Consider the following 113,576-nt stretch of genomic DNA (forward strand, 5'->3'; position numbering starts at 1 on the left):
TTCTTTTTAAGATCTTCATAGAATATTCCAACAATATTGAACGAAAATTGTACAAAAATTGTATGTGTATAGATGCGAATAATATTAATTGTACCAATATTGTAGTCTATATGCTCTCAAACTATTTTGTTACAATTTTTATTTGTAAATTCAAAATTTCTATCAGGGTAAACAGCATTAATAAAAGTGCACTCGTATTGTTGAAAGTACTCAGTCATGATTGCTCAAATATTGAACAGCAAAATGCCATATAATAGAAATCATCTACTGTCATGCACTTTTGCTACTCAGTAAAATCAATACTGTAGTTGCTAAAATTATTTAATGAAAAATAATTTGCTTGAAATTTATTTTACATTTTATTAATTATTTTATGCTAATAATTAATTATTTATAATCACTTATCAATTTGTTAGTATAGTGTCAATGGTATTTTGAATTCAATTTTCACTGAATTTTCAGGAAAACCCATAATTTAGTACAAGCCAATAGCCCAATAAAATTTTATTACAAGCATTCATTAATTTACATACATATGTACATAACAAGCAATAACTTTCATGTGTTTCGTTTTAAATTTATAACGTCATCAAATAAAGTTTATTGACCTATGTCTTTAAAATATTATAAAAGTTGAATGAAAACCTTAATTGGGATTACTTGTAAACAAGAAGGGTGCGTCTTTATGAAAAATTTTTATTTTCTCGTACCAAATTTTCACATTGCGTGTATTCCTTAATTTTTTTTTCATATTACTGTTTTCATATAAAATCAAAGAAAACAAAAAACATAATAACTAAAAATTTACAAAAATTTCACTTTCTTCATTTGCGCGACGATCATTTGCGCGACGAAGATAATAAAAATTTTGTATCAAGAAAACTTTCTCATATAAAAAGAATGTATGGCATAATATGGAAGTGGAACTGTTGGTCATCATATTTCCGAAATACATTTTTGCAAATTACATTTTGTGATTGTATGAAAAATATTTTCACATGAAAGTGTAAGCATTTTTTGAATTTCAAGCGGAAAACAATTTACTTTTGCCTTGACAAGAAGAGACAAATTCAAATATTTGAAATGTGAAATCTAATTAAATTAATAAAATCGATAAAGAAGCATAAATTAAAAATATAAAATCATTATTTTAAATTTAAAGTTTTATAAAATGTTTGGAATTCCTTAAATATTTTGTAGTAGAGATGTCACCGAAAAATTTGAAAAATGAATTATAATTTTCACACCATATTCTTAAGTGTTTTCAAATGGTATACGATAAATTATACACAAGCTGGACAGGAGTTAATTGATAATATTATGTGAAATTATTTTAAATGAAGAAGTATGGTCTTGTTCAAATATTGCTGTTATTATTGTTTATTGAAAAAATAAGAAACTAATAAAATTCTGTACTGTTTTGTACCCTTGCGAAACAAGAAGTTATTCATACATCTTTGTATGATATACAAAAATCGGTGCGATCTAGTTAACGTAGACAGGGTGTAAACACAAAATAGATTACATACGAGTACATGTAGACTTTACTATACGAGTTGGAAACCATTGATTAATGAAAAAATTCCTGGTTCCTTAAATTGTTATTTAATTTTGTTTTTTCAAGCAACTAGTTCCACAGACTAATTGATCACCTTAAAATTTATTTTAAATTTTTATTTTTACATTTATATTACACAATTTTTATGTTAATGTTAAGAATGTAAAAAAAAAAAAGAAATTCAAAAAATTATGTAACCATAATAATATTAAAATTCTAAAATAATTTTATTGTTATATACTCGCAAATAAAACAATTATTTTAACAGTCCTATACAACACCTACAACACAATTTTAAGGTCAAAATATTGCTAGTTTGTCAGAATATAAAATATCAGAAAGTATAATCGCTCTTAATAATATTTTTTTTAATAATTATTGTTATAGCAACAATAATAATAATAGTAATATTTAATAATATAAATATTACTATTATTATTAATATCGCAATATAATAATAAAACAATAAAATTAAAGTAAAAGGAAAATAGTAATCTAATAACAAATTTTATGTACTCGCATGCTTATTTTTGCCATGTTACTAACTATCTTTAAAAATTACTCACGTGCAAATTAACGTTGCATGAAACATAATTTACTCTTTAAAAATTATATGTATACAGGCACATATAATATGTACAAGTGAGTATGTATTCATTTTAATGAAATTCTATTGTGTTAATGGCAAAGACTGATATTATTGGGTATTTGTTCATAGAATCAAAAAGTAAAGGTTGAATTAAAGAAGAAGACGTATAGGAAAATTATAGAAATAGCGCCAAATTTATACATATATACGTGTAATACTGATTGTTAAACGCATTATTATTATGCATACATTATTATTATTATTATACATGCAAAATGTAAGGTAAATCGGGGTATTCTTTTGTTAATACTTAACCTAACATTGGAATAACCTAGCATAGGAATGAAATGGACGTTTATGAACGTAATGGCATTTTGGATGTAAGGACTCAGTATTGCAACTGCTTCATTACCTATTTTTAATCTATAGGTTTATATATGCACACATGCAACTATATGATTGCATGCAACTGTATGATAGCATACAACTGTATGATTGCATGCAATTTAGCAATCAAACACTTTGTAATTTTTTACAAACTGATTGGAATTGTTAGTTAACGCACTCGATTTAAATTAACGCAATAGTTTAGTTATTTAGATGTGCGGGCAACGATTTTACCAGTAATTGAAAAAATAAAAATTTCCCCTTTGCCTGAGTCTTAAGAGCATATACATGAAGTAAAATATAAGAGTGTATATGAACATTTAAAATGATTAAGAGAGTATATATGAACATTTTGTATATTTGAGACTTCAGTTTGTCTTTAGAATGCTACGTTTAATATAAGGGGTATGGCATGTATAAAAAATTGAAAATTTGTGGCCGATCATACATAAAATTTGTTTTGAGTCCAGAACCCCTAGTTACCTTAATTTATTGTCTAAGTACACATATTATAACAGAAACCTTTGAAGTATATTAAAATTACATTGACCGTGATTAAAGGTGAATAGCACCTCAAAGTAGTTATACTTTGTTTTTAATGCTTTAAGTAGCTTAAATTATATGAAAAAATTAAAATGGAATAAAATACAAAAGAAATGTAAAATAATGGTCTTGACAATTTTAATTTACATAAATATTATAGGTATGCATGTATGTTTTCTAGTTTATATGTACATATTTAAAATATAGACTTACATTATACATAATATATATGCAAGTAAACATACAAGTGGGTGCATAAATATGTAAATAATCCGACTAATTGAGGGCTACCTTAATGTAGCCTATATGTGTGTGTATAAGGTATGTGTTTAAGTTTTATTTTTGTTGTATTTAAACTAAAATGTCTAATTGCTATGAAATTCTAATTTACATGCAAAATTATTTTCTGAGAAATACTTGATTTTTTTGAGAAAAAAAGAAAATATCATTTATTGGCTAGTGAAGAAGCTTGTGTATAAATTTCTTTCATATACGTGGCATGATATGGCAAAGTTTTTAGGGAGAAAAATTCATGGTCATGGAGTACTGAATAATTTAAATTTTATCTTTACGCATTGTTGGGGTTGTATACCTGGGACGTTGCTACTATTTTTTTTTTCATTTTAAAACTTAAGCACCAAATAATTTTGGTTCGGTGTTTTAAATTTTTCAGATTAAAGAAAGAGATGTGCAAGTTTATGTGAATATGTTTTGCATTTCTTAATATCCGCTCTCAAGTTAAATAATTTTTATAGTTATAAAGCATTTTTGATAAGTTTCCCCTTTCCTATCGGATTTTCATGTTAGAAAATGTGCTTACTTTATCCCATGTATACAAGGTAAAACTTTGCATAATAAACATAAACATTATTGCATAAACATAAATATATAACATCTTTATACAATAAGTATGTACGTTAATTATATAATATGAGTATATTTTTTTGATTACTTAAATTAAAAATTTTTTTAATTAAATTCGGATTAATTGAAGAGTTTGCTTTAATTAAGTGAAATATTTGTTTAAAAAATGGAATCTTCTACCTAATTGTGATTAGAATGGCAAAATTATGCTTTGCAAAACAAAGAATTTGCATACTTTTTGGATGACAACAAAAAAAAGAAGCAGCGTTAACATAATGTTCGAATTTGACGATTAAATAGATGAGTTAAAATAAATAATTATAATTTTGATGGTATGAATTTTGCTGTTAGTTTTTTATTTTAATTAAAAATTTTGAAAAGGTTACAATATTCGAAAAATAAGTTGTCGAAAAGTTAAGGCAATAACTTGTCAGGGAAGAGAAGTACAAAATTTTGTTCGGACAAAATAAATCATTTATTAGTTCGTGTAAAATTTTAGACTTGTACAACTTACAAACGTTAAATTATGATTAATCTTTGCTACTTTTGTAGTAGAACAACTGATCTGTTAACGTTTCCGGAATTCAAAAAATAATTCTTCCTTAAATATAAAATGCCATTTAACGGAGTTTGAGCAGCAAAGGAAATAGCTGAAAAAACAAATCATCTTTTAAGTTATAGGCGGACATTGTGAATTTAATAAGCACATTTCTCAAAAATATATTAAGAAAGAACTTACTTCGCAAGTAATAATTGATTAAAAAAAATTAATAGAAATTCTTGCAACATTCTGGGTATACGAGTACTTGAACACATCTACGTATGTAGTATAATTTACTTCTTTAATTATTTTGAATTTACAAGAAATCCCAGTAATATGTCAGAATTTCGTAATTTCAATGAATCATAATATACTTAATATAAACTAGCTTTATGCCGCTTTTATTAATATTACAATGTTATCAAAAAGCTAACACATAACGCAATAATAATCTGATAAGAATAAATTTAATAACTATCTTTATTTTTTTGTGAGATTACTTACAATATGAACAGATTTTACTGCTAAGAAAATTTGACTCACCTGTAAGAAAAAGAAAAAATAAAATCAAATATTGTTTTAATTCTGATTCATAAAATTATTAATTTCATGATGAGATAAAATATAAAATTTAAAGTTAATAAAATATGAATTCAGCAAAAACAAATCTTATAGTATCCGAAATATATGAATTTTATTAATTATTTCTTTGATTTTACAAAAATGAACAAAATGCCCATTTTAGGGTTGTTTGGGTTGCAATACTATTGCAGATCAATACTATTAAATAATGAAAAAAAATCCCATCATTATTGGGCTGATTTTGTATTTAATTATAGAATCATAGCATAATTAGCAACTTTCCACTAAATGAATTGCAAAATATTAAAAACTAGTCATCTTCAGAAAAAATGTGATTTAATTTTACACATTTTAAGCTACACTTTCTTCTCATTTCTGAATGAAATGTGATAAATACAAAATGAGAAATAAAATTTACGCAATAACATAGAAAATTTGCTCCCTCAACAATGTCAGAAGTGTTCTCTATAATGGCATTAAGTAAAGCATATATATACAAATATACAATATACAAGAAAATATACAAATCACTTATTTAAAATAGCTGTAAAATTAACATTACGTGTTGAGGACCTAGGTTCTTTTAAATACAGATCCTTTAAATTTAACAATAAAAGTTGAATTTTACTTAGTAATTGCGGTGTTTATTGATTTTACTATTGTATTAATTACTTTTTATTTTCCCTTAATATAAAAATCTATTAATAGAGTTTAGAAGTTAGTGAAAAAACAATGTTACGTAATGCACAGGTGCTTATTTTAGAAAAGCTAATTCTACTTTATCAATTTTTACGCCATATGTTCATGATTGCTATAATTAATAATTTGTTTCATTATAGTGCCCATTATATGATAATTTTTCATTCATTCTAATTAATATTTGTACACAAACAAAAATTGAAAAATTTTTGAGTTACTTTTGTGTAAATAATTAAAATTCAATTTAATGACGTTTATTTCAATTTATTACAATTGTTGTTCAATAACGTAGTTTTATTTTTCGAAATTTTCCTAAAGACAATCACTTTTTTTTTAGAGTTAATTATGTTTTTTATCTTTTATTGTTATTAAAATATCTATTGTTAAACAAAACGGAAAGATATGTTGAAAACAAACACACTTGAATAAATAAAAAAAAAATTCTTTACTTTTTCTTAATTAAATTGTACCCATAAACGTAAACTGGTGTATCTAAAATTTTTATGTTTTTATTTTAATGTAATTTAGTTCATTAATTGCTGAATTATTATAAATCATACATATATTATACTATTGCAGTAGTATCGCAGAAATTCTGTGAAATCACATCTGTGAAACGTTTCGTGAATATTACTATACTCAAAACTAATGATAAACGATTCTTAAGGGATATTTTTCAAAATATGTAATAAAAATTCAGTAGAAGGCTCAGTGAATAAAAATTTTATTTTATTTGTTAAAATTTGCTGCAACGAATATCAAGAAAATAAATTCTTGAATGTCCTTGTTTCAATATTTGTGCGAATATGAAACAAATTTGCGTTCTCTTCTCATTTCTTTGAAAGTACGGTTCTCTCAAATTTATTTGAGAATTGGACAAAGGTATGCATAAAGTTTACTGCGTTTATTTCAACTTTACAAAATTAAGACGTAATTTTAATTGCTTCAAGTTAACGTCTTAAAATGCTAACCAGAATGAATATTTTGGAAACACAACTGTCCAAACTTTTCGAAGACGTAAGTTTTGATTATATTGCATGTAAACTTGTTTAAAATTTCAGCTAAACTATTGGATAACATATGTTTCAATATATTTATTGTTGCAAAACAGTTTTCACTACGAATCATGTCTTGACTCTCCATATAAAATGACAATTGAAAAAACAGTTGAAGCTTAACGAACTTATCTTTTCTAACGCTTTAGTTTTGGTTCAACACATTTAATTCCCTGTGTTGGTATATTTATTGTTACATTATAGTTTAATTATGATGTACTCTGTACTGAATATGCCACTAAGACTATATGATGTACTCTGTACTGAATATGCCACTAAGATTATATTTAACCGTAAGGTGGAATTCGCGTTTGCATTGGTATCAAAGATCTGCAATGGCAGCATGTTTTTATAGTTTGTTGCAAAAAGCATTAAGTTTTTGTTAGTAGAACTGCAAAAGATCTTCAGTCAAATCAGCAGCATAAAATTTCGCCCATGTTTTTATACTTTTAACATTAATTAGTAGAGAACTCATTATTGAGAGAGTAGAGAGACATTATTATATGTAGAGAGTAGAGAGTTTTTCTATAGCAGCGCTGCTTTAGTAGTTCTATTACAGTGCAGTTTTAACTAATAAAATAACAACTCTAAAAGAGAGAATTGCAAGTGCGAACTCAGTCAAACTTGAGCATTTTTTTGCAGATTATTTTAACTTAGCTTAAGATTGATTATAGTAAACTCTGCTTCAATTAATATGCTTTTGAAATCATCGAATTAAATTTTGTATTTATTAATAATAAAACGCTCTTTTGCATTATTAGTTTATACAGCTTGGGGTGTGATTTACCAGAATAATGTTATCAATTATTATCAAATAAACGTTTTAAAAGATGAAAATAATATTTAATTTAGGTTAAAAATAATTGGAGCAAGATAATTTTTTCTTTTTTAATTTTAAAACATATAGAAATGTCGATTTTAAATGTCGATTTTATATCACAGTTAATATTATAGTTTTGTTTTTGTTTTTTTCAATTGTGAGTATTTTGGAGTAATTTTTTTCATTTATTATTTTTAACGAGCAACTCTTATAATAATTATAAATCATACCATGAAATTTGAGTATGAAAAATATTTTAGATTAATTTTTTTTCTCCTTTTTATTTATAATTGTACGGCATGGAAAATAAAATTTTCTTTTGAACTTCTTTTGCAATCGTGGTAGTGATCGCAATGCAACACACCTTCATTATCTTCATTATTTTCTGAGGTATTATAAGCGTTTATAATTATGGCGTGTTTTGTTAGCTTCTTTTTTGTCTTTTTGATATCTTTTATTGTGTTATGATCCGTTAAGATCTCTAGCATGTTAATTTTTTAAGCTAATTAATTTATAACAAAATTTTACTGTGCATAGCCTGAATGTATTTTGTGATAAAGTTGTAATTATAATGAATTTTAAATATTATTTAATTATGTGTTTTGCATTATTACTAAAAATTATTTTATAATTTATAGAAAATTACATTTTTTTCTGATTTGTCTATTGGTAGTTTAAACTAATTCATAAGCCTGGTCAGTTGATAGGAACAAAAACCCTTGTTAGAGTAAAATAATTATAAGAATTAAAACTTAATTAAATATTTAATTAAAAGCATTAGAGTTGAGAGGTCAAGTCAAACTAACAATTATGCTATGCATTTAAAATTTACAAAATATTTTGCATACTACTTCAAATATTTTTCTTGAGATTGCCTAGGCATAAAATAATTAACACTGTAATTCATTTCAATTAATTGATCTTAAATTCATTTAACATCCGTATTCGAAATATATACTAACAAATTTAAGTATTTCCTTAAATTAACAAGATTTTCTTGTTACAAATTTTGTTTTTGCGAATATAAAAAGATAGTGGCGATGATTTTGAAATTATTATTTGCTATTCATTTTGTCAGTAATTGACAACATATGGAGTTGATAGTATGATAGTGCATTAAAAAAATTATTCAATTATTTCCATTATAATTACAAAACTGCAGTAAGTTTACAGATAAGCTAGTGTATACACATAATTACATAATGATTATAGGAAACCTTAAAGATGATGATTTAATTATAGACTTTTTAATATAATTTTTATTTTTAAAAACAATTCCCTTTAATACAAAACTATTAGCCGTGTAATAGCATGGTTAGGTTGGACGAGTTTCATTAAAATTTATAATTGAGCAATATTATATAATTATCCTAGGCAAGGAAACAAAATTTGTTAGTCTTCACTACCAAACTTTATGATTAAAACTATAAATTAAATTTATAAGTACATATGTATGTATATTAAAATTATTATGATGTGAGTATTAATCTATTATGACATTAACACTCTATGAATAATATAAAAATTTAAAAAAAACGAGAAAAAAATAGAGTTGACCTTGTCAACTCTGTGATACCCGTACGAATTTGTTATCCTATGTGCGAATAAAGATGCCATAACTGACTATGGAGTTGCCGTATATTAATTTATGCAAAATTTCAGTACAATGTGTTTTTCAAAATACTGTCTGTGCCAAAATACTGTTGAAGTTGTATGGCAGCTACCAGAAAGAGCCAAGAAATTTCAACGACTTTTATCAGACATATTGGCCCTACTAATATATTCGGTTGTGTGAAATTTCAATACCACAGCTTTTATGGTTTCTGAGATATAGCCAAATAACTTTTGCAGTTGTATGGCAGGTACCAGAAGGAGCCAAGTAATTTCAACGACTTTTATGAGACACATTGGCCCTACTAATATCTTCGCTTGTGTGAAAGTTCAATACCATAACTTTTATAGTTCCTGAGATATAGACAAATAACTTTTGAAGTTGTATGGCAGGTACCAGAAGGAGCCAAGTAATTTCAACGACTTTCATCAGACACATTGGCCCTATTAATATATTCATTTGTGTGAAATTTCAATACCATAGCTTTTATAGGTTCTGAGATATAGCCAAATAAATTTTGAAGTTGTATGGCAGCTACCCGAACCGGTACCTCGATCTTGTCCAATTTAAATAGGGTTCTGGCACTTAGTACAATAAATCATTTGTGAAAATTTGGTGAACTTAGCTCAATTAGTTTTTGAGTTATCGTTGGGACGGACGGACGGACGGACGGACGGACGGACGGACGGACGGACTGACGGACAGACAAAGCTAAATCAACTCAGAATTTGACGCTGATCAAAAACATACACTTGAGTCTATATCTAAGACCGTTATTTCTTAGCGTTACAAACGGTAAGGCAAATTTAGTATACCCTTCGAACATACGTTCGTACGGGTATAAAAATTGAAAAGATTATATAATAAGCAGCTTTCCTTTTTATTGCTTTCAATGTATTTTTTGAACTAAGCATGCGTAGACGCATGTGTGCATTCCGATGAGGAAGCATTTTGAGGTTCAATTTAATTTCAATTAAAATCAAAACTAGTAGAAATAACTCTTAGAAATTTTTGGATTATGGGTGCGAAAAAACTATAGCGTAGATTATTTATATGAGAAGTTTACAATAAATTTAAAAATCAAATTTCGCTCCCGATTTTTATTGATAGCTCAACAAATTACAATCAATTACATTACCGGTTTTCAGCCAATTACCTTACCGAAACTCAAAACTATATACTTATTGTACCAAATATTATTAGATTTACAAAAATTTTTAAATATTTGTGTTTATTTTCGAAAATAAATTAGCAATAGAAAGCATATTAGTGTTTAAGTGTAAGTGTTTGCATGAATGTCCGTTAAAATTGTCTTAAAAGTTATTTAATATTTGGTTCAAATTTTGCTAGAAAATTAAATAATGAAATTATTGAATTAAATAACAAGTATCTTCCTAGGCATTATGAAATGCACCAAAGAAGATGGATTCCCTGATTCACGTATACCCCATGTAGAAGATGGGATGTACATATACTTTTTAAAAATGTTACAAAATTATTTTAGATTAAGACGTGTACATATGTGCAATGACAGATGGAAAAATTACAAACGTCATAGGAAATATATTTTAAAATTTAATCAGATTATGAAGTATAAAGCTGAAATTCATACCGCACTTTAGAAATTTAGAGTTCGTTCTACGTCTGAACGATCGAAACTGAGTGTGTGTGTTTTTGTGAGACAATTTTGTATTATTTTAAACAAATTTATCTTTAAAATAAGCTACGTCTTTAATTAACCAATAATTAATACCTTACATATGTATGTATTTATGCATATATGTACGTAACGTATATTAAAAAAAATGAGTTTACGTTAATTTATGGTATATAAAAATATCATAACAAATTCACAACAGTATGGAATAAAATTATTATGAAATATTTATGGTCGCCTGTGTTTTTTTTTGATTTTGTTAATTAATATAATTATTAGTTTTAAAAAAGGAAACGGAAAGATATGTAGAAACGTGTATGCTTATTAATTATTTAACTAAAGTGGAAAGAATTTTGACATGCACAGAAAGAAGGAAAAAAAACCTGTTAATAAAAATTTTTACTAAATATAAGAGTTTTATGCACTTGAATTTGAACTTAATCGTTTCTTATTAATTTTCTTATTATAAAGTGTACGATTATTATTATTATTATTATTTTTAATATGGGCTTAATCAACATTTCAAGTTCTTTGATTTAAATGCTTCAATATGAAAGAGATCATTTTATAAAAGAGTTGAAACCACCACAAATATTTTACATTGCAAAATTGAAATGTGTCCAAAATTAATATTTTTTATTTACAGGTTAAATACTTTGATCACGAAAAGTTTCGATATGCATTTAAATATTAACAGTGTATAACATGTGTATTAATCTTTGTTGTAAAATCTATGCAAACCTTTAAAAATTTTAACCACCAGCAAAGAATGCCATGTCCTGCGGACATGGAACGGAACTATTTTATTAAATTTTGCGAATCTACTACCATCTTATAAGCTGGTAAAATACTGTAACATTAAATAGAAATAAGTTCTGGGCATATTTAAAATTTTGAACAAAAGTGGGTTTTAGTTTCACTCTGTCCATCCGTCCGTCTGTCCATGTGTCTGTTTACAAAACTTCTATACCCTTGAAGATAGAAAGCTGAAATTTTATACGTACATAGATCTTTGGAAGAAACTGATTTTCGTAGAACAAACTTTTAGGTTGACAGTTTTCGTAGAACAAAGTAGTATGCGGATTTTTCGCATAGCATAACTAAATATTAAAAATGTAAAATGGCTACTAAAATTAACGGTTTTTTTAAGTTCGTTTTTTTTTTTTCAAATTTTTATATTGTTTTTCTTCTAAACCGTACGTTTTAGGAGTTTAAAATTTAAGAAGTTTTTAGATATTGATTAACAATTTTTTTCTACCTCTAATCCTTCAATCAAGTTATCGCCTTTTGAAATTTGGAATATTTTAATTTTTGGCAGCGTATATATTTCCGAAACTGGAAAGCTTTTTCAAATTTCTATAAATGCAGAAAGCTAACGGTAAATGCCATGCCACCAAAACATATAATTATTTTTCCTACCTAACGTAATTAGCCCCTAAATTCGAGCATTATATTAACGCCTTTTTAATTTTTTTTATTGTATTTTAAGATTGCTAACATTGCACATCTTAAAGGTATGCAATTTTAAAAAAATATATTTGTGTATGAATAAAAATAATTTTCAAAATATAGTAGGTACATAGATTGCTTTTAAAAGCAATATTTTCATTTGTTGAAAGGATTAGTGCTACAATAAAAACCATTGGCTTAAGCCAACTTTATTGAAGTCAAAAACACGGAAAACTATTTAAATTTTTATGTAAAATTATTTGAGTCCATAAACCTTTGTCGCGAGGCTATATTTTAGTTCTACTATAATTTAATGATCTCATTTGGATTAATTTTTCTACTGATTTCGGATAATCATCAGTTATACATTTAATAATGTTATTCAAAACCACAGATTATGAAGATCGATAAAAGCAAGAGTTTTTAAATATTCGCAAAAGCAATAATCAAATAGGCATTAAATCATATGCTCTCTGGGTGCCAAAATAGTCATTAAGTTTATTAATTACTTACTTTTGAGAAAGGTGAGACAACAAACCAAGATTTTATACATATATAAATAATACTTATATACAAAGAGTCTACTGGAAGAAAACTTATAGTAACTAGGAGTAACTTCAATTGCTATGTTCCATTGAGTTCCATTATTAAGTATTGTAAAAGTTATTGCATTCGTTATTAAATTAAAAGTTATCAAATTATCAAGTTAGGAAATTAAATAGTAAAAATAACACCCTGCATCTCAAACTACGTTAATAATTAAATTGCCAAATTATTAATAGTTATGATTTTAGTTATATTAATTCATTAAGGAAGTCAGCTTATACACATAATATGCATACAGTCATACTTAACTATAAATCAGAACTTGTTTCCTTCGTCGCCTTAATCACATAATCAAAAAATTCTATTGTTGCATGAATTTTCCATATTATGCTAGAATTCAATTCATATCTATTAGATAATCTTTAATCGCACTCGTTTATTGTAGTAATACAGAACAAAAAACGATAAAAATATCAATTGAAAATTCTAATATAGAAAATAATTTAATTATGTAGATGCTGTAAACGATTAAAGTAATTTGCAATTCTTCTCATAATTTTCTATATTGCAATATGTTGTGTTGTTGTACAAGTTGGCATTCTTTTTTTCATTTTATAAAGAAAAAAATCAGTTAAATTAAGTAATTACATAAAAATTTTAATTAAATGTGAAAAATTTCAGCATACAATTGAAAATATCATTCTATAATAATGCTGGTTTAATGAAGGAAAACAAAAATTCTGTAGAAAAAATTCCGATTGAAAAGGAAAAATTAACCCCAGAACTTCCTGTTATTAAAATTGTTATACGTATTTTATACTACTATTATACTTTTTGCACTACAAATTTCTTCTAATACTGCTAATGAAATTATAGTATTAGAATAAATTTATAGTGCAAAATGTATTACAAGGTTTGTAAGAAAAATTTTGCAATATTTGACTTGTTTTTGAATTCTAATTGGCAAGACAGCGTTAATCTTTTATGCCATTTTGATGAAGCAAAGTAGATAAATTTCAAATTAACAAAGAAATATTGAACTTTTTCGATTATCAAATTTGGCAATAATTTTGCCAACGCATACTTTAATAATTAAAATTGTCCCTTATAATATGCAAATTTCATCATTTTTAGAAAAAAAGTCGCTGAGAATTACAAATCTTTTTGAAAATCTATAAGTTCAACTTTTTCGCTTTTGAAATTATTAAAAATGTCTAAATCTAATAACTTGAATTTCTTTGGACTGCACATTTTTAACATTAACTGAAGTTCATTACAAATTTCGCTTAACACTCCACTTTTCTTAAAATTCAAAAAATTTTCTTACAATTTGAAATGTTTGTAAACTCATTGGAACTAGCAAAAATTTCCTTCTATTGAGCCTTTTTTGTTGACTACGGATTGCTTTTGTTTACAACTTTTGTACTTCATGTTCTTATTTTTTGTTTTATTTGAAAAACAAGTTGCTATTCAATTACATAACTGTTCGTTAAAACTTACACCATAAGTTTTTGCAAGTTACGCTCAAGTTTTGAATTCAAAAATACAAATGAATTGTTTAGTTTTGCTGATCTTACGAGTGTTAAAGAGTTAAGACTAGCTATGAATAAGAAAATGTTGCAAGTCAACTTTTTAATTTTAAAATCATCGTTTCTTTTGAAATAATCATAAAAGAATTTTAATAATTAGTTTTACCTCTTAACTTAACTGGATAGCCAGTTTGTCGTCTGTTCACTGCTATTTATCCATTTTTAATAATACATTGTTATGTTATGATATTAAAATAACAGTTCCTATATACAAGAAATATAATTATTATTTATTACATAGAAAGTAAATAAGTAAGTAAGTAATTATTATAATTCAGGTTGTTCGGTATTAAAGTGAATATTATTTATGTGATAATATGTAAATAACTATCGAATATTTGTTGTAGGTATTCAAATAGCAATTACGTATTTGTTGCGAAGTCATTTTGGAAATTGTTGTTACATACGCATTTTTAACATTGTAGTAAAACTACTATGATTATTACATACCCGATAAACTTAATAAACATGTAGACTTAATAAACATGCGCAGATGAGAAAATATGATCCGCAAATAAATACTTTGCGGATCAATGTAACTGAGTTTAATTATCTAATTTATTAGACAAATGCGTACAAAAAACTAAAATCTTTTGTTCAAAAAAGGTTATAAGGTTACAAACTTGAATAATAGAAAATTAAAAGATTGAAAATTCAAACTTTTCTATTCAAAAATTTGGTTAATAATCTGGGTTGAAAAATATTTAAATGTGCTTTCTTGTTCGGATTGCTTCTATATATTTAAAACAGTTAAACGTTTTTTGTTGATAGTAATTAACATTTCTTTTAACGCGAAGAGTGTTGAATATACAGGGTGTTTTGCATAAGGTGGCAAATAATTTCAGGGATAATTCTTTGATCAATTTGCAGTAAAAGATCGTATATGTGAGATGGGGGGTGAAAAACCTTGTATATTGCATAAATTTAATGATGCGTGCGGTAAAAAGCACGCTTAACAAAAACAAATTTAAATAAGAAGGAACATTATTTTAAATAATTTCTTGCACACTCTTAACACAAGATGGAAAGATTAAAAAAAATTCTAATATAACGGTGGAATTAGATGTGTAAAACCAAGTTAATTAAAATTCGCTTCTTCTTTGATAAGGCTTGTATTTTCTGGTTAACAAACAATAGACGAATGACCAGACGAAGTGACACTAATGAGCATATTTTTTTTTTTCAATTTTGTTGGAAAAGGGATAAATAAAATGAATATTTTGTGTGTTATCAGATTTTATGAAAAAAATTTCGTATCTAAAGTAAATAACTTACAAATTTCTGAAAAGGTTATTTGGAATATTTTTTTAGGGCAATTGTGTTCACTTGATTTACAAGGTAATCTTTATTGATCTTAAACTTAAATATGTATTTGTACACTAAAACTTAAATTAGTGAATACTTTATTTATGTCAAAATGCATTTAATTTATAAAAGTAAATTATTTTTATTAACTAGCATCAATAGATTAAATTAATTTCGACGGAAATTTGACAAAAGCTAACTTCTTGATACTTGTAATTTTCTAGTATGGCGATTCGAGAATTTTAAAATAAAATTTTTGAATAGTTACGTTATTCGAAAAGTAATTATTGTAGTACCATTTTAATCTAAAGTTGACCCAAAATAGGATTGTCGGGGTTGGAATTTCAAATTTTTGGAGTATTAATTTTAATATCGTTATATTTTATATACTAACACTAATCATTTCCAGTTTTATTGTAATAGTTGGCGAACATCTGGTTTGAAATTCTTAATTATTTTCCTAATTTTTAATTATTTTAAATATTTGATGTTTTTGTCGTAAATTTCTACTGAATTTCGTTGGAAAACAATGTACGAGTCAAACATAAAATATTGAAAACAATAAATTGTTAACTATTTAGTTTGCTTTTAAGTTCTTGCCTTTTTTCTGGCAAACTGTCATACCCCTTTTTCTGACTACTCGTAAAACTCAAAAATTATGTTTTTTTCTGATTTTGTTAATTAAACATATTGCAGATCAAAAGTATGTTACTTAAATAGTCTTATAAATACAAAGCCTCTATTTGAGTAAGCAAGAAGTGAGATATGTATTCAGGTACAAGTCGTTTTTGTTGACATGAAATCTTATACTCAGAAACAACAAAATAGCTTTTTGAATTTGATTTAAATTTATAAATTTTGAATTAAGTATAACATATGAGTTAGAATATATTGTTCTTTTCGAAGAAATTTGGTCATCCCCTTAATCTTTATTTCTTGAATTTCACTTTTATGTAGCCATCATTTTTATTAATTACCAAATAGAAAATATTTTTGTCAACAATTTTTGATTTATTTAATAAATTCGTCCCCTTTATTCGTCCAAAAGGCTTAAAATTTTTTACATTCCCAAGCATTTCTAATTCAATAAAAATTTTTAATACCCTTTTAGCAGCAACAATTAAAATTCTTATGTAAATTTTTTATTTTAATTTACATACATACATAAATATCCATAAATATTTATAATACTATAAAATGAATTAAAATTAATTAACATACAAATATTTTTACAAATATCGAGAAACAATTTTTATTTCACACCTTTGTGAAGCATACCAAAGTAGGTCACATAATATTAAATTTCATATATTGAATGGATTCTATTATAACTCACAATAATAGAAAAAGAAAAATTCAAAAAAAAAAAATTGTTTTAAAACCTTTATCTGTTTATCATCATGAAAGTCTACGCGCTGTTCTATTATTGTAGAAATCAACACCAAACACCGCACAACAAACAAATACTCGTAAACATAAAATTTATTAGTCTACTAAAAATATGAAAACCTTCGATTTATTTTTGAGTTTACTATAAAAGAAAAACTTTTTAAAAAATTTCTTCAACTATAATTCCGAATAAAACTCTTTTATTGTATACGAATTACAGTAACGATTCACAAGACGAGGTTGGACGCGTGATAATCATTGTCGATCATCTTTGAAGCAAAAGTACCTACATAACATAAAATTTTAAAAATTATCTCTCCATTCCTTGTATGTAGTTGTTTTGTTTTCGAAGTTAAGCATTCCTTCTTTCAAATGACATTAAACCGCACATCACTTTTTAAATATAAGAAAATCAGTTAAAAAATAAATAAACAAGAATGGGCGAAAAAAAAAATCGTGAAATCGAGTTTTAAATCTTCCCGTTTTTTCAATATTTAAAACCATACACAAAATGGAAAACAAAAAAAAACCAACTTATCATTCATTAAATATTAAGAGAAAAAAAAACTCAGATAAATTCCCTTCTTTAAATTTTCTTTAGTTTCTCCATATTATTTTATGAGATAATCATATTGCCACAACACTCGCTGCCATATTATTTACAATACAGCATCAAAAGCGACCATCAAGTAGCCGCAGCCAAATATTATCACTTTATTTTTTTTCCTATTATAATCATCAATATAACTATCATAATCATGTAATGATGATGTTGATGCTATTGATGATGATAATAATGCTATCTGCACGATTTTTTAAAATCGTTTTCTATTTTTAAAATAGCTAGTAGCAAAGCATTTTGATTTAGATAGGTTTTTTTTTGTTATTATAATAAAGAAATTCTAAATAAAAAATCTTGAACTTATGGGACGAGTCACTACTGACACATTTTCCTCTAGACCCAGTAGCCAACTAAAAAATTTATATTAAAAAAAGAGTAAAAGAGACCGATGAAATTTGAAGAAGTGAATAAAAAAATATACTAAATTCCTATTAAAAATATTGCTATAAAAAAAGAAAAGAAAACAGAAATTAAAAGCACGGTCATAAATAACGTGCATTAAGCGGTTGGTAAAAATGTAAAATGTAGATGTATATATGTAAGTATATTTATGTGTAGGTACAAAGATTTTTATTTCTTAAACCATCTTACATAGGTTTTAGATTGTTATGTAGCTATTTTAATCGGATACTTAAGATAATGTAGCGAAAATAAAAAATTTCTTATTTTTTATTTTTGAAAAACAAAAATTTTTAAAATAAAAAATTTTTTTTTGATGGATTTTAGCATTATTGTCAACCAGATTACCAGCCCTTTGCGTATAAGTAATGAAAAATATAATTAATTTAAGCAGGCCAAGACATAAGTTTTTTATTTTATAAAAATTAATGTAAAACAATAGGTTAGCAGTAACACAAGTACCATTTCCAATGGTCCATGCTCGGGAGGCAGTCGTAATTTTAAACAACAATCTAAGCATAAATTTGTTTTCGAAAACTTTTAATATTCGAAAACCAATATTCGAAAATCAAAAATATATTAATATTTAAATGCCTTTATTCGAAGTCCCAATTCAAACGCATATTCGTGAAATATTATTGCAAGCTGGTCTTAAGAAAATGTAGAAGTTAAAAATTCAATATAGTTTTAAAATCACGGTATGCAAATAAAAATTTTTTTGAATTGGTATTGCCTTTTTGAAAATGAAAGGAATTGGTATTGCCATTTTTAAACTCATGGAGACTTCATTGAAAGGTGCATTTTTAGCACTACTGCTTTATATTATCAACAATATTATATACAATTGGTACTCGTACAACTTTCGTTTTGGAAGATGACTAGTTTAATCGATATTTAAAAAGATGTATTTGCATTCTAGAAAAAACGAAAATAAAAACTAACCGGGCCAGTGAAACGCCTAATCGAGAAAATGAGAATTCTGAGTTAAAAAGCTGATTAAAGTTTCGGAGCGCAGTATAAGATATTTGTTTTAATTTTACGATCACATTTTGCAATTACAAATAATGGCAACACTCTGAAATACTCTAATTTTTAAAAAATAATTATTTGTTAGTTAATCATACCTCACATAGAATTTTTTATTATAATGCAACATACTTACTTTTATTAAGTAAGAAATAGAAAAGTAGCAGCAGCATCAATAATAATAAATTACTTATCTGACGAAATCTTAAAAACTAGGTATTGGCGTTTAAGACTTAGATTCACAGGTGGAATGTACATTAAGCAAAAAACAAAAAAACAAAATAAACATGTAGAATTTAAAATATTAGACCTGTATATAAGCCAAAATAAAAAAAATTTTAAAAAGTAGACATGAAAATAAATAAAAAAGAAAGGCACAAAAATTTATTTTTCACCGCAGATCACAAGAAACCTGTATTTGTTGTGCAGTACAGTGTTGTAAAATATTCTTGAGTTTATATTTTATGTGTATGATTTAAGATACAGTTATGTATTCGCGAATGCCAGATAATAAAATAAAAAACAATAAAAAAAATTACCAATAAAAAAGAGCAAACATTCTCTTTCCAACAAGACCGTAGTCAGCATTTTTTTTTTATTAATTTCTAACACTGTTAAACAACTTTCAAATCTATAAAAGATACTTTATTATCTTGTGTTCATTCTTAAGAATCTAGGTAAATCTGACACATAAAAAGCAATAATAAATAATAAATCCATGCGTATATATATATATATATATATATAGACATATAAGAATTCTAAATTCTTTCAGTAGCAACCAAAGAGTAAATGGCCTGAAAAAAGAATTCTTTATTCTAAATTAAAAATAAATTTAATTTAATTACAATGTCGCGGCTTTGTTTTTTTTTTTGAAAATCTAGAGAGTTATTCGTATTCATTTTTTAATTAACATTATTGTGAATTGTTCTGCTATATCCAATTGTATTAGTAAATGAAGAGAAAACAACATTGAAAGGGATTTTATCAGAATTTATACTAGCGAATTGACTTTGAAATGACCTTGAATAGATTTTTTAATACAAAACGGTAAATTGCATCTGTTCCAATTGCGTACTTAGTAATTTTTTATTTTATTCTTGTATTTCTGTTTAAATAGAAAAAATTTAATATCAAAAATTTAAGTATGATGAAGTTGGAATGACTTACATTCCAACTTCTAATAAGATAACATAATCGCATAATTTTCTAAATGAGGTTGACGAGGTATAATGAAGTATAATTAAAAAAAAAAACATGTTATTGGAATACAGGGATTTTGATTAAAGAATTTTAATTTTTAAGAATATCCAGCCCTAATGTAGAAGACAAACATAACAGATTTTGTAACTTCTTTAACGTAAAATATTTGAAGAAAAACGAGAAACATAACATACGTGTATTGATGCGTTTGTGTCGTTAATAGAACTCTAGAACAATAGCCTTATCTATCACAGAACAATAGAATTAATCTTTGTTTTTGTGTGAGTATGCATTTCAACTGATTATCTCAGAAGGAGCTGCTTGACATCTGATTGATTTCAGTATTTTAAAAAATTAAATCAAGAATTTATAGAAATAAATTACTTAGATTTAAAAAAAATTAAAAATATTCTATTTCGAGTAAGCGTTTCCAGAAAGAGATGATGACAAAAAAAATTAGTTAGTTAGTTATTCATTAATAGTATCTGCTGTTATGTAACAACTTTCAAGTGAAAATAACTATGCCCTTTAGTTGTCGCTGTATAATTTAAATTTACCGAATTATTTCTTTAAAAAATTACTATAGGTATAAGCTAACAGTACACCGTGGCTTAGGCACTTTTCCTTTATATTACTATCATTATATAATTAACCAGCTAAGGAGTGAATGATTTCTGAATGAGAATCAAACTATGTTACAAAGCGAGTACTTGGCTCTTCGGATTAATAAGTTGTAATTTGCAGCAATTTTGATTCCATTATGAAGAAATTTAATTACAATTCTCATCTGTATTTTCTAAAGGGAGTCAAGTCTAAATTAAGTGTTAAGAATTTTAATTGGTAATTATTTTTTATTTGTAAGAAAAGTGATGAAACTATTTTGAAAGTTAAACTTACTGCGATTCTTTGGATAAAATGTGATAAATATTTAAAAGAGCATTCAATTCTCTTTCGAAAATTCACCATCAATTTCCGAATTATTTCTCTCTTTTGGAAAATGGACATTACTTATGTAATTTAACTTTTAAAGCTATATGAGCTCGTAATTATTATGTAAAAGGCTTCCTTTATTAATTATTTTAAATTGTGAGAATCTAAAATATTGTGCTGCTAAAATAAACTACATTGGCAAAATTTCAATAATATTTGACTTGACAGCTACGAGTGCTTCTTTATATTTCTGTGATAACTGCATTTTATGATTTTTAAATAATAACTTTAAAATATTAATCTTGCTTCCTCATATAGTATCCTTCTTGCTTCACATATATTATTTTGAATACATTAGATTCCCGTCAACTTTCACTAAACTCATATATTTTGGAATTGCTGTAAGTACTTATGTGTATACAATTACGAAATTTTCAAAACCAATAAATCGTGATTTATCTAACACAATTTTCGAATTAAAAATCGAATTGGCAATCAAAGAAGTTTTTACTGCAGATGTTCTCGAATAACTTTAAAAACAATAAAAAATTTTATTTTTAATCCAATTATAAAATTTTTTTGGTTTGGTTTACCACATAACTGATTAGTACTGAATGCTAGCAATATCTTTCAGAATTAAAATTAACCAAAAGAAAAACTTGGAAAATAAACTGAGAAAAATAATCGAAAAAAAAGAGTAACAAACCGATTAACAACTCTATGAATTGGAACGTTTCTTTTATTTATTAAAAGAACAACAGTGCGCGATCATGGCATAACTGGTTTAATTTTGATCGTTTTTAAGGTTTTCTGTTGCTTTAATTTTTATTTCTCTTCTTTTCGTGCAATTTACCTTGTAACGGGTATAAACTTTATGATTTTACACGCGGTTATAATACCGGTTGCCTATACTAATTTTTTAACAATTCGTATATGTTACGTTCGATTAAGCGCTACTTGTAAGTTTTTATATAATACAAAAAATTATATAAAATACATTTGTAAACTATAATTATAAAATCTATGTATGTATTGTTGTTTATTGGTACATGAAACATAAAATAATCAGGAAGAAAAAAAAATATTTAAGAATAAAATTAGGTTACCATTTTTTTACTTATAAGATTCTTTACACAACTACACACGGTACAAGTATAGGCTAATTAGAATCAAAGTTTTATAGTTTTCATTTTATATAGAAAATCGAAAAATATGTACGTATGTTTGAAGTAAATATGGTAAAGTACATAAGAACATTATAATTGTGTAATATAAGTGTGTTGCTTGTTTCAGTAATTTATTTGTTATATAATTGCATACACAGTTTTAACGTAACTTAATTGCTATGCCATTTTATTGATATTTAATTTAAGTGTATAGATGTAGAATGAGAATCATTAATTATAGTAATATTCTGGAATGATGGATGCAAACTAATATCTACGTATGTATGCATGTAGTTGAATTGTTAGAATTTAATAATAAATAACATTTAAAATTTAGAATGGCCTACTTTAATTTCTAACTCGTTTTCTTATTTATTTTCAGGTATATTTGCATTAGAATGAGGTCAAAACTATAATTTCAATAATTTTTTTTTTTTTTTTGAAATTTTCTTATAATTTATAAGAATCTTTGTAACATTTTGTTTATATGAAGAATATGTGTGGGATGGGATAGGAGATAGAACCAATTTTTAAACTGGAAATTTTGATTAATTGAAAATATTTAATGTTATTGAAAATCTTAAAAGATAATTTAAATAAAAATTAAAAGACTTTATGTGATTAATTTATTTGTGTTGGCTTTTTGGATCATTTACTAGAATTTAGAAAGAAAATTATTTTTAAATTTATGTTAATGGCAGGTATTGATTTATTAGTCATTACTTATGTATTACTTAGTCATATTCGTATGATTTTAAATTATTTTACAAGCTAGCCATTTTAGTATGCAATTAAAATTCATTTGTTCAGTTTTCTTATTCTGACTAGAAAAATTGGATGATAAATTCTTTGGCAAATATTTTTACTTTGTACAAAAAATTTCAATCTTTTTATTAAAATTTAATTAATTTTTTGTGTTAGAGTATGCTAAGATTTCTGTTAATATTTCGCATTCCTAAAAGGTACACCTAAAAGTATGCAATTTTTTTTTAAATATTTGTCATAGAGAAAAAAGTAGTAAATTAATTTGAGAATATATTGCATAATGTAAATGTTATAAATTAAGAACAGTTTCAATAATTACAAAATAATTAAATATAAGGTCATATGCAACTAGCTTTGACTAATAAGTCGTTTCAGAACTTTTGTGGTTCAATAGTGAATATTGAACTTTACAAAATTGAATGCCATTGTTCAATACACCAGTTTTTACAATCACTTCTATTTTAATACGTTAAAATAGAAGTGATTGTAAAAACACGTTAAAATTTGAGTAAAAGTATACAACTACCTTGAAGTATGTAGTTTTCATAAAGCATCAAGATAATAGGGCAATTATGTATCAAATGTGACTGGAATTTCTTTTAAATTAAACGTTGATACTTTTTTATTAATTTAAAATATTGTAAGTTTCATTTATATTTTCTATTATGTAAGTTGTATATTGATTTTGGATAATTTATTAGTAGAGAAAATTAATTTAGAAATTAATATGCAGTCAGCAATTTTAATTAATGGCTCCAACATTAAAATGCATTTGACATTTGAAGTTTCATTTGCCAAGTTTGATGAAATCTAAGAAAAAAAAAAAGAGATTTGAATAGAAAAAGTAAAATGAATTGGCAATATTTCAAATACGAGAAATTTTTTTCAAATGAAATTTATCAACAAGGTAGCATTTACTTTAAAACTTCAAAACAAGGTAGCATTTACTTCATACGTAGAATAAAATGACATCGAACGTGCACAGACGATTTGTTACATTGGAAGCAAAATTATACGGAAGTTGTCATGAAATAAAAAATAGAATAACAAAAACATTTGATTTGGAACACAATGAAAATTTCCTCAAATTGTAAAAGTGTGTGTGTATGTATTGACTTGACAAAGTGCATTAAAATAATGGTTCAAAAATTCAAGTTTTACAAATGTGACTCTGAGTTACGTGGCTGCATGTATTCACGCTCCGGTTTGACACACGCAGGTGAGACCAAAAGTTTAAGTTATATTTGGTTCTCTCTATAATGCTCAACGCTATTTTTTCAAAATCACAATTTGTTAGTTCAAAAATTTCTTCAAACAGATTTCAATCCTCAAAAGATATACGAAACTTTAGAAAAAACCCATCAGACTCATTTATTCTGAACCTAATCAAAGGTTATTTCATTCAATAATAATTTTCCGGATTCCTTCTAGCTGAACTTGCTTAATTTATGCAATTCTATATATAATCGCTCATGGAATTCAATGTCAATTAATTAACAATTTTCAAAAAATTTATAAATATTTTATAATAACCTCGTTTTTCAGTGTAGATATTTCAAGTAAAGCAATTAAACTAAACGTACATGCAAGTACTTTAAAAAAGCCTTAAGGATACTACTACAAAATATTCGATAAAAAAAATTTTAAATTACTGATTTTTTTTTCTTTCTTTAAAAATGTCAACACCCAACAATGTCATTTGATTAAATGTTGCTGTTTGTTGTAACTTAACCTTAACTCCATTGTTTTATAATGTAATTAAACTGATAATGGGTTGTTGTTGTTGTTGTTGTTGTTGTTATGAAAAGATATGATGTTAAAAAAAATTTAATTTGAATTCAATGAACTTTAATTTTTAACATGTAAGTGCATATATGTAAAAAAGTGTGTTTTACATACATATTTATAATTAAGATAAAGTAATGGAAAAGCGTAGAAAATCACGATTTGCATATTAAATAAAGGTAAAATAATAATTTGAATTCTAAAAGCGATTTTAATTGAAAATTCTTTATTCTTTGTTGTTTTAAAAAAAGGTTGAACACCAAACTTTTATGCCTCGTAAAATGTAGGCATAAAAATATTTTTAATGAATTTGTTTTTTTTTTTATTTCTATACCAATGTTGTTATTGTCAATATTTAAAATGTTTGATCATAGACACGAATATTATAGAGTTATAAAAATTTAGTTATAAATAATTTAAGTAGAGAGTGATATGGTCGTCAAATAAATTAATCACCTTTGTTAGAACTTTTGTTAGATATTAGTAAAAATCGTGTTTGTCGTGTTTACGTAATTAAAAATATCAATAATATTAGTAAATTATTATTTTTTATAGCTTAGTTAAATGACAATTTATAATTGAATAATCAATGTTGGCATCTTTACGCACAATGAACTTTTTATAAAAATTCCAATATTGAGAATTGATTTATAAATTTTGATTAACATCCTTTCTGGTTTCCCCCCACTTTGAATAACGACTACATACTCTAAATGAAATGTGGATGCACCAATTTTTTTTTAATATCGCGCGATATTTCATCAAATTTATGATAACTTGGAACTGAAGTGATTTTCGTTTCAAAAAATGGAAAAAACTCAGGGAACAAAATGTACACTTATATTTTGTTTACAGTTCGGTTAATGTGACTGGGGTTGGTTAACGAGGTGTGGGTTTCCTCAACAACTTTTGAAATACAGAAATGCATAAAGAACGATTTCTTCAATTTGATTTTAAAAAATTCATCTGTCGTTCAAATCAGTTCTGACATAAAATATTTGCAATTCACTTAATTACAATAAGTAATTCTTGAGATATTGAAAATTTTCATCAACTAAAAGTTTATTTTAATAAAATATTTGCTTACATACATACATAATATACATAAATTTCAGCAGCAATTAAATAGCAGTTGTCATATTCTAATTGCAGTCATTTTATACTTTTTTAATTCAAACCGATTTTCAAACTCTTTGGCATTACTGTTTGCTTATATTTTCTGTATCACTCATATTTAGACGTCATCATTTTGATTTACAAAATCTACTATTTTCAAATTAACACCATAAATTCATAATTTATTCAATGCGGTAACAATAATTTGCTTTTTTCACGCGACAAACATATGAGAAAACTTGTTAGTCTTACTCAAGTTGTTATTACTATTATTACAATATTAAATTTATAAACCAGTTAAAAAGCAATTGTATAAAATTTGTAAAAATTTTTTTTTTTGAATCGTTTGATGTGAATAACCTTCGAGTGAATTTTTCATTTTGTCCACAATTACATATTGTGTTTGTTGTCACTTTAATTACATTTACATTTTGAACGGTTTTTAATGGTACTCTTACTATTAGATATTAAAAAATGTACAATGGCTGTAGTAAATTGAGCTAACGCCCTCGATTTAAGTGACAAGATTTCACTATATTGAATGAACGTTTAAATCATAAATTTTATTTCGCACACACATGTGTTATACATATACATTTATACATATGTACTAATGTACGTAAAGTATTTAAAGCTGAGTTTATGGTTCACGCATTTTTACTTAAATCGTTAACGTTAAAAAGATATTGTTCAACTTTTGTAAATTATTATGAAAAATTAGTGTCTGAGTTCTGGTCCATTCATTCAATTTCGAATTTGATTTTGAGTAAATTTTATATTATATAAAAAATATAATGTAAAAATTATGAACTTTTGAGCAATGATTTTAGAAAATTATGTGGAAATATTTGCTATATCTTGTGTATTAAATGGTAGAAGAATACGTCTGTCACTGAAAAATAATGAAAATTTAATATTCAACTATAATTGTGAAATATTTAATAGCCGAATGACGAATTGTCATTGCAAAAGAATCTTTTAAAATGTAATTTACTGCTCATAAGGCAAAGGCATCACTTTAAAATCGATTAAATGCGATTAATGCTACGTCAGCTTTATTGCATTTTAATTTTATTAATAAGTATCAATCGTTAGATAAGTTCAATCACAAAAAAATTTGAAAAAAATACTAAGAGTCTATGATATCATCCGTGCCAAGAACAGATAGCAATTTGCCAAAATTATTATGTAATTTTCAAATAATTTTCGCAAATATTGCGTTCTCACAAATTCAAAAACAAATTTCTGATCTATCACGAATCAATACAGATAAATAAAAAACTTTAACAAAAGAGATCATGGGAGTGACTCATTTTAAATCACTCTATATGAAAAAATATTTTATATAGGTGCACTCGTATTTAAACACAACTGCAATTGTGTCTTCTTCTCATGAGTTTTCTTAATATTGATTGAAAAAAATCTTTTTAAATTTATTTTATTTCAGACGTGTACTTTTAAAATTATTATCTTTAAATGATTATTTATGAATCTAAAAATTTTACTTTAACAAGATTAATATACTTTATGATTTGAAACATGACGGAAAATTATCTTAAGGAAAATCATTTTAAACAATGATTATTTGTTAAGATTTGAAGCATCACTTGATATTGCAGCATTACAATATTTTTTTTATTAGTTAATATACGCGTGTTTAATAATTTTCTTCATAAAGTGATCATTATGATTAATAAGTTTTATTTGAGAGGAAGATGCAAAACGAAAAAACTGCCAATGCTCATAAAAGATGGTATTTCAAATTCATTTTCAAAATTTATTGCTCTCTTTTCAATATGCATAGTGTTTTAATAAATTTTATTTTAATGTACATACATACATACTTCTGAAAATGATGGTGAAAGAGTGCAGAAAATTTCTCTATAATGATTGATGAATGAAAAAAAAAATATTTTGCTTTTATCGAAATTCGCAATCAAAAGCGTAACAAAAGCGAAAATTACTCAAATATTTCAAATTTAATTGTGAATTATATTTTTCAATCAGTAATTAAATCGCCTTTGCTGAATACAGAATGTTTAAGCTTCGAAGCTTTAAAACTCTGCTTTTTTTTCATTGTTAGTTGGGAAATTAATAAGTTGCTAAAAATTGAAATGCTTCTAATTTTGATGGATCATTGCAGGAAAAGGAAATAAATCTTTCAAAAAATTAATTGTTAATTAGAATCTGTTAAAATTTCAGGCTCCCAGTGCTTGCGGTGCGAGAAAAATTCTGAAAATTTTGAAAATCGAAATTAGTTTAAATTGGTGGCTAATTTTTGCGACCATTTTATTCTATTAGAATAAAATTGGCATTAGAAGATGCAGACAGTTATTTTCTTGAGCCCACATAATTAAAAAAAAATTTCTAAATTCAGCAAAAAAAACTGATTACATTTTTAGATGAAAAATTGCATTCACGTTATTGTCAAGAATTAACAACGACACCAGACTGTTCCTCAAATATTACTTGCTGTCGTCAAAACGCTTTAATGCTGATTACAAATTTTCTTATTCCTCTTATTTAAATTTTATGACTCGACTATAAAAATGTACTTGAATTATTTTTAATATAATTGAATTGTTTTATAAATTTTAATTTTTTTTTGTCTGTCCAATTTTCAATTATTGCCTCCATTTCAATTTTTTTAATATTTTAAGTATTTTAATTAATTAAGATAAACATCGAAAATCATATCTTCTAAATGGTTCTTATTAATCAAAAGTACAAAGTTTTTGTTTTTATTTTTTTGTTTAAATTTAATTTTTACTGCAAACAATGGAAATAATTTTTATTTTTTGTTGATTTTTATTAAAGATTGTGGACAGGTTAAGTTTAAATTAATTTTTGACGGATATTTTATTAAATTCTAGGTCAATAATACTAAAAAAAAACAAACAAACAAGAAATTTAAAATGAATTGTAAATTTGTTAATTCAAGGTCCAAAATTGTTTACTTTAAATTTGTACTCAATTGTATAATTACAAAAACAAAAAAATAATGTTAAACTGATGATTAAAAAATACGTTTTATGTGCACTACGTTATTGTTGTTTTTATTGTTTAACGAAGGACCTTTGCTTATTTTGCATTAACTATAAAATGTAGGAAATAGAATATTTTTCAAATTAGTAGTGTTATATGAGAATGCGTTAATTTAAGTAAAATTGTTAAGTGAATAATAAATTACTTATTTTTAGTTTTAAATTATTAAATTATTTTTTTTTCCTGATTAACCTAATTCATTCATAATTTAAATAAGCACAACTCACAAGAGTTGGTAGTAAATTAATGACAATGTTCTTCTGGAATCACTTCTAATATAAACTGACCTGAAATTTCTACAATAGAAATTTAATTTTTTGTCATAATTAGCAAATATTCTGTAATTTTTTCTTAATTCTACATCATCGTAAATTATGTTAGGTCTACTTATATTAATTGTTATATTTTACGATTAAATAATTTCTTTTTAATGCTGCAACACTTTTTTGGACAGAAATTTTTTAATATCAAATATGGAATAGCATAATTATATTTATTAATTCAAATTACGACAGTAAGATTATTGTAGAAAAAATTAATATTACGGTTATTTTTGGATAATTTAGTTAATATATTATTTAAGTAATTGTAATAGTCATTATTAAAATATTAAGGTATATCAATTATTAAACAAATCAAAACTGTTATATGTTAGCAACCCCATGAAGAAGGCCACCTTTTTTAAAGACTTTTAAGAGTAAAAATGTAAGTATAACCATCCTTACTTTTGCTCTTGTTTAAGCAATTTGAGACCCTAGAGTTGAATGACCCTAACAAGATTAGGTGTGGATATTACAAACGATTAGGTGTAGGTCTTAAAGATTAGTTGAAAAAAATGTCATTTTAATATTTGAAACAACAAAAATGATTAAAATATTTTATAAAATAATTGAAGCATTAAAAAAGACTGCTAATCAAAGTTATTCTTTTTCTTTCCTTTTAATAAATATAACAAATTAAAATTTTTAGCAAATGCATTTTCGGAAAAATGCTCAATATTTGTAAACACTCTTCTTCCGATATCTTGAAGAGTAACAAAGTATATAAATGCAACAAAAATGAACGAATATTTTTTATAAACAAATTTGTTTTTATAATAAGCAATAATAATTACATGTGAACTTGGCTGCAAAACTAAGAAATTAATAGCAAAATAATTAGCGCTCTAACCATAATTATATAAGTAATAGAAATTTACAACTCATTGAAACTTGCAAAATCTTAATAGATTTTCTATAGTGACTTGAAGTTGATAAAAATTAATTAAAAATAAAAATATTTAGTAAGAACATTAATATTTGCATAACGGTACAATAAAAAACTGTAATTAAAGTTTTGATCTAAAAGTATTTTTTATAAGTAATTTTAATTGAATCCATTAAGTAATTATAAGTTTGATTAACCTTTTATCTAAGTATGTATGTATGTATATATAAAAGAACAAGAAAATCACTTAATTTTTATGACTCAAATTATAAACACCAACGCATTCACATAAGCAATTTAAATTAGTTTTAGTGCAATCGTAAAAAATTTCTAATCAAAATGTTAAAAAAAAAAAAATTTTTAATTTAAAAGTTCTTGTTTTAAAATTAACAAGTAAAAAACAAGTAATTATAGTCTTCTCTGTTATGTAATAAAAAACAAAGTAGTTAAGATGAAGAAAAACTGTTATAATTACCTCAAGCGAAATCTTTTTTACATATCCCATATTTTCTTCTACTCGGCTCTCTTTTCTCGATCAAATCTTGCAAATTGTTTGTTAATTCAATAATTTTTAGTTTTTATTTTTGTGTTGTTATACAATAATTTTTTGCACTCGATTAATATTTTTAACACTTGATTCAATTTTTTAATAATGTAAAATACTTTTTATGATTTCATTAAAGAAAAAGAGAAAATCCTCTTTATGTAAATATCGAATAAAACCAATCGATTTTAGAATAACAAAACGAAAAAACTCTATTTTTCTCTTTCCTATACACACACACCCAGCAGAAACTGTCTTTCAAATTGGATTCATTAAAATCACATAAAAATCATTCATTAATCATTAATCGATTAATTTATTTCGATTTCAATACAATTTTTTATTTTAGCTTTGTTTTCCCTAAATTTAAACACAAAAAACTTGAGTAGCAAATCATTTTTAAATATTTAAAAGTTTCTTCTATTTTTCCTTGAATAATTTCAGAAAAAAAAAAATTAAATTATTTTTTTTTTTAAATAAATTGACAGGAAGCCAAAAGTAAAATTGTAATTTTACACATTTTATTTTTTAAACATTTTTTCGAGACTCTTTTTCTAGTAAATCGCGATTAATTTCGATTTATACAAATTGCAAACAAAATGTACACGGTTCAATACTTAAAAAAATTACGAAAAAATTATTTTTTTTATTTCTTTTAAATAAACAAAGCAAACCAAATAGGAGAAAAACTTCACCGCAATACAAAATTTAAGATCGATCATTCCGACTGATTGAAGAAGTAAAACTGAAAATTAAAAAATTTTCTTGGTTCATGTAAACCCGCTTTAGAAGTCTGATTTAGAATTTTTTGTAAAAGTAATAAGAGAATTACAAAATTAAACATACAAACACGAATAAAATTTATTATTAAAAGATACAAGAAGTAACAGCAATAGCAAAAAGAAAATAAGAAAAAAAACAAGCATTTTTAGCACTTTTCCAAAAAAATTTTTGAAAAAAGTGCTTATTAGTTTCACTCTGTCCGTCCGTCCGTCCGTCCGTCCGTCCGTCCGTGGACACTTTTTTTGTTTACAAAACTTCTACACCCTTGAAGATAGAAAGCTGAAATTTTATATGTACATAGATCTTTACTAGAAACTTACTTCCGTAGTACAAAATTTTTACCTATCTCCCCCCCTCTAGAAGTTATACCCCCCCAAAACCCTAAAAATGGCCTTTTTTAACTTTTTGTTGCAATGAAACCATAAGCATTTTTGAAATTTTGCAAACGCAGAAAGGCAGTGGCTTGCTTCCCCTAGCGCGGTATGCTATAGTCAAAATTTAGAAAAACAAAATGGCCGTTCAAATTTACCGTTATCTAAAGTCCTTTTTTTCCAAATTTTTGATGTCATTTTTCTTCTAGACCCCAGCCTGTAGAAGCTTGAAATTTTAGTGGCTTATAGACATTAAAAAATAGTTTATTTCGTTAGAAGAAAATTTTTTTCCATCTCCACCCCCTTTCAAGTTATCGCCCCTTGAAATTTGTAAAATTTGAATTTTTGACACCTTATATTTCCGAAATCGTACGTTTTTTCAAATTTCTATAAACGCAAAAAGTTAACAGTAAATTCCATGACATTAAAAAATATAATTATTTTTCTTAACTCACATAAATAAATCAAGCATTATGTTTGCCCCACTTTATATTAATTTTCGCTTTATTTCAAAGACTGCATATATGCATCATCCTAAATATATGCAATCCTAGAAATAGTTTTGTATATGAATGAAAATAATTTTAATAGTGTGATAGCTAAACATAGACTGTATTTAAAAGCAGAATTTTCACTTGTTGAAGGGAAAAGTGCTACAATACAAACCATTGGTTTGACCCAACTTTATTAATCTTTGATGGTACTAAAACTGGGATGAAGAAAATTCTGCTGGAACGGTGATGATGATGATGATGATGATGATTCTGTTCTGTTACTTTTCTGTTTAATCTTTTTGTAAGTTTTTTTTTTGTTTGTTTTTTTTTTTATTATAAATTTTTATAGTTATGTGATGTTGTATAATAACTTCTTTTCTTTTACTTAATTTCTTTTTTTTTTCTCTTCTTTTTAATTTTTTTATTAGCTTTGAATCTAAAAACAACCTAGATTTTAAGCGTTTTACATTCTATATGCATACATAAAAAGATTTTGTGAATGGAGTGGAAAATTAGAAATGCAAATTTTATTTTTTTTGAAATTTTTTACAATATGTTTCATGTAAATGCATTTTAAAATTGTAGATGGCTTGAAAAGTAAAAAATACTGCCTCCTGTTTCACGTAAATGGTATTTTCCAAGGAATGTTTCGTCAAAACTTAAAATTTTTATAAAATTTCGTAACTCGGCTCAAATGGGAATGTCTACGGGCAGTTATCCAGCCAAATACTTCGTTTTCTTCTGGATCAATGCACCAGAATCATTGAAGAGATATGCATTTTGAATTTTTTTGTCCTCTTCTATAATATGAAAAAACCGTCACTTCTAATACCTTAAGTATTGTAATGTTCACTGGATTAATAATGTCTAAAACACTCTCTCACGAAAAACTGTGAGGATTTTCAAGTGACTCTTACTTACTCTTTTACTTTCATTAATGAAGATAAGATGTTAATAACTTAATGTTACAGAAAATGTATTGATGGCGCCCAACCCAGTAAAAGTAACTGCAACCCAGTAAAGATAAACAGCACGCACAACTGTAAACATCTTTTTCTGTTGATACAGAACACGATTTAATTGGAAAGTTTGAATTACCTTCCTTATAGTAGAAGCAGATGATGCATTACCTATAGTTTTGAACGATATAGTCGAAAAATGTTCGTTCGGTAGGAAAGGATTTGTGGATTCCTTGATTAAGTACATCACACACATAAGTTAATTTCCATGATTAGATCATGCAATTTGTAAATAAAATACAAAAAAAAAAAGTATGATTTGAGTAAAGGTTATGCTGTCAGTGATCTTAGTTTTCGTGTATGGTGTATCAATTTTTAAATAAGAAACCATAATCTTGCATATAATACTAAAACTCCAAATCCGAAAACGACATGAAAATATGCCGAAAATCTTCAAAGCATGTTTTTTCTTTTCTTTCTTTTTCCAAGTCTTAAAGTTTTAATAATTTTTTATAGAGCTTCATTGTGGACCAGTCAAATTTAAATTTTTCAGTTCACTCCATTCTAATCAATCAACAATCTCAGCAGACAAACAGTTCTGTATTCGATGTAAAGATAAATTTTTTGAATTTGTTTTTTTAAGACTTGTGTCTTTTTTCACATTTTATTCTTTTAACAATATAATCAATGTGAGAGGAGAGGTTTTTTTAACATAACATTTTTATAGCGCAGTCAGTTTTCGGTTAAAAAAAAAACCAAAAAATTATAACTATAGAAAAAAAGAAACTAATATGAAAAAAGTAGAACGCGTGATTGAAAAAGAAAAGCAAAAAAAAATAAAAAAAAAAAACAACAATTTGGTTTTTTATTTTTCTTGGGCGATGGAAGAAAAAGCTACAGTTTTCTGAATGGTGAACAAAGGAAAAAAAACAGAACAAAATAAAACGACTTCTTTTTTTTTTACTAACGGTTCTAATATTCTATACAAGATCAAAAACATGAAACATTTTGTTCCCAATATTATGAAGGTAGATACAAACAACAGCAACATCAGTAATAACAAAAACGACAACACTTACTACAGAACAATAATGATAGAAGTAAAAAATAAGCTCTCTAAATATAAGAACAGAAATAAATTTGTATGAATGTGTGCAAACGCACACCTATGTGTACTTTGTATGTAAAACTGAAATAGAGGAACAAAATGTCAAAATAATGGTACATAACGATAATAAAGTGAACTGTAATAATGTAAGAATAAATTAACGTTTTATATGAGTTCTTTAAGGGTTCTATACTAACCATTATAATTATTTCCATTTAAAATAATTTTTTTTTAATTCTTAGACCTAATTTATCTCACTTTTGTTAATTTTTTTAGTTTGTTCACACAATATCTAAAGAACGCCTGAATTAGTTTTTTGATAATAAAAAGTAATTGTGTTTGTTAAAGATTTATATACACCTGTTATTCGCAAAAGTTAACAACATATTTTACATACCTGTATAATTTATTTTTTGAATTGAGGGTGTGTATTTTAGTTTAATATTATAATAAATTTTGTATGACTATTTTACAATGGACAATAGAATGATTTTGAGCAACAAGAAGTAAACAAGTTGTAAATTTTTTTTTGATTTAGTACTTCTATTAATATATTTTGTAAGTATGTATGTATGTGCACAAACGCAGGTATGTTATTTGTGTTTATATTAAATAAGTTGATAGAGTTTAATTTTCACTTCCGCCACTTTAAAAGAAAATTAGTTAATTAACGTTAAATTTTTGATGAGTTCTTAATTTAGAGTTTGTATACATGTTCTAGTTTACTGTCATCCACCAACTTACTTATCAATATGAATTTTTGTTTACATATCTTACATTTTCCTTTATACTGAAAAAAAAATTAAAATCTTCTGAATTCTAGAAAAACCCAATATTCTATAAGTGTAAATTATATGGGAAGACTTTAATTGAATAAATGAATATTTAAAATTGGGTGATATAGGAATGTGCTTGAAAAATCAAAAATATGACATGTAAAAATAACACAATTTACTTTTTGAAATCAGTTTGATTACATAAGAGTAAAAATATTGGTTGAGTTTTAGGCTGTCAAAAATCAAAACACATTTTAGATAATTAGCTATTTTTCAAATTGCTAGAACTGTGCTAGTCGATTTTATTTGTATGACAAAAATTATTTTCACACATTAATCAAATTGCATTTTAGCATCGAATACTGCAATAAGCAGGAAAATTTTCTAAATTAATAGCATAACTCTCACAAATCTTAAGGATTCTAATGCCTTTATATAATAATGAATTACTTCAGTTGCATGTTATGTAAATCTAACTAAGCAATCAAAAAGTTTATATTTTTTTATAAACTGATTGTAAATTTTAGTTAATTGAATCGAATTAATTTTTATTTAGTTGCTTATAACATGCCAAATAGTAATTGCAAAACTAAAATATGCATGTATCCCGAAGCTCTTAGTTGTTGCAGTTTTCATTTATATATATATATAATTTTCAAATTTTAACTTCTACATCTTCTATCACACAAATTTTTTTTTTTAAATCATACGAAATTATCAAAATATCATAATCATACAAAAGCTGTTTACATATTATCATCATTTATAATTTCGTAACGATTCATATTTTCAATGGTTCAAACAAAATAATTTTGTTTGATTAATCCAAACAGCAAACTCATTCAATTATAACGACCTAAATGATTGTTCGACTACTTTTCCTTAGCTGCACAATATTTAATGAATTGAATTAAATAAGCAATTTAATTAAATTCAATTAAATATGAAAGTATTTGCAAATATGAACAGTGGTACACGTTGAATTTGCTTGAAATTAATTAACAAATTTTTAGTAAGTATACTCGTATTCGAAAATGAAATATAATCTTCCATAACAAGAAAATCATTAAAGAATAAAAATTGCATTGCAAGTATACAATGTTTGCAATAATTTTAACAAGATCGATTAAAAACAATTATTCATTTCTCATCTAAACTATAATTATATTCAATTCGTTCTCTAAACTTGAATTATGTTGGTCTTACCATGTTATCATAATTGCACCGCACTGTACATAAGTTGCACGCATTATTTTTTCAAATTTTGACAACATATTATTTAAGAAGATAAATTTTGAAATAAAATATTATTCGTTTATACAAGAAACTCTTGTTATTCTTTTATTGTTAACGATCTTGTTTTCAGCGAGTAACCATATTCTAGTTTGTAACATATAAGTAAGCATTGTAGTAGACAATTAATCAAGCAAATATAAACTGTTGATTATTTCGAATAAGTACTTTTTTTCCAAGAATTTTTTTTTTAAGATTATTCTTAACCTTTTTACTCTTTAAGAAAGGGATCTTATATTTTCTCGGGTAATTAAACTTGCACCTAATCACTGGTTTTATATAATCGGAGAACGTACCTAATTTTTTACACATTTATCTAAATATTTACCTTAAAATATTTAATGGCATATGTCAATTGGAAAAGCTTTTAATATTGCTTTAGACATGTTTCATATGTGTACATACGAAAAATGGATTTCAATTTGTTGTGAGAAAAATTAAAAAAAATTTTTAAAATTTCATTGTTGATGGCAGAAATTTGAAATTTAATTATCATGAAATTTGGAGTTGAAAATAACTTTTGAAAGAAATTTTTCAAAAACTTGTAGGTTTTTTGGAAGTTCTAAATTTTATGTAAGCATTAGAGATAGAACCTCTGAATGATTGTAATTGAACGAATACACAGCTAGTCCTGGCTTTTATTCTCCTACATCATAAATTTTTTAATATTCCGTCAAATTATTATCACATATCTTCTCACGTCCACAAATATTTTTAATTTTAAGCAAAAAAAATTAGAAACTTTACAACAATGCTTATTTTAATGAAATTAATATTCAAATTATAAGATTTTTATTTAAAAATTTTAATATTTTAATTATTTTAAATTTATTTTTATATGGTGAACTTAATTTCTTCTCTAACAATATCTTGCATCCTTTTTTAACTGGCTTTTTAATATTCTAATAAATTACGATCATTTTATGCTGCAGAAAATAGAAAAGGTATGTACATGAGGAATTATTATTTTCCTGCAATTATTTTTAACATTTTTTTTAAATTTGTGCTTACTCGTATGTGTACTATAACCATAACGTATTATATATGAATATGATGTACAAAATGTTCGACATACCTATATTTATATTGCATAAAAGTTCTATTCGGAAATGAAATTAAGTGTTGAGGTAAGAGTATTATGTGTGCACTGGCGAATGGTTTGATTGTTTTCTCATGTTTTTCATGAAACTCAATTATTCTCATTTGAGAGACGAAAAAAAAATTCTTTTTGTTTCATTTCTAGCAATTTAAAAATTATAATTTCAATTATTATTCTTTATTTTATTTTTATTTTTTTTATATAAATAAATTTACTTTGGAAATTCTTGTAAAATTCTTACACATTAAATTTATATTTCATGTTCTAAAAATACTGATTACATCTTCCATGAAATTTTGCAGACCATTAAGTGAAAAATGACATTAATAAAAAAAAAAACAAAATTTATTTCAAATATAAAATCAATAGGGTATCATCACATAAATTTGTAAAATTTAATATTCTAGAAATAATATTGTTTTAAGCTCATTGCAATTTTAATATTTTGTGAATATTAAAAAAAATCAATTAAATGATTGAATTGAATTTTTTGGGTATTTAGGAATTATAAAAAATTATGACGTATAACGAACTTGTATGATTTAATATATTGTTGAGTGTCATCGAACATGTTTGAATATTTTTAATTAAGTTTAGTTGCATTCTATTTGATTTTTAACTAGAAAATCGTATTTGTTCAAATATTTTCTAGCTTTGCATATATAATATTGTATTATACAATATTATACAATGTTAAATTTGTAATCCGAGAACAGTCTTAAAAATCAGCTGATTTCGTGTTCAAAGTCGGTTATATGTGACACCCATTTAATAAAAAATATTTCTTTCTCAGAAAATATGTCAAAAACAATTTGTGAAGTGTTATTTATCTGACATTCCCATGACAATTTTTTAAAAGTTTTATGTAATTTTGTTCGAAGTGAAAAGTTGAACACTATTTAGTTTTGAATACCATTGTTTCAGTGAATCGTTTCACTTCTTTTAAAATTTAAAAACCTTAAAGATTCTAAAAAGATGTTACTGCAAGATCTAAGAGTATTCGCAACTAGTTTTTTAGAATCGAATAGAAGAAATGTGAGTTAACAATAAGAAAAGCAAAAATTTTCAAATCTTCCTTGAGTCATAAACGAAATTTTTTTTTATTAGTGTCATAAACGGAAATGTAAAATACAAAAGAAATCATAGTTTTAAAAGAAAATTTATTAACTTAAACAAACCATGGGAAATTTATTTTACTAACGTTCATTTGATGAAAATCGTGTGCTTTATATTCCACAAGATATAGAAATTTGGTTGTCATGATTGAAGATTACAATAATGGTTTTCTTTATACGAGCATTATATTAGTTAAATGTGCAATTTTCTTTCTTTATCTAACTGAGCGCTGAAATGAGGTTAATGTTAACGCATTCGTAAAATTTTTAAAATTTATATAATAAAGAATTAGTGAAAAGGAAATAAAGAGATAAAAAAAGCAACGATTACTGGTTTGATTTTTATTAGGTTAAGTTACATAATGACCATTTTATATGCTTGATAATATTGCATGCATCACTTGTAAAGGTAAGGGCTTTTTTATTAACAATATTACAGTTATAAAATGTTTCAAATTTATCTTAATTAGATATTTAAACTTTTCGTTTTTGAAACCTGTATCTTCTCACTTAGGTGACTACGAAAAAATATTATCAATTTAATGATGCCTTGTAAGAGTGCACATATTTTAAATTTTCAGTTTAGATCAAAATAATATTGAATTGTTGACCATTGGATTTGGAATATTATTGTCCAAAATAATATTGAATTGTTGTTAAGTCGAACTTAAATAAGGGCTACAAGTGCGGCAAAATGGGGTCGATGGACAGCACGCAGTCCATTCAATTTTAAAATGTGGTCCATCATTCTGAATGTGAGAACAGAAAATATTCGATTGCGACTTTAAAATTTGAGAAACTATTTTCAAAAAAATTTTAAGAACTCAATCTTAGATAACATTTGTCAAAACAAAACAATCAATAAAGTTGGAAATTTGAGACAATACTCGTAAGAGAGCAAAAACTAAAATTATGAGATAATTTTCTAATTTGCAAAAAAAGTAAACAAACGCATAATTTACAAAAATTTGCAAGATTTTCATATGACAAATGAAATTTTTGAGCGAAGTTTGCTCTAAACAGTTTGGTTAATTCTCACGTGCGTCGTTAATCGAAAAGCTAATTTATTCTCTTTAAAACTTAGAACTTATAGAATAATCTTACCATACTTGATAATCTTTTTGCTTAACACGAAGTTCAAAGAAAAAAATTCGTAAAAGAAAAATTTGCATTAGTTAATTGAACTTTCAGTAATAAAAAAAAAACAACCATTTTAAATAATGCAAATTTGAGTCAGAATTTAAATAACTTTTATTCAACAGATACCATCTTTCATCTGGCTGTAACTATTATCTATACCCATAGCGTATCATAAATATGCAACTTGTCATAATACAGCAGTAATTCATAATAAACATCAATACAAGAAAAAATTTACATCTATTGAACACACTTTTCTTTCAACAAGAGAAAAAAAAAAAGGGAAAAAAGTGAATTTAAATTGAACAGAAATAAAAGGAAACATCAGTAAATATTAAATAACGCGTAAAAAACTTATTTCCTGGTTGTCTCACTGCATAAAGTAATGAAAAAGTTCAAAAACATAACAATCAAACAATGTATAGAAACCAAAACAACAGCGAAATATCTTAGCCATAAATGATAGACAAACCTTTAAGGTATTTAAAATCTAAAATGGTTAATAATCTTAGAATTTGAATGGGTTTTGTACTCGTAGTGGCAATAAAAGATTTCAGTTTTCCGTTTATGACACTTTTATAAAAATTTGGAAACATTTTTATATTTTGGGAATCTAGTAAAGAGTGATAAAGAATGCTTTCATCCAATGATCAGTTCACTTAAGCGTTATTTAATTAAAAAAATTAATGCCTTCAATTTAAATATTATTTAGTTTGATTTACGGATACTAAGTTTTGCAATGTACCGTAATTCTGTTATAAATATTGAACGGTCTTTTTATCCAAAAAGTTTTTTGAAGATCAGCTGCTCTTTAATGTCAATGATTTGAATTTGCTTTTGAAAGCATTTAAATAATTGAGGGCTTTTAAATTTAAGATTAGTAGAGAATTTTGTCAAGTTATAAAATATGCCGAACTGAACGAATATCGCCTTTTACATTAATTATTTAATACAGAACTGTTAAAATTTATTTCAAAAAAGGTAGGATTCAAAGTACGATTTAAGACAATTTCGCATTGTAGAACACAAACTTTTAATTAAAATCTCTCTTTTAATCAAATCAGAATAATAACATGTTGTATTTGAACCTGCTTGAATTAAAATTTTCAACTTTTTGAAGATCATAAAACACGATTATCTTTTTAAATAATTTTAGTCCAATATTAATATAAATTTTCGGTATAGGTTTCTTGTATTATGAATAAATATATTTTGTATGCTTACATATGTAACAACTAATCGAACATGTTCGAAGTGCTATACTCGTATACATATATATGAAAGGAAATGCATAATTATTTTTAATCAAAAGTACTCCCTTTTCATTTAATTCCAAATATTGCTTGTATCGAAAAAGTTTTAAATGTGTAATCAGTTGAATAAATCTAATTTATCGCTCTGAATAACTGATCCAATCATATTTAGAATCATACTTACTTTCGAAATTCATTAACATTACAATATTTTATCTTGAACATGTGAGTCTTATTAATATAACCACAATGGTGTTGCCAGTGAAAAACTAAAAGTTCTATTTAAAATAATCAATTAAAATTGTATGAGCATGTAACTATAATTCTTCATAACATAACTATTGTACAACTTTAATCAGTTAATGAAATTTCTAGTGTGGTCGCGTTTTTCATAAAAACTTCATATAGCATATATGTATATACAATGAACTTGTATTTGAATTTGTTTAACTAGGCGTAAATGAATTTAGAAAGACTTAAATTAATATTTAAATCAATTTTTTATTCCCTTCTATCTCATTTCTTCCTCATAACATATGCCAAAATAAACCAGCTAAATCTATTTATTCATTTATTCTGATTTCTACTTACACAAAATAAACGTTCATTTCAGGCATTAATTAATATTTTTAATACCTTAGAATTGATCAAAACAACTTCATTTTAAAAAGATTCATTAGGTATTCCTTTCCTTGTTTAAAAAAAGACGTAGGTAAACTAAAATGTCTTAGAATAGTTTTTTTGTTGTATTGCTCTTTTACTCTATAGTAAGAAAAGCCAATAATTTATTTGTATAAATTCATGCTTGTATATACATACACATGTAAGTAGGTACATATGCACTTAAATGGTTATATAATATATTGTTTATGTATAGGTACTAAAATATTATCATTTCTTTTTTAAAATTGCGCTTTTTTCCACAGCAATTTAATTTTTTCGCGCGATTCGCATTTCATTTTCATTGTAATATTGTAACATTGATATTTTAGTTTTGTGAAGGTAATCTACTATTTAAGGAAGTCTTCTTTCCGGGCTACCGTAAGTTTTTATTTTACGTTATTTATGTTTTGTTTTTTCTTTCTCCTTTTATAATATTAAAATGGGCAACAGTAGCCACATTTTCTCATAGTAAAATCTACTCGTATATATAAAAAAAAATTAAATAAAGTTAAAATATGTAAAAAAAATATGAAAAAATTTTAAAATGGACCCGCGCACGCCGGTAATTTTTGTAATTTTAAAATTATTAAATACAAACAGTGAAATGTGTATTAATGGAAACATTTTGGAAGTTATTGGTATATGTTAATAATATTATTAATATTAAGAGGGTCCATATAGGAGTTCTGTGAATAACAATGTAGAGAGCTTAACTACATTCTTAGCCTTTTAAATAAACTGATTTTCTTAAGTCATTTGCACGAAACACGCTCTCACGTTTGTTTTATTGAAGTGTGCAAAAAAGTGTTTAGGTTTTTTCATTATAAAAATTTCATTATAAAATTTGTAGGTCGATTGCAAATAACTTTCTAACAGTTTTTTTAAATTTTTTCAACAACGACAAACGATTTTCAATTACACTTCTTTCTTAATGATTTCTGTGCCATAGAAATCATTACAGACGCGAGCAATAGCGAACTTTTTAAGATTTTTCTTGTACATACGTTTTTTTTCAGCATTTTCTAAGCAACTCCTTAGAAATGTCATCTAGAGGCAATAACTTTACTTATTTTATTTAATCTTTCAACAAAACAGAAACACCATTGACCCTAACAAATTTATTTCGAGTCTACTGTATGACAATACGTTTCTATGCAAGTACAGAAGTAACATTTTGAAATTTAATAAATTTATCTTGATGTTGGAGATATTGTGTCTATATGTATAAGTATATGTATTAGGCGAATAGTTAAAAAAGATTTTTAAAGTGATTACTTCTTTCTGTGCTATTGCTACAACTGCCGATGCAATCTAGTCGCATATAAATTTACAATTGTAATTTTTATCCAAAGTAATTTCTTGTTATGTTTCTGTATAAATGTACGCCGCAAATTGCATGAAAAATATTTCATAGAGAATTTTAAATTTCTTAAGTTCTTTGTAAGAGGGAATAATAGGAGTTTTTATGTCCATAATATGTAGGGTACAACATTATTTTATGAAATTTTTATTCAGAGTTGGTTTATAAACTAATTTTTTGAAAACATGAAGGAGTTGAGAGCGAACAAAATAGAACACTGATACAGATAGATGTCGCTACGAAAATAACAGGCATAATCCCATTTTTTTGTTTTGGAAACTCAGAAGCAATAATAAAAATTGGTGCTACGTGCTATTTCACTCTTCATTTTAATTAATTTATAATTTGTTTCTTAAAGAGTTAATAACATTGTTAATTATTCATTTTTATACTTTGACAATTTTAACAGTTTCTCTTATAAAGACTAACAGACTAAACTAAATTACAGAGTGCGTTTTTTTCATAATTATAAAAAAGAAACGTGCTAAAAATATAGAAAACAATTTTCAATTTAAATATGGTCAATTTAAGAAAGCTATACGCTAATAATTTTTTATAGTTTATCCCCATGAAATAAACAACATAACATAGTGTGCGCTTGTCAATAATATTTTTTCAGTATACCGGCATAGTTCCATTTCGAAAATTTAATTCTTTATATGAAATGTTTAATATAATGGCTATTATAGATGCTGCTAGTATCCAGTGGCTTCCGTTCTGATCATTTGTATAACTGTAATATGGTTATGGCAAAAAAAAAAGTGGGTAAGGTAAAGAACGATAGATTAGGTTTCATATTTTTAAATTTGATTACTTTTATGTTAGAATACATTTACGTATGTGTACATGTGTGTTGTCTCTGGATTATATGCAATTTATATATAGAATAAATGTTGTATAATAAGAGTTGTGAAAGTGCTATTGAAAATATAGGTAGTTAGAGTCGCAATAGACTAACACCATAATTATTTAAGTTATCGATGTTTTCATTTTTTCTTGTAAAAATATTTAATTTTTTTTCCTTTTTCTTCTTTTCTTGTGTATTTAATATTGGTTGATTGATGTTTTAGATGTTGCAATTGCACAATTATAATATAAAAAAAATTATTTATATTTTAAATAGAGAAAAAATGCAAAATTATAGCTATGATAGGAAATTGTGAAATTTTTGAAAATTTCAATCGAATTGAATAGTGGAAAGAATAAATAAAAGGAAAGCAATTAACATGTTATTTTCACAATATTATTGATTGATTAATTAAAAAATAAAGTGCATAGTTAAATTTACATTATTAACATTCATAATTTGAAAATTTTTGAAGTTTTACATACATTTTTTGTGTTGAGTTGAACGTAATATGAAAAATCGCAATACTATTTGCACATAAGTATTTCAAAATTTTAAATTTAATAATTGTAAAATTACAATGACCCTTCAATCATAAGTGTTTTAAATTTCATATAATTTAAATTGATCAGCTCTTTTCATAAACACACAGAGTAGTTATTGTGATCGTGGTGATCAAGCGTTTTTTGAACACTCCAGCTCCACGCTCGTGCAATATATGTACTTTAATAATGAGAGTAAGATAATAATTTTCTTTGTTGGAAAAATTTTAAGAAGAAAATCATAGTTATGAGTTTAATTAACTCATTTGCTTAGAGAACTAAGCTATAAGAGCAATTGCACATTTACTAACTGCACTGCATACAATACATAATTTCCCTTATGTGATAGCAACAAATTTCATATGTCGAATTTTCAGCGGAAATGTGTTTCTCCGTGCGAAGAAAGCGTAATTAGACTATTTTTAGAGATAAGTCTTCATGTCTGTCTGTTTCGCTGGATAGGTTTTCATTAAAATTCATGTCGGAGTTTTTATCGAAGATGAGACGGTTTTTTCAACCTTTGTGATTTGTCAGGTTTCTGTAAGCGGTTCTTCATTACGGGCCGATTTTACTAAAATTTTATACATAAGCTTAGTCTGCCAGTACGGAAATCACTTAGCTTTTGGAAAAAATCAGGTGGCAGCAACTAAAGAGAAATAATTAACCGTTCCATGAAATTCAAGAGAGTACGAAAACCTAATAACGGGTCGGATTTAAATTTTTTAACATTTCTAAGAAATTAATTAGCACAATTTGTTAAACTTTAATATTTGAATAGCAGAAAATGAAACTCAAGTTCATATTTTCATAAGCTTGTTGAGTAAAAGCTTATTAAAGGGTCTTTAAAATTTTGAGGAAGTATTTAACGTGCATTTAACGTGAAATACAGAGGGCGAGTATAACTAAACCCTGTGAAACATGTCTTAAGCCTGTGAAGCTAGCTATACCGCAGTTGATTTAGTTTTTTTTTTGCCAAATTTATACGCTTTTCAGCAAGAAACATTCGAAATATTTAGCAAAGGTTCCTCTAATAGTTCGACAAAACAAATTTTATTAATTTTTTTATAAAACTGTTATGCAATAAACTTGATACTAATCAATTGTATGAGCTAAATATGGATATGCAAGCACGCTCAAAAAACAATTGTCATAACACAAATCATAACACGTTTTTTACATTAATCTATAAAAAAAAATTACTTGCATGATAATTCGTAAGGTTACGCTAATTACCACGATTAATTGCATTTTTAATTGCAATTACTTGTACGTACACAAATGTAAGTACCTAAATCTAAGAAATGGATTTCCATTTCACTAATTAGTTAGTTAGTAATGCATTTCAACACTGATATGTTTTATATAGAAGTATAACTAGTTTATAAGAACACTCCAATAATAATAATTTGCCTATACATGCATATAAACTATGAATAAATAAATGTGATTATAAATTTTGTATACAATTGTGTCATGCGAGATATTAAGCACTCTTAGTTTCAATCAATTAAAATTTATTCAACTTTCTACCATTTTTATACCTTATATGTACGTACTTAATCCTATTAAATTCATTATGAAAAACAACACACAGTACGCGACTACTGTATACACAATCATAAGAAAGTCAAAATGAAAAATAATCTTATTAATGAAATTTCTAAGATATTTTTCTTACATTTTTACTTTTCTGTTTTATATGTAGTTTTTCTGTTGGGCATCATACAGGAGCAGAAATTGCAATTAGCCTTTATACAGCAGTAAATCTATTTTGTTACAACGAATGATTTTGTGTGCCCGTTTTATAGTTTTTAATACGAAAATAAAGGTATTTAAACATTTTAGAGATATAGAATGAAAAATATGATATAGAAGCAGTAAGTGCCTAAAACTATGTAGAAAGTAACAGAAAAGTATTGAAAAAATTCAACGTTAATGACATTTAATGAAATTGGGACACAAAAGAAAATTTTCATTTCCATTGTTTTTTCTTCAATAGACTTTTGTTCTGAAATATTCAGAAATGGAAACTTTTAAGTATTTTGATTGATTATTGCATGGTCATAATACAAAACATTTAAGTTTTACCTACACACCATTATTGCATCTTTTCATTGCAAATTTTTTCCATTGTATTATTTGAAAGTCCTTCATTCTTTCAAGAATTATTTACGTGAATTAAGGTCACGCGAAATTTTTAAATGTAGGTACGCATAAAGAATTTCTATGAAAAATTACAAACGCTTAAAATTATAAATTATGTATGGAAAAGTAAATGAAGAAAGTAAACTAAGGAAGATTCTATAGGAAAATTGCAATGATTTTTGAGTGAAAGAAAATAAAAAAATTAAGTAGAAATTCATTGTTGACACCATTTTTTTTTAAATCTTATTAAAAAAAATCTTACAAAAGAAAAACAATTTATTTTTATGGGTGCGATCCAAATATGAAGAAAAAAAAAATATATGTAAATTTGAATTATTAAAAAAAATGAATAATTATGACTGAAAAATTAAAAACTTGAAAAAATAAAAAAAAGTCATTAGGCGTTCAGTGGTAAAAGCTTTTGAAGTTTCTTAAAAAACTTGAATAGCTTCAATTTCAGATTATTTAAAAAATTAAAGAAACTATAAATATTCAAGTATAATAAGGTCAACGCGACACTATCTCATATGTTAATATCGTCGAATATCACGGCTTGAAGAGGATCGAATACTACTGTGGTATGCAAAGGAGGAAACGACATTTTGCAAAAGATTCCTGCAGCCTAAACGTGTATTTTTAGATTTGCTAAATTTTATTGAATAGGGTAATCAATCATTCAGATCGCAGCTATTTTTGGGACTATTGTAACAGTCCTCAATCAACTAATTTAAAATGTAAATCGTCAGAAGCTGATAAACTTGTCTTACATGAAAATTTGTGTCATCCCATTTTCGCTCATGTTGTATGAAATGCAAAGTCGGTAGTTAATAAAACCAAGAATTAATTAATTTAAATTTAATTAACTTAAACATTAAAGAAATGCGCTTAGTTGACTAGGCTTAAATGATAATGAATATTGTGGCATGACTTAGTAAGCATTGAAGACTCAATAAATAACTAATATTTTATTTTGACCAATTGACTTTATGTTAATCTATTTTTAAGTTATCCGCCAATTTATTGTTAAATTTCAGACTAAGTACTTTTTTGAAAAGGCTAGACCATTTGTATATTTGCATAATTCAAGACAGACTAAAAAATTAAAATCGCCGCCTCCTGAAATTGCAAGTTTAAATTTTTCTACGAAATTTTATTTAGGAAAATTCTGATACAAGATTGTACTTACTTTTTCTGTTCAAAGCAAAAACCGATTTTAAGACAGCTTAATATAAATAGCGAATAAATTTCCTCAAAACTGTTTTTCTTTTGCAGAAAAAAATTTGATTAGCAGAGCAACCTATAGTTCCTTAATCCATGCCAACATAAACTTGCGCGAGTAGAAATTCAAGAATAGCTAATAAATCAAAAATTAAAAAAAAAATCATTTCCTTTTTTAAACTTCTCTTTCTTATGATTTTTCCCTTTTTTCGTTTATTCTTTCGTTTTTTTACTTTTTGACATTTTTGCCAATTCATTCAGTTGAACATGTCATAAAAATTTAAAAATTCATTTATAATTTTGTTCATTGTACTCGCATGTCCTTATCAAGGTTACAATAAAAATTGTTTAGGTTCTGTAAAGATTTATGTGCGCTTATCTGCATAATATCGCGGCATTTACATGCATAAGTAATGTTGATCTTATGAAGCATGAATGGCATTTCGATTAATATTTGATAATCGTTTTTTACTTTTTGAAATGACGCTTTACAACATCGAAAGATGTGCAACAGAAAAACATGATTAAGTGGAGTAGAAAAAAATTAAAAAAAAAACAGAAAAGATAAAGCGACAATTTTATTTCAGGATCAAAAATAAAAGAGTTTTAAACCGATGAATTCATTTGGCGATCAAGATTAAAAGAAAAAACAAAAAAGGTTTAAAATATGACATTAGTAATTATTTTTAAAAGTAAAAATTTTTATTCAAGTGATTAAATTAAGAAAAACCAAAATGCCATCAACAAATCACGGTTGTTATTAAAAAATAAAATTTAAAGGTATAACTTAGATGCGAAAATGAGGCAGTTTTGCAATTCAATGCCAAATCTGGAACATCCGTATGGATTTTTAATTATGTAGTGTAATTTTATGGATAAAACCGTAAATCAAACTATAAGATTGCACTAAAAGATTCTGAAAAAGACATTCTTCGAACTGATTCTGGCAAATCAGTTTGAATGATTAGTAAAATGTTAAATGTAGTTATATAAAAAGCTTGAATTAGTATTTCCATTCAAATTCTAAATTTTTCCATAAAGAATGAAACAGAATAGCTGAATCAATTGAACGGAATGCTAATACGTAATACAGTACTTTCTAAAATGGCAAACTTTTAATTTCTTATATTTTGCATCCAGGGCTTTTTCATTTCAAATTTTGAACACCTTATGTTTTGCATCATATTTCTCTGAATTATTCGGAAGATATTCATTAAAAGAAAAGTTTGAAAGAATATCTTATTCTTCCGCATATGTTGTTGGTGTAATTACATTCACCTCAATTTACTGGATTTAAAAAACACTTAGAATGTTTTGATATAAAGTCAAGGTTTAACTATGAACCAAAAATTTTCCTATCAAATAAATTATGATAATTATAAAATGAATTTAATAAGATTCAAACTTGAAAAAAGTAAAATCCATTAAAATATTACGAAACCGGCTTTGGATTTATTGAATTGAAAAAAATGTCGAGATTTGGCATTTTTGGCAGTTCGACAAAATCATACAATTTCGATAGTTTCTCAAACTTGTAGCTGTATTTTATTCTAAAAATTTTTGCTAGAAAATAACAATATCGAATGGCTAAAATATTTTTCCATATTGTGAAAGTTTTCATTCATTGAAATTTGCTCGGGCACTCCTTGTATTCAAAAATTCAAACTGCCCTGTTCTTCTACATTACAATAATTTGCATTGTTTATTGTGAATTTCACTCATTAGCAAATCAAGTGTATTGTTGATAGTGTGAGCATAGCGTTTTTTTTAATGCAATTTTCAACTCGAAATTGTACAAAAGCAATAAAACATATTTTTTTAAATCATTTTTCCACTTGTATGATTTTCATTAATTTTTTAAATAAAGTTATAAAAAACGATCAGTGTATTGTACAAGTATTTAATTATTTAAGAAACAAAATGCAAATATTGTTAAAATAACAAAAGAAGAAAAAAATCGAACGATTAAAACATTTTTCAGTAGCAGTCAAGTGAATTAAAATTAAACTCATATAGAGGATTGGCAGGAAATAAATACCATCAATATTGAATCGAACTGAAATTGAATTGCAAGTGAAGAAAGAAATTAAAATCACTAAAAAAAAAGAACTGAATTGAAAGTCAATTTGTTAAATTTTAACTCTTTGGTAAGATTGGGGAAGAAAAAAAAGTACAAAGAGAGGGAGAATTAAATGAAAAAAAATCCAATAAGTGGAACCTATATGAAAAACCTCTCCCAAATCGGAAATACTAGGTAAACATAACAAAAAATTGAAAAACACATAAAACTCAAATACGTGCATGCGTCTATGTTAGATTTGACATACCTTTGTTGTTTCGTCGTACTTCCGTTCATATATTATACCTGCGAATATTACGAGACTCTATTTTTTTAATGCTTGTACTATACTCGCTTTATATTTTCTATGTAACCATTGTCTGTCTTTCAGTATGCAATTCGACTTAATTGTTTTTAATATTAGGTAATAATGAATATCTTGACAGGTGAGTTAATTTGAATTTTTTGTTTTTGGGATTACGTAACTATAACTATAAATATTTTTCTTTTGCATACTATGTCTAATTTTAAATAGTAAAACATACACATACGCAAGTGCAATACAAACGGGTATTGAGAAATATTTTACTGTTTAAAACGTTTACAACACCCATAATATGCCTAAATTAAAGTACATTGACTTATTAAATATTGTTTATGGTGTTTCTTGTGTTATTTATAGTTTCTAAGAAATCTAACAGGTAAGTATTTACATATTACAAATACACAGTAGAACCGTTTGAAAGAAAATTATTTGTGGTATCTATGTTAGCTCTTTAATAAAAAAGAATAGCTAAGTAAATCAATCGATATTTGATTATTAATGCAGGTCAAAATTCATTAGTTATTTAGGTTTTAAGAACATTATTAAATTTAAGGTTCTGTTATTGTTCGATTTTGTATTTGTGTAACTATATATTTCTGTACCGTATATTGTACTTAAATACCTAGAGAGAATATTAGTTGCGTGGTAAATTTTGCATATTTGCTTTATAAAATGGAATAAAATTGTCTTGTAATGGTCTCAATGTACAGTTACATGTTTATTTATAAACTGACTATAAGCGAAAAGTTTTTTTAATAAATATCTAAATTTGTTTATTTAAGTGTTTAGTATAAGGTAATGGCAAAATATGAATACACAAATAACCTCTTTTTTTTAATAGATGTTTTAAAACAAGTAAATCTTTTGTCCGTTGTGAATAAACTTCCTCAAAAGGTCTACTTTTGAAACTAAAAAAAAATAATCTAGTAAAATTATTTACTGATCAATCCGCCAAAATTGACAATACAATACAATTCATCTGATTTTAAATAATGTAATTTATTTTAATCGGAACATCAGGCGGAAAATTATAATATGAAGGAAAATTTTTGTCAATAAGCCAAAAGTTCAAGCAAGATCCTCTTAAATCTTCGAGAAAAATGCTGGTAAAAATTACTAAAGAAACGCCATAAAAATGTTTTACTAGACCCGTTCAGGTATAATTGTTTAAATTAGGTTTAACTGGTTTGGATCAGGTATAATTGTTTAAAAGCTTTATCAGAAAAAAACCTTAACTCCCTTAAAAACCTTAAAGAATAAGAATTCTTGCAAAAACTTGTTCTTTGGAGTGATGAGGATCAATATACTAGGTTTATTACCGTTTTTTATAATGCAAAGGGCGGAAATGTAGAACGCAGAATTTAATTATGAATTTACTAATAATTGCTTATTACACTAATAATATTAATTTAAAGGAAACTTCTTCATGCAACTGCAGAACAGATGGATGACGTAATCAAATAAAAAAGTTAAAGGCCTAAAAATTAAAAAATTTTTTTCCTCGAGCTGGACAGAATTTAACAATAAGCAGGTTATAAAAATTTTTAATGCACGTGTCAGTGTTGTCAAAGTGGAATATTTTTGTGGAAAAATGCATGTTTTTTTTTGAAATTTTCCAATTGAGGTAAGAACGCATATTTTTATTGAAAAATTATTCTACTAAAAAATTTAATATTTTGCTTTTGGTTTTCACTCTAGGAGGAACAGGTACTTAATATTTTTCTAAATAATGTTTTTGTCTTGAAAAAATGTCAAAATGTCACAGTTCAACCTTTTAATATATTTTGGTTTGACAACTGTTTCAATTGACATTTGAATTTCATTAAAAATAATAAAAGCACTCTATTCAGGAAGTAAATTTATTGAAAAAGCTTGTGTACATCTTTGAAATACTTCAAATTTGTTAAACTAATTTAAGATAAGAAATATGAGTTTAATTTTATATAATGTGCTCAAATGGAAACTTAATTGACATGTTATTTTGTTTATTTAGCCCTGAAAGAAGCTATTTTCATTTTTTTACAAGTTAAATATTAAGGCATGTTTTTTGGGTAAAATTAGCATATTTTTTCAAACCATTTTGGCAATACAGGTTTTATTAACTCGAATAGTAATTTGGTTAATGTTCTGTGATTGCGATTAAATAGGTTTTTAATGCTTTTATTTTGAAGAATTTTCATATCCTTCTTTATAGACATGGCCCGAAATACATATGTGCGGAATACATAATTTAATTTTTCTTTTCTTTATACAAGAACAACTAAAATTTCATCAATTGCATTTGAACAATTTTTTTGGTAAGAATGTAAGAAAAATGGTTGAATTTTGATTTAAACTTGGACTACATCCTTGAAATTTCTTTCACTTAAATTTAATGTCATTTAGATTTATTTAAATTTTACGCCGAGCATTTACGCTTGAATTTATTTTTTAGTATTCTAAAGCCAAAATAACGATCATCTCTTACGATTTGGATTCATTTTCTGAAAAGAAAAAATTGTCATAGAAAATTTTAAGATTTTTTACTCGCAGTTATTATTTAATTATTTTCGTTTAGATCTAATAATAATTTTCTCGAAAATATGTGATTTTTACAATAGTTTTAATTTCTACACTAATTAACGACATTTTTCACAATATTTCTAATGACCTATAGTACTTGGTTTCATATTTACGATATATCATACAATTACTACGTTACGATAACAAAAATTTATAAGAAAATTCAAAAAGTAAAAAATAAAATCTTCTGTTAATTAAAATTTTAAACGAAAAACACAAACCTTTCACAAATATTTTGTAATCTTGAATTACAAATTGTAAGATAACAAATAAACACTCACCTGAAAATAAAAGAAAAGAGTTATTTTTATTACAGTTGTACATAAAATGCTTAAATTTATTTTAAAAACAAATAAAAATGTTAATGAAAAATTATGACGACAAACGACACATAACTTTTCTTTTAATTAAATTTAAATTTTTTATTTTTTTGAGAAATTCCAAGCATAAAAATTTTAAATTTCACAAAAAAATATTTTTTAAATCCAATTATGTTTGGTTAATGTTAGTGCCCTCTTTTGGTAGTATTCTGTTTCATACTTTATCATTGCGGTAATTTAAGACTTTTAAAGACAATTTAATTCCTTATTTTAGGACCAGTTGCGGCAATATTAGACTGTTATTACATTAATTTACTGTTGTTTTCCTTAATTTTCTTGGCAAGATGAAACAAAAGCCCTGACAGTTTCTTTAAAAAAAAGATAAAGTTGAAGAAACACCTATACTACATTGTATGTGGTATTGTGATATGACAAAGGAATTCGAAATTCAACTTTCTTTATTTCTTATAATATAATTTTTAGAACTAAGATGAATTTGCTTTAGCCCAATGCCCAACCGAAGATCGAGATATGCAAACAGAGAGTGCTCTATAGTGCTCTATGAAATTCTATAGAATATTGCGATAGCAGACATATAATTTTTATTAAGGTTGCTCTACCTATCTATTTTCATTACTATAAAGAGGATGCTACCATTTAATTGAACTTTATTATAAGCCTGTGCCTAAGTTCGACAAATAGTTGTTGGTCGTTGGCGTTTATGAATTTTTTGAAAGGAATTACCCAAAACGTGTTTAAAATCTAGTTCTTTTATTTTTTTAAAAAGAAAAACAAAAAATAAGTATAAATTGGAATTCTCCTCGTATGTAAATTTTACTCTTTTTAATTTTCATTACTTTGCCATAATAAATAAAACTGAAAACATAAAAAACATTTTCCATAAAATTTTAGAAATGTAATAAAAAAAAAAATCTCAAAAATATTACAAAAAATTACATCACATGTATTTTCCAGCAAAGACGTCATGTAAGTTATTGAGATTTGAAGAAAAAATTGAACCCTCTAGCGAAATTCTAGAGTAATCATTCTGGAGAAAAATCATTTTGAAAATTATATACGTACACACAGAATAATAAAGTAGAAGCTATAAAATGCCAAATAGTTCTTGAAGCATCATAACAAATAAAAAAGTTATTTTTTTTTAACTATTTATGATTACTCTTACATTTTGATGAAAGTCTAGGCATAATCTTAGTTATAATTATTACAAAATGTTGAGAACAAGTTGAGTTTATTATACATAGTTTAAAGCAATAAAACAATTTAATATACGGGAATATATTACAACCATGTTTACATTGTATTATATAACAATTTTGAATTTACAACCTTAAATTTAAAACAATTACGAAAAATCGTTTAAATTCAGAGAAAATTATGCGAGAAATAAATAAAACAATTTGATTTTATTGAAACTGTAATTCAAAGTAAGTTTAAAGAATGTCTGCTCAAGAAGTTTGAGTTAAATTGTTGATATTTTTTAAAATTAAATTCAATTCTTCATGAAACTCGACCATGTTTGGAAGAACTCATTTAAATTCTTGCTCTTTATATCCCTACATAGTGTGAAAAGTCACAGAATGACCTTAAGTTACAGAGCAATGCATTGTTATGCATTCTTTTAATTTCGACGCCCATAAGTATGCAATATTATTATTCTAACTTGTAAAACACGAGAATAATTTCCTTCTCAGAGTCTCTTGGCAGGATTTGAGCTATTGTTTTAAACAACTTCGTTAGAAAATCTGAAACCCATTTTAATTGAAATGAATTTTTCGATTATAAGCCCTTTCAATTAATTGAATTGGAACTAAAGACTTTTTAATTGATTGTAAATTCTACGTGTCATTTCTAAATAAAGAAACATCAAATAAATAAGACAAATTTGAGTTAATTATAAAAAAAAGCGTTTTAGGCGTGAGTAAGTTTGAGATATCAAAATCGTGACTGAAAAAAGCGGAAGCATTTAGTAAAAAAGGTGATATAAAAAAAAAATCATAGGGTTTAATTTAAACCCTTTAACAATTGGGCGAAATTATTAAGCTCCATGACGCCATGAGCAACATTAAATTAATCCCTCCAAACAATTTTAAATACTTCTTATTTTGTTTTTATTTAATTACCATTTTGCTTACTTTATGTACATAGGCAAAGTAAAATTCACACCAACCAGTCAACATTAACTATTATGCAATAATTGGATTATGTTCTTATAAAAAGTGTGCACATAAACATGATTTTGTCACTGATGTTTACATGAAATTTAAAGAAAAAAAAATAAGCGATACTTTGTAACATTTCAAATTATTTGTCTCTATTTATTGAAGAAGAATATGGAGGAAAAATGAAGGTTATAAGGTAAAGAGCTTAAATTGTATATAAATAAATTAAAATTGCATAAGTGTAGTGTAACTATCGTATATTGACGAAATGAACATATTGTAAGTATTTAAAATCAAAGTTTAAGACGTATGGCTTAAAAAATTTAGAAAATTTCTTACTTAAGGTTTAAAAATTCTTGCGAACGTTGTTATTGAAGCGCTTATTTTATAAAGACTAGAGACTTGAAACTTACTGCATGTATCTTCTAGGTCTAAATTTAAATTCTCGTCCTCTTATCTATTTAACTGAAATTGTAAGCTTTTCTAAAAACATTTCTATGAAAGCAAAAAGCTGACGGTAAATGTCTCGGCATTAATAAATCTAATTGTTTGCCTTAAGTTACTTAATTAATTGTCAAATTGAACCATTATAGGATACTTCTTTTAGCTTTTGCTCTTATCCTAAAAATATATAGTGATTATCTACAGCACAACATAATGAGAATATATTTTGAGTAAAACATTGTTCAATATTCAAGCAATTTATTGAACATCATTTGATCAAGGAAACAAATTACTTAATAGCTTACTATTTAACAAACTACAATCTGGTCTTATTAAAATAAGGAAAACTCTAGCAATTATTATCATATGAGTTCGCTCTTCTAAAATTATGCCATAGAAGAGCATAATGTAATTATAAAAGAAAAGCTGAAATTGAGCAATGATTATGAAGAATTTGTGCCTACGTTATGGGAGAACTGAGTAATTTGTTGCGAACTTATTCAATTTTTTTGACCGAAATCTCGAATCAACTAAAAAAACTCGAAAACTCGAATCAACACTAAACTATGCATTATTATTATATTAAATAATTTATATAAACGGAACCACAAATTTTTTAAATATAAAGAAATTACAATTCACTTTTGCAGTTCCAAAAAAAAGATTTGCTATTTTCACACAATTAAACACAAGTAAATTTGACATTTGAATTTCACACAATTTCACGAACCGCCGGGTATATCGTAGCCTCTTATGAAACAATTACGTATGCATAGAATAAATTCTATGCTATATTGTGACACTATCATCCTTTAAATGAATTTAAAACTTTAATATTTTTGTGACGGCATTTAAGTAATTTGTTTTTTAATAATTTTTCTCTTTTCTCTTTTTTTTTAACAAAACAGGTTTGTAATCATTTGTATTTATTATGGATAATTAAGATAATTCTTGTTTATTTTTTTACGCCTCTATCTGTCAACTTAATATCACCGTATCGTACGCTGACATTGAATAAAAAATATTTAAAACTAAAATAAAATAATTTTTCTCAAGATGGGCCCATATATTTCTAAGCAAAATCTAAGAAAAAACATAAAAAGAATTAAGAAAATTAATACTTTTAATACAATATTGAAGATGTTAACAGACTTACATAAGATACACAAACATTATTTTTCAATCTCACTGTTTGGAATGTAAAACAGATGGTTTTTTTTGAAAAATGTAAAGAGGTCTACAATTTGTAAATTTATACCCACTCTATCTGTAAATGGTCCTATATGCATGTGTATTTGGATATGTGCATAATATTTATGTATAAAACTAATACAACAAATCGTATATTAGGCACCTGCCCCAAAGTGATAAAATTCTTAAAATGGCATTTTCTTAAAAATTAAAGAAAATAGAAAAAAGCAGACTTTACTTGGAACTTTTGTGTAATGTTTCTACATTTTTGTTGTTGATTTTTTTTGTTGCTTGTAAGTACTTTTGGTTATCTTCTTGTATATGTAAAGAAGATGTTAAGGAAAAAAATTGCCTTAGGTTCAAAAGTGTGATTTCAGTATCCAAACGTCAAAATGTTTGCTTTCTATTTTAATTTTTTTTTTTAATTTTTCTGTGTGCCATTTATAATCTATAATAGTGCCTCAGAGATTTTTTAGCGCATTTTTGTTTTTGTATTTGTTTTGTTAGAGAAGAGCTCAAAACTCACAAATTCACTAATGCTAATTCTTCAAATTGTATATTTACTTTTTTTTTGAAATATATGAGCTGACTATAAATTAAAGTTCAGCAGGGAGGAAAATAATTATATATTTTGTGCATATACACACATACTTTATTTGTATACGAGTATACAGCGAATTTAGAGCTCATAACATTCAAAACATTTTTCATTTTTCATATAAAAAATAAATATGAAGTTAAGAAAACATTTTGCCTTTATAGTTTTGTTATACATAAAAATTTTTGTTATATTTGTCTAAGAGTACAAGGTTTGTTTTAAGGTTTTGGAACGTTTATAGAATGGTGAGTAACGAAATTTTAAAAACAATCAAAATTTGAAAAAAAAATAATAAAGGTTCTTTATTATAATACTAGTGTACTGTTAGAACGTTATGTAATATTTACATTTAATTTTAAAAATATAAAAAATGTATAAAGAGACGTGGGTTTTTGTATCAAAACATTACACCAAAAAGATTTTGTAAATTTTAATCGTGTACTCAAAATATGTTCCGAAACGTATTGTAGTTGTAGTATGTAGCATTAATATGTAGTTGTATCTGCATACTTAAGCATGTACCTATAGTTTTGCAAGCACAAATACATCTAAATAATAAGGGCGACCTATTCAGGGGAATACAACATTAAAAATGTGAAACACACAAATAATATTTAACACTTTAAATTTAATCACGAAATATAAAAAATTAGAACTACGCACATTTATTCCAATATTGAAATTTTAGGTTAATTTTTACTTTCGGAGAAAATGACTTGGAAAGTTTTGCAATTTGCTATATATTAGTATAAGTAGGAGATTTAAGGATAATATGTAGACTTTTTTAGAAAATTTGAAGTTGTGCAAGCTGCGTCCTTTAAAAAACTAATTTAAATTTTTGATCATTTGCATTGGGAAAGTATAAGAAGGAGAATTCCAACTTAAAATATGAAATGAAGCAATAACGTTCTTCACAAAAAAAAATTCTTGCAATCTTTTGATAAAAGAAGTTATTTAACCTTATTTAAACTAAGCAGGCATTCTACGTTGAGTTTTCAATTATATTTTTCTAAATATTATTTTTTGAGAAATGGCGCTAATAATAACGATCCTATGCATACACATGAAAAACAACCTTATTGACTTGATGAATTTTTATACAACGATCGCATCACTTGCAACTTCTTCAATTAACGATCGTGTTTGTAAACTTATCTCTCCATTTGATTTTCATGGAATGTCATGATTTTTCTCTGAAGTTTTAAATTTTCTTAGAACTATAATAAAATTGTCCGGTCAACTTTAGTCGAATTCTTACCTCTAACAACTCGATACTGAGTTGAATGTACCACTTTTCTTTTAACTTATTGCAAGTAATTATAATTTAAAACCTTAGAAAGAAAGTTACCATCTTTTTGTTGCATATCATTACCATTAGCATATTAGATTATTTTCAGATCGATAATCTTTCTTTAAGAGGAAACGAACCATTGAATTGCATTATATTGAATAATCAGATAACATTTTCTATTTAACTGCGCAAATTTAATTCTTTTCAACATTTTACTCAATAATGTATTCTTACAATTTAATAATGGAAATCAGAAAAAATAGAAAAAATCCAATTCAAAGATCAAATTTCAAAAATTGAAAGTTCATTATCATAAATTATTATTCCTCTCTTATGTAATGGCAGCAAGAGTATAACAGAAAAGTACAAAAAAGAAGGGAAATATAATGGTTAACATGCATAAAAAACAAAATATGAGGGAATTTTAATAATTTTTATTTAACAATTTTTCATCTCTATAAAAAGAAAATAACCATTAGAAATGATATAAAAAGCAAATTTATTAATAAATGTTTCGTATCCGTACACCAATAATAATGATCCCATAAGTTTAAAAAAAAAGATGAATGTGAATGATGTTGGAACAAAACAAAAAAAAAGCTTATGGTTATGGGAAAGAAAACAATTTTCTTTTTTAAAATAAGCAAAACATTTTGAATGAATCGAATTGGAGCTTTCCTGGAAGCGAAAACTTTGAATTGAAAGGAAAACATATTTTTACCAGGCCTAGGATGTTGTACTGTCCAAAGTGGGCTTCTGCGATTTTAACAGCAAAATAAACTATCAGGTTTAAAAATTTTCTTGCCAAATATGAACAGACCCTCAAAGTTAAAGGTATTAAAGGAATAACTTGCTAAATAAAAAAATATATTTCAGGTTAATTACGTCTAGATTTAGACCTAACCAATGGTACAGTCGTTACTGAAGTGGTCCTTTAACAGAAGGGTCTCGATTCAAAAAAAGTCCTAGTTTTCTTTTTTTAAAAAAAAATTTAGTTTTCGAAACGGCACCAGAATTTTAATGACAAGCGTCGGTAAGTTTGTATTTGCAACAAAAAGTAAACAAAATTTCTTTTTCAATACGCTTCATAAACCAATATGTCGCAGAGTATCAAAAACATCAAAAATACATGGAGAGAAACTTAATATTTCGTAATATGTTGAAAACTTTAAGAAACTCTTGAAGATGCCTCAAATATGTATTTGCTACAAAAACGAACTCAAGGGTTCCTGTAATTAAGCTTAATTTATTATTCTTCACTTAATTTATTTTGTTTCTAGTTTCGATTTTCGAGTTCTGTCTTAATTTCTCCTTGATTTACAGGTTTTTTTTTCGTAATTGTCCCAATAGTCATTTCAAGAGATTTACAAATCAAGAAATTGTGGGAAAATAAAAGCTTGTCAAATCATAATTAAGTACTATTAATTTTATAACTTGACCATAATCCGTTTAATTTAGTCGATTTGTAAAATGGTGCCTCTCTGAATTAAACTATTATCCATATCACGTTACTTTTATATTAATGATTAACTGAATTTAAAGAAAGAAACTATAAATGGATCCAAAAGCAAAATAAGAAAAAAATATTTGAAAACAAAAAAGAAAACTTCGTAAGAAATTAACGATTTGTAAAAGAAAATTTTTTTTCTCGGTATTTGACGAGTTTTATTTGTTTTGTGTTTCTTTTCCATAGCCACAACTCGTAATCATTCCATTTGTCAATTAGCATATTTATTTTTCTTTTCATTTTTAAAAATGGTAAGTTGCTACACTTTTAAAAGAAAATTTTTTTTCCATAATAAGCATTTTTTGTTTTATTTCAAACGGTTATAAACTTTAGGAAAATAGCTGGAGTAAAACGAAAACTCGAAAATATTACAAATATTTACAAAAATTCAAGTTGTTAGCGTCAATCAACATTATTGCTATAATCATCCCTATCAATGGCAGCAGCAATAGCATCAACATCGTCATTATTGCAACAACAACAATAACAGCAGCGGAAAATATCATAATTATCTAAAAAAAAGAAAAACAATGAACGTATGGTGCTGCTGCCTAGTGCCTGCTGCATAACTATTTTTCTTTTCTTCTCTTTTCTTTTGCTATGGGTTTTTTGTACTTTTGGTTTTCTTTTCTTTTTTTTTTTTGAATTATGATCAATTTATTTTTGCTGTAGGTATTTAAAATTCCAGCAACAATCGAAGTACAACATAAAAAAGGCAACTTTCTCTCTCAACCAGTTGTTGTTATTGTTGTTTGTAGCCTGTGTTGTGTGTTGTATTGACCAAAGAGTAAACAAGATTTCTGTTTTTTTTTACTGATTTTTCTCCATTTTTTTTTTTTGGTTTTTTACTATTTTCGTTTTTATCAAAATGTTAAAATAAAAACGAAAAAAAGCGTTATGAATAATCACGTCTAGTCCGCCACCGTTATCATAGCCGCGAAATCGTGTATATTAATCCTCGTATATTTCTTTTACGTTCATGTGTGTGTGTGTATTTGAAAATGTTGTACATGTGTGTTTGCATGCATGCTGTGTATTTTAAATTTTTTAAAAATCTCTTAGGTTTATTTACAGGTGATTGTAAAAAAAAAATATGCTCATGTATCTGTGATTGTTTGTTTATCTTTAATCAAAAAAGGTGCCAGATACCATTAAATTTTTTTTCAGTTAGTTTCGATTTTTAGATTTTATTTTAATTTTAGTGTTTTATCTTAATAGAAAACGAAAATAAATTTCTTCTTATATAATGCTGATTAAACGATTCCAACTATTTTAATACCAATGTACCTAATATGAAAAACAATTCGTCAAATAAGTTGTGAGTACCCGTAACTCAGTAACTGAGTTAAATAAATTAGAATAGTTTAAAATAAATTAGAATAGCAATTAAAAGACTTATACATATAAGTTTTCTATTTTACTTTATTGTGGGGTGGTGTTGTAATCGCATGACATTACAAATATTTCGCACAAAATTTTTAAATGTAATATGGAAAATCAAAAAATAATTTTTATTTAAATCTTAATCTGTCAATCTGTTTGACGGTTTATGTTAGTCTGTCGGTCTGCCTGTGTGTTAATGTATCTTACTTTCGATTAAATTAATTAAGCCCGTGAATGTAATGAATTAATCTACTTTTGAAATAAATTGGTGCACAAAAAACTAAATTTTATTTATGAATCCAATGTTTACTTTCGACCATATTTGACATTAATTTGAAAGGTTTTGAATTTTGCTTCATTGCCCCATTAAATGTGTTAAAAATGCCTTCTTTTGTCAATAACTTGTCAGCTATGAAAGTTTAACAAGAGTAGGTAATCATCTTTCGCTAATTATTTTCTTCCCGAATTTATTGAAACTGTGCAATTTTAGAAGCTTTATTTTATAAATAGAATACATTAACTAAAAATTTGCAATTTGGATAAAAGTTTTGAGTTTATTTCAATCAATTATATGTCATTTTAGCAATTTAGAATTGTTTAGGTTTATAATCAATTTAGAATTGTAAAGTTTGCGTCTTATTTCCAATTTGATATTTAATGAAAGACGCGAGATTTCTATCCAAAAATATACCCTGTTTCATAAAATTTCACAAATTCTCTTAATTTATTGGGTCTAGAAACATTGTAACTTTTACCAAATTGCGGGGGAATTTTTAATGTAAGACAAAATGTACAAAAAACATTCTTTAAAAGTACTTTGAAATTTATTGATCAGGAAAAGCCTTTTGTTTCAAACTAGAAAAAATATAAATTTACTTTTTCAAATAAAACCTCAACGTTAGTATTATTTTCCACTATGTGTTCATTGTGTCGAAGTTTCAAAAAAAAAATTTAAATTTCAAATAAAAAATTGTTAATATGCAAATGAAATGGATGAAAATATTTTTTTTAGCTTTTGGATTTTCATTCATGTTGTCAAACGGTACTACAACACTTTACAATGGAAATTTTCGAATTCATTTATGTGGAACAACAATAAATCTTTCTAACCTTAATAATGTTTCCGTATACAATTTTGATTTTGCTTGTGAGTGAAAAATTATAGTTTTGTTATGTTGTCAATTTAATATTTTTATTAAGAATATAATTGCATAAACATAGGCGAAATTTACTTATTTATTTTTTCTATAGTACATTACATAAATGTAGCTTTATTAACCTTTCCACTTAAATATAACAAAATTTTTCGCGATGTATTTAAAAAAGGAGCAAAGTGCTACTTTAGAAAAATTGCAAAGATGCCAAATTCTATATTACACTGTCCTTATTATGATGCAAAATACAGTCTTATTCAATTGCAGCCTCTTCGGTAATCGAAAACAAATCAATCGAATTGTAACAATCGTTTATATTGCAAATGATTGTTTGTCTTGCCAAAAACATGTATTGGGTTTTATAAAAAAGCAAGGAATCGTAGTGAACTTTAACATTAAATTTTGAAATGTGCCGCTTTGCTTATCTTTTATTCAAAAGTTATCGGTAAAATTGATTTGAAGATCGTTTATAGCAATAAAAACATTGAAGGTAAGAACAAAACGTGAGCGAAAAATTTTCTAAAATTTTTAGTTCTATTTGTTCAAAAGAAGATCTTTCAGAAGACTACCAACACTGTTTCGGACAATAAGGAATTGATATAAAATGAATCGTTAACAAGACAGAGAATGTATGCTTTATAATAATAACATACAATTACTTTCGACCATATAAAAATAATAATAATATAAAAATTTTTATGTACGCAAATTAAATGAATTGTTTTATATAAAGAGTCTAGTCACTTAATTTTCTAAGAATTTAATATCACTGAGCACCATATACGAAATTAAAAAATTAAATGTACGTCGATCGAAATTAAAATAATTTTATCTTTTATTTATAAATTCTGGCAATAAATAGTTAATAATTTAAACAACATTAAATTATCAAGATAATGTCTAGCTTAAATTGACTTTAAAATCGTTTACCCGGAAGCAATAATTTTCAAAGGAAAAAATGCTCTGACAACTATTAATATGGTGCTCATCCTGATAATTTAAAATTAAATTACTGAAAATTTGCCATGTGCCATCGTCTGTCCTTAGTGTTTCTGAATAATGTTATATTGTCAACTTAATTATTTAAATTACTACGCCACATACATTTTTCAATATCGTAAACAACAAAAAGAAAATTTTTAACCCTTTTGACTTTTCATCAATGAAATTTAAAAATAAAAGAAAATTGAGTTTATCTTGTAAATTTTTCAAATAATTATTATTATTAATTTTGTTGTTTTTTTTCTTTTTAAATTATAATTGAAGGAATTTTTAATTTATTTAATATTTTCTCTTTAAAATAAATTATCATTCTCGGCCTTCAATATACACCTGTATACTATACACTTATCTCTTGTATTTTGTGTCAATGTGTGTTTGTGTATTGATTCGGAATAAGGTAATAAAAATAATAATAAAACTTTCGCTACTTTTTTGTTTCAGTCTTTTTTGTATTTTTATTTTTTTGATATCAATTTGCTTATAAAAAAAAATTTTTTTTTCAATAAAATTCAATTCTTAAGTATTCAACATGCTTTGCCTCTAAAGTCAGCAAATAAATTTATTAAAAAAAACATACATACATACATAAATAACTAGTTTTAATGTCCGAGTCGCAACTTGATCAATTTATCAGGATTAAAAAAAAAGATAAAAAACATGAACGTGAGGAAAATAAATGATAAAAAAAAAGAAACAAAAACAAGAAAACGAAAAACTCTTGGCGGTTGTCTTACATTACGCATAAGAAAGTGAAGTGATATTTTTATTAGCTGCCATCAAACGCTTAAAATTTGACAGAAACGTTCTTCAACTCTCCAAAGGTAAATATTGATGATGGTATAAGAGCAAAAAAAATATTTGATAAAAATTATGTGTGTATCTAATTCACTTTGAAAAAAAAATAAAATTAAATGTAGCATAATGGTTGTACGTATATACCACAACACAATGTGCAAATGTATATGCAACGCACACTATCATAAGAAACTTTACTACACTCTGACAAGAAATATGACTGATATGCTGTAGTATTGCAATTACTTCGTATGTCTGTTTGTTAACAACAACATTTTTTTAATGTCCTATTTTTATTAAGGATTAATAATGGTTGGATATTAACGTTGTAATGATGATGAAATATTACCGGTTTAATGCTAATAAATTAAAGGATTAATCTACTACACAATATATACATATATGGTATGAATTATTAAATGGTAAGTTAATTAAAAATGTATTACTATGTATGATAAAAAACTATGAAAAAAACTATGAAAAAAACAAGTTTATAAATATATTTGAGCTGGAGAATCGGATATTGAGCAATTGCGGGAGCAATTTTATAAACTGAAGGAGTTCGTCTTTTAAATATTATTGAAAATATTGCTTAAAGGGAGCAGATAAACCTCTAAATCAAATAATATTTTTAATCTAAAATAAATCTGAGCTTGAGCTTTAAATGCAAGACAAAATCAGTCATTAGCTGCCTCCAAATTTGATAATTTGGGATTAATTGTTAAATCAATTGTCATGTTTAATACTTAATTATCTGATGTATTACTGTGAGAACTGCGTGAACTAAATTTATAGTTTTAAAAGTCAAAATTATTGATGTTCCATGATTATTTAGTAAAATTGAAGTAAAATTTGTATGATATACGAGTACTTTATTGAACTACTCATTACAAATTCTGAAACCTTTAGATTCAAGTCGTATATGACTGTAGCAGTTCTGATATTAACTTCTGATTATGGTGTCATTATTATTTACAAAATTTGGGTTCAACTTTATATTATTTATCTCCGCTTCATGGAAATGGCACGAGAAATGTAATCATATGGGAAATATTTTTCATTCATTTCAATTAAACTTAGTTTCAGAAAAATAAAACTTTACTTTAATTTCAGACGGAAACAGTTTCATTCTATTCGAATATAGTTTCATTAAATTAAATTAAAAATGATTTAGTTGGTCCAAGATATAAAAATACTCGGAAAAAAATAAAAACAACAATATAAAAACTAAAGTTAAAACTAAATTAAAGTAATGTGAGCTAGAATTATGACTGCTGACTCATGGAGGGCGATTCAGAAGAATGCTATTTTTGACTATTTACGATAACAAACGAATATCGATTATTTTCCAGTTTTTTTAGAAACCATTGCAATTGTACGTTTTCATTAAAATTTACAATATTATGTAACTATACAATGATTCATAACATAAAAAATATTTATTTATTAAAATGTGTCTGCGTATTTTAAAAAATTAGTTCCTCAATATTTTTTCAATGAAAATATATAAGTTATTATTTCCACTGTAAATATTATGTAAAAATGTAGCTATACGATATAAATATATCGCTAGAAAGTATATTGTAATAAATATTTTGTCAAAATATACGTGCCAAAATGTAATTTTGCTTTTAAATTATTTTTATTATTTAAGTAATATAAAAAACTATCTACTAGCTTAACATACATACTAAATGTATTTATATACATATATATATTTATGCAAATATAAGTATGGAGTGTATTGGCGCTATAATTGTTTCATTCTCTGTATGGATTTAATTATGAAATGTCAATGTCAATAAAAAAACTACTCATATGCGCTATACAAAAAATTAATCGATATTAAAAAAATAAATTCTAAAATATTTTTAGCGAATGCTATTGTTTATACGTAAATAAAATTTGAGAGAAATGACATTTTAATTATAGAATCATGACATTCAATAAACTCCTTGTATTTTTTGAAATAATGAAATTAATATTTTTAAAACACTATTGTAGAAACAAGAGTCAAACAGACTGGATATAGGGAATTTTTATTAAAATTGTAAAATAATAAAGGTTGTTTTACAATATGTTACGGTAAACAAGAGAATATATGTAAATATGAAAGTTATGCTAATCGAATTATTAGGAATATTTTTAATTTTCATGTGTCAATAATAAAAGTGCTGATGTATATCTAGTTGACTCTTTGATGCTCAACAGAAATTACTTTAGTTGAATTTTTGTTAATACATTAGATCATTACACGGTATATTTTATATATTACGAATTAATACTAAGAACTCATGTATTATGAAACTATAAGAAGCACCTACAATTCAGAAGTTTATATAACTTGTGAAAAAATTTTGTAAAGAAATTATTAACACACATAAACACTATTGGCCTTATTTTTCAATCAATTAATCAAAAAACTCACAAAGTGCCTGTTACCAACACTCAAAACACCAATGAAATATAAAAGAAAAGTATTTCTTTACAAAGTTCAAAATTTAAATCAAAAGTAGAAGTGGTTAGAACAATAGAGCTGAGTACATTAATATTTATTTTTTTAATGTAATTTTTACAACTAACAACACTTAGCAAATTCAAGAAAACTTAAAAGCTTACACATGTTTCTTTTTACTTTAAAGTAGCTTAGGCAAAAATTGGTTGCTGAACCAATTTTTGCCTAAGCTACTAACCAATTTACAAATACTACTTTTAATCAAAACAAAAATTTAATTTGTGACTTTAATTAAAAGTAAAATTAGTGCTTAGTTTACTTTTCAGACGACTAGTCGCAAAAATTTTAAATCCGGCACGCTGATAGCCTGTAGGTATAAATAAATAATTTATAACGGAAAGTAGTGCCACACAGTTTAATTGAACTTTTAAATGGGCCCAATTGGTCGACGGGGTCAATAACCCCGCTAGTACTTCTTCTTAATTTTTTAATCACTCCCAGATGTTGGCAACAATAAAAAATTGCAAGACGGTAAGTTCAATAAAGATAGTTTCTCAATCTTTTATTGAACTAAGCAGGGAAACCATAATAAATTGCAAACCAATGATTTAAACCGACTTTCTTAATTTCTGAACAGAAACAGAAAATGTGCTTTTAAAGTGATTTAATAAATTAAAATAAAAAACTCTAACAGAGAGGCTTAAAAATAAACGAAGACTAAGACTCTCTTGTCTTTTCAAAAAAATCACAACACGAAAGATTTTATGAGTATTTCAAGAAAATGAAATATTAAATCTCATATAAGTATCTCTTGAAAATTTATGTGGGTTAGACTGTTTTACTCCTGAGCCCCTCAATAAATTTATTTAAAAGACCCTAAATAACATAAAAAGTATAGTTATCTTATAAACTTTTACCAAATAACTAAAATAATTTTAATGCACAATACAATCTCAACGTAATATGAGATTTACAAATTTATTTGGAAATTAAAAATGACCATTAATAGTAATGAAAACATGTGCAAATCATTTAAAAATGTGAGTATTTCAAGTGTGTTTAAATATGCCTATAATTAACACGTAACATAAGTAGAGTACATGTACTTATGTGCAATATCATGTTGCTGTAATTTTAACCACAAATTATAAAAATTCCAATCTCTCATTTTTGATAAGTGCACCGATTAAAGACTTTTTAATAGAAATTTATGACCTAATTAGTAAATTAAAACTTTCTCTAACAATATTGTTTTAGTGAATGCAATTAAGATAAAACAGTTGTTTTACTAAATATGATTATTGAATCATAAAATTACAGGTGCCTCAATAAACAAAATGAAAGTATATGAACGTATTAGGAATGTTGTGTATTTGCAAAAATTGCATATGCACATTTCTTGTTTGACGAAAGTTGTTATGTAAATATAAATACAAAGATTTATAGTATAGAATGCATAAGACAATTTGTATAGAATGCATAAGGCAAATTAATTAAATTAAAATTACATTACATTAAAACGAGAAAAAGCAAGTTGACTGTGTCAACTGTGTGATACCCGAACGAATTTGTTATCCTATGTGTGAATAAATATGCCATAGCTAACTATGAGATAGACTATGACTCTAAGTTGTCGTACTACGATATAAATTTATAAAAAATTTCAGTACTGTGTTTTATGTTTTCTAAAATATTGTCAAACTACTATTGAAGTTGTATGGCTGGTACCAGAAAAAGCCAAGCAATTTCAATGACTTTTATCAAACACTTTGGCCCTACTAATATATTCGCTTGTGTGAAATTTTAATATCACTGCATTTATAGTGTTTGAGATATAGTCAAATAAATTTTGAAGTTATATGGCACCTACACGAACCAGTGCTCCGATTATATCGAATTTAAATAGGGTATTTTAAAATGCCAGACATTTACTATTATAAATCATTTGTGAAAATTTGCTGAACTTAGCTCAATTAGTTTTTGAGATATCGTTGCGACAGACGGACGAACTAAAATCAAAGCGCATTGGTAGATTGGTGAGTTCCAATGGAACCGAGTGGGGCAAGAGGACATCTCTCGGCCCCCGCTACCATTCGTGACTGAATGTAGCTTCCACACGCTCTCGCCTATAATATCTATGTTCCAAGTATAAAACAGGAGAAGGCATTATACTGCATTTCTCGAACACAAAGTTCGGAGCCCATATTTGCAATTCAATTATTTTTCGAGCTATAACTAGTCTAAATTTTTTTATTAATGAAATGCTAAATGTATATTGAAAAGTGAGATATTTGACAGTTTATATTAGAATAGCAGGATATCGGCAACACTTTTTCGTGCGACCCTAGAGTAAACTCATGATTCGTGCGATTGTACTAAATACAAAAAAAATGCAACATAATATCAATTGAACTTATTTTATTTTCTAGTTCTAGTTTAAATTTTCTTTTAATCATTTTGAATAATTGGAACTTTTGAACTTTTATAAAAATAAAGTAAAATGTTTCAAATTTCATTGTCATCTGTTCAACGGATAGGGAACTCATTTATGCATAGTAGCATAACTACTCTGTCATGTGCTCTTTTTATTGACCCGATTTATAAATTTATTATTTAATTAAGGTAAGTGCTATTTTGCGCTTTTGTGTTGCAAACAAAAGATCTTTCAACTTTCATTTTCTTTAAACGGGTTCCTGATAAGAAATGTGATAACAACAAACTCAAATTAATATCTTTGTTTATAAAGTAGTAAATTCCGAAACTTTCGTCTATTGCCGTTCAATTCAATTGTCTATCTTTAGATTTGGCGGTGTGTTTACTTAATAAATTGCTATTGTTTATTGATTGCTTGTTTTTTAAAAATTAATAAAGTTGTTTTTTATTTGCTTTTTAATTGTTCTTTGATTCTTCTGTTGTTTTTCTTTCTTTTGTGTATTTTTTTTGTCACTTGACTTGAAAAGAACGCTTGAGTTTTTCACATATTTTTTTAAGTATTTTTTTTTGTATCAAAAAAAAATTTAATTTACCTTTGAGTAAATTTCTGTTACGTTTTTTCCTTAACAATTTTTTTTGCCTTAAATTTTTTTACTAATTTTAACTTTACAATTTTTTTTATTTATCAAAAAAATTTATAACTTTTTGTGTTTTTCTCTCTTCTAATTTTTTCTTTTTTTTCAAATATTGGTCATGGTTAGGCTCTATATTATTCATTTGACTCAAATATAATAGGAAATTCTTTAAGGTACTCTCGCATTAAACTTGTATTTTTCGTGATTCGTAAACAATCGAAATTTATTGATATAGAAGTACGCAGTGTACATGCATTATATGTATGTGTACATATCGCACCTTTAAAGTAATATGACAAAACTCTGAATTTTAAAATTATAAGGAAATTCAGTCGAAAATTGGGCGACTTTTTCTACATGAAAATGTTATATTTTTGGGGGCAACGAGAAGCCCCGAAAAATATTTTAATTTGATAAAAGGCCCGAATTGAACAGCAATTTAAGAGAAAACAAATAAAAAATATCGCATTCGTAAAATTAGGGAAATAAAAATGCAAAACTGAAATCTGTTCTTTCTATTTTTATTCAAATTTTTTTTTCAAAATTTATTTAAACCCACAATTTTATTGTCATATTCTCTAAAGAATTCTGTTAATTGTACTCATTATTGGAAAGCAAGGGATCTATACAAGCTTATAAAAATCATAATGTAGTTGAAATATTGCAGCAATGAATATTCAAACAATGCTTATAAAAAATCCTTAAGAAAGGCGATAAGGCCTTAAATAAAGAGAATGATCTCGCCGTTTTAATGGTATATGTAAATTAAAAATTGGCTACTTTCATATGGCGCGTTATTGTACTAAGGGTGCGATACAATATATTTGGAATTGTGAACACATTTTGTGCTCCTATGACTGTTTATTGTTATTTACTTAAATTTTGTAGAAATTTATTTTGTTTTTATTCCTCCAACAATTTTAATTATTTTTTTTTTTCTTAAATCATTTTTTAAATTATTTTCCAAGGTTTTACGAATATTTTTCGCGCATTGAAAAATTAAACAACAAATGAACGTTATTGTTTTGAAGTTCTCTTCGCGTTATCGTTTTGTAATTGTTGTAAATGAAAATTTAAATAGAAGTTATTTATAACCGTAAGCGTTATAAATACAAGTACATTTGTATATAATATGTGAGTTTGTATGTATTTAAAATTTTATTTTTTTCAAATTATCTAAAAGTCAAGGTATAAATTGTTTTTTTCTTATAAATATTCATTAAAAAAAATTGATAAAAATTAATAATTCTATTATATTTAATTAGAAATTAAAAATTTTTTTGAAATTTTTTTTCTTAATTAAAAATTCATATTATTTTTAAAGTTGTTTAGGTAAATTAATTAGTAATTTTCTAAATAACTCTCGGCAATATTTTAATGTTTAGTAAATAATTTTTCAAGAACATTTAAATAAAATTTATAAATATGCGTACGTACAAGTGTGCATTGAAAATCATTCAAATTGATTTAATAGAAAGGTGATTCAACTAAAGTATACATACATATATACATATTGAATGATTCATAAATCATAATTTCACAAATTAGTGGATCAAAGTCGCGATTATTAAATAATACATAAAATGGATAGATTTTCTATTAAAATTGTAAAATTGAAGAAGAGAAGTTTCATTTCGAAAATTTAAATGTGAACAATTGAATTTTAATGCCATTTCAAACATTCAATATAATTTTTAACATGAGATTTAATAACCTTTTGATGCACAATTTGATCCACGTAGATGACAACAACCTGAAATCACGGTAAATTTATTTCTGAAATGGTTTGTGTAAAATTTTTTTTTTTGCCGACACACCTTAATTTTAAAATTAAATGCCTAAATAAAAATCGAAGAGTGTCATATTGTGTTTATCAAGGAAAATTGAACTAATTCAATCAATTAAATTTAAGATCTTAATTAATTTTAAAATTAATTTAAAATTTCTAAAATATAATGGAATAATTTGAATTGAATATACCTATATATGTAAATGATAATCATACTTTATTTTAAGTTACCCTTAATTAAATGGATTACGGTGAATTAAGTTTTATTGCATAGGTTTACAGTGCATCAATTCGAAAAGATTAATTCATTTGTAGAACAGATTCTTCACGATCGTGATTAAATAGTTTTGGTTAAACATATAGATCAGGGCATATAGAATAGATTGTATAAATTCTGCAAAAAGTATAGAAAAATTTTTAAATTTAAAGCATTTCAATACTGGGTTCATTGAAGCTCCTTTAGAGCATTTTCCTAACAAGCGATACGGTATACACTTTGGTTCGAAAAATTATATCGTGTAGCCATGTTATGATGTCAAGGCATACGTCTAAACTGAAACAATGTTATATGTATTCTACGTTACCGAGTTTTCCACGTTGCAAAATAGGAGCAACGAATCTTGGTAATAGTATTAATCAAGTTTTATTACAGGCATTGAAAAGACAAAATTCCATAGTTGGGATGCTGTTATTATATTATTACTTTTCCAAAATTTGAAATTTAAAACCAAGTTAATGTACAAGAAAGTTTAAAGATTTTTATTGAAACTGAAGAACAAGTTTTTGTATTAAATATTAAACAAGAAGAGCAAAAAATTTTGATAAAAATAATTAGCATCTTTTCCTAATCTATTGGTTTGAGTGAAAGTGCATATTCAATAAAGACCATAATACTGTAAGTATAGTCTGTCTAATGCATGAATGCGCATTGACTCTAATAATTATTATTTCAGTTTCTAGGTATACCTATACAAAAAACAAATATCTTGACTATACCTGGAAAAAAGCTATAAATAAAAACTTGTAATATTTAATCGCTAATTAATTTCATTTAAGTTATAATTATGATTTTATAATTACATAAAAAATAATTATATTTAGATTAAAGCTAAATTTATTTTAAATAATTAAAAAAGCAATTAAAATAATTTTTAATTTTGAATGGTAATAAATGCATATATGAATTTTGTAGTCTTCATTTAATTTTATTTTCATGAAAAATTACGATTTCATTCATATTTTTGATAGTTTTAATTATTATAAATGATAAGCCGACATTCGTGTTGTATAACATTTTCTGACGTTTATACAATGCATGTTTCTTAGCACGCGATTAAAATTTTAACTTATTTTTACAGTATTTTGTTCTGTTAATTAAACAAAAAAAAAATTTAAAATTTTAAAATATCTGATTTGGATGCACATGTATAACAGTTTGTGTGTATGTGTTCTGCCATAAATAATAAATTTATAACTTTTAATTTATGTTAAAAAAAAAAAACTTTTTAAACCAATAAATTTTCTTATAAACATAAAAAGTAAATTACTTTATTTTTTAACGATAGTAAAAAATTAGTTATTTTCAAATCAAACTCGAAATCTAAATACCACTAAACTTTTTATTTATTAAGAAATTTAACGATGTCGCCTGAGCATGCTTTATCCATTTATTATTTTAGTACTATATAATTACAATGAGTGCAATTCAATGTTACTGTTTACATTACAATAAGCTTAGAACTTACTGCTAATACCACCTGCTATATAATCAATGTGAATTGTCCTTAATTTGTGTCCAAAGCATTAGTGTAGTCAACTAAATTGAAAAAGTGAATGCACACAAAATTTCATACTTATGAATAATATTAAAATTTCGTGCTTATTAAAGTAGAGTTATGTGTATTGTAATTTTTAAAAATTTATTTTAGAAATTTCAACAAATGACAGCTTTTTCTACACATTCCTACGACGTAAAAACAAATCTTACTTCTCTTCTGACATTTAGGTTTTATTTGCTTGTTGTTATTAAGTATCAAATATTTTCCACCTGATGTCATCTTTTATATGGAAAGTTTATCATTAACAATTCTTATTATATACGCGCCTTTATATTTAGAATAAATTTAATTGCTTATTCACCTCAATTTATTTATTATTTGTATATTTATTAACTCAGGGTTACTAAGCCACTAAAATTTCATTCAAGAACAATAAAAGTTAAATAAATTAAATAAAGGTAAGTTAAAGATGATATTTTTGTATAGTTTCTTAAAAAAAAATTTACAAAAGTCTGTAATTCAGACGTTTACATTATTTATAGTTCTAATTTACATAATGTATTAAGGTTACTGATACACAGTATGCACATACTTATTTTTCAGAGTTGTAACATTACATTCGCTAATTAAACGCAGTCACTATACAGTAACACAACATCAGGTGTATATGTTTAAGTATTACTGGATGTTGCACGTGTAGTACAAATGTTTTTGAAATGTATATATGCTATGTACTATATGTATAATATATATGCAATACAAATAAGATGTACACATGTGGTTTTTATTTGAATATTGCTTATAAAAACCTAAGTTGTCAAGATTTAACTGTTATTGAAATTTGTAATCAGCTTACTTTGACACATCAGCAATTCAACAATTGAAAAAATGTACCGCCAAATGTGATTTGCTGTTGGTGTTATAATCTAATCTTATTTCTTCACAAAAAGGGGACCGAATTCGGCCTATACGATTATTAAATCATGATCAATACGTTTTCATTTAAGATTTTGATTATATGGACCAGAAAGAGATGTAATTTGAACAAATTGGTTAAACATGCCAATAGTGTTTAAGATTGTAAGAAATTGTTCTGATAATAATGGTCTCGAGTGTTAATTTCTTTATTCCATAAATAAAAAAAATTTTGTTTAAAATTTAATTTTGTGCGCTATTTTTTTACAATTTAAAGTTAAATCGTAGTTAAGAAAACACCCTATATATATAAATATCTTTATGAAATTGCGCACATGCATTTACATATTATGCATATTTATTAACAATTTACATATATTGTAATAATTATTTTTGTAGACTTTTATACAAATATATATATACATATCTGTTATACATTGCATCATGCTTATTAATATTATTTTATTTAGTACTCCATATACATGTATTATTATTTATATAATAAATTTGTTATTTATGCAATTTAGCACACTTCCAGACATTTTTGCAAAAAGACAAAAATAAACCTACATATTTAAATTGTTTATACATTATTCAATTTAAAAATTTCAATGCCTGATAAAATAATTACACCAAAATAATATAAATAAATAATACTAAAATAATATGAAATTTAATGAACAGCAAACGTAGAACAATTAACCAAACTCATACAACCAAAAAAATGGGTTGCGGCAAATAGGAACTAGTCATACTCTGATGTAAGAACAATGATCTTCAGCCCGTTAGTAAGTACGTAATCAAAATAAATTCAATTAATGAATCTAATTATTAAATATTTATAATAAATATTAAGTAAAGAAATCGAATGGTATTTTCGAATTTCTCAACTATTCTCTTCAATTAATTAAGTTCTTCTTCCGATTAATATAAAAATATAGACGACGTCTTATATAAATTATTTATAAACATCATTTGTGGCTAGAATAAACTTAAATATTGATATTTATAGATCACAGGGCAGCCCAATATAAGCGCATTCGAAAATTATTTACACGTATAAACCAGGTTTTTTTGCTTTGTTATTTATTTGTGATATTATTTCTTTAGGGGTGCAAAATACTTTCGAATTTCGCATATTATATTAGCAACATTTACAGCACCTTAATGCAATAAAAAAAAACATTTTTAAATGCTTGTATTTTTAAATACACCAGAAATATTATCATTTGCATTTTACAATTATATTAAGCATTTAAAAGCGCATTTGTACGTTATTTTAATAATTTTACAAATTAAATTAAGTAGTACAACTTATTTAAAGTGTAAAATGAAAAGAAAATTTCTAAATCACATAAAACAGAAAATATTTATGAGCCTGTGTAATAAAAATTATTTGGGACACCAGAATTATGAGCGATCATGAGAGTAAAACGTGGTTATTTAATGAAGAATTTTAAAATATAAAAAAATATATTTTTTTACTCAAAATAACAACAAGGTATATAAAAATAGGTAGAACAAATATTAGGTACTGTTGCTAATTTACAGAAAAAAAAAACTATAACAAGTGTGTATTTATAAAATTAAGTTTGAATAAATAAAAAAAAAAGATTTACATATTTCGCACACTTGTGCTAATTAAGGAACAATACAGAAGTCAGGAATTGATTCTATTTTTAAATTGGCTCAAAATACAGATTTAAGATTAATATAGATTTCAATTATTTGGAGATTATTATTCAAGTCACGAAATTATTTTAAAAATTAAATTTTGCTAAAAATTGTGGAACTAAAGGTACAGGCACAGTTCATGAATTAATTTTGTGGTCATAAATTAAATTAATAAAGCTAACAATTGTTCATATTGCTTGCTTTTTAATGAAAATTACTGTTATTAATATTATTTGTAATAAAAATTTTAATTATACTTCAACTGACGCTGCAGTTTTCAATATTGTGAATTTTAATTCATCCACCCTCCTTAGCCATGTTATTGTCAGTTACTTTTACTTATTAAATGAGTAGTTACCAATTTGTGGAAAAATCTTTGACAATATGTAGAAAAGTTCGAGTATAGCTCAGAGATTCCTTTAAATTTCATTTATAGACTAAAATCAAACTTTATTTAATAATAGCAATAAAAATTGTTATTTTAGGCTATGCACATTTTAGCATCTGCCATAGTTTTGCATGCGTCTAGTGATAAAAACTAGTAGAAATCGAGATAGTGAGCAAAACAACATTTTTTGCCATGTTTAATGGTACTGCATTCTTAACATTAGTTGCAATTTTTTATCTTAAGCTGCTAAAAAATACAAGTCCTTTTCGTTACTCAAAGTCATATATTCTTGCAGATGCAGCATAAAATTTTATTATTTAGTTCGCAATTATTTTATTAGTCAAAACTATGTAACTTGATTTAAGCATTCTCTATCTACATAAATTGACAAATTTGTCAGCATTTATTTTAGCTATTACAGCAATCTTTTATTACTGCACAAATAAAAAACATTACAGTGAGAGTTGTAAGTGAATATACTCTGTTGCAGAAGCAATCATAAAATTAAGCTACATTTTCAATGTTACGCAGTAATTTTAAAAAATATTTTGTTTATTATGTTAACATGAGGAATATCACAAGGTCAATAGGGAAGGTAATCATAAAATCTAGCTACATTTTTTATGTCACAAATCATCTATGTATATCACTACAGAATAAATATGTATTCAATATGGAGGCAGAAATATTGCTTATTTTGTATTTTCTTTTTAGCAACTTCACATATAAAGTTGCTGTTATGTTTGGCTATCAAAAAGGTGACAATAAAGTCATGTGCCATGTGCCGTATAATAAAGTCATCTTAAGTATTACGGAACTAATTTACCTTACATTATATTGGAATTTAAAGCTGAGATTTCCCAATAAGTCTAATTTAATCAGAAATATTTTGTAAAATTACAATTATAAAACCAAATTTTTCATTTAAAAAACAGATCGCTCTAAGCGATAATAAGATAATTTTTAGGTCTGTTACGTCTAAATTGGGTTTTTCCTACACTTGCAACATCGTATTCAATTAAATGCTTTTGCATCCTTAATTATAAAATTCATTTGCATTAAATAAAATCAAAATTTTAAAATTATTTCAAGTTAATTTTTTCCAACTTTCATTTTATTTTTTTGACATTTTACAAAAATTATCATAATTTTCAGCGTTTCTTTCATAATTAGCGTTTGTTTGATTTTCTTATTTAATAATACTTAATATTTTAATATTTCCTATAACAATTTAATTTTTAATTTCAGTTCCTGTAATCTATGCTTAAAACAAATTTGCAATGTACAATTGTCATCCAATTAAAAATTAAATTTTATAAATTTCTCATTAAAAAAATAACCTTATGTAATTTAATAATGAAAATAAAATAAAATTTTTGATTACAATTAATTGGTCTACCACATCGATTGAAATTTTTGTTTTACAAATTTTTCTTGAAATTATTTCAACTTAATATATTGTTACTTTAACAGCTAAAATTACAGCCGTCATTCTTCTTCTTCATCTTTAAGATAAAAACAAAAAATTTTTATTTCTGCTGTGCTAAGTATAAAAATTCAGACCAATTATTATCTTTTATTTTATCACTGCCTAATAAAAATTACACTGAGCATATTTTCACTTTCACAAAAACAAAAATGTCTTGTTTTCGCAGTTTTAATAATGAAATTTCCATTTTTTTTGTTTTTTTGTTTTTTTTTTGAAAATTAGTTACGATATTCATGAACACCCAACTATTTTCATTTGTACCTCTCGTTATACATTCGTAAATACCAACAATTCAGGTTTATTAATATTTTTCTTAACTACACACTTAAGTGAAAGTAAATTTATTTTAATTAGGTATAGATGCAAGCACTTACAATTTGACATCACACACATGAACGGATTGATAATAAGAAAATGAAAGAAAAATGTATGCGTAACAAACAAGATTTGAAAATTGAAACTTAGAAGAAAAAAAATTTCTTAATTAGGTAGCAAAATTTTATTGTTATATCTAAGTTTTTTTGAAATTAATAAGTTGTTTCGTTAAACCTGTAAATTTTATATATTTTTAAAAGTATACGATATTACCTATGTTAATTTAATGTAAGATATTTAAAGTGATTTCGAATATTGGAAGATTTCAATTAAAAAAAACAGTTAATACAAATGAAAATTCTTTATCAAGCATTTCGATTGTTAAACAAGTGATGTTTTGCTGATTATGTCGAAAGCTTTTGATTTTTAGTATTGATAAGCTAGGAGTGAAAACAAAGTTGACTTTTGGAGAGTAAAAGTCGAAATAGTATATATAGAAGTTCACCAGAATGTATTTCAAAATTTCATTACTTAGATCGAATTCATATTCTACTAGATAATTTTAAAACAAAGTGAATATTATGAAGAGACTACTTACTTACTAAAGTAGTCTCTTCATAAGACTAATTGTAATGGTTAACATTAAAATTGAAATTTTAGTCAAACTTGAACAATTTCAGTTCCTTCATTTTTACGATAGAACAAACTTTTTCTACAAAACGTTAAAACATAAAAGTAAACAGTTTTAAAGTTTTCGCTGTTACTCGCTTGTTCAATTCTTTCTACATTTCAAACTTTCTAAATTTGTCGACGTTTGGATAAAATATTGCTAACACTAAACTTTGTTTCTGTTACCAAAATATTCTTCTAAAAATCAGTTAAAAAGCATAGTTAGAATATTTCTCAAAAATTATTTAAATTCTACATGCATAAAATCATCCGAACTTACAACGAAAAAATAGAACCAAGGAATTTTTAAAAGTGCCTAACGAAAAATAAAAATATTTTTAAATTAAAATTGTAGTAAGGCACAAGATAGATTTCTACCTGTAATTTACACACGCATACATTTAAACTATAAAAAATTTTACTTATTAGATGAAAAATTCCATAAAATCTTGAATACACACGGACTCCTAATAAGACGGAGAATTCCGAGATGACAAAAAGAAAAATGAAAAAAAAAATGAAAATTCAAAAATCACAAAATGTGCATAACTATGCTATGCTGTGCAAGTAATGTAAAATGTTTCAAGGTAAACCATTTTTAAAAATAGAGTGCGTTTTACACATGCATATAACATATACCCACATAATTCGTGTGCAGAAAAATGGAAATAAGTTTCATCGACATGATACCGCACATAACACCAGACACAGTTGTTGTAACATTAGTACGCAAATATGTTTTTAAGTACACCGTGAAACGAAGTGCTTTATTATAATATTATATAAGATCGAATAAATGTGTGTACATACATGTAAGTACAAATCAAAGACGAGTCTCCCAAGAGGCAATTGGAAACATTGTTTTTTCAAAATTTTCAAATATTCAAAAAAGCTTTCTATTCACATATTTTAATTTCAATTAATTTTCTTTGCTGGTTGTCTAAGCGTCGTATGTAAACAAATTGGATATGCAAATAAAATTAGTGTGGAGCTTCGACATTTTGAAGGATTCGAATGTGTTATATAGCACTTTAATTCTACTTTTGATAGCCCCATGTTGTTGTTGGGGAGACACCATATTTGAAAAATAGTTATAATAAAAAACAATTTGAAAGTGAAATTTTCATAGAAATGGAAAGAATTTTGAAGAGTTGTCATCAGTATAATTTAAATATCACATTAAAAAATTAAATTGTATGTTATTGTTTTTTAAAAAATTTTTAGACTTTAGTTAACAAACAAATAAATAATAATTTTAGAAAATTAAATTCTTTTGCTTGAAAACAACCCCTAAATGACACGGCCATCAACGGCATTTTTTGTAAAAGTAAATTTGATTTCAATTTTTTCTTAGCACATTTTGATAGTTCTGGGTCCTCATGTACAAACTGCTAACTCTTGAATTGATTTTGGTTAAAAAGCCTTCAAGCGCAGGTGGGTAACAATTTTGTAGCACTAAAAAGTAACAATTAAGCTTTTCTACCATAAAACGCCCTTAATAAATGTCACATTGTGATATTTGTCTTTCGAAATATCTCAAATCGGTTATCATTCGTTTCCATTTTCTTCTATTTTCCATCTTAAATTTTTCGAACCAAGTTTTAAATTTTTATAATTGAGATCATTTTTTTTGTATACTCAAATTTCGCCACTGATTTTTTTTTTTCATAAGGTTCGTTTTATCTCATATATTATAAATATTAAAGAAAAAGAAAATCAACAAAAATTTTCAATTTTCAACTTGTCACAATTATGTTTTAAAAACAGCGTGCACTCAACTTTGCATAAATTTCTTTGAGACTTGCAGAATTAAATGCAGTTTACGTTTATTTTATGAATTTCAAAATATTTATTTTTTATAATAATGCTATTTTTTAATAAATTTTTTACATTTTCAGTTTGATACAGGTTTTCTTAATCTTACAAATTGTTGAATTATTGTTGAAATTTCTTCTCTTTTTTATTGTTGAATTTTTCACATTCTTGTATTTTATTTTCATTCACTTTTCTTCTCTTTCTATTTACAAGCATTATTTTAAATATTTTTAAAAACAACAAAAAAATAATCCAATATAATTATAGTGGATATTTTTAATAAAGTTTTATATTCGTCGAAATCAAATCAGCACAAATTTTAATTTGAGTGATTATTGGTTATAATACACGTCATGTATGTGCCACATACATACGTATAAAATGCATACAAATATACATTTATGTTGGCATGTACTTACATGTGTGTCTCATACATGCATTCTACAAATAATAATTTATTGTTTTAGTACATAAATCAATTTTTAATTTAATAAATACAAATATCCGGTATTTAAAATTATCAATATTAAGAAACAAAAAAGAAACGAAATTAATTAATTGATTAATGACAGATGTCATTAAGTGAAATGTCTTTCAACTGTCAAGAAATTGATATTGTAACTGTATAATTTTGGATTGCTGAGTTTGAACATTTTGCTTCATAAATTTTTTAATCTTATGATGAGAATAACTGATGATTATGGTATGATAACTCAATTAATTTAATTATTGTAAATTTGATACAATTTTTGATTTTTACATCCAGACATGCATAAATAATTTTATACATACACAGACAATATAAATTGTATATGTAAATATGTATGTACCTCTAGTTGAATTGAATTAAACAATAATTGAAGTTTTAGAGTTTGAAACAATGCATAGATAAAACTATAAAAATGTTGTTTAATTTTTAATTTTTTTTTTGAGTCAAAAACAAAAAAGTGCGAGGTTAAATTAAATTTTGGTTATTCTACTATCAAGGCCTCCCTTTTCCTAACATACATATGTATACTTTTTAATAGATGTTTGAGAGTAAATCTTTTGAACACTTTACTTATGCGATAATTATGTTTTCTTTATTTAAATTTTTTTTAAGTTTGTGTTTTTGTGGAGCGTTTTTTGTCAATTTTAGTTTTAATTTATTGCACGCACAATCCCAGAAGTGATTTTAAAAAGTAAAAGCGATTCTTTAATTGAATTTTAATCAAACGTGCAAATACAATCTGTAGTAAGGCAAAAATCAATTACCACCTTGCCAATAATTTTGGTGAGAGACTTATAATGAATCTTAGCTTTTACGTTGAAAGAAATTTGTTTATGCATTCGATCAATTTAATAGACTAATTCCAAATTAAATATATAGAAAATTACAGGGACCTCTTCTTCGTTCCATGCAATTTTTGGAAAAATGAGATCTTAAGCACCTTGAGCCCATCATTGATTTTTCTGTTATGAATTAACCATTTTGGTTAAGATTTTAGGACAGTTATGATCTTATTATAAACGAAACCCAATCAACGCTATAATTCCACATAATCTGAAATAAGTCAAAACAATAAAAGAAAAGATTCGCTGCCAATTAGTTGAATTTTTAAAAAATTTGTTTTTAATTTTTATACTTTATTCTGAATTAGTTTATAATAGTTTTGTAATAGATGAAAAAAGAGCAAGATATAGGTAGACAGATGGTATAAGATGGTAAATATAAAATGAATTTTACGTGGGTTCGTCAGATATGGTCAACTTGAAAATTATAAAATACAATGTCAAAGAAACTGAATGAAAATATGAAACATTGCGTAGCACAATTCACAATAATAACATTTAAAATACCGTTATTATAACAAAAACTGATTTAAAGTAACGTTTAGGTTATGAAAACCATTTAAGTATTAATTTTTAATTTTTTTTAATAAAGATTTTTGTGACGTTAAAATTGATATTGTTCATACGAAAGAAAACTTAATGCGAATTTTTAATTGCATTATTAAAAAAAATGTTACAGATGCTTCTAACGTCTACTAATATTTTTTAAACCCTGCACCTTCGAGAAGGGCATAATATTACCTTTGGTATATTCTTGCGTAAAATTTTGCGTTGATTTAGGCAAGTCCGTCAGTCCGATCGCACGATACCCCAAAAATGAATAGTTCAATCGACTACAAACTTTTAATAGAAAACTAAAAACTCGTATGAAAAAAAATTTACGCTTTTAATTCAATCTTTATATTACATACAAGAATGACATTCATAAAAATCACTTTTAGTTTCATCCTAAATTTACACAAAATTTATGATAATAAAAGAATTACTCTATAGGAATAAGTATAAATTTCATTGTCAAGCCCTTATATATAATTAATGTAAAATATACCTGTACTTATATATAATTAATACAAAATTCAAATCATTAGAAGGAAATGTGCTATTTTACAATCAATGACCGAATTTTTTTAATATAAAATATAACGATATTTTACATAATTATGTAAAATGTAAATTAAAAATTTACATTTAATTACGATTTTACTTCAGCAAATGCAATTGTGCCAAATATGCACTTTATCTATAAAAAGCAAAAGACATACAAATTTGCAGTTTTTAGAAATCGCAAAATTATTATAAATTTTTTTTTATTGCACTTAATTTTTAAAATTTCTTCTACGAATTACTTTTGATTTTTCATAACTTTTTAAATTTCTATCTTTTAAATCAAATCTCATTTCTTTTTTTTGGAATTTCATTCATTCATTTTAATTGATTTTCGAATTGATACATACAGAAAGAAAAATTTTTTAGATTTTCCAATTCAATGTACTTGTATTAACACTTGTAAAATCATTAAATATACAAAGAAAAAACCTGAAACTTGTTTAATCATCATTAGTTGATCATTAAACTAAAAAGCAGATAGAAAAATCACTTTCAATGAAAATTAGAAAATATCGGACAATCAACATTAAATAAAAATATCTATAAGTAATGTTATGTGTATCTGTATGTATGTATGTAAGTATTTCAAAAGAAATTCCTTATCCAGCAAGCGTTCATAAAATACACGGTATAATAATAATCACTTTCTTTTTTTATAATTTTGGATTTTTTTCCACTAGAAAATCAAAGTAATATTGAAAAACCAGTTAAAGAAATAGAGAAGAAAAAACGACCATATACTTACAAAAAATTGATTAATATTTGATTTGGGAGAATTAGTTAAAAAGCACAAAATAAAAAATCCAATTAGAAAATTAGTTCAATTGAAAATAATTATTACAATATCTATAATAATACGTTAAGCATATGTGCATTTCATCTGCCACAAATAATTTAATTGAAAGGGTAAATTTTGATTTAGAAAAGCAATCATAAATTAGCATTGGAATCGATAAATATTAATACGCTAATATTGATTTTAAATTTGACATAATATATTGAATAACAAATTTATGTACATTAGGTGGTTAAAGCAAAGATACTTAGCCGTCCCTAATTATTTTTGGCACTATTTATAACAAAGCATGTGCAGTATTCCTAGAATTCGTTCAACTATATGATTTTTTATTTTTTAAAAGACTGTGCAAGACCAAATGTTTCTTAATGTAAATTTCGCACCTACGTGGGACCCGGACAGTATATTGTACGCTCAGTACACTGGCAATGCAACGCTAAAGTGCATTATTTTTGATGTAACTATAGTTATGACTTGGAGTGAACTTCATGGTAACCAAACAAGTAGATAATTTCAAATATAGAGATCAAAAGTAAATATACCGGGAAATGTTAATTTGCAAAAAAATTTTTCAAAATATTGATTTATTTTTTCATATATTTTTTTTATTTTGACATATTATTCTAATTTTTACACTGCATAAGACATTATTGATGACATTTCAATTGAAATATTTTTATTTTATATTGAAAAATGGAAAAAAAAGGATAAAATTGCGTTCGAGTTGGACAATTTTTTTCTAGTTACATGTATAACTTTGACGCTTTACTCAATAGAACGCGCGTCATATAAATTTTATACACGATTTTCATAGTGGTCTAATGGATGTTCCCTTAATATTAATGATTTTTTGATTTTACAAAATTCAAAGATAATAGAGACGTTTGCTTAAGTAAAATTTCTGTTTTAGATCGGCTTAAATTCAATTCCGTATCTGTTTTAGATCGGCTTAGAATTCTCGGTGTAACATACGTTGCGCGAATGACATGCAAATTCTTTACTTCTTTTACTAACAAATACTCGTAAAATTCAGATTTTAAAAATCTTTGATTTCGTTAAAGAAAATAGAGTTATAAAAAGACAATTTGCAGCTGATTGATTTATTTACCTCCAAAAATCAATTTACAATTTCAAATTTAAAAACTTATGCGTTGTTTAAAAAACGCTATTACAATTTTATGAGTTATGACCTATCTATCATTTCGAAACAATTTTTAAAATCACAAAACATCCAATACTGAACAAAAGTGTATACAAAAGTGAAAGCGAAACTGTAAACTAAATTTCATATTTTGAAATTTTTGATAGCATGTGGTGTGTCTGCGGCACAAAATAACAATTATTGTACTTAAAATCTAAAATTTCATGTCCACTTTTTTTTATTTTTAAATGGAATTGGAGCAATTTTTGTTATTTTCGTTGACCTCACGGTTTATATTTATACTTTATATTTAAATTATATGGGTATAAAATATTCATAATATTTCCTAAACAAAAACTATTGAAGTTGACTGAACCACAATTCTTGTGTGAATTTTTCTATTCATATCAGAATTAAATTTGCAGATGAATGGGAAAAAGAATACAATGGATAATTACTTATTCAATTATTTTAAGGTTTTTGGAATAAAAGGCATAGAATTAAAACTTGATTTAAATGAAGCAGAATTTAATGCATTGTGAGAACTTTATATTATAAGTATAGTGTAACACTTAAATGATTTGCATACTCGTATACTCTTTAAAACATACTTTCAAAACTATATTAGAAAAATAACTTGCAGCTAATTTATACTTGGAAAAGTGTAAAGTTTGCATGCGTAGGTACCAACTGCAAGTTTGATTAACTTATAGCTAATTTTTGCAAGAGCGTAACAATGGCAAAATTGTGCATTATATTTGATAAACTTAAATTATGTTTTAATTTAAGTGAAGTGAGTCATTTTTTCGTTGAAATTGTAAAAATGTTATTCCAACATCTAAAAAATCCCCGAATCAAAAGCTGCGAATAATTACTCGTACAATAACTTGGGTGTTCTAAGATCCCTTTATAACAATTGTTAATGAATTAATATAGGCTACGCCTATAGTTTTATTACCAACGGACATTTTCTCATTAGTTTTTAAAATAAATAGTTTGATAAAAATATAATTGATATTTTATATAGTATTTAATACGTGTGTGAGTTAATGATTAAAATAATTTATTAATTTTGTATGTTAAAGGACAGAAATTGCAACGAAACAATCTCAATACAAGCATATTGTGGATTTCTTAACATCAGGGTTAAAAGAATAAAATTTGGGGATTAGTCACTGATGAACTAAATAGCATAGGTTCGCCGTACAAGGATTTTAACCGACTAGTTAGTTAAGTCTTGATCTAATAGGGTTAATATACAAACCCCCCCGTTCGAATTGACCTAACCGTTCTTAAGAGAAAAAAAAACAATTCTGAAAGTTTGGTGTCACGTTTTGTATAGTTTGTATCTAAATCACCTCAAAAAAATCTTACGTTTAGCAAGAATACACATATATGCAAATGTATATTTTTTCCAGCCGCAGACGGCCCGGCCCTTTCAAGTAATTACAAACTCCATATTTATATAATTCACTATAAGATGTAGGATATAAAAATTATCAAAATCATAAAATATTTTTCGTGTTAATTTCTTATACTTATGCCTATTGAAAAGAAAAACTGTTTACGTTTAGTAAACACAATTAATTGGGATTGGGCTTATCCCTCTTATATTTTTGAGTATAAATAATTTTGTATATTTAATACAAGTTGAATTTTATTACATAAAAACAAAAATCTTCAGTACTTCAGTTTAACTTCAGTTAGCAATTTTTTTATAAAATTTTTTTACAGACTATTCAAACTTTAATTTCCAACATTATATGAACTTTATAAAATAAAATTTGCTCGCACATTGTTATTTTTATTCTTAAGGAAATAAAAATTTATTAAATTCTTAATTTAACCAATGGGATAATAAAATGAGCCAATTGAAGTTTTATTTATTACCAAACTAAGTTTATCTTAATTGATGATGACTTACAGCTATTGATTGATTACTTTAAATAAAAGAATAATTTATAGGATGACACTCGATATAAAAAGCATGCCTACAAGTATACAAAACTCTTTTTGTATAATAAAGAACAGAAATGTCATCTTTTATTATTTTTGATTAACTTATAATTTTAAAAATTTTTAATTTGCACGAGTTACGAGTTTCAACCGTGTCACTTCAGTAATTAACTTGACAAAATGACATGAGCAATTAAAATTTAGCCGTTAAATGTGTAAGTTTAAAAACTAGATTGTGGCAGAGGTTTTGTTAAAATTTTAGTACATGAAAAGCTTGAAAATTTCTTTAAAATTATTGAAATTATAAGGTTTTGATGTCTTTGACAACTACAATGAACTTATTTATTTAGCGTTATTTTTTAACTTATAAAAATTTCGAAATGGGAATTTTTGGAAAATTTAACAAATCTGTGGTAAATGGGCATTCCAGCCTAAGATGGAATTTATAGTTGCCATTAAATCAAATGATTATGGAAAAAATTTGAAAACTCCAAAACCAAGAGTGTAGTCAACATTTGCAAGATCAACATTTTTATTTACCAAATTCATTTTCCTTCCCTTGGATCAAAAAGTTTGTTTATCAGTTTTTTTAGTTTGATCAGATGTTTGAAATCATACCATTTTTTTTGAATAAATAATTTAGCTAAATTTTATCTGGCCTGCTTTTCTCACTTTAAATCCAACATTTCAGAATTATATTTGAATTAAATCAAACAATTTAATAATATCTCGATCTGATGCTAAATGAATTTAGGCACTGTTTTCTTACTAGGACAGAAATGTTCTATACAATTTAACACTTATATAAGTATATGTAAGTTTTTTGTTTAATTTACATAAGCAAAAAACTTACCTTTTGCTTGTATAGAATTTCAAATTTCCGTTTCAAAATAAATTATTTAGTTCATTTGAAATTATTTTATTATTTCTATATATTTTACATAGCTGATTGGTTTTTTGAACCAACATTGAGTTATGGAATATATAAAGCCTTATTACACTCTTTGAACCCTATGCTTTCTTCAGAAACAAACATAAAGAACAAAACGTTGCAGAATACAATTAAGTAATACAATTAAAACTTATTAGTATTTTCATTATACACAAAATTACACCTAAAATAATTAGGCAAAATGTGCTAAAATTTCAAAATAATTTACCCGTCATTCCTTGTTTTTTAGCACTTTTGAAAAAAACAAATTTGAAAAAAAAACTTTTGTTTAGTTTGTTTCTGTCCGTCCGTGGACATGTTTACAAAACTTCTACACCCTTGAAGATAGAAAGTTGAAATTTCATATATACATAAATCTTTACTAGAAACTCATTTCTGTAGAAGAAATTTTTATTTAAAAGTTATCTCACGCCCCCCCCCCCCCATTTAAAAAATGCCATTTCGCAACTATTTATTTTAACAACAAAATGGCCGTTAAAATTTACCGTTATCTAATATATGGTTTTCCTAAATTTTTGATGTCGTTTTTCATCTAGGCCTTGGTTTTGCGAAAGTCTGAAATTTTTAACAGCTTTTAAACTATAATAAATAGTTCATTTTGCCAAAATAAAGTTTTCTCCATCTCCATCCCCTGTCAAGTTACCGTCTCTCGAAATTTGTAAAATTTGAATTGTTGGCACCTTATATTTCCGAAACTGCAAGTTGAAAAAGTGCTAAATTACAACTTGGACAAGTGCTAAATTATACAAACCATTGGTTTGAGTCAACTTTATTTTTTTACTTTTTTCTTGTTTCATAACCTTTCTAAATTTACTCATTTTAATATTTAATTATTTTTATTTTGTAATCGTCTATCCATCATCTTAATTAAGTTTATCTATAGTCAGGTAATCAGTTAACGTCCAATTTTTCTTACATACACATATTTATTTAATTTAGAAAAAATTTAAAAATTCACACTGGAGAAAAAAAACGAGCAAAGTCTGCTGAATATATAAAAGGTAAATAAAATAAGAAACCAGATGGCGTGATTATTGTATTCATCCATTACTAAGGTATTGTTTAAAATTTAATTAGCACGAGCTACTTAAAGAGCTACTTTTTTTATTCAACACTTTTTATTTTTCTTTAACAATTTTTAAACTTTTTAGCTTAACTCAACTCAATCAAATCGACAATGCGGAAGAATTAAAATTTGTTAAAAATAATAAAAAAAAATTAAAAAATATCAGTTTTATTTTTGGATTGAAAAATCATTTTAATATCAGAAAATAAAAAGCAAAAATAAAAATTGTTTTATGGGGATTTTTAACGCTTTATTTTTTAATTTCTTCAAAAAAAAATTGCTAAAAATAATGAAACTCTTCAATTCTTTTGTTATTTTTTACATTTTGATTTTGTAGACGAAATTCAAAACTCTTTAACAAAGTATGCATTGAATTTTTTTTTTGTAATTTTTGATAATTGATCAATTATAGATTCAAAAAACATAACGAGTGTTTTAACAATTGTATTGTACACGTCATACATTAAAATTTTTAAAGTATTGTTTCCTTACAACTTTATTTAACAAGTTTTGTAACTTGTTATCGGCATCATTTGTTTATTGAGTAACACTTTTGTACTACTGTGAGAAAAAATTTTTGTCTTTCGATATTTCCTGAAAAGTGTTTTTCTGTGTTAATAGTAGTTTTGAGCTAATGATAATTATACGACCAGTTTGACTAGAATCAAGATGGAAGCTTAAATTCTATTATTTTTTTTTTTCAATTGCAGATGATCCTGCATTGTTGATTGGATAAAACTCTTCTAAAATTACTACAACTCTATAGAAACACATGTACGTATTTATATACATATGTAAGTAAAAATTTGCGATTTTACTAAATTTCCCACTAAATAAGTTTCAGTCAATACTTTACAGTTTATTAATTTATTTTCAACCATATAATAATGATAGCAATTATGTTACAGCAGCATGATACTCGTATTTGTTATTATTCTAAACTTGCATTTCGTCAATGAACACACATAAAAGTATAATGAATTTTTGATAGGCTTGATGAGTCAGTAAAAATATCAACGCTTGCATTCATATCTATGCATTTAAAATTATATCATCACTTAAAACTGTTAAAATTTCTTGTAACACTTGTCTTTTGAATGTATGTATGTTCAATAGGCCCACTCTCACAATACACCCTACAGATCACAAAAACCCTATTATATTTTGTATAACGTAACTATAAATTACAAAATTAAGGTGTTTCTTACATATTTACATAAAGTTCAAATATAACCATGAGTAATTCTTGAAATGAAAATTAATTTTCAAAAGATCACTCCAAAATTAACAAACAACAGACAATAATTTTTATTAAAATGAATCTGTCGTTAAGTAGATGTTCAACTTTGAAAAAATTGAACTTTCAATTTTCTTCTTCTTTAACAGAATTTAAAGAATTTTTTTTACCCTTTTAAAATCTTTTTGTAATGTGATGTACATTTTAGGTACATAATTTTTAGGTTATCAAATTTTCATTATAAAAGTTTTTGAGTTTCAAAACGATTCCCAATTAAAAAATTTCAAAGAAACAATAAAACAAAAAGAAATGAAAAATTCCGATGTTGTAAACTTATTACTTTACAAATTAAATAGAATATTATCGGTGTACGGCAAAAGATTTACTTCAAAAGATAAAAGAATGTCTTAAGTAAATATTAATTTTTGAAAAAAATGTTTCGCTTGGTTTATCATCTGATAAAGTTTTAGAATAATCTGTATAGAATGTTGGAACTTACATAATTACAAAAAAATGTACACAGTCATGTGAGAAAATTATTAAAAGGGTGTCGGGTAAAAAAAACACAAGGGAAATAACGTAAATAACATTTTGCGGACTAGCTTTCTTCTTCTTTTTACTTTTAAATCGACTTCATTTCTAAGGAATATAAATCTTAAATGTTGTTAAATTTATCGAGAAGAAATGCGATAGGAAGTAGAAAAATTAAAACTTATAAACGCCATTTTTTATATTTTGCGGAATTTTGCTAAAAGTGGTTTGTAATTGTTAAACTTCTTACAATTTTTCTAGTGTTATCATTAAATAAACTACCTAAATCAACTACATCTTATTAAAAACTGATTTTATGTAATTAAAATATTTAAAATATGTAGAGTAACACAAGATATTTAAATTTAATTGCTAAAAATCTTAAACACTTACCCTTATAAAACAAAATGGTAATCCTTCATTATTGTTGTTATTATTGACATTATTACTGCTACCATTATTACTGTTATTCTTACTGTTGTTCAAGTTACTACTGCTGTTATTGTTATTATTGTTATTGTTATTGATGCTATCGCTGACAGTTGAGTTAATTTTATCCATTTTAATAGAATATTTTTTAAATACAATAAAATGTTGCTAACGAAAAAAATTAATTGAAAAAAAAAATTTTTTTAATATTTTTTTTGTCATTAATTAAAACTCGTGATATTCGTGAAAGTTTCCCAACAAATTATACGGTATAAAAATAATAATTATTCACTTTTTTCACATTTTTCTTTTAAATAAACATCGCATATTTATTTATTTTAAAAAATTATTTTTCCTACTTTTTTTCTTTTTTTTTGTATGATTTTAATGCTTCACTTCTTCTTTTTAACATTTTTATCATAAATTTTCACTCTAATTTTTCTTTTATTTTTATTTTTCTTTATTTTTTTTTTTTATTTTAAACAAATGAAAATCTTATTTTATTGAAAATAATCAAAAATTCACTACGGTTTGTTATCTGAGTTTTTTTCTTTCAAATTTTTAATCGAATCGATTGCGTCTGAAAATAAAAAAATGTGAGGTTAAATTTGATTTTATGCATGTTCAAACAATGTAATATGCAAATTGTAAATGAACTACTTTTAATGTAGTGAACACATATTAGTTATAGTTTCTTGTTGTTGTGTTTATGTTTGTATGCATATAACACGCATAATATATATGATTTCACACAATAAAGAATGTGTGTGTTATGTACATTTACGTGCACATGTTAAAATTAGATCAACAATATAAAAGGAAATTCTAAGCTCATGAATGTTAACAAAAGAGATCGCAATGTGTAATTAAAACGTGAAAACTCATCATTTTTGTAGATAAGTATGGAACAAAACCAATATAATGAAATAAATTAGCTATATAATTACATACATATATTGCGTATGATACTACAATAGCTATGCCACGATACAGTTATGAATTGAAAAAATAAGTAGAAAAAAACTATTGTTAAATTTAAAATACATAAATGCAACGCAACATAAACCACTACAAATTCGAATGATGTGCGTATTTGAAGCTCTATTTTTGAAATCGCCGTTATGAAAATTAATGTACCTATTTTATGAAAAATACTTGAATGTGGTTTTTTATTTTAATTGAGGTGGAAATTATATTGCACACATTAAATCTGCATTATTATGTCAACAGAAAAAGGGTGAACGGAATAAGGCAAGCACAAGCAATTTCCAATATTTTATATAAAAATTTAAACTCGGTTTCTGTAACGAATATAATCGATTTCCAAAATTTTCGACAATCGGTTCCCGATTAACAAACTTAAATATACAAAATCAATTAATCAAATATAATGAAATTTTTTGGCTTTTTAGATTTTATTGGGGCCTTTAATATCTTGACATAGAAAGGGTTTTCGCGTGTTATATCTTCTGTACCATAAAATATTTTTCAACATTTAGTGACTAAAATTAAGGTTTGAGAAATTCTGTAAAAAAAAATTTCAAAGTTTCAAAACATTTCGAACGAAATTACTTGGTTACAAAAAAGTGATAAAATTAAAAAGGGGAAAAATTTGATTTTTCCTAAAGTTCGAATGATTGGTATTCCGAAAGTAAATAAAATGCATAATCAAGTAAGGTGTTTATTTTAAGCGCTTTACTAGACCTTTCAGAAACTGTTTGTTGCAGTTACTTCTGCCGAAAATTACATTGTTGAAAACTGTTCTGCTAAAAATTATATTTTAACTTTTTTAATTAAAATATCTTTTATTAAATTTAAAGATATCGATAAATATCTTTTTAGGTTATCTGAAATAGTTACGCAACCGAAGATTCGTTAAGAATCTGAGATAACTTGGAAATAAATATTAAAAGAATGCGTGGCTATGCGTGTTTGTTACGCATGAGATTCGTTTTTACATGGGAAATCTAGGGGTATAAATTTATTTTATATAGTGTCTACAAAGCCGGAAAATCTAAATTTACACAGTTCTTCTTATATTTTGGCACAGCGTACTAGAAAAAATTTTATTTTGCATTAGCAATGAATAGTTGTGGTTTATTTGTAATTGGATTTTACATTCGATTTCAAAAAAAAATATTGAAACTGCAATTGCAAGTATAAATATTAATGAAAAATTGTACGTAAGTACTGCTCTCATTTACTCTTTAATACAACCACAATGTGTAGTTGTTAAACGCTTGAAGTGTCATGCATTATAATACTTTCTTGCATTATATCACTAACTTAAAAATAACTTAAAATCTAATAAATTTGAGAGTCTTATTACAGAAAACTTCGTGAATGTTGTCAAATTTATCAATAATTTTTTTTTCATAATAAATTTTTATTTACAAAAAAAGTTCAATTTTACACTGTTTGTAACTGTGCAAATTTTAAATGAAGTTTAAATGACAGTTTGGTACAATCTGAAATCGATTTTTTGCACTATCAATGTTATTGAACATTACGGGTTTGTCAAAAAGAGGTAAAATAACGTAACTGCAAGATTGATAATAACAAAAGCGTGTTTTTCTTGAAGATGTTTTTTAATTATTAACCCCTTCAATATTAGGATAAAAATCTAAATAATCTACATAATCGGTTATGATTGACACTTCCATCACATTGACTAAATATACCAAAAAAAATTGGCAATTATACCGAACGTTTTGCAATCCAAAATTAGCTTATTATTTACTTATTATTGATTTTATATATTCTTAAATCGATTATGACAAATTTAACAGAAATAATTAAGACAATACGAAAAATTTAAAATATTTTAGTCCATTGGCTAGCAATCTATGGACCGTGAGCCAAATATTGAACACAACCCCATAGCTCTTTAGAAAATTATCTTTTTTTAAAACTGTAATTCCTTTTCCACCTATGTACATACAATTTAAATTGTAAGAACAAACGATAATGAAGTAAGAATATAACCAAATCTCAGACTATAGACATGACTCATTTGTTGAAGCCCAAATTTGATTGATCGCTCATCTATATGTGACATCTTGTAATTTAAGTTGCCTACAACTTCTTCCTGCTATATATGAATGATATACATACATAAGAATAAAATAAAAGAAATTATATGTGGCCAACATAAGGTTAAAGAAACAATTAAGTTGGTAAAAAACCAAAAACAAAGATGGCCTTACCATTAATAGAAAACACAATTTTTCTTCATTTTCCTTTTTAAACATTTGTTTATTTTTTTTTTTGTTGTTTTCAGTTGTTTCTTGCTTTCTTTTTAATTTTGTCTGATATTTTCTTTTTGGAAAAAAGAGTCATGTAAATTAATAAACATGGGCTTATATCTGCATATATGTATGTATGTAAGTATGTACATATGTGTTATATATGATTTATACATATGTAAGAAAAATTGCATGTGTTTGTAAGTACGTATGCATAAATTTGCACGAATAAAGGGTGTTTTTAATACAGGCACATAATTTTAAATAAAAATCAATAAAGGTTGATTATGTCAATAATGTTAAAACCTACTATTTTAATTTTACCCTAAAAAAAATTATTTGCCATTTTTTGTTTCAGAATAAATTTTCAGAACAAAAATGGTTTTCTCGACAAGTGTGAGTATTTGGAAGAGGTGCTGAAAAATATCAAGCAATGAGTTTGAAGATTGGATTCTTAAATGCGATTTAATATCGCTGGATTATTGTAAATGACAAAACTATGTTGTTGGCATAGAACTACGTTGTTTAAGCTGAAAAGTATTACACTATTTCAGAAAGTAATTGAAAATTTTACCTTCACATAAAACTTTCTCCGAACCTTAAGACGGTCATAATGAAAATAATTCTATTGAGATGAAAGTGGTAAAAAATCATGTTTCAAATAAAACATAATTCCTGTCAAATATATAGACTTCTTCATTTTACAACCTATTAGTTTTGTATTTCAATTAAAATTCCTACATCTATGTTTCTATAAATGAAACACCCTATGTTTTAGAAAATTTTCATCAATGCAACATTAAACTGCAATTATTATGAAAATCAATGAAGGTTAGGTTTGAATTTATAATCAGTTAGTTTACTTACTTAAATACTTACTTGGTTTTAATCATCAGGAACAGGGCTTCCTTATATAAGTAGTACCATCTGCGGTTATTATTTTATTGCAAGTAACTTTTCCGGATGGAAAATATGAAAAAATCATTTTTCTTAATTTTTTTTTGTTTCTTTTTTGTGTTGTTTTCCTTCTTGTTTTTTTTTTTTTGCTTAATATGGTTATGGACTTAATTGTTTATAGAAAAAAAATGCAACTTAGTTAAGTGGTATTTTTTTTCATTGAAAATAACTACCATATCTTGTACATAAGATGGTAATTAAATCGTTTTCTGGCTACTAGATGGTTCAAGTAACCAACCAATTTATGATTTCACTCCAAATAAGTTTTTAAGAAAAATTAATTTTCCTTTTTTTTTGTATTTCTCGATATTTCTAATTGATTTTTTTTTCGAAATCAAGTTTTTCTTTTTGCGAATTTGGAATGTATTGGAGGAAAAAATAGAGGAGTAGAAATTAATTGGTTGCACTTTATTCCGATTGACAACTGAGTGACTTCCTTTTTATTTTACTTGTTTTTTTCTCTACGTACTCTTCATATAAGCGACTACGATAATCTGCAATTACAGAAAGAAAAATAAAATAAATTTCAAGAGAAAATTAATATTTTATTTAAAAGCTTGTTTTTAAAAAATGTACCTATTTACACGCTTTATATATGTACATATGCTTGTGAAAGTATATTTAAAGAAATTTTTTCATTTAAAGCGAAATTTTCAATTTTTCAAAAGTTATTTAGGGAATCTTTTAAATTATTAAAGAAAAAATTTTAAAAAGTAATTGAAAAATTAAAGAAAAAAATTGTCTACAATTTGAAATAAAAGTCATGGAAAAATAAAATTTAAATTTGTTTTTTTAATAATGAGTAGAGCAAGTGATTACAATTTAGAAAAAATTAAATAAAATATGAATTACTTTAAAATTAATTGAATTTTTTAATTTACCAAATGCATCATAATTTAGTTTTTAACTCGATTTTATTATAAAAAAATGGACACAATTCAGAAACTAGTCTCCCAAATTTTAATTATTTTTGCATCACCTCTTAAACAAAGCCTAAATTTCATCAATGAACTGGATAATGTGAATTTTATTTAATTTGTGAAAACTGAAAGAATAATCTCTGATTTTAATCTGTTTTCTTTAAAAAATTTTAAATACTTATTTGTGGTTGAAATTCGAGTAAATCTAATAGGCATCACTCCACGTCAGTCAATAAATTTCTCTAACTTTTTTTCGAACACTAGCGGAAAGTAGGAAACTGGATTGTTTCTATTTGCATGTTTTAAACAGCGATTTTCTCAACTATATTTATATATACAGGGTGTCGTATACAGGGTGTATACAGGGTTCACTGCTATATACTATTGTATAGGCCCCCATGAGTAGACAAGACTTTTGTATGGAGACCAGCTCAACAGGTTCGGAGTTACAAGGGCTTAAAGTAAATTTCGACTGATTTTTTTATTTTTTGAAATAAGCAAAATATTTTAAATAGTCAAGCAGGTTGGTATGAGAAGTGATTCTTTTTATTTGGAAAAGGCATACTTTTAACTTTTCTGCAATAAAACTTGGGAAATTATTTAATAACTCTCTTTATACGAACATTTGTTTAACGATTTTCTTCAGTGCACATTAATACCCTGAAGGTGAAATTTAAGATGCCACTTTTTAAAATGCAACTCTGTATATTGATTTTTATTTTTTTTTTTTTTTGAAAAATTTGGATCCACAGTCAGAATCAAGAAAGTTCGAAATTCGAATAAATTCATTTGGTGTCAAAAGTTATTTCGACACATTCAGGAACAATTATGGCCTTTTTGAGACGCGCTAAGGACTATAAATAAAGTTTACTAATACGCTTGGACCTCCACTCCAAAATCTTCAAAAACTTAAGAGAATTTTTGGTTTTAAAATAAAATGAATATAGCAGTGCTAATAAAAATTTCAAAACACGCATACTTTTACATTTCTTAAATATTCTAACATTTTTTTTGGATTCTTAAATTATAAGACAGACTTAATCAATTTTCAAACTCATCATATTAGTTATTAACAATATCCACCAATAAAATGCACTTCAAATTATTAACATCAAATTTATTCGCCAAAGTTGTGTGATAATTTTGAATCATGTGCATTGAATTTTTTAACACCTTCAATCGCCCTTGGAAATTAATATTTAGGATTTTTCTGGATCCCTTTTTAATGTCATTTTAATTCTATTTGTAAGGGACAATTTTATAATCCAATTATTTCATAAGAGGTTTACCAAGTGTAATAAAGAATTTTAAGCAATTTTTGTTCTTCACAAGCTTCACTCTATTTTGAACAAACTTTATAAATTAACCACAAATATGGCATTAACATTTCTTTTAAATAAATTTCATTTTTTATTCTAATCTGTTTGTTAAAAACTTAAATTTCATTATTTAATCTAGTAAACTTGTGACCAAAAAATAATAAAAATGTCAAAATGGAATAATTTTATTACTTTACCTATTAAAAGTTTAAAATATTGCAAATCATAAAAAATTATTGGAAAATATTAAAAATTCACCAAAACCACATATCAAATAAAATCAAAGGTTTATAAGAAGCACATTTAATTTTAATAATTACTATTGGTATGCTGTTCACAATACAAAATGTTTAGCACAGACGAAAGGTTTATGGCAAAGCAAGACGATTAAATATTACATCAATCGGTTTGTGTAAGAGCATGTGCATATTGTAAGAGCTAATTATTGAAGCCATAAATGAAAATTTGCCTTTGAAATTCTTGAATGTTAAAATTAATTCAATTTATGTGGCTAATATCAACCTAATTAAGAAGTACGTATGTTTGTGCAAGTAAGTGAAAAGTATTTATTTGATTAAGTGACGAACAACGAATCTAAACCGTGGTACTCCAAGTGCCACAAAAAATTGTAAGAATGCATATTTTTCCTTTTTCGTTTCTTAAAAAGAACTATTTGAAAAAATAATTTTTTATGCTCTTAACAAATATTTTCAAGTTTCTTTTAATGAGGGAAAACTTTTAGAAAAATATTTTAAACAATTTTCAAAAAATCTGGTATTTTACAATTGTTTTACAACAAAGCATCAAAGAAGTTTAAATAACTAGATCAACTAAGGGAATCAAATAACTTCTTATAAGAACTCGTACTCTCCTTTTCAAACACAAAAGGTTGTTGAGAGGAAAGACGATTACTGATCACTCTTTTCATGCTTTGTTCGGTTTAGAAAAATGCATATACAAAATATAGGACAATGAAAAGTGCTTGCATATATTATATACCGTCTACTGAAAACCGGTTCCGGGAGTTAACTAACTCGAGAAACAGAAAAACGAAACTCGATTTGACCTTTAATTGCTTTTAGATGACGAAATTCCGTTACCGGAAAATAAATAAAAACCACCCACACCATCTGTTTCAATTACAACCCGTTTGGCAAACCCGTTTGTGGGTGGTTTTTATTTATTTTCAATAAAAATTATTGAAAATAAATAAAAACCACCCACACCATCTGTTTCAATTACAACCCGTTTGGCAATACTTTAAACAGCAAAATTGTCATAAATTTCAACTATTTTTCTTTCTAAATTTTATTAGGTTCTATGCACTCATTAAAAGAAAACAAAAGATTTCTTTCATAAATTTTTGGACTACTTCCATACTTAAAGCAAACATTACTTCGCTTAAAAACTCATAGACCTCAAATCTTTAATCGGATCGAGTTTTTTCGATATGGGAATTAAAAAATTCTGTAAATAGAAGCACTTAAAATAATCTTTTATTTTTCTTTTTGTTTATTATTTCTCTATTTCGAGCCATACTTGCAAGAAACAAAAAAGTTATTAACAACTCATTGTTATATAAAAGTTCATTATTATTTATGGGAACTCCTACATAACCTCTAATAAATAAATGCTTGTATAGCTACGAAGAATATAACACACAATCGAAAACAAATAACATTCAAAATTATAACTGTTTGAATTTGCGTAAAACTATTTTACCATAAGTTTACCACTACCACTTTAAATACAAATATAATTACATACCTACATTTGTAGGTAAGCCGTCTTTTATAAAAAAAACACAAGTAAATATTTCGCTAGTTTTTTGTGTTACTGTTCCAGATATTGGCAGTATATAATAAGAAAATAAGAAAATAAGATAAAATCTGATATACTTAAGTATTTATGCGAAAGAAATTGAAAATAATTAAAAAATATTTATAATAGAAATTAAAAAATTATTACCTTTATACTTAGGAGAAATTGGAAAATCATGATTTATTATATTGGTTGTAAAAATTGAACAAGAGTGCGGCCACTATTAAAAGTGAAAAGAAATTGGTTCCTTAATTCAAAGTGTAACGAATTTTGAAAGAGAAAGAGACCAAATAAAAAATCTAATAAAATATGGAGTGAAGTTTCAAATTTATTATTTCTAGAACTTTATTCTAATAATCTAATTTGATTGATTATATGGCCGTTTTCCGGTATATCAATTGCATGCTACGTTAGTTATGAATTCTAACGCGATGTGACGTACGCGTAAATTCCAATATACGTCGCTAACGCAACTGATTATTATTTTAGTTTTTTTGCCATATTGTTTAAAGGTTGATTGATGCATAACTAATAAATTATGTAAGTAATGATTGGCGAGAATTGCGTAATTACACCTGATTGTTATTTGCAAAATCAAGCGAATGACGTAATTGACATAAATCTAAAATCTTCAACATAATGGGAAACGACCTATTTTGATTAAATGTTTTTGAGCGCTTAGGTACAAATAGATTCTCTTCTTGAAGCTTTTAACACTGCTTTTTTTAGTTTTCCAATTATAAAACTGAAATTTATTGAAAAGAACTTGACAGTTCAGCAATTCTAAATTATATTTTTATTACGTGTGTTCATAACGATTTGTTACCTTCATTTTGAACATTCTGAAATAATGCTTTTAACTTTGCGCGTCGCATATGAGTTCACGTGTAAGAAATTTAATTAATTTACTATTCTATTTAGAAATGTTAAGGAATGATATAAAAATTGTATTAGTCATAAATACTCATCAAATAAATATGCTATTAATCTTTTTAAACTTTCTACTAAAATACCAAATTTGAAAAAAATAAATTTGCATTTACATCTAGGTTAAAAGTTATTCTCTTCTATACCTACTTATAAATTTTAATTGTATTTTGGTACAGCGAACATTTAAAAACCCATTATTCTTTCTATTCTTTTTAATCATTTTGTTTTGTCATTCTTTTATTTTCAAGTCAACGCTAATATGCCCTATTTTCCCCCTATATATATTTGCAAACTAAATAATTATACAGCTTAGTATTATTTTCAACTTTTGGTTATACTTTAGAGACTAAAATCTATAAAATAAATAAAAAAAATGAAATAGAAAAAAATAGTAAAGTCTGTCACTTCACGGGCGTCAAAAGTAAAAGCTTTAAAGCGTAAAACTATAAAACTCTTTTTAGTACTAAACTATGCTAATAAAAAAAACGTAAACGAATAAAAATTTTCTGCGCAAATGTTAATTTTATTTTGCTTTTTGTACTCTATAAAGTCAACAAGGTGGTTGATAAGATTTTGGTTTCATGATTTGAAACGAAAAAAAAAAACAGTTAACTGATTTTCAAAAATAAACAAAAAAATTTACCGAAAGGGAACAAAGAACTGGAATTACAAATTACAAATCTAATGGTTACAAGAAAAACCTGGATAAGTTGACACTGTTTCTTTGCAATTCTGTTATAAATCTGAAATCGTAATTGTGCATCAATTAGTTGCGAAATTAAAAACAAAATTAAGCTTCAAGCGTAACTTGCTAAAATAAGTTCGGAACTCTTAAAATTTTTTTTTCACTTTGATTCCTTTAATTATAGTTTAATTTGCTTTGCATCAAAATTTTAACAATGTACATAGATAGATTATGATTTCAAATTATAAATCAAATTGTGAAAAGTTAAGCCCAAACGCACGTTTTTCCGAATTTGACGTCTATTTAGTTTTAATATCATATTAGATATAAACTTTACAACTTCAATCTACAATTTTTTTATTAATTTATCATTTAGAAAATAATATTAAGCAGTTAAAGGTCTCAAAATTTTTACCAAAATTTCAAAAAATTCCAAAAAAAAAAAATAACTAATAAAAAATTTTATATATATAGAAAAAAGATTACTTTTTAATTGCTGACGTTTTTCAACTATGCAAGACCTTTTCTGAAATTCATAACCTATTTTGACATTAGGCTCCAATAATAGCGGTCATTTGCACTATAATTGCTTCTATTATATAAGCATTTAATTTAAAAGCACATTACAATTAAAGTTCACTTGACATTTTTGACTGTGACGACTGGTGAGCAAATAGTTAACAAGAAAAATATTTAAATATGATTTAGAATCAAAGCGTCTTACTTCACATTTTTGACATATGACAATATCGTTTTTGACATGCAATTACTTTAAAATTTTAATAACTTTTGTCAATAATAACAACTTGATATTTAGTGTGGTTTCTGAAGTTTAAGATTTTTTGTAAAAATTATAAAAGTAGCAAAATTTTTTGACAACTGAAATGAAATTCCATGATAAATACCCATTAAATTATTCTCTGCACCGGCTTTAAGATCTGGTGTTAACTTTTAATTTCTTCGTTTATGCTGAAAATTTCAAATTGCACTAAAAAAATCATCTGAAATTAGCAGAGAAAAAAATTCATGGTCGAATTTCTTTTGTATAAAATCAAAAACCTTAAAGTCGCGACAAAGTACACAAAAGAATGAAAACTAAAAAAGGTCGAGGAACAGAATAATTTTTTTTAAATGGTTGCGATAAAAAAAGTCGAGAAAAATAAACAAAAATTATTTTTTAATTTACTTTTTTTCCATTACGAAGTTTTTCACTTTTTTTTTCTTCTTTTCTTGAAAAATATTAACTGATGTCAGATTAAAATCTAATAACGTTTCGCGATCAAATACAATAACGAAAACTGCGTATATAAAGCACAATTAAAAGTAACCCGAAAAAATTGTTATACTTTTGTTGTTTTTGGGACCTTAAGCGAAAAGTAATTATCATAAAAGCAGTAAAAAACTATTTAAAGGAAGACTACTTTAAGGTATCAAAATAAAAACCAGAATATGAAAATTGGGAAGCAAATTACAAAAATTTGAAATAAATATTTGCGTGCATACATTTTAGATATTTACGCATAAGGTTCATGCCCGTCAGGTCAAAACAATAAGATCTGAAAAAGTAAATTGCAAAAGCCCAATGATCCATTACAACAATTATATTATTATTTTATTATATTCTTATTGCATACTTCTTGGAACCGTAGTAAATTCAAAACGTGAAAGAATTATTGGGTTTAAAAGAAGAGTAATTTTTTTTAGCCGTTGATTTTGTAGACAAAACTGAAAATTTAATTAATTTAATTTCATAATAACTGTTTATAAGTTTCCTTTTCTAGTTACCTTTTAGGTTAAAATTTTCATTTTCCCTGTCAGATCTAATATTTCTTTAATTTAGCTTTTCTAATTATAATTAATTTTCATTTTGTGATGCGCTCTTATATTTTTTTCACTCTTCTAATTTCAAAATAAATTTTCTCTAAAAATTTTATAGTATACCTCACACACAAAACGAAAGCTCACAAAACCCTAAAACTTGGGGCTAATTTGGCACTGAAACCAACTTACTTCATATGTGGTCTAATTTTTATTTATTCAATAAACTTTCATAGATATTTTTAAAATTAGATAGTAACAAAATAAATTTCTCAGGTTTAAATGGATCGAAGCTTTAAGTCTACATACTAAATCACTAAATATTTAATATAGTAAACATGGAAATGGAGGTCGTCAGTATTATTGCAAATGCGTCAATAAAACAGAATCAATGATGTAAGACACTATAAAAAATTGAATTTCGGTGCATTTAATTTATAAATTACTTTTCAAAATATTTTATTTTCATACAGAATCCATTTGAAATTGGGGAAAAGGTAACAAGAGTAACTTAAAATTTAAATTTACCCATTCAGTTATAAAAGTGAAATAAGGGCGTTATTTTCTCATTCTGCCAAAAGAAAAGAGAGGAAAAACGAAAACTTGACCGTTCTTTTAATTTTTTTGGAGAATAATTATATACCATTTTTGCGATATACACTGTTTATATATGTACATATATATATATATATAAAATATACAAGCATACTTAAAAATTTTAGACATTTACAAGATTAATTTAATAAAAATCGTTATAACAAATTAGGATTTAAATGCGATGCTCCATAATTATTAAAATTCTTAATGACTAGTTTTGAAGAAGAATTATAAATTGAGATCGAGTCGAATAATAACGATCGAATTGATTGATGACGACAATATCACGTAATGTTGTTATTACTGACCAATAATTTAAGTTTTATTAACCTTAAGGTAAATGTACTTAATGAGAGTTTGCCAAGATTAAAGACTAAAATAATTTTGATGATGAGACAAAAAAAAATAATAATTTTATTTTGTTCATCTTTAATATTTTATGGCCCCTTTTAAGGTATACATAAACAATTAGTGAAATGGTCTGATAATTTCTAAAATTATTATCTTGTCATTTTTTGGCAATTTAGAATGAAAGTTTAAGAATTTTGGTACAAAAAAAATATTTTCTTGTTGTTTTCTCATACAAAATTTTTTATGCTTGTTAAAAGTAAACTTAAGAAAACCAATAAAAAATGGATTGGAGCAAAAAAATGTTTAAAAATTTTGAAATATTTTGGGGATTACGACAATTTCTTACAACAAACGAAAATATTTTCTTCCCATTAAATTTAATAAAGCTTTTGGTAGAAATAGTTTTAAGTAAAACGAAAGTATTTTATGCGCCTGCTTGCAAATCTTGAAAATGAAAACTAAAATCTATTTAGTGGAAAACGAGAAATTCAATAGTTTTCAGTATTTTGAAATAAAATTAAAATATATTAACGAATACAGAAATATCAGATACGAAATTCAATATCAATTAAGGAACTGTGTACTTAAATATTAAAGAAATTGCAACTAGAGACCAAACGAAAGTTCGAACTGTGTTGTTTAAGTTTTTTTATAACAAAACCTCAATTTCGCGTAAATAATGCGAAACCGACAATTGTACCTGACAATCGATCCCGCCGTGAATGAAGCAATTTTAGATTAAAAATTGATTAAGTTCTAGATGATTCTGATAAATTGAACTTAATTATATAATTATACATTTTGTCATAGTGAATTTCGAACGAAAATGAGTTTAGTTTGGAATTCCAACTAAGATAACGGAGATTTCAAAAAAGGTTTTTCCGAATTCTGCAAATTTTGTTCAAATACCAATTTTTTTAAATGAAGAGTAGGTTCCGTGTTGTTTCAGATTCCGAAAATATCTTCTTAAGAATTTTTATCAGTAGAGCAGCAAGCGCGGTTCACCTTAAAAAGGTAGTGGAAATTTTAAAACGTTTTTGAATTCATAAAAAAAAACCCTGACGTATAGAAATTTGCCACAAAACTTTTATTTAATTAAGGAGTATAAGTAAATTGTAACTTAATAATAAAGAAGTATTCATTTGTGTATTTTAATCCACATAGCAATTCTTAGTTAAATATTCTTAAAGAGAAAAGTTTCTAACGTTGTAAGAAATACCATTAGATCATCTACCACTTATGTGAAGTGTTGACTAATTAAACTGTTTAATATTTACAAACATTATAAGAATAAGCTGCTTATTTTAGGTTTAAGAACAAATTTAACTACTTATAAAATTATGTACATACATACATATGTATATAAAGCACTTTGAAAGTTCATCGGCACAAAACAATAAATATTGTGTCTTTCATGTTTTTTTTTGTGGTGTGGTGCGTGGTGCGTGCCTTTTTAATTTTCGAAATCACATCACTCAAATGATATTTTGCGCATAAATCATGTACACTTTTTTTCTTTATTATTATTTATGCCTTTAAACTTTATAACATATGAGTACATACACACATATATATATATATATATACAATACTTTTATAGTAAATTTCATGACACTAGAATAATTCTATTCCTCTTGACGCACCAACATACATATTAGATATTATTATCATACAGGTTCGTATAGGTATATAATTAACTTGATTTAAGAACAGAGAAGAACCCACGCGACACACCTTTAAAATCAATATACATATGTATATACTAGTCTATCGTATATGTATACCCGCATGCAAGAGTGTAGTATGTCAAATATTAAACTTCTTTGTGTCTTTTGTTTTTCTTTTTCTTTTAAGCCAAAATGATGATGTATGACATAATAAGATTAAAAAAGAATTAAAGAATAAAAAAACCGAATAAATCGAAGTTTAAAGATAATAAATTACGAAAAATATTAAACATACATACACATATGTATGTACAAACATACGAGTAGAATTCATCCTAACCACATAGTATTTGAAAAATAATAAGAAAAATTCAAGAATACATAGTAGAAAATGAGTTTTTAAGAGAAAACTGAGACTGGTTTTTAGTGTAAGAATGAAAACGAATCAACAAAAAAAAATTCTACACTAAAAAAATTTAATTTTTTTTTCCATAAATTTTATTGAAGTTTTTGACATGATTAAAGATATACGCACATATAATGATGAACCTGACAAATTCTATATGAAATTATTAGTCCTTAAAGGACACTAGCATAAATCAGTAAATCAATATTTTGCCCTTAAACTAAAAATATCAAATTTATAATTTATTTGAAACCGTTAATATAAAAAAGGATATTACGAAACATTGAAGAAAAAAAAATGTTTTCATTTTATTGATTGGAGTTAACGTTGGATTTTATGTTGGAATAAATTATGAATAAAAAAAAAATTCATATTTATGTTATTAATCATTTTAATATTGACATGACTATGCCAGTATCCGTGTCTGACTATCAAGTATGTGTGTATGTACGTAGTGAAATTTAAGTTTGCGATGCAGAATATCGCAAGTACACCTCCAAAAGTTTTGGATTTTTAAGAAATTTCAATTCGATTTAAGATTCTTTTTTACCCCACAACATTGAAGTGATATGTTGTACAGAGCATGAGATATACCTTTGTATGTGTGTATATACAAATGTACGTATATCTCTTTGTAGATAGACGTTTTGTTCCGATTAAAGTTGCTGTAAAAATGAAGGTGTATTTTAGTTTTAGTTAATTTAAAATTTTATAGATTTTATAGTAAAATTCAGTGGTTAGAAAGATATTTTTAAATTAAATCCAAAACTAAAAATATGACATCTTCATATACTTAATTATGTACATATAAAATTTCAAATAGCCCTGCCTATTTTAAAAATAATGGCGAAATACTAATATCACTTTATAATTCTAAGTTCTGTAAACCAATAGCTTCTTTACTTTTGGCTGCTTAATTATAACAGCTTTATCAGATAACTCATTTTTTAAACAATTGCCTATATATAATGGTATAAAATTGCGCAAAAACTTTGTTAAAATTTTTATGCTAAAATAATGTGAACCAAAAATATCTCACAATGTTTTTGGTTTGCAAAATAAATTGCAATTGAGGCTTTATGTTTTCATCATTTTTAAAAGAGAAAAGATAAATAAAACTTAATTTTATGCTAGCACGGTAGTAATGTGTTTTTGATCACTCAGTACTAAGAAACAATGTTACGTCAACTACTGTGAAAAAATCTGAGATGGTCGCACTGTTTTAAAATCAGAAAAGTTATTAAAAAGAATCAAATTTATATTTTACTTAAACAAATTATTATGGCAATAGAGCCGATTTTAGAAAGTTCCTGCCGAATTTACTAAAAATTTTACAGACTAAGCAATAAAAAGTATAGGAAAAAGTTCAAATTAAGTTTTAATTAGTTGAGCTATAACTTTGATAAATAGACAAATAATTTAGTAGCCGTCTGAGTGGGCTTGGACATTTCTCAATAGTAATCTCTTACTAGTTAAAAGGACTGAATTTTAATTTTTTTCTTTTAAATTTTTTAATATTCTTCAATAGTTTTCTTTTATTTTTTTAATTTCAACAAATTTGAAGAAAAATCTGACCTTGCTAATTTCTTTATAAATTCAATCTTGAATCTTGAATCTTTGTAAGCAAAATTACCATAATAAACTTATTCTAAATTAATTTTAAACTTTGTAATGAAAATTATATAGTAAAAACTACCCTTCACAATTATAATGAACTGCAAATTATTCCCATACAAAATTTCTGTCAAATCTTCTAATTTTCTTTTAATTGCTTTTTATTTAATTCTAATTTATTTTTTAAAGTTTTTTCCTACTTGAAAATGATTTTATTTCATTCCTTTAAACACTTTAATTTAATTTTGATTTTATGATTATTATTTAAAATTCTTATTTCCTTCTAAAATTGAGTCACATTGGATCTTCAATTCCTGAATCAAATAGAACTTAATATGCACACCTATACTTACTATTTTCGGAATAATTTTTTATGAAAATTGTATGAGTAAATGATTTTCTTTCTCAGATTAGCAAAAAAAATTTTTAAAAGTCATTCCTCATAACTTCCTGAAAAGATTATCTTTCAACTAATAATAATTGTCCTTCGTTTTATGAAATCTACCATATCATTATAATTTTAAAATGCAATGAAAACCTTCACACTTAAATCAGTTGTTCATGTAAAATAAAGATGAGTTCTTTCTGATATTAAAATACAATAAACATAACATTGGTGTGAATTTCAATAGTTATTATTTAATTTTTCATATTTTGTCATCATACTAAGTACTTAACACTTAATTCAGATATTGTTATACCCGTACGAACGTATGTTCAAAGGGTATACTAAAATTGCCTTACCGTTTGTAACGCTGAGAAATAATGATCTCAGATACAGACTCAAGTATATGTTTTTGATCAGCGTCGAATTCTGAGTCGATTTAGCTTTGTCTGTCCGTCCGTCCCAACGATAACTCAAAAACTAATCGCAATAATTTTACCAAATTTTGACAAACGGTTCACTGTAGTAAATGCTGGTTCGGGTGGCTGTCATACAACTTCAAAATTTATTTGGAGTTGTGTAGCTTTTGTATTAAAATTTCGCATAAGTAAATATATTAGAAGGGTCAATGTGCTTGATAAAATTCGTTGAAATTGCTTGGTTCTTTCTGGTAGCTGCCATACAACTTCAACGGGAGATTTTACATATCTTAGAAAACACTGAAAACACAGTACTGACATTTTGCATAAATAAATATGGTAATACGACAGCTTAAAGTCATAGATTGTCCTATAGTCAGCTACGGCATATTTACTCGCACATAGGAAAACAAATTCGCACGGGTATCAGAGGTGACACGGTCAACTGTATTTTTTCTCATTTCTTTTTATTGTAAAGAAATATTTCTTTGAAAAAAAAAAAGCAGAATAGTGAAGCAAGTATCTCTGAAGAAAATCAAATCTGCTTAAATGCATAATTTTGAATAAAATTAATTTGTTTTACATTATAATTTTTACAATAACAATTGCTGTCATTTTAAATATTCATTTAAGAGCCTTGCAGTAGGCAAATTGCAAACTTTTTATTAAGTATTGGTCACGAATAACATTAACCAAAATTCTTAAGTGCATAAATTAAATGAATAACTGCATAACAAAATAAAAACAATGTTCAAACAGTCAAATAAGCATTCCAGAACAAAATTGTGATAACAAAATGTAAACGAAGGTAAGCTTTATTTTAGGAAAACATTTTAATTAACAAAACATTTCACCAATTTTTGGAGGTGATTTTTTGGAAGGGGACGGAGGTGACAAAATGTTTTGTATTCCAAATAATGAAAATTTTTATGCCATCTCAAAATAAGATCTGTAAAAAACAATTAGATTATGTAAAAACCAAATCCCCTTTGTGATAAAATTGCAATATGTCACGTGGTTATACACTAACATTGTACAAGTATAATACTCTGCTTCTCTTTCTCTTCTCTTCATTCACATTTCATTAACAGAAAAACATACACATCGCATAATAATATTAAGAGATTTTAAATTGCATTATAATTTTAACATAATAGCATTTTGCTCATTTTTTCATTTAATATTTTTTGATATTTTTAACTTAAAACTTCATTATTATACGATTTCGTATTACAAATCATTATAGTAAATGACACAGAAAACAAAAACTGTAAAACTTTTCAATCTTTTATTCATTTATCATTCATTTGCAATATAAAAGTTTCACATTTTTAAAAACAAACCCACATTAGATTTGTCATTGTTTCAATCACAAAACGAATTGAACCAAATTCTATTTTCATTGCATGGCATACAATTGTACATGCACATTTTATACAAACATAAATAATTTGAAAAAAAAAAATTGACATTTAAGTATTTTAATTTATCATCACTGAAACAAAATGGAGCAGAATAGTTTTTTTTTTGTTTAAATTTTGTATTCATTATTGTAAAATAAAGATGTAAAAAAATTGGTTAATTGTAATGTAAAACTTAAAATTAATTATAAGTGAATATAAAACGTGATCGCTGCATCTTATTATTTTACATTTGACGTTTACGAGAAAAATAAAAATTTGAGAACTGTGTCGGAAAAGTAAATATGAGCTAATCGCATGTCAAGTTTACTTCAAAAATCGAATCAATGAATCAAATATTACTTTTGAAGTATTTCAAGACATTCCGCTTTGATTTAGCAAACTCACTTAATTTTTCCAATGATGTAACATACAGCTAGAGCAGTAAGTATACTCTTTTTTTCCGTACCGAAAGATCACACAAATAAAGTATTTCGGATGCAAATGAAAAAAAAAATGAACAAGATGTTCTCTATATACAAATAATTCTCTATAGATACAAATGATGTTTTCTAAAATAATTAAATAAACGTAGTATACATGACTACTATGCAAATCTATTCAAAATTTCGCAGCTGGAAAAATCTAGTCTTCAGAACATTAGTCCAATTTAAACTTACAAAAGACAGAAGTCTGGAATTCTTTTCAAAATTATGTGCACCACTTCAAACTTTGCTGTTCAGGTTTTAATACACTTCTGTATTATTTTAAGAGAAGTTACATACTTATATCAGCTCGAAAATAATTTAACGTAATTTTGAAAACAAATGCATCGTGCTAAAAAAAAAAACAAAAAAATTTTTAATATACATGTACACAAATTTGCCATATGCGCATGTATAATAAAACATAATTATCAAAAAATTGGAAGAATATAAGGTGCAATTCATATATCATGGTCTCCAGAGCGAGATGGTATTAAAGAAAAGCTCGCTGACCAAGAAAGAAACAGATTCTCCTTCCCACAATTCAACATGATTGCGGGCACCTGAAAATAATGCTAAACATCTCTATTCAAGTTATTCAGGATGACTAAGAAAGCTGGATTTCTTTTCTCAAAACCATTATTCTCCTGAAAAATTTATAAAAACAACAAAAGACTTCAGAGACAAAACATTAAGTTTGTAAGATATGGAACGGCATGCACCCTATTCTAATACAGGAGTAATTTTGAAAATCAAAAATGTCAGCATGCACAGTAACACCACTGCTCTCCGCATGACGTGCAACACCCATTCATGTATACACTACCTAATTATGTAAAAACATATTAACTGTATATATTTACATATAAACTTCTGTAAAATGTTCATATTGGCTAATATTTTATTTTATTTGTGGAATTGATTACCAAACTAAGAACGATGATTTTTGATAAAACTATAATATAGCGGGCTACTATGGGGGAATATTTTTCCGATACAATTATTATACGATAATTATTGTTGCAGTTTTACGGTATGTACATAATATGTTTGTGAACATGTATACGTTATGTATTATATAATATAATTTATCATAATTTTAGATTTGATTTTTTTTTTTACTTAAAGCAGCTATAATATATGAAAGAATCAACACACATATACAAATGATTATCTTTCTTTTATAATGAAAGATAATCACCTGAAAAATGATTAAATATAATTTTTGTATAATAAAATAAAAATAAATAAATGAAAGAATGACACACAAACATATTTTAACCATACTTTCTTCTCTTTTTTTTTATTAAAACACTTGAATTTTATAAATAAAAACATAAAGTACATGTGTACTTGTATGTAAATACATATTTTTTTATGTATATATGTACATAATAAGCGTATTTATGTATGGATTTGTTAGTATGTATGTATATGCATAAAAAATATATTTTATTGTTAACTATAAAAAGAATTTGACTAAGAAGATAAGTAGGTAACCTTTTTTTATGCCGATTCTCGTATGTATAGAACGGAAAACTGGTGACAGTTGCAATCAGTCTGATCTGGTAATCCCAATTTCAATTTATTACTAAATTAATTAATTATTTAGTAAAAAATTCTAAAAATTTTAAAAATAATTTTTCTTAATTTTTTTTATATTTTAATTTTTTTTTAGAAATTTATTCACTATTTTTTTATATATTTTTTTTATAATTTTTTTTAAATTTTCTTTTAATTTTTACTCAATATTTTTTTTAATCATCTTCCAATATTTTCAAAATTGCCGCTCAATATTTATTTTAATTTTCAAAATTAACACTTTTGAGACACAAAATTCAAACATTTTCCAAAATAGGTTTTTTTTTCTACATTTTTAATTTTTCATTTATTTATTAATTTTTTTAATTTTAAACTGAAAAACACAAATAAAATTTCTTCTTACATTAAAAAAAAAAAACAAAAACACTGTAAATGCAAAACTTTTCTTCTTTTTTTTAAATACGAATTTTTCCACAACATACGATGACAAAAACAAAACTTCATAAACAATAAAAGTACAAAAATACAAAAGGAAAAAAAGAGTTAACTTTTTTTTTCTTTTCGTTTTGCGCAACTAACATTAAAAACCGCCGTTCAAAATAACGTCGAAATGAAAACTGAAAAACGCGACTCTCGCCTCCATTCAACATTTGTAACGAACATTGCAAAGACTATAACAATAAAAAAAAACAACAATACAAACAAACAAGCAATATAGAAAAACATAAAAAGAAAAAAAAGAAAAAATTTTTATCCACACCACATTTTAATACACCTGAAATTGTAGAGTGGAGCGAAAATTTACCGGTCACACTAAAATTTAACAAAATCTAAATATTTGGTCACTACTTGAATGCAATGTAATAAATTTGAGAGAAAATTTTTGTAATTAATATACATATACTCTAATGACCAGCTAAATAAGACACCGCAATTTTTAAAAATTAAAACAGGAAAATGAATTTAATGTTTACCACCGTATTTAATGATTTTTATAGAGTAGAGTAGGTTGCAAGACTCATTTTTCCGGCAACAAAAGTAGCATTTATCGTCGCTACAGATTCTATTAAACTTACTTTGATCAGTCCATAATATATTTTTCCATTATAAAAGTGTTTTTTTTTGTATGCATTTTTGAAAA

At 25.4% G+C, this 113,576-nt stretch overlaps 1 long non-coding RNA gene across 3 annotated transcripts; it reads right to left on the reverse strand.

Annotated features, from left to right (window-relative positions):
• Positions 1-4,909: 4,909 nt before the first annotated feature.
• On the reverse strand, positions 4,910-113,056 carry LOC129619025 (uncharacterized). Of its 3 annotated transcripts, XR_008697839.1 has the most exons (5): positions 112,918-113,051; positions 112,394-112,808; positions 95,999-96,570; positions 91,839-92,454; positions 4,910-5,025 (listed from the first exon to the last, which is right to left on the reverse strand). It is a non-coding gene; the product is annotated as an uncharacterized LOC129619025 (long non-coding RNA). The 3 variants fall into 3 exon arrangements; XR_008697837.1 differs by having other exon boundaries at positions 4,912-5,025; positions 112,394-113,056; XR_008697838.1 differs by lacking the exon at positions 4,910-5,025 and adding an exon at positions 50,984-53,385 and having other exon boundaries at positions 112,394-113,056.
• Between the last annotated feature and the right edge of the window lie 520 nt (positions 113,057-113,576).

This window comes from Condylostylus longicornis, unplaced genomic scaffold (assembly GCF_029603195.1).
Source record: "Condylostylus longicornis isolate FDR11 unplaced genomic scaffold, ASM2960319v2 ptg000010l, whole genome shotgun sequence".
NCBI lineage: Eukaryota > Metazoa > Arthropoda > Insecta > Diptera > Dolichopodidae > Condylostylus > Condylostylus longicornis.